General features: G+C 57.9%; 11 protein-coding genes and 1 pseudogene across 12 annotated transcripts; 8 read left to right on the top strand and 4 right to left on the bottom strand.

Moving 5' to 3' along the window:
* The first annotated feature begins 3,064 nt into the window (after window positions 1–3,064).
* Window positions 3,065–11,794, top strand: MAMSTR (MEF2 activating motif and SAP domain containing transcriptional regulator). Of its 2 annotated transcripts, XM_067532736.1 has the most exons (13): window positions 3,065–3,119; window positions 4,447–4,500; window positions 4,802–4,860; window positions 5,228–5,303; window positions 5,542–5,691; window positions 5,920–6,077; window positions 6,333–6,446; window positions 6,789–7,036; window positions 7,184–7,310; window positions 7,665–8,048; window positions 8,491–8,619; window positions 8,867–8,921; window positions 9,210–11,794. In XM_067532736.1, exons 1-13 carry the CDS (start codon window positions 3,065–3,067, stop codon window positions 9,635–9,637), a joined length of 2,037 nt encoding a protein of 678 aa, XP_067388837.1. In that variant the 3' UTR covers window positions 9,638–11,794. The 2 variants fall into 2 exon arrangements, with proteins under 2 accessions (XP_067388837.1, XP_067388838.1); XM_067532737.1 differs by lacking the exon at window positions 7,665–8,048.
* Window positions 11,795–12,136: 342 nt separating this feature from the next.
* On the bottom strand, window positions 12,137–16,292 carry IZUMO1 (izumo sperm-oocyte fusion 1). Its single transcript, XM_067532738.1, has 9 exons — window positions 16,067–16,292; window positions 15,865–15,939; window positions 15,167–15,253; window positions 14,971–14,991; window positions 14,509–14,589; window positions 12,963–13,063; window positions 12,728–12,878; window positions 12,477–12,648; window positions 12,137–12,233 (listed from the first exon to the last, which is right to left on the bottom strand). Exons 1-9 carry the CDS (start codon window positions 16,290–16,292, stop codon window positions 12,161–12,163), a joined length of 987 nt encoding a protein of 328 aa, XP_067388839.1. The 3' UTR covers window positions 12,137–12,160.
* Window positions 16,293–39,144: 22,852 nt separating this feature from the next.
* NTN5 (netrin 5) lies at window positions 39,145–46,752 on the top strand. Its single transcript, XM_067532721.1, has 6 exons — window positions 39,145–40,081; window positions 40,411–40,599; window positions 40,710–40,859; window positions 42,377–42,460; window positions 43,681–43,761; window positions 46,061–46,752. Exons 1-6 carry the CDS (start codon window positions 39,145–39,147, stop codon window positions 46,387–46,389), a joined length of 1,770 nt encoding a protein of 589 aa, XP_067388822.1. The 3' UTR covers window positions 46,390–46,752.
* Window positions 46,753–50,895: 4,143 nt separating this feature from the next.
* On the top strand, window positions 50,896–53,391 carry LOC137143096 (sulfotransferase 2B1-like; annotated as a pseudogene).
* A 3,621-nt stretch (window positions 53,392–57,012) lies between these two features.
* DBP (D-box binding PAR bZIP transcription factor) lies at window positions 57,013–67,457 on the top strand. Its single transcript, XM_067532730.1, has 4 exons — window positions 57,013–57,528; window positions 62,714–63,040; window positions 64,559–64,779; window positions 65,002–67,457. The coding sequence occupies exons 1-4, from the start codon at window positions 57,384–57,386 to the stop codon at window positions 65,215–65,217; spliced, it is 909 nt and encodes a 302-aa protein (XP_067388831.1). The 5' UTR covers window positions 57,013–57,383; the 3' UTR covers window positions 65,218–67,457.
* Window positions 67,458–67,766: 309 nt separating this feature from the next.
* Window positions 67,767–78,593, bottom strand: SPHK2 (sphingosine kinase 2). Its single transcript, XM_067532707.1, has 5 exons — window positions 76,793–78,593; window positions 71,408–71,557; window positions 71,220–71,314; window positions 70,795–70,910; window positions 67,767–70,496 (listed from the first exon to the last, which is right to left on the bottom strand). The coding sequence occupies exons 1-5, from the start codon at window positions 77,214–77,216 to the stop codon at window positions 69,521–69,523; spliced, it is 1,761 nt and encodes a 586-aa protein (XP_067388808.1). The 5' UTR covers window positions 77,217–78,593; the 3' UTR covers window positions 67,767–69,520.
* A 1,765-nt stretch (window positions 78,594–80,358) lies between these two features.
* RPL18 (ribosomal protein L18) lies at window positions 80,359–83,964 on the top strand. The gene is made up of 7 exons (XM_067532708.1): window positions 80,359–80,478; window positions 81,220–81,306; window positions 81,596–81,703; window positions 82,017–82,115; window positions 82,345–82,468; window positions 83,176–83,245; window positions 83,839–83,964. Exons 1-7 carry the CDS (start codon window positions 80,476–80,478, stop codon window positions 83,912–83,914), a joined length of 567 nt encoding a protein of 188 aa, XP_067388809.1. The 5' UTR covers window positions 80,359–80,475; the 3' UTR covers window positions 83,915–83,964.
* A 10,985-nt stretch (window positions 83,965–94,949) lies between these two features.
* Window positions 94,950–98,384, top strand: LOC137143099 (sulfotransferase 2B1-like). Its single transcript, XM_067532711.1, has 6 exons — window positions 94,950–95,085; window positions 95,330–95,538; window positions 95,860–95,986; window positions 96,078–96,172; window positions 96,915–97,095; window positions 97,359–98,384. The coding sequence occupies exons 1-6, from the start codon at window positions 94,950–94,952 to the stop codon at window positions 97,526–97,528; spliced, it is 918 nt and encodes a 305-aa protein (XP_067388812.1). The 3' UTR covers window positions 97,529–98,384.
* A 1,612-nt stretch (window positions 98,385–99,996) lies between these two features.
* On the bottom strand, window positions 99,997–101,573 carry ZNF579 (zinc finger protein 579). Its single transcript, XM_067532732.1, has one exon. The coding sequence runs from the start codon at window positions 101,571–101,573 to the stop codon at window positions 100,104–100,106; it is 1,470 nt and encodes a 489-aa protein (XP_067388833.1). The 3' UTR covers window positions 99,997–100,103.
* A 7,086-nt stretch (window positions 101,574–108,659) lies between these two features.
* Window positions 108,660–110,781, bottom strand: FIZ1 (FLT3 interacting zinc finger 1). The gene is made up of 2 exons (XM_067532718.1): window positions 110,755–110,781; window positions 108,660–110,256 (listed from the first exon to the last, which is right to left on the bottom strand). The coding sequence occupies exon 2, from the start codon at window positions 110,231–110,233 to the stop codon at window positions 108,824–108,826; it is 1,410 nt and encodes a 469-aa protein (XP_067388819.1). The 5' UTR covers window positions 110,234–110,256; window positions 110,755–110,781; the 3' UTR covers window positions 108,660–108,823.
* A 5,363-nt stretch (window positions 110,782–116,144) lies between these two features.
* On the top strand, window positions 116,145–119,966 carry LOC137143135 (zinc finger protein 524-like). The gene is made up of 2 exons (XM_067532755.1): window positions 116,145–116,264; window positions 118,521–119,966. The coding sequence occupies exon 2, from the start codon at window positions 118,539–118,541 to the stop codon at window positions 119,550–119,552; it is 1,014 nt and encodes a 337-aa protein (XP_067388856.1). The 5' UTR covers window positions 116,145–116,264; window positions 118,521–118,538; the 3' UTR covers window positions 119,553–119,966.
* A 4,609-nt stretch (window positions 119,967–124,575) lies between these two features.
* Window positions 124,576–129,917, top strand: ZNF865 (zinc finger protein 865). The gene is made up of 2 exons (XM_067532742.1): window positions 124,576–124,627; window positions 125,472–129,917. The coding sequence occupies exon 2, from the start codon at window positions 125,493–125,495 to the stop codon at window positions 128,232–128,234; it is 2,742 nt and encodes a 913-aa protein (XP_067388843.1). The 5' UTR covers window positions 124,576–124,627; window positions 125,472–125,492; the 3' UTR covers window positions 128,235–129,917.
* The last annotated feature ends 4,623 nt before the right edge of the window (window positions 129,918–134,540 follow it).

Here is a 134,540-nt window from a genome sequence, read left to right as displayed (position 1 = left end):
AACTGTGTATTCCACTGTGTGTAGCAATAAACCACTTTTCTGCACCCGTGCCCGTCTCTGCCAGCAGGGGGTGATGGGGGGGGGGGGGGCTGCTTCAGTGCCAGCCTCTCTCAGCGGAGGGCGCTGTGGGGAGCAGGTGCCAGCCCTGGCCTCCCAGCAGGGGCATCTGAGTGCAGGTGAGACCAGAACCATGCTGCCCCTCCTGGTGTGTTTTCGTTGGGGGTGGGGAGAGTCAGGATTCCTGGGTTCTCTCTCCTGCTGGGAGAGGGGGACTTGAAGTCCAGTGCCTAGAGCAGGGGAGGGGCTGGGAGCCAGGACTCCCGGGTTCTAGCCCCAGTTCTGGGAGGGGAGTAGGGTAGAGCAGGAGTGCTGGGACCAGGACCCCCAGGTTCAGTCCCTGGCTGGAGAAGGAGAGTGGGGCCTAGTGGTGGGTGCTGGGCGGGTTTGGAGCCGTGGCCCGCCTGGGGCTATATTTATCGGTGGCGTCAGGCCCAGGCGTGATTTAATCCTGGAAACTTTAGCTGGGGAAAGACGTATGAGCTCATCTGGCCAGGCTGCAGCAGCCCCGGCACCCAGCCCTCTGTCCCCTGCTGCGGTTCCTGTCCCCCGGCCCAACCACCCTCCGGGCGCCCACTCCCCACCCCCAGAGAGGGGGATCACAAAGGGGAGGGAACCCAGGAGTCCTGGCTCCCAGCCCCCCCCCCCCCATGCTCTAACCACTAGACACCACTCCCCTCCCAGAGCTGGGGATGGAACCCAGGAGTCCTGGCAGCCCCTCCCCACCACACTATCCAGTAGGGACCATGCCCATCTCACCCACAGACGGTTTTCCCAGGCAGATGCTTTTGGTTTAGCCATTTGTCTTCTCAGTGTCAGCGCAGGGGTGGGGCGGGGGGGGAGGGGGTGCAGGGCCAGAGGTGGGGCCAGGGCACAGCGTGAGAGGGACAGACAGTGGGGCAGTGGGGGCAGGGTTGGAGATGGGGGGGTGGGGCGGCCGTGACTGGGGGCACGGCGGGCATGAGGCCGGCTTTAAATACCCACAGCTGAAACCAATCCGCAGCGTCAGTGAAATCCAGCTCGGGCCGGACGGCCAGAGACAGGTGCCACCTGTCGTGGGATTCGCCAGTGCCCCACAGCAGCCGCCGGCAAAGGGCAAAGGGCACCGGCGCGCAGGGCCCTGGGTCCCACAGCCACCCTCCGCAGGGCCCCACAGCGCAGGCCCTGCCTCTCCATGTGCTTGTCTGTGCAGCGCCCGGCGCGGCGGGGCCCCAACCTCGGTGACTTTGCGCGACGGGGCCCAGATTCGGGTGAGGCGTTCAGGTGCTGATGTCAGACACCCAGAGCCGGGAATAGGACCCAGGAGTCCTGACTCTCAGCCCCTCCCCCCCCCGGTTCCCTAGCTAGTGAATGGGGAACAGACCCAGGTACCTGACTGTCACACACACACACACACCCCCAGTGGCCAAAGCCAGGACTCCTGGGTTCTCTCCCTGGCTGGGGAGGGGGGGACAGGACGGACTAGTGGTTACAGCAGGGGTGGGCTGGGAGCCAGGACTCCTGGGTTCTCTCCTTGGCTGGGGAGGGGGGACAGGACGGACTAGTGGTTACAGCAGGGGTGGGCTGGGAGCCAGGGGGTTCTCCCCAGCCCCGCGAGGGGGTGGGGTCTAGGGAGGGGGAGGGTCCCTGCTGAGCCAGCAGCGCGCCGCGTTCCTGCCCGCGAGTGGCGGTGTCGGGTGACCGGCAGGTGGGGGCTTTTCACACGTGGGGGGAAGGTCGCAGCTGCCGCCGGCCCCCCCCCCTTTGCTCGGGGCAGCTGTGACGTCACCAGGCCCAAGGGGGCTCTTCCCCCCCCCCCCCAGCCTGCAGAACTCGGCCGGAGCCTCCAGCCCGCCCCCCTCCCTGCCCCAGCGCACGGCGCCAGGGGGCGGACACTCCCCCCCCCCCACCCCCACGCAGCCAGGCCGGGACCCCGCGGGGAGACAGCGACGGGACCAGCCTGGGACGGGCCGGACAGCGACCCCCGCCCGCCGCCGGCCCAGGGAGAGTCTCCGCTCGGCGCTGGTGCGTGGAACCCCGATCGATCCCCCACCCCCGCCCGACCCCTAGATCCCCCCCCGAGACCCCACATTGCCCCCTGGACCCGACCCCTAGATCCCCTAGATCCCCCCCCAACCTGATCGGTAGGTCCCCCAGTTCCCCACAACCCTGCCCCTAGAAATGCATTCCCCACAGACCTGTCCCCTAAATCCCCCCAACCTGACCCCCTCCCTAACTCTGACCCCCCAGTCGATCCCCATTCCCTTAAAGCTACCCCCCGTCCTGCCCCGCCGCCCCCCAAACCTGCCCCACAAGCTACCCACCGAGACATCCCTGCCCCCGATCCTTCCCCCTGAAATCTGAGCCCAAACCTGCCCCTATGCACCCCCCAAAACGTGCCCCAGCAGCTCCCCCCAAAACTGCCGTCTGATCCCCGGCTCCCTTCCCCCGAATCTGCCCTCCTGAAACGCCCCCTTTAAACTCCGCCATCCTGCCCCCCCAAGCCCTCTAAATCGGAGCCTGGGTCCCCCCCTCCTTCTCCTTGCCCTCCCCACACATCCTCCTAGATTTGCCCCACCCCAGCAAGGAACTGTGGGGGGGGGAAGTGTCTAGAATTAAAATGACCCCCATATGCAAGGAAAATCTCTGTCCCTGGGTTCTATCCCCGGCTCGGGAGGGGGAGTGGTGTCTAATGGTTAGAGCAGGGGGGGGGGGCTGGGCGCCAGGACGCCTGGGTTCTATCCCTGGCTCTGAGAGGCGAGTGGCGTCTCGTGGTTGGAGCAGGGAGCTGGGGGGCTAGTGGTCAGAGGGTGGGGAGTTGGGAAGCACTGCCTGGCAGTTTCTGAGGGTTCCTGACCTCCAGTTACCCCTCCCTCAGGAGAAGGGCTGTTCAAACACAGGCTTCCTCTGTGAACCCCACATTCTCCTTCTGTCCCTCCTCCCTGCTGGATTGTCTTGGGGTCACCCCCAGCTCTGGGTAGCAGGCAAGGTGCCCCCCCAGTCACGCTCGACATCCCCAGCCCTGACGATGACCCTTCTGGCCTCTGAGCGCTCCATGCTGATCCGAAGCAAGTTCCGATCCGGTGAGTGGGGCTGGGAAATGGGGTCCCCAGCGCAGGGGCATGGGGGGCATGGACGGTAAATCGGGGGGCTGGGAGCCAGGATGTCTGGGTTCTATCCCAGGCTCTGGGAGGGGAGTGGGGTCTAGTGGTTAGAGTAGGGGGGGCTGGGAGAGAGGGACCCAGGCGTCCGAGAGAGCAGATCCCCTGTCCTCCACGCCTGGGTCCCCAAGACCTCATTCTGGCCTACCTGAGGTCCCGTCTCTGCCCGGATGCCTGGGTCCCAGAGCTGAAGTGATTCCCCAGCTGGGGGGATGTCTGTCACCCCGAGTTGGACATCACCAAAATAACCCTGCCCCCACCCCGTAGGGGCAAAGCCATGGTCCTGGTTTAGCCATAAAGAGCTGGGGAGGGACAGGGCAGACAGGCCTAGTGGTCCCATCGTCCTGCCAGCCGGGCCCCCGCCCAGCTGGGATCTCAAGCTCTGTGCTGCAGCCTCTATCCCAGCCCTCCCCCCCCCGCCAGCCCCGCTCCATCAGCCTGGGAGGGGACCCAGAGTCTGGTCAGCCAGGAGATATTAGCCAGCCCTGCGGGGGTTACGGATTTGGGATCCCCTCCGCCCTGGGAAATGAGCTTCTCCTTCACTTCCTGTCCCAAATCTTCTCTGCTTGGCTGTTGAACAGATGGTGCAGCCCCCCCCTCCCCCCGGATCAGAGCTTGAGTCTGCAGCACGTCACCCCCCAGGAGCCCCCCCTCCCCGTGAAGCACGGTGCCCCGCCGAGCCCCTGGGGGTATTCCATGGGTGGGGGGAGGGTGGTTCTGTGGGGAGTGTGTGTGTGTGGGGGGGTCTCATGTTACCAGCTCCCGAAATAGCTCTCGCTCCCCTCACCCCAGCTGCCACCCGCCAGACACCTGCTGGGTGGGGGGGGGGGGGACAGGCACAGAAGGGAATGCCACGCCCTCCCCCCCCCCCCGCCTCTGCCTGCTCCGCTCCCCCTCCTGTGCCCCTCCCTCTCCTCTGCCTACTCCCCTTCCATGCCCTCCCCCTCTGCCGCTCCCCCTCTCCACCCTGTCTTCGGCTCCCCCCACCCCTCCCCTCCCCTTGCTCCCTCACCCCCCCCGCACCCCAATCCCATGCCCCTCCCCGGGGCCCCTCATTCCCCCCCAACCCCCACATCATCCATCCTGGGTTGGGACTGAGAGTCAGGAGCGGCAGAGCTGGGGGCTGGCTGGCTGGGGGGCGGGGGGCCAGGATTGCAGGAGGGGATACCCTAGGGGGCGGGGCTAGTGGCTGTACCCTCCCCCACGTGGGGGGTCCCGGCCCCCCCTGACTGTGTCTCCTCCCCCCCAGTGCTGCAGCTGAGGATGCAGCATCGCAGATCGCAGGAGCAGCATCTCCTGACACGTGAGTGGGGCCAACTGGGAGGGGCCAAAATGGGGGTGGGACCAAAGGCTAAGGGCTGGGAGGGGGAGGGGCCAAGGGGGGCTGTTAAGGAATGGGTCCACTGGGGAGAGGCTTCCTGGGGGAGGGGCTAGGATAGCAGGGGGGCAGTCCTGGGGCCACAGTGGAGGAGCAGGAATCAGTGGGTAAAAAATACAGCATGTCTGTAATTGAGAACCGCCCCCCCATCCCAGCCGCCTTGGCTTCTGGGGACCCCTCTCCTGCAGACAGTGAAGGGCTCTAACCTTCCTGTCTCTCCCCACAGCTCTGACCAAGCCCCCCACGACCTACCTGGATGTGAAGAGGACCCCAGAGCAGAGCCGGGTGAGCAAATGGAAGCAGGGGCAGGGCAGGGTGGCTATGTTGCTGCTGCACGGCAGCCTGGGTAATGGAATATGCAAATGAAGCTACCCCACCCACTGGAGGGGCTCAGAGTGCTGGAGATGCATTCAAGTGGACAGGGGTCAAACTCCCCCTTGGGCAGAGGGGGAAACTGAGTCACAGAAAGGGGAAGGGACTTGCAGGAGAGAGGACCCAGGAGTCCTGACTTCCAGCCCCTCTGCTCTAACCACTAAGCCACACTCCCCCTCTGCTAATCAGTGCTCCTGGCCAACTCTCCCCCTAGAAGTCCCGGCTGCCTTCCCTTTTGCTGCTCCTGCTAATCTGACACCCCCTGCCCACACACACACAGGCCGACGAGACCCTGAAGCTGAAGGTCCAGACAAGAACCCACAAAGCAGGAGTTGCCAAGGACCAGTTCACAGACGGTAGGTGCCGTCCGGATGCCTGGGTCCCCAGCTGCCAGGATGCCTTGGTTCCTGACCTCTCGCCCCAGCCCACTACCCCCACCAGGTCGCCTGGGTCCCCAATCTTTTGGTCCAGCCCATCCATGGCTCACTTCCCCGGATACCTGGGTCCCTGGTTCCTTCTCCTGGGTCCCATGACTGGCACAAATCAGTGCCTGGTATTTGGGCTCCCCCCACTCACCCAGTGCCCTCTCAGCAGAGTCGGGGGGGGACCCCTCAGAGCGGAAAGCGAAGAAGACGCGTCTGGCCGAGGAGCTGAAAGAGAAACTCCTGCAACGGCCGGGGCCACTGGAACTCGTGACGAAAAACATCCTGCCCCTGGACACCGGCCTCAAAGATGCTGTGAAGGGTATGGGAGGCACAGGACTCCTGGGTTCTCTCCCCGGCTCTGGGCGGGGAGTGAGGTCTAGTGAATAGAGTGGGGGGGGGGGGGGGGCTGGGAGCCAGGACGCGGGGACTCTCCCCTCTAGGGGGACCCGGCTCCGATCCGGCCCCAGGGCAGGGGACTGGCTGGCTCAGGCGGGCGGATGGGATTTTCATGGTCTCTCTCATTCCCCCCCACCCCCTCCCCTCTCAGCTGATCCAGCCCCAGCTGCCCCTGAGACCTTCCCCTTCGAGGAGGATCTCAGCAGCTCTTCATCATCCTCATCCTCGTCTTCCCCACGCTTCGCCCACTCCCCAGGGGGGACCCTCGGCAACCCATCCCCCGCCTCATCCTCAGGGGCTGCTTTCCAGGTGAGACGCATGGAGCCGAGCCCAGGGGGGGGCTGCAGGTGGGGCGTGGGGGTCACCTGTACAGTTGGGGAGGATTTAACAGGTGGCCTGGGTCTCTGCTGCCATCTGGTGTCTGGCTTTTGCCACTGCAGGTACTGCACGGATTCCAGCATGGTCTAATGGGGGCGGGGGAGGGAGTGAACTGGGAGCCCGGACTCCTGGGTTCTCTCCCCAGCTCTGTGACTCCCTGGCCTTTCTGGGCCCCTCTCCTTGCAGCCAGAGCCGCCGTCGATCCTGGGGTCCCAGCCCCCCGCGGCACCTGCCCCAGACCCCATTTCCCAACCTCCTGGGGGCGGCCCCCCGGCTAAGGCCCCGGCCTCGCTGCCCAAGGTAGGTGCCAGGCTGGGACAGGGCCAGGGGATGGGGGTGAGGATGACTCTTGGGCCAAAAGGGGAAGGGGCTCAGGAGGGCGAATCCAGGAGAATTGGGCAGGTCCCCGGCAGGATTAGGCAGGCAACCAGGGTCCGAGCAGGGGGGATTTTATGGGGGCTCGAGTTGGGCGGTGGGGCGGTGCAGTGGTGTTGGGGTATCCCATCCAGGGAGTGGGATGGAATTGGGGGTCCCAGCGGGGGCGGTGGGGAGGGGGGATGGAGGTGGGGGGTCCCAGCAGGGGTCGGGGAGGAGAGTCCCCACTTGGGGGGGGTCACAGCCAGGTTCTCCCTCCTTCCCCAGGCTCCCCCGCGCCCCAAGAAGGCGAAGGACCCCAAGCCCAAGGTAAGGAAGCTGAAGTACCATCAGTACGTTCCCCCCACGGCCCGGCCTCCCCGGGCCCCGGCCCCGTTGGACGCCGCCTACGCCCGCCTGCTCCAGCAACAGCAACTGTTCCTCCAGCTCCAGATCCTGCAGCAGCAGCAGCCGCCGGCCCCCCCGGGACCTCCCCCAGCGCTGTGTCTGCCGGCCCTGCACCCCCTGAGCGCCAGGTACCCCAACCCCCCCCCCCACGGCGTGTGCCAGCCCTGTACCCCCTGAGCACCAAGGTGCAGCCCCCCCCCACTGTCAGGTTTCCCCTCAATCTCTCCCCCGCCGAGTCTGCCCCCTCTAACTCCCCTTTCTGTCCCCCCCCCCAGTATCTCCCCAGATCCGGTGATCAGCTTCACGGCCCCCCCACTCCCCTTGACGGCTCCTCCCACGCCCCCCGCCCCTCCTGTGCCCCCCAAGCCTGAGCTGCTGCCGGCCAATCTGGACGACCTGACAGTGAGTATGTGTGTGTGTGTGTGGGGGGGGGGATCTTGGGGGGATCCTGATCCTTCTCCCACCTCCCCCACCAGCCCTTGGGGGCCCTGACTGGGGGGACTGCGCTGCCCCAGTGCTCCCCCATTCTCTGCAAAGTGGGGCTCATATGGAAGGGGTAAAAATAGCCTGGGGGGATGATTTGGGGGCCCAGTTCAGGGCCCTGCCCCTGAATTTCAGCCAGGTGGGGAGCATCTCCCAACAGGGGGTTCACGCACACCTCCCAGCTTGGGGGGGATGGGATGAGTGTGTGTTCTGGGTCCTGCCCCGGCCGGACTGAAGCCCCCCTCTGCTAATTCCCCCCCCCCCACCCCCCAGGTGTCGGAGCTCCGCCAGCAGCTGCGCCAGCGCGGCCTGCCAGTCTCGGGTACCAAGCCGGCCCTGCTGGAGCGGCTGAAGCCCTTCCAGGTCCGGGTGGCCCCGGGGCCACCCCCTCCGCTCTCCGGCGTGCCCCCCCCGGCGCTACCCCCCGCCGAGCGGGCGCTGCAGGAGAAGCAGCGGCTCATCGACAGCCTGACCTGGGAGCTGCGGCGGGAGCAGCGGGAGGCTGACGACCTGCGGGAGGAGCTACAGCTGCGCAAGCGCCGGCGGGGCCGCCTGGAGGGGGAGCCCCCACCCCCCTCACCCCCACCTGGCCACGGCCCCCAGCTCCCCGCCGGGGAGACAGCCGAGGGCACCGCGCCCGCGAGAGAGGGGCTCCTGGTGAGAGCTGGGGGCGTGGCCTGTGTGCCAAGGGGGCGTGGCCTGTGTGTTGGGGGGCGGAGCATGATCAGTGGGTGGGACATGTGTGCTGCGGGTTGGGGGGGTGGGACAGTGCCAAGCTGGGAAGGGGCAGGGGTGCTGTGCCAAATGAGAGGCAGGGCAAATGCAAAATGCGAAGGGCATTGTCAGGGCGGGGCATGCGTCAAATGGGAGGGGCATGGCAGTGGGCGTGGTCATACGTAATATGAGTGGGCGGAGCATGGAGAGGGAGGGGCGGAGCCAAGGCAAGCGAGGAGGAGGCGGGTGCAGGCTGAGGGGGTGGAGCATTTGAAAGGAGGCGGGACCATGGCAAGGAGGGCGGGCCAGAGATCTGTGGGGGGGGGGAGCAGGGGATGAGCTGGGTGGACCCCAGATTTACCCTCATGTCCCTCCCCTTCCTCAGGTTTTCTGCCCCCCCTCGTGTGAGCCAATTGGGGAGGACCTAGAGTTGCCCCTGCAGATCACGGCCAGCCCAGCCCCGGCCCCCCGCTCCCTGGAGGAGGAGTTGCAGGAGGCCATCCAGAAAGCCCAGGTACTGAGGGGGGGGGGTCCCCCTGTAGCCAGCACCTGCACCCAGCCCCAGAGGTGCAGTGTCCCAGTGCCAAGCAAGGAGTCCCAGCCCCCATGCCCCACCCTAGAGGGGATCGCATCCCAGCACCACATGAGCAGACCCTGTATACCCAGCCCCTGCACCCCACCCCAGAGACAGTCGCATCCCAGCACCAGAAGAGGGGTCCTTGTCTCTGCCCTTCACTTCCTTTCTCCCTCCCCATCCACAGCTGGTCCCGAGTCAGTCGATCGAGGAAATCCTGGAGGAGCCGCTGGCATGCCCAGGTGAGAGCCAGATCCCCCTCGCCCTTGGCACTCACCCCACTGCCCCCATGTGGTGTAGGGAGTGCCGTGGGGCAGGGGGCTCGCCCAGAGGCACCATGCCACAGGAAGTAGGGAGGGGGCGGGGGCTCAGTTGGGGGGCACCGTACAGCGGGGAGGGGGACAGGACTCGGGGGGGGGGTGCCGTGTCACAGGGAGAGGGATGGGGGGGGGCTCGGCCAGGGGCACCATACTGTAGGGGGGCACCATTCAGCATCCCACATCCCTCTAACCCCACCACCCCCTCTCCAGGTGACCTGCTCCCAGCGGATGCCCCTTTGCTGCCCCCCGCAGAGCCGTGCCGTCCCCCCTCACCCCTCGGCCAGCAGGGGGCACCCTGCAAGAAGCCCCGTTGCAGCAGCCAGGTGGCCCCACTGCCAGCGGCCATCTTGGATTTCCCCGGCCACTACGACTTCCTCACCCCTCCTTCCTCCTCCTCCTCGTCCCCCTCAGACTGTCTGCGCGGGGTCTTCTCCCCAGAGTCCCCAGAGGGGTCCCCGTCGCCCGGTCCCCGGCCCACCTTCGACCCCGTCGATTGGCTGGAAGCCTTGACGGCTGGCCCGGCCTCGGGGCTGGGGCCTGGCACCCCCGGCGGGGGCAGCATCTTCTCCACTGACTTCTTTGACTCACCTGACCTGAGCGTCAACCACATGATCGACCTGATGGTGGAGCAGTGGTAGGGGGTGCGGGGCTCCCCCACTCCGGCCCAGCCTAGCCATGGGGAGCCCCCCACCGCCACCCCAGAGATGCCAACCAGTCACGTCAACACAGGCACCATCTTGGATGGGTGGAACCATTGCTTGGGGTGACGGCAAGCCCGGGCACCATCTTGAATGGGTGACCTCAACTCCGGGCGCCATCTTGAATGGATGGAACCATTGCTCAGGGTGATGTCAACTCCAGGCGCCATCTTGAATGGGTGACCTCCACTCCGGGCACCATCTTGAATGGATGGAACCATTGCTCAGGGTGATGTCAACTCCAGGCGCCATCTTCAATGGGTGACTTCAACTCCGGGAGCCATCTTGAATAGATGGAACCATTGCTCGGGGTGATGTCAACTCCGGGCGCCATATTGGATGGGTGACCTCAACTCTGGGTGCCATCTTGGGTGGATTTTTTGGGGTGATGTCCACTTTGGACATCAACTTGGATGAGCGAAACCATAGTTTGCAGTGACATCAATTCTAGGCGCCATTTTGGATAGATGAAACCAACTCTGGGCGCCATCTTGTATGGGGAAAACTAACTCTGAGTGCCATCTTGAGTGGATTGTTTGGAATGATGTCAACTCCGGATGCCATCTTCGATCAGTGAAACCATTGCTTAGGATCGACCTCAGTTCTGGATGCCACCATTTATTGGTGGAGCCAACTCGATGCCATATTGGATGGATGAAACCATTGCTTGGGGTGATGCCAACTCCAGATGCTATCTTGGATGGGTGAAACCATTGCTGTTTGGGTTGTCAGCCCCAAGGGGATCTTGGGAGGATCAAAGTGTTGGTGTTCAGGGTGATGCGGTAGGTGGCTTCCATCTTAGATAAATCATACCATAGATGTTCAGGGTCACATGAACAGCAGCTGCCATCTTGAATGGGTTAAACCATTGTTTGGTGGGGGGATGCCAAGCTTCCACCACCATCTTAAATGGATCAGACCCCTGACGTGTGTCATGTCAGCTCCAAGTACCATCTTGGATGGGTCCAGTCATTGGTGCTTGGGATGATGCGAAGTCCAAATGGCGTCTTTATTTGGGACGCCGCATTTATTTGTATTCAAGTGTTTCATAGGCAGGGGAGGCAACTCCTCCTCCGGGATGTCATTGTGTTTTGGCCAAACCACCTCTGACTCCCAGGCCATATTGACCAGAGGGAAGGACATGGAAGCCATCTTAGTTGGCTTGTACCATCTTTGGACCCAGTTGGGTTGGGATGGGGGAGGCCAGCCCTAGATGCCATCTTGGACAGATCACACCATTTTAAAAAAACATTGAATGTTTTACTGGCAGGGGGGAGGGGACATGGGGACTGCAGACGCCATCTTGGTTGGATTGTACCATCTCTGAGCCTAGTGTTTTATTGGGGGCTGCCTCATGCCCTCAGCCCACAGTTAACCCTTTCAGCCCCTTATCCTCCACCTGCCTCCCTCCATTATATCTTGTTGCAAGCAGAGCCCCCACATTCCAAACCCACTCCATGTGCACCCCATCCTCTCCCCCACCTGAGAAGCCCTCTCCCCCCAAGCGTGAATCAAGATTTCACCCCCCTGGCCCTTTTCACTCCCATGCCCCCCTCCAGGAGTGCTTCAGCCCCCCTTCCTCACATCCAGACTGCCCTTCAGCTCCTGCCCCCCCCCCACTTTACAACCAGCCCCTCCACCCCTGCTGATCACTGTGCTCTGTCTGATAAATAAGGGGGGTCATCTCCCTAAGGGGGCTGAGTTAGTGGGGGGGGAGCTGATAGTGGCCAAAGGCTACTGAGAAATTTGAACTGACTGGGAAACTGGCTCATCAAAAACAATTAGGGCACTGCTGTGGGAAAGTTCACAGCCCTTGGAACAGGCCCCCTCGGGCCACTGCTGTGGGGAAGATCACAGCATCAGCGCTCAACCCCTGTCTGCTCCCCAGAGTGGGAGAGTTCCCCCCAGGTACATCACTCTGCCCCCACACTGGAGGTCCCCCCAAGGGGCAGTGCGGGCTCTGGCTTGATGCCTTTTCCCCTTGCATCCCATGAACCCTGATCTGCAGTGGGGGGGGGTAAGTAGAAACCCCCACTTATATCTACCCCCCCAGTTCATCAGGGACGCCCCTCCCCCAAGTGCTGCCAAGCTGCTCCCCCACACAATAAAGCCACTTCCCAGCGCACTGGCTGCCTCTGCAGTGTTTAACTTTTGTGGGGCGTTGGGGGGGGGGGGGGTCAGCTACGGGGCGGGGGGTCCACAGGGAGGGGAACTGAGGTATGGCGAATTAGGAATAGAACCCAGGCGTCCTGGCTCCCAGCCCCCCCCCCCAACCACTAGACCCCACTCCCCTCCCCGAGCCCGGCACAGAACCCAGGCGTCCGAGACGACAGTGCATTGGCAATAAAACTCTGTTTAACACTAGTGGGGGGGGGGGGGGCCAGCACCCGGCCCCACCCCGTCGCCTCTGGAGGCTGGAGGAACGGGGGGAGGGGCTGGGGGGACTCCCGAGGCGGGGGGGGGTCACGTCTTCAGCAGTCTCTCCTGGCCTCCACCGTCGGCCGGCGCCTCCCGCTGGCGGCGATAGAACCAGGCGCTGCAAGGGAGGGGGAGCGGGGCTGAGCGGGTGGGGGGAGGGAGGCTGGGGGGAAGTGGGGTGGGGTGGGGGAGGGGCTGGGGGAGTTGTTGCAGGGGGCGGACAGGGGCGCGTGAACCAGAGCCAGCACCTGCCCCCAGCACCTGCTCCCACCCCAGCAAGGGCCTCGCTGCCCCGCCCGCTGCAGCCCCCCCCCAGGGGATGGGGACATGGGGGGGGGGGGAACCCCGGCGTCCAACTCACCAGCCCCCGATGAGCAGCACGACGAGGCCGGCGCTGCTCCCGATGATGACCCAGACGGTCCAGTCTCCCGGCTGCCCCGCGGGGGTGGGGCCCTGCGATGGTGGGGGCAGCGTGAGGGGCCCCAGCAGGAGCGGAGCTGGCGATGGGGTGCTGTTCCCCGGCAGGGGGGTCACTGCAAGGGCAAGGGACGGGCGTTAGGGGAAGGGGGACGGGGGCTGGGAGCCCGGACGCCTGGGTTCTTTCCACCTGACCTGTCACCTGGAAGCCCAGCTTGGAGCAGACCCAGCCCTGGGGGTTCAGCATCTCACAGCGATAGCGCCCCGAGTCGTTGGCGCTCACCGCCTTCTTCACCAGGAAGGCGTCGGGGCCCGTCACCATGAGCTGCTCCGAGCCCCCCAGCGTCTGGGGCGGAGAGACAAAGGGGTCAAGGGGGGCGCCAGAGCGGGGGGCCCAGGGGCTGCGGGTCGGGGGCGAGGGGCACCGTACCCGGTAGAAGCTGTAGCTCTTGGCACCGTAGCTGGCGCGGTGCCAGGTCAAGGCGCAGTCCAGGATCAGGTCGTCATCCTGCTGGACCTGCAGCCGCCGCTCTGCCAGAGACCCAGAGATCAGAGCCCAGCCCCCCCTTCCCTCCCCCCGCTGGGCTGTCCACCCCTGTACTGCCCCCCAGGTCAGAGCAATGGGTCCATCCACCCTGGTACCCTCCCCCCAGATCAGAGCCATGGGCCCAACCACCCTGGTACCCTCCCCCCAGATCAGAGCAATGGGCCCAACCACCCTGGTACCCTCCCCCCCAGATCAGAGCCATGGGCCCATCCACCCTGGTACCCTCCCCACAGATCAGAGCCATGGGCCCATGCACCCTGGTCCCTCCCCCCATCAGAGTAATGGGCCCAACCACCCTGGTCCCTCCCCCCCCGATCAGAGCAATGGGCCCAACCACCCTGGTACCCTCCCCCCAGATCAGAGCCATGGGCCCAACCACCCTGGTCCCTCCCCCGTCCCGATCAGAGTAATGGGCCCAACCACCCTGGTACCCTCCCCCCAGATCAGAGCCATGGGCCCATCCACCCTGGTCCCTCCCCCCCCCCCCCGATCAGAGTAATGGGCCCAACCACCCTGGTACCCTCTCCCCCCCCCTCCCCCGATCAGAGCCATGGGCCCAACCACCCTGGTCCCTCACCCCCCAACCACCCTGATCAGAACCATGGGCCCATCCACCCTGGTCCCTCCTCCCCCCGATCAGAGTAATGGGCCCAACCACCCTGGTCCCGCCCCCCCCCCCTCCGATCAGAACCATGGGCCCATCCATCCTGGTACCCCGCTCACCCCTCCTCCATCCACCCCAGCTTCTGACAGTGTCCAAAGTTAGCTACAAAGACCCCTCTCATTACCCACAATGCACTGGCCATGGTGGGCTGTGGCAATGGTTCCCAACCTGGGGGGGTACCAAAGATTCCGGGGGGTCCGTGAGGGTTCAGTAACAGTGTGGCCATTTAGCCCCCCCAGCCCCGCACTGGCCGGGCACCTGGCTGCAGGAAGCAGCCTCAGCCAGCCCGCCAGGGCCCCCTCTATGACCCTCACTCCACGAGGGACGGGAAGAAGCGGGGCCACCTGGGGCGGGCGGTGGCGGCTGCGCTGGGGACGGCTTCGCTTCTTACTCAGGTGAGAGTCCTTGATGGTTCTTATTAGGTAACGTGCTGCTGGTGTTATCAGTCTGTGTGTTTGTGGGGCTCTGTGTGTGTATGGCCGGTGAGGGGTGTGTGTGCGTGTTTTAGCTAGTGTTAACCAGTGGGGCTTTCACGCCAAAAGCTTGGGCACCACTGGGCTGTGGGGTGGATATTCCTGACCCTGCAGGAGCAGCCGGACCCTGGAGCTTGGAGGTGAAACTCCCTCATGGGCTGGAGGCCTGTAGACCCCCCCCAACTGTTCCCCCACCTGGCCCCTCCCTCCACATCTGCAGCCCCCCGTCGTCTGACTCCTCCATCCCTCCATCTGTCCGTCCAGCCCTCCCCTCCCCTCCCCCCCGGCTCACCCCCACAGCGAAGGTCCCGGTTGCAGGAGTACAGTTGGGAGCCGCAGGCCCGACAGTCGATGAACTGGTGAACCATCCGCCCTGGGGAGAGGCGGGGGTCAGAGCCTGGGGGGGGGGTGGGGAATCAGCGCCCCAGTAGCAGGGTGGGGGGAAGGCTCCCCAGAGGGGAAGACTGGGGCAGGGGATCCCCGAGGGTCAGACCCTGACTTACTGGGGGGTTGGACCCAGCCTTTGGAGCATGGAGCTGGTTCAGGGGCCAGACACCCGCATCCACTGTGGGTATCCGGGGAGGAGGAAGGCCCTGACCGGGTGGGATCCACATCAGGTTGGGGTGCAGTGAAAGACAGGTCCCCCAGCACGGAGATACCTCACACCCCCCTAGGGGATCTGAGATGGGGTCCCTGGAAGCACGCCCCAGGAGCTGCCCCCTCCCCTCCACATCCCCACCCGGCACCCACTCACCACACTTGTTCGGGCAATACACTGCAAAACAAGAAGGAAGGAAGGAGGGTCAGAAATGGGGCTCACCCACCTCCCAGCCCTCTGGGGAACAGGGGGCTGCGGGTCAGAAGCGAGGGGCACCGGCAAAGCTGGGGGGAGCCCAGGGCTGGGCCAGCAGGGGGGCTGCGGGTTGGGAGTGAGAAGCTCCTGCACTCACCCTCTTTCTGGAACTGGGCCATGAGTTTTCCAAAGGTCTCCCTCAGCTCCTGGAGGCTCCACATCACCTCGTTGAAGAGCTGCCCATCTGCAGAGCAGCCCGGGGTGCTGTGAACACCACAGAGGACAGTGCCCGCCGCCCCTCACAGCTGGGTAGCCCTGTGGGCGGGGCATCCCACCTAGCCACGCCCACAGCCCTAAGCCACCTCAGCCCCACCCCTCAGCCCCGCAGCTCAGCGCCCCCCGTCATTAGGTTCAAGAGGCAACACAGGCATTTAACCCCAAACTGGAGGCACATCCCCCATACCAAAGCTGAGCCCCTCCCCCCCATCTAGCCACCCCACATTGAGAGCAAACAACCCCCCCCCCCACACCCGGAAAGAATCCCCTAGAATCGACCCATGTCGTCGAAGCTGGTCAGGGTTCGAAGGGTTTTGGAGCCATCCAGCCCTCGAAGGCTTAATCCAGCTGCAAAGCAGCCAGCAGAGGGCGCTGCTTCAGGGGCAATTAGAAGGGGGGGCTGGGGCCGGCAGGGGGCTGTGGGTCAGGAGTGAGGGGCACCGGCAGAGCTGGGGGGGGCAGGGCTGGGGCCGGCTGGGGGTCGGGAGTGAGGGGCACTGGCAGAGCTGGGGGGGGGGGCAGGGCTGGGGCTGGCAGGGGACTGTGGGTCAGGAGTCGGGGGCACCCTGGGGCTGGTACCTTTGAAGTCGTTCTCCATGATTCGGGTCACGGCCCGTCTGAAGTGGGCGGCAGCTTCGCCCATCGTCTTCTCATCTGGGGGTGGGGGGGCAGTGTTAGCGGGCGGGGGGGGGGGGGCGGCCCAGCAAAGGGGATAAGACCCAACTCTCTGGGATTGCTGTGTCCCCCCCGACATCCCCAATCCCCCTTCCCCCCCACGCACCGATGACCCCCATGTAGCTGTGGGGCCCGATGGGCAGCTCCGCCAGCCCCTGGAGGCTGCGATCCAGCAAAGCTGACAGCCGCTCCCGCAGGTCCCGGTCCCCCTGCAGCTGCCGGCCCAGGTAGGGACCCTTCAGCTCCTGTAGCAGCCGCACAGAGCCGGGGTCGCAGCGCAGGCAGCCCCGGACCCCCAGCGCCCCCAGCACCAGCCACACCACCCAGGCCATGGCCTGCCACAGGGGGGCGACCTTGCGTCGCCCTGCCACGCCCGGCTCGCAGCCAATCGCCTTGCGCGCCCAGCCCCGACATCACAATGGTCTGGCCAGTCGTATGCCCAGAGCGACCCTCCCCCCGACCTGGGCATGGGTCCCCATAGAACCAGCCTCTGTGCCCCACCCCAGAGGGGCTGCATCTCTGCCCTGGGCCAGGGATCCCCATAGAACCAGTCTCTGTGCCCCACCCCAGAGGTGCTGCATCTCTGCCCTGGGTCAGGGGTCCCCACATAACCACCTTCTGTGCCCCACCCCAGAGGTGCTGCATCTCTGCCCTGGGCCAGGGATCCCCATAGAACCAGTCTCTGTACCCCACCCCAGAGGTGCTGCATCTCTGCCCTGGGCCAGGGATCCCCATAGAACCAGTCTCTGTGCCCCACCTGCTGCATCTCTGCCCTGGGCCAGGAGTCCCCATAGAACCAGCCCCCACATCCTGCCCCACAGGGCCCGTGGTCTCTGTGCTGGGTGTGTGAAATCAGAGAAATTTAGAGCAACAGGCATCTCTGATTTGGGGTTAATCTCATCTGCCTTCGCCTCCCCGCGCCTGTCTGATTCCCAAATAGCTGCTGTGTCCCCCCACCCCCCAGCCCTGTCGGCCCTCCCAGGCCCCAACCCCTCGGCAGTGCCGGGGCCCTGTTGGTCTTTCATAGCAGCTTGTGTGTCAGGGCTGGGCCCACCTGCCCTGGCGGGGGTCAGAATAACTCTGGACACGGTCTGCTTCATATTAATTAACCTTTGATCCTAATGGGCAACCCGGGGGGAGGGCAGAGGGGCTCATAAAACCAGCATCGAGATTGATGGCTGCTTTCATCAAGAGAGAGACAGCAAGAGCCAGCTGGGAACTGGGGTGGGGGGCTGCGGGTTGGGAGTGAGGGGCACCGGCAGAGGTGGGGGAGGCACCCAGGGCTGGTCTAGCTGGGAGCTGTGGGTCGGGATTGAGGGGCACCGGCAGAGTTGTGGGGGGCAGTCGAGCTCCCCATTGTGCCAGGCGTTGCACAGCCCCACAGCGAGAGACAGCCCTCGCTCTACGGGGCTCCCAGTCAAACTAGACCCCGGGAGATTCATTCTCCCCACTTTACAGAAGTGGGGCAGCTGGGAATAAAACCAGATCCCTCAACCCCTAGTGCCCCCCTGAGCCAGCCACTGCCCTGCTCCGGGGCCAGGTGGGACCCCCCCAGAGGGGAAGATCTGAACCCAGCCATGACCCAAGGGTTGGTCCAGATCCTCTCTGCTGATTTCTTCCTTCACTCCCTCTCCCCGCCCCCCCATTTTTCCAGCCCACACACCCGGACCCCTCCCCAGCCCCTCTGGAGCTCCGTGGTCTCGGCAGCTGGGTTGGGCTGGGGGGGCTCAATGAGGAAAGCCAGATGACCCCCTCCTTCGGCCCACCCCATCCCCCGCCTCCTCCCAGGATTGGGGGGGGGGCCCACATGGGGCTTCAAGAAGAGCCCCCAGCTCAGAGTTCCTCTCCCCTTCTCGGAGAATCAGGGGGGTGTCTGGATCGTCTTTCAGGGGGAACCGGCTCCCCTGCGGCACGGTGAGTCTGAGCAACTCCGGGGTCTGTCCCGGCTGTATCGGTTTGTCGAGCTCCCCCCTGTGCACCCCAAACCTGAGTGGGCTCTAAGAGGTGCCTGTCTGGGTCCCTAGCAAGACGTGTGTGTGAGTCTGAGTCCCTGACTGAGTGTGTGGGGACTGGGGAGAGAACCCAGGAGTCCTGGCTCCCAACCCCCCCCAGCTCTAACCACTAGACCCTACTTCCCTTTCAGTTGCAGCCCCACATTTAACACACACCCTGGCTCCATGAGCTTGCCCCATTGGTTCCCTGAGTGGGGAACATGGAGGGCAGCTATAGGCTGGTGCACCTTATTTCTTATCCTGCCCCCCAACTCTGTGTTTCCTCCAAGGCTGTGGGGTAATGAGGGGTTTTGGGGGGGGTCTCTGGGAGGATGCCTCATTATGCCCATACCCCAATTCTCTGTGTTGGCGTGGGGTATTGGTGACAGTACCCCTTTTCCCTAGTGCCCCACTTCTCTACTCCCTCTAGAAGCGTGTCTAGGGGCGGCTGTGTGGGGGTGCTGTGATCACCCCAGGAGTGAATGGTTTTAATGGCCTTTCTGGTTTTGGGGTGCAGGGTGGCGGGGCATCCAAGAGTTGGGGCTCCATGTGCCACGTAATCCCCGAATTCCACACCTCCCAGTGTGTCTCCCCCAATACTGACTAGGACTCCTGGGTCCCATAATTGGGGTGGGGGATGGGAGCATCAGATCCAGAAACCCAAACACGTGGTTCAGGGCTGGCTGCTTGGGGCGATGGGCTCTGGGTGGGTACGGAGTGAAGGACGAAGGAGAAATGGAGGTGGGTTTGCCTCGGAAATGTGTGCTGTGAATGAGAGAGAGAATGAATGAGTAAACGAGGAAAGACGTGAAACTAGTGAAAATACGGGGGGGGGGGGGGGGAAGAAAGAAAGAATAATGGTAAAAAGAGAGTGAAAAACAGGAAAGAGAGAATAAAGAAAGTAATTAGACAAAAGTGAATGAAGAATGAACAAGTGAAAAGACTGTATGAAACTAGGAAGGCAGGATTGAGAGAGATTGAAATGAAAAATAGCTGAGTGAATGAATGAAAAAGCGAAAATGAATGAAAAATGAGAATGAATTTTAAAATAAGAATGGAAAAAGGAAAATGAAGACATTAACTAGGGAATGGAGGGAGAAAAAGAAAGTATTTGAAGAGCAACGAATGAGAGAGAGAAGGAACAATAGGAATGAATAAAAAAGAAAAGGGAGTAATGAAAAAGAGAGAATCAAAAGTAGAAAAGAAAGAATGAAAGGAAAAGTGAATGAATGAAAGAAAAAAGAATTAATGAAAACCTGAAAAGAAGTATAGAGAGTGAATTAAAAAGAAAACTGAGAAAACTAACTAGAGAATAGAGAATGAATGAAAAAGAGAAAATGAAAAACGGACAAGAGTGAATGAAAAAGAAAATGAATGAAAAAGAGAGAAATAATTGAAAACAGAAATGAAATAATGAAAGAGTGAATGAATGAATGAAAGAAAAAAGAACTAATAAAAATAGCAAAGATAAAGAATGAAAAACTAGAGAATGAATGTAAAAGAATGAAAAATAGAAAAGAATGAATGAAAAATGGATGAACAAAAAGGAGAGAAATATTGAAAATAGAAAGGACAGAATGAAAGCAAAAGAGAGTGAATAAAACTGAATTGAAAAGAAATATAGAACGAATGAATGAAAAAGAAAAATGTGAAGCCATTAGCTGGAGAATAATGAAAATCAGAAAAGAATGAAGGAAAAAGAGACAGAAAGAACAAATGACCAAAGGAAGATGGAATAAAAATTGAAAAAAAAAGATGCAAGGGAGTAAATGAAAGAGTGAACGAGAGATGAGCGTGAACGAAAGAATGAAACAGGAAAGAAAGAAAGAAAGAAAGAAAGAAAGAAAGAAGGTATGAAAACAGAAAAGTGGGGGAGGGGAAAAGAGAGAATGAAAAATAGAAAATCATGAATGAGAAAGAAAAATAAGTGGGAAATGGATAAGAAAGAAAGAAAGAAAGAAAGAAAGAAAGAAAGAAAGCAAGCACCACGTGCTGGTGGGCACAGTACAACCCCACCCTGTGGTGTCTCTGTCAGCTGCCGGGGGTGGGGGGCAGCAACACTTAGTTCATATTTTAGCACTTGAGACTTGCACACTTTGTTGCTTGTTGGCTGGGCTCGTTTCACCCTCCCCCCCCAGCTCCATGAACCCTCCAGCCCCCTTGCGTGCCACCCTCATGTCCCCTGCATTTGACGAACTTCTCTGCACCCCCCACAAGCTCCCCCTGTGCCACAGGCTCTGTGGCCCCCCCATTCTCTCCCCATGACAGGGGCTTTGCCCCCATTCCCTCCCAGGCCAGCGTCCCCCATTCTCTGCCCTATCCCAGGGGCTCAGTGTGTATCAGTAGTTTGATATTAGCTGTAGCCGGCTGAGGATGTTAGTTCCTGTATTGGGGTGTTAACTGCAACTTACTCAAGGTGATCAGATCAATACTGGGGTATTGGCTGTAGTGGGCTCAGGGTGATAGGATCAATACTGGGGTATTGGCTGTAGCAGGCACAGGGTGATCGGATCAATACTGGGGTATTGGCTGTGGTGGGCTCAGGGTGATCGGATCAATACTGGGGTATTGGCTGTGGTGGGATCAGGGTGATCGGATCAATACTGGGGTATTGGCTGTAGCGGGCTCTGGGTGATCGGATCAATACTGGGGTATTGGCTGTAGCGGGCTCTGGGTGATCGGATCAATACTGGGGTATTGGCTGTAGCAGGCACAGGGTGATCGGATCAATACTGGGGTATTGGCTGTAGCAGGCACAGGGTGATCGGATCAATACTGGGGTATTGGCTGTGGTGGGATCAGGGTGATCGGATCAATACTGGGGTATTGGCTGTAGCGGGCTCTGGGTGATCGGATCAATACTGGGGTATTGGCTGTGGTGGGATCAGGGTGATCGGATCAATACTGGGGTATTGGCTGTAGCGGGCTCTGGGTGATCGGATCAATACTGGGGTATTGGCTGTAGCAGGCACAGGGTGATCGGATCAATACTGGGGTATTGGCTGTAGCAGGCACAGGGTGATCGGATCAATACTGGGGTATTGGCTGTGGTGGGATCAGGGTGATCGGATCAATACTGGGGTATTGGCTGTAGCAGGCACAGGGTGATCGGATCAATACTGGGGTATTGGCTGTAGCGGGCTCTGGGTGATCGGATCAATACTGGGGTATTGGCCGTAACAGGCTCAGAGCCCCTCTTTGTCCCAAGATGGTCGGTATTTCCATGGTAACAGAGCATGGGCCAGGGCACATCTCGGCGTCACGGCACCGCCACGCATGGGCATCATCCTGCCTGGCATCGAGCCCTGTGGCCGCTCAGCGCATCGCTGGGCGCCCCGGCGGCGGGGAGACAAGTGCCGGGCACCCCGCTGGAGCGGTTTCTAGAGGCCTCAACCCTGCCAAGGAGGGCAGGATGGGGCATCTCACGCGTGGGACCCCCACTGGTCTCATTGGCCCCCTGGGTGGGGCCGGGCTCTGATCTCTCTGGGAAGAGGCCATTTCTCTGGCTGGCGGCTGGGGGGATTGTGGGTTCGGGTGGGTAGGACCCAGAGATGTGGGGCTAGCGGGCAGGGTGGGAAGGGAGAAGATATTCACGGCTGAAGGAAATAAAAGGACTAGACGGGGTGATGCAGTGGGAACTTTGGTAGCCGCGCTCCGAGCAGCAGGGACGGGAGCTGGGGTGAAGATGAGAAAGCAGTGACGTTGTCTAATGCTGTAGGGAAGGATTAAAAGGTATGTGATCCTTTGCTCTAACCACTAGTCCCTGCTCCCCTCCTAGAGCTGGCAATAGAACCCAGGTTCTCTCCTGGGCTCTGGGAGGGGGGTGGGGTCTAGTGGTTAGAGCTGGGGAGGGCTGGGAGCCGGGACTCTTTAGAAAACAACACCCAATTTCACAGCTCAATCGGCCGTTTCGCCTTCTCCCGTCGGAGGTTGAACAAATCGGAGCCGCGCGGAGGTAATAAAACTCTGATTTCAGCAGGGCCGTCGGCTCGTGTGGGGGCCGGGACCCCGGGGCTTGTAAACTTGGCAAAGGAGAAGGGGGGGGCGGGCGGTCTTGTAAACCCAGCAGGATCTAATTGAAAGCAAAGTAACCCGGGTGAGCTGAGGGCTACGAAATCTGGGGCCTGAGGGAACAGGCCACGGCGCTCGCCACGCCCGCGGGCGGATGGTGGTGGCCAGCGTGGGGAGCGAATGCCATGGAGAGGTTAGACGCAGGCGAGGATGGGTTTGGGGAGCCCGGGAGAAGGAGTGGCGCTGAGATTTTGGGGGGCTGGATCGAAGTAGAAATAGAGGCAGGAGGTGGGCCCGTCGGGACACGGCTAGGGGACAAGGTTGATGTCCGCGATGAGCAGCGGAGTCGATCAGAGGTGGGGACGCAGAGCGGGACCGATGACCAGTCCGCACTTGGTACGCTGTGGCTAGATAAACGGGCTTAGGATTGTTGGTACCGAAGGGAAGAAAGAATGAATCGGACCGGCTAATGATAAGCGCAAAGACTCGCCATGAACTGTGAGTAAACGGGAATAATCTACAGCGGGGAACCTTAATACATAATAATACGTCGCAGCCTAGAATTGTTCATAATACTGATGAATAATAACCTGATGTTGTTAACAATATAATAAAGCAGAACAGTCTGCAACATTCATATAGGTAATTAATAATGTTAATAAACTCTGTGAATGCTAATAATTGTGATATCCCATCAGTCGAGTATTAATAACAAATAATAAACCCCTGAGAAATGTATATGGATAATAATAAAGACCTATAATTTGTAATAATGATAGCATAATAAAACCTAGGGGAGAAAGTTAATATTAATCATATTAAATAACCTAGAATTGTTCATAATAGTGATGGTTCTTATTAGACTAATAATACTAACTAATAAACACCACACAACTTATAATATGAATAATAAATAGCCTCCAATTGTTAATAAGAATTATTAGCATTATTATTAGACTAGAATTCATGGCAGTAATTAATTGTCTTGAATTGTTAGTAGGAATTACTAGTGTTAGACAAGCATTTGTAACAAGTAATTAATTAATTAATAGCCTAGAATTGTTAATAAGAATCAGTATAGTTAGACTAGGCTTCATAATTATTAATTAATCAAGAGCCTAGAATTGTTAATAAGAATTATAATTGGACTAATTAATTAATTAATTAGAAATAATTAATCATTAGCATAGTTGATCATCAGAATGATGATTAATCTAGAATGATTGCTATTTATATTAAATATCACAGTAATGTTAATATTAATAAATAAGCTAGAATTGTTAACAATATTAATTATTAATACACTAGAATGATGAAGTATTAATTGTTCATTAATATATTATTATTATATTATTCTACTATTCTAATATGATTAATAAGTAATTATTATTATTACTAATCTAGAATGATGATTAATATAATATACTTGGTAATAACAAATAATATCCCATGATGGTTGATAAATAATGTTAATAAGTAATAGACAGATTGTTAATAATAACAGGAGTAAGATATAATATATTTATTCATATGTGTTAACAGCATAGAACTATTATTAATAATTAATAATAGCTTAGTATTCTTGATTATTATCAATTATCACTTTAGATATTTAATAATAATTATAGAAGAAGAAATGTCTGTGATGGTTGTCAATAATGTTGAATAAATAATAATATAAGATTGGAACAGTACCAATAAATAATAGCCCATTTGTCTAGGGAAAAAATTGATTTATTGTACTTCAAGATTTTAATTGATAAATGATATTTCAGAATGTTTGATCATCTTAATAAAAATAGTAGCCTATGCTAATTGGTAGTGGAAATAATAATGAATTACAATAAATATTTATCTTGTGGTGTTTAGTAATAACATCAATATATAATTTAAGATGGTTAGAAAAAATATTATGCTTGATAAATAATTAGCTTATGTTTCTTAGCAATAATACTCATAAATAATATCTAGATGGCTAGAAACTATATTAACAAATAGTGGTTTATGGTTGTTAGAATAAATAGCCTTTGATGGCAGGTAAAATATTAATACATAAGAACCGATCATAAGTAAGAAATTATAGCTTAAATTTGTTAATGATAAATTAATAAGTAACTCATAATAATAATTAATAATTAGTAACAGGCAATTGTAGGTCATAGAATATTAATCTATAAGTATTTAAGATGGCTAGTAATATTAATAAATTATATCTTATACTTGTTAATAATAAATTAATAGTTTATAATAATAATTAAGTAGTAATAATAAATAACCACTGATAATTCATAAAATATTACTCCATAATAATGGAATATTATTAATCATATTAATTAATTCTAGTTTAACATTGTTAATAATTAGTTAATAATAATAAATGGACCAATTGTTCATAAAATATTAATCTATAATAATTTGATTGTTAGTAAGAACATTACTAAACTGTATCTTAGCTTTGTTAATAATAAATAGTCAATAATTAATAAATAGGCTCTGATAGATCATAAAATATGAATGTACAATAACGTAAAACACATTAATATTTAGTTAATAGTCAATGATTAGTTAACACATATTTATACATTGATGATGATATGAATGAATAACAGTTTAATATTGCTCATGCTAATACTCAAAAAATAGCTTATTTTGTTTAGTCAAAGACTAAAATTGCTTATGATTGTTAACTGTAATAATTATAAATCATGGCTTATAGTGGCTAGTAATAATTTCATTGTTTCATAGGCCCAGATCCTCACAGCTGTTTAGGTGCCTAACTCCCTTGGCCCCCTCAATGCCAGTGCAGCAACAGCCAATTTACCCAGTTCTATGGGAGTTAAGCAACTGAATCCATTTGAATATCTGGGCTATAGAGTCAAAGGCCAGACGGGACCGTTAGATCCTCTGTTCTGCCCTGTTTAGCAGAAAATTGCCCCCCAAAACCCTTGTACTGCGCCCAAAAATTGGAGATAGAACAAAGCACCGCAATCCTTGGGAGGCAGAAACATTGGACCACAGGCACAGAGCAAGAGAGACAGAGGGGACGCCGAGCCAAAAGAACAGGTAGACATTGCTTGCAGGAACAGTGCTGGCTAATAGCTGCTCATGGTTAGTGATGGTAATAAATAATCGCCTCACACAGAGAGAAATATGAAAGGATTGTTGATGATAATTCTAGCAATCCATCCTTGGTGATGAGGATAGTGATATAATTTACTATTTACTTTAATATATCATGTCATTATATTATGATTAAATTATTATCAGTAATCCAGGCAATACATACTGACATGATTCCTCGCTATCATTGTTTTCTATTCTTCTTATCTGGCATCTCCATTACTGGAGGTTTGTGGCCATGGGAGGATTGGTTTTGTACCATCCTCTGCTCATCTCTTTGGGGATGAATCGTCCTTTTGACCTATCCAGGACACCACATCGTTAATCCAAGGTCTTTTTCTGCCTCGTGTTCTTCTGCCTTCGATTTCTGGTGTCTGTAAATGTGCGTTACCCACCGAACCTCTTAAAATGTCCCCAGCAAATCAAATCTTTCTTTTCCTAAGATCCCTGGCTTGCTTTCCTGAGTCTCAATCATCTCCAATACATCTTCGCTGGTTACTCTGGCCTAGGGTGACCAGATAGTAAGTGTGGAAAATCAGGACTGGAGGGGGGGGGGGGGAAATAGACGTCTATGCAAGACAAAGCCCCGAATATCGGGACTGTCCCTGTAAAATCAGGACATCTGCTCACCCTACTCCAGCCGCCCATGATATTTTCAGAATTCATCTATAGCACTATAAGTCAAATGATTGTAATTGCTTTGGTATCGATTATTTGAATGTCCCTATTTCACGGCCATAAGTTCAATTAGACCAATTTCAAAGACAGTTTATTTATATTAAATGTTTTATATGACCAATCATTATTTTATAGAATTTATTATTTCATTTCAACTGATAATACAGGCAATACATAATTACTTATGATTCCTTGTTACTATTATTGTTTTATATTACCAATAACAGCTTTATATAATTTAGTATTTAAACTAGTGTTTAATTATTTCTATTATTAAACTGTTATTGGTAATACAAATTAGACGTCATTGCTAATCATTTTATTTATGTTCTCAGTACTTACTAATATTATTCAATGCACTTTATTATTCATTTGTATTATTATTGAATTAAGTAGTAGGTGTGATGCTTAATTGCTTTTAAATATCCTAAAATCAAACTCTAATAAGTTCTTAAGCAACATTTTTCTTACTTTGCATTTGTGTCTGGGCAGCGCCCGGCGCGACGGCGCCCCAATCTCGGTGACTTTGTATCTGGGCAGCGCCTGGCCCAACGGAGCCCCGAATCCAATCTCAGTGATTCTTTATTCCATGTGATAGTCCAAAGCAGGATCTAATAAGCGTCAGAGCACAGTCACTAGCTAGTTACCACGAGAGTCTCAAGAGAATTCAGGGCAGCTTATAACAATGTTTATTTTTCCCTCAGCAGGGGTGAAATTATCACTGGCGAGCTGGGAAATGTGACCCCACTAGCTCGTGAATCAGGCAAAGATCATTCAGTGCTTTGAAGATTTAAGCATTAGAAGACCAGATTCCCCAGCCAGGGTCAATCAGCCGTAGCTCTATAGGGGTCAATGGGGCCAGCCCCCCATTTGGTGTCAATGGGCCATAGTTCCACTGAGCCCATGGGACCAGATCCCCAGCTGGTTTCAATGGGCTGTAGTTCCATTGAGCCCATGGGGCCAGACCCCCAGCTGGTGTCAATGGGCCGTCAATGGGTCAATGTGGCCCCTATGGATTTTCCGATTGAAAGCAACTCTTCCTTTAGAAATCACCATATGTTTTTACAAACGCTCAGCATTGACGCGAGGCATTTCCTTCGAACCGAATCAAAAACAATTTCAACTTTTGGGTGCAAGGAAAATGTCGCCCCCCCAAAAAATTGTTTTTCACTAAAAATGATTTCCCCCCTCGTTTATCAGAAGAACCAGACAAGCTGTTTTGCTCCCAGCTCTAGAGAAGATCACATTCAGAAAGTCCTCGGTCATAGGAATATCTGTCAGGATAGACGCAAGGTGGAGCCTTAACCAAGAGACGGTTAAGGGGTGACTTGATCCCAGTCTAGAAGTACCAGCAGGGGAAAACACATTTCCTAATGGGCTCATCGATCTAGCACAGAGGTTTTCAACCTTTTTTCATTTGTGGACCCCCTAAACATTTTGAAAGGAGCTGTGGACCCCTTTGGAAATCTTAGACGTAGTCTGCAGGCCCCCATGGGTCTATGGACCACAGGCTGAAAGGATCTAGCAGACAAAGGCTGGAAGTGGAAACTAGACAAATTCAGACTGGAAATAAGATGTACATTTTTAATAGGGAGGGACCAATGGGACAACTGACCATGGGTGGTGGCAGATTTTCCATCACTGACAATTTTTCAAACAAGATCTGATGTTTTTCTAAAAGCTCTGCTCTAGGAATTATTAGGGGGATTTTTTCAAGCCTGCGTTATCCCGCAGGTCAGAGCAGTTGATCATAATGGTCCCTTCTGCCCTTTGAAGCTATGGGTCTATGAAGTTGGAGGGGGGGAGGGTGGCGTTAGAGGGCTGTTTTTAAAATGATTTATGCTCCCCGTCGCTCTGTCCTCCAGGGGTGTCTTGGAACATCTGGCTCAGGGCGAGGGGGGAATATTTCTGTGTCGGAGTGTGAAATGGAAAGGCAGCGGGAGAGCTGATGTGAAATTTGCTCCTTCCCCGGGACTCATCCTTCTGTCCATGCATCAGACCATTAGCAGTTCCTTCTATGCCCTCTCAGGAACCGGGCCAGTTTTTTAGCTGACACAAGTCTTTTTTCCCATGGAAGTCAGTGGAACTATGTCAATTTACACGCAGCTGACGATTTGGCCCGGTCGTGGTAGCAGAGAGGAGAGAGAGATTTAACTCTGCCGTCTTTTGTGGTTCTTGGGAGTTAATTGTAACAACGGCAGGTACAGAACATTTCACACAGATGTGTGGTTGTTAAATGGATTTTGTCTCTGTCCAAGAGGCTGGTTGCTTTAAAAAAAAAAAAAAAAAAAAGGCAAACTTAAAAAAGGCATCTTCCCGGTCTGTGGATCGATGAACATGATTTAGGGGAGCGATTTTCACAAGTGGAAATGGAATGTCTAGCTGCTGGTTGCACCTGTGATAACCCCCTCCTTTTGCATCTGCTGTTCAGCGTGCTTTGATTTACACCAGCTGAAGAGCTGATTCTTTTTAAATGACGTTCACCATAATAACTTTAGCTGCAACAATAATTTTTTACTCTGTTCCACCGCAATCTAATTTCCAGGGCAGGTTAGGAAGGGGACTTTCCTTTTCGTGGGAAATTCTGATGTACGGATTGGGGGCAGGGGTCAGGGCAAGGGGAAAGAGTATGGGGGGGAGGGGTGAACCTGTTCAGAATCTGAACCAAAAGCCAAAATTTAAAAATTTTCCGCGAAACAAAAATTCTGAAAAATGTCAGTTCTAGCACCATCAGAATGATTTGTTTTGATAATATTAAAACTTTTGACTTGAATAAGGTTAAAACATTTCATATTGACTTGATTGTTTTGATTCATTTGGTTAGGACTTGCGTATCCTAAATATATGTTCTGTAGATTACAGTACGTCTTAAATATATACATTATCTATATATTAGATCTTAAATATATATATATATATATATATATATAATCTTAGAGCTTAAATATGTACATTCTGTATATTAGAGTTTAATAAATATAACATATCTTCAATATATATTATTTGTAGATTTTATGTAATATATATTATTAAATATATGCTATATTAACTATATAAAATATAATATAAAAATGAACAATACAATATAATATAAATATAATAATATAACATAAAAACCCAAACAAAATGCACCAAAATTATTAAGTCAAAACATTTTGACTTTATCAGAACACAATGAGAAAAGTTGAAACAATTCATTTCGGCTTCTCACTGTCTAGAATTTCATTTAAATTGGTCCGTTCCCACACAATAATTTTGATTTCCACAAAACTGCAATTTCCAATACAAAACTGTTCTGGTGGACAATATTTTTGATCCCTTCTACTGGCAAATTTGTGTTGTTTTGTTAATATCCTTTGAGATGCAAGTAAAGACTCACACGTGTGTTTCATTTCTTAAAGGATCCATTTTTTAATTAATTCTAATGCGTAAACAAATTAACAGATTTTTGTCGGTCCTCAGGAAATTGATCCTTTCGTCATAGAATAAGCACTGAAAGTTTGAGGAGAGGGACTTATATTTTTCCTACATAGCAAAGAGCTTGACTCTGCAATTTGAGGGCAAAATTGGAGCTGTGCTGAATGCTTGCATACTAGTGAAAAATATATTTAACTCTCCTACATCACACAATTCCAGTCATTGTAAGCGGAACTTGCCATGAAAACAGGTGCAAAAAAGGTCAGAACTAATGCGGTTGTTGAGTGGCGGTTGTTTTTGTAAAATCCAAGACGTCTGTTGCTAAAAAAATGGTGGCAAACTTCAAAAATTGTCTTGCAGTTTGTGAGGTGTGGGCTGCTATATTACCTCTGATGTTTTAGAAAGGGTCCAGTCATTTGCCCTGATTGACAACATCTGAGGATCTGATCTGATAAACTAGAAAAAATATATACATTTAACTTTTAATTCTGAAGTGTGACAGCAGGGCCCAAGAAAATTAAGACCAAAGCATCTTTGCTGAGTGTACTCTTGAGATTACCTGATTCTAAAAAGTGATCACAAACTAAGGGTGAAATATTTCAAAGCACCTGTTTGTTTTTTTAAAAGCACAGGTTTTGGGATTTAGTTGCTTTTGAAACCCCTTTACAAATTAAAAACCTTGCCTTTCCAATTTTGAGTCCCTGAATATTTTTGTAGTTATTCAGACTCTGATATTTTGGGATAGTTTTTAACAGAAGGCCGTTCCAATTTTCTTTCACTTGATTTCTAAATCCAAGGCAGTGTCATGTTATTTAAAAAATATCTCACTGCATATAGGAGATTCTTCTTAACAGCCTTCGCAGACAGCAGATGGTGAAACAGAAGGAAAATCTGGGGTGGTGATGGGGGGAGGTGAAAGGTTACAGGAGGAGTGGAAAATCGAATTTGGAAAGTTCCGATCATTAGGAAGAAATCAGGGGGAAAGAGAAGTTTGGGGGGGAGGGGTGTTGCTTTTTTTTTAGAAGGAGGAGGGCTTCAAGAGCGAAGAAGACAAGACGAATGAAAGATCAGGGGGAAAATTCTAAGTTAGTGAAAAATGTTTAAATAAACTTAGAGTCATTTTCAGGTTGTAAAAGAAACTTCGCTGGGGCCTGGTTCTCGGCTAATGGAAATCCAATGAAGTAATGTTGATTGACATGGTGATACCTTCCTCAGGCGTTTAAATTCTGGCTGGGTCAGAGCGGATTATTTAGATTCAAAAGCACATAAGTTACTTAGGAGCCTTCGGTCCCACTGAAAGTCAGTGAGATATAGAGAGAAATTTTCAAAGGTGTTTAGATGTTTAACTCCACTGAGGATCTGGGCCTTAGATGGCTTTTGAAAATTTGAATCCCAGCTTTGATTTAAACTCCCCCATGTGAGTTTTGATAGCATTGTTTCTGGTCTATATTGGTGTTTGAGAGAGAAATGTTGGACGCCCCTGTGCGTCTTTGATGCTGTCTGTTCGGCCCCTATATTTCTGGAGAGTGAAAGTAATCTAGTCAGGTTCACCTGGGCATCTTGTCAATTTGACCCCCTTTGCTCTTGTCAGTTTCCCTCTCTGGGTTTCTCTAGGCTAAGTTCCCCCCTTGCGTACAGCTGGAAAAGGTTTCTTCTTTCGGGGAAATAATGTCCCTTGGTTTATTAATTACTCTGATAGTTAATTGGCCCCAGATCCTGAAGGGGTTAACTCAGAGCTCAACACAGAAGTTCCTGGGAGTGGGTGGAAGTTTTGCCTGAGAGAGGACTGCAGGACCTGCTTTCCGTAGCACGCCTCTGCTGTGGACCCGATCCTGCTCTCATCAGACGTGCATGTGGAGGCTGGATTGCCCCATGTGTGTTCCCCGTGAGGTTCTCACGCCTTCATCTGAAGCAGCGACGCTCAGACTGCGGCTTACAAGCTGCAAGTGGCTTTTTAATGTATCTCCTGCGGCTCCTTGCAGCACACATTAAAACACTGTGTGATTTAATTATGAACTAATCTAAGTTATTAACCAGTCAGGCTGCTTTTGCTGTTATTAACCAATTACGTTATCAACCTGCACTAAGTTAGTAACCTATTTGCAATGAGAATTGTATATATATGATATGTCATTGTTTCATTGACTCTGATACTATTCATTTTATATATATATAAACGAAATATTTCCTCTGTCGTTCTGTTTAAATAGGAATAGTGCTAGAGTCAATGAAGCAAGGAATTGACATGACGCATAGACTCTAAGGTCAGAAGGGACCATTATGATCATCTAGTCTGACCTCCTGCACAACGCAGGCCCCAGAACCTCACCCACCCACTCCGCAATAGACCCCAACCTTGGACTGAGTTATTGAAGTCCTCAGATCATGGTTTAAAGAGTCCAAGGTACAGAGAATCCACCAGCAAGTGACCCAGGCCCCATGCTGCCGAGGAAGGCGAAAACCCCCCAGGGCCTCTGCCAATCTGCCCTGGGGGGAAATTCCTTCCCAACCCCAAATATGGCGCCTGTGTTGGTTGCTCATTTGGCTCCTGAACCCCGGAGGTCTGAGTGTCACTGGTTTGAAAAGCAGCACCTCTGGCCATTGTCAGAGACGGGACACTGGACCTCGGTTCTGATCCAGGCTCAGTTCTGACCCAGGCTGCCCGTTTCTAGGATTCCCCTTTCACTCACACTGGTGTAGAGTGACCCCGTTAACTCCACGGGAGCTACGGCCGATTCACACCAGCTGGGAATGTTGCCCAGAAGTCTCTTGCTGTTGATCTGTTGGGTCACAGGGTCAGGCCCCGCTTTTCCATATGCCTCTGGCTGTGATACTGATAATGCTCGGAGGAGTGCGTGGATTGGAGCTGTTAGCAGTGGAGATGGGACATTAAAGCCACCCACCTCGCCGCGGAGAAGTGACAGGGACTCCAAATTTCACTGTAGGTGTCTCTCTCTTTCTTCCCAGCCTTACCTCTCTCTCTGCACCTGGGGGGGGGGAAAAATCTGGTCATGAATTGTAGTAACATTGATCGGTGACTTAGTCTCGTTAGCAGAGAGTCTAGGAGCCCCAGCCGAGATCGGGGCGGCCTGAATCCACGGGCGCTGGGCACATGCATCCGACAGGGCCGCGAAGGACTTTCTCCCTGCACTTTGCCGGTGCTGGTTCTGAGCTACGCGGTGTCCAAGGGAGAATGGTTCAGCTTAGGAAGCTCAGGGATTGTCGGGTGTTTGGCTCATGTGGGTGGGTCCCCACTTTGTTTGAAAGAAAGAGCCCCCCAAAATGTGTGAGAGTGTTCGTTATATGGGGGTTTGCTTTTGCTTCTGTGTAGTATTTGGTGTGATGGGTTGTTGTGTGTAGGTTTGGAGGGGTGTTGTTTTTGCTTGGGTGTGGTTTTTTTGAGGGGGTGTTGGTTCAACTGTCCGGTTGTTTTTTGGGAGGGCTGTTTGTCCTGTGGAGGTTTGTGTGTGCGGTATGTGTGGCATGTCTTGTGTACACTTTTGGGTGTGCATGGATGTAGTTTTCTGCTGTCTGGTTTTTTTCTGGGGGGTGTCATTTATAGTTTTGTGGGGGGATGGGTGTGGTTGTTTTTGCTTGTTTGTAGTTTTGGGTGGGTGGGTATGTCTTGTTTTGCTGTGTGGTTATTTTGGGGTGTGGGCGGGTGGGTGTGGTGTCTGTAGTTTTGGGTGCGTGGGGGGGTTGCTCTGTGTGTGGTTTTTTGGGGTGTGTAGTTGGGTTTGGGATGTGCATGGTTGTTATTTGCAGCGTGATTATGTAGGGTGATGAGTTGTTGGTGTGTATGTAGTTTGTGGATTGGGTTGTTTTTGATACTGGGTGGGTTTGGTGAGTGTGTAGTTTTTGGTTTCTGTGAGTGTATGTCATTGTTTTTTTGCTGCGTGGTTGTTTGTGATAAAGGGATGTGCACATGTGTTGGGCAGGTTGGTTGGTGTGGTTGTTGTCACTGTTCATAGGCTTGGCGCCTGTATGCGATGTGGGTGTGAGTGCAAATTCGGGGGTGTACGTGTGTGATTGTGTACCCATCCCTGTATGCTGTGTGCAGTCAAATTTGCCAAGCAACTTTAGAGCCCTTTTGTGACTCTGGTTTTGCATCTATGTGTGTGTTTGTGCATCGATCTGCGTCATTCCGGAGTTGAGATGCCACAACCTCCTTGCACCTTCCTTTTCTTCCTCTCCTCTGGAGGGACAGTCTGGACTGGAAAGATTTATTGAGCAGCTCATTTAACAAGGGCAGCTTCCTTGCGTGGTTCGTTAGTGCGAACAACCCGCTGCTGGTCATTTACTGACTAGTCGGTGAACATGAGGGTGCAGATTGAAATGTGGGGGGATGGAGAAAATTCCACAGCCAAACAGATGAGCAAAACCCCCGGGTCTCGAGCCCTCAATACACATGTTCTCGGGCCCGTTCCGTCACGCTGCATTCAGAGATCAGGTCTTAAAGGACATAAAAATCCTCCAGCCATCTGTATAACCCAGATGATTCAATGTCACCCACTTACCCCCTGTGCGTCTCTCTTCCATATCCTTTTGGTACCCACATTGCAACATGGCGCGCAGAAGGACACCGGGATTATTGAACAGTGTTTAAAGATTTGTAATTAATAAAGACCAAGGCTAGGTTTTAATCGCGATTAATAATAGCTGTTATACACAAATGAGAATCATGTTTAAAGCTGAGTTATTAACAATGATCAGTGATCAATCTGAATAATAATTAATTACACAAATTATTATGAATCTGCATAGATTTTAAGCATTAGTAATTAATAAAATGCAAGGCTAGATTTTAATAAGTCACACATAATTACTAACATCATGAATATCTCTTTAATATTCACAATAAGGAGCAATGGTAGGTTTTAATATTACTTAATATTTGCTGTTGGTCATACATAAATTATTGTTAATATCCTGAATAGCTTTTAAATATTAATAATAAAGAGAAAAGATAGGTTTTAATAACAAATAATTGCTGTATTTTACACTAATTGCTAACATCATTAGTAGAGTTCAAATATTAGTAATTCATAAAGAATAGTATTAGGTTTTAATAACTATTTGCCATGGGTTACACACAATTCTTAATAATATGAATTGCTTTTAAATATTACTGATAAAATATAGTGGTTACTAATAGCAACACCAGGTTTTAATACTAATTAATAATTACTGTCAGCGATACACAAAGTTTTATTATCACTAACAGGTGTCGTAATTAATAATTTCCACTGAATATGCATTTGTTGTTAATGTCAATTTTATGTTAATATTAATTTCCATTAACTTTTGTCTTTGCTGTAATCCATAATGCATTAGATTAATAATTAGTGCGTACGTATTAACAATGGCGAATAGCACCAATGTATTGACCTATGGTAATTGTAATTGATTTGTTATTTGCTGTCAGTCCATTTATTAATGCATATTAATGCAGTTAATTGTAGACAATCAGTAATTGTCTTCAATTATTTGTTAATATTTGTTACTAATTAAATATTACTGATTATATATCACTCATTAATGGCAGCTCTTATTTTACCATATGCTATTCATCATTGTTAATATTTATTCATCATTTATCACATATATTGAGGACTAATATAATTGTAACATATAATAATGAAATATTATATAATGACTTCTCAGGAATTGTGATAGGCTATTTATTAATAATAATAGTGCTAATTAAATGTGAATAATTACTAACTGTTATTAATTATTGCAGAAGCCTTTGTTAGCAAGTATTAATTGCCATTAAATGTTAATTAGTGATGATAAATTATTGCTAATAACTATTGATTGCTAATAGTTGGTAGACATGGCCACGTATTGTCACTAATGATTTGTTAGCAATTTTCTATTGCTTATTAACTATTAGTAGTTATTAATTATTGCTAATTATTTCTTAGCAAGTATTGTCGCTAAACGTTCATTAGCAATTATAAACTATTGCCAGGAATTATTACTTATTTCTTAATTATTTGTTAGTTGCAATTATTTATTAGCAAGAATTAATTTCTCTAATTCAATATTTGGTAATTGTCTGCTGCTAATTAAGTGTTAGTAATTATTACTCATTGCTAATTATTGGCGATTATTAATTTTCTTGTTAGCAATTACTACCTGTCACCAAATACTAAATGGCAAATATCAATAACGATTAAGTATTAATTAATCGTTATTAATTGCTAATAATTGTTTATGGATGACCTACATTAGCAACCCTGATGCATAATTATTAATAAATGTGTGTTGGCAATGACTTTTACTAATGTTTTAGCCATTATTCAGTGTTGCTACTTAACAGCTAATTATTAGTTATTAATTATTAATTAGCAATTAACCACAGCCCTGCCACCAGTACTAATGAACAATTTTCCATTCCAAGCTGCTCGCTGCATTCAGAAAGCCCCAAACCAGGGCTCATGTGGGGCCCCAGATCTGCTCCCCCTTCCCCTCCCCCCCTCCCCCGCACTCCCAACTCAACCCCACCCCTCGAACTCCCCGGCCCCTGCAGTTTTCCAGTGGGTTTCTCTCCTCCCCCCCCCACTTCCTTTCCCTCTATTCTTTCGCGCTTTTCTTTATTTCCTTCCTTCCGTCTCCCTTGTGTTCTTCTTGTTTGATTGCTTTCATCATTTCCTTCATTCTTTCTTCTCTTCATCTATTCAGCCTTTCCTATATGTTTCCTTCACTTGTTTTCTTTCTTTCTCTGAACCTGCAAAAACAACTGCAGAGGTTCTGGCTTCGCTCCAGCCAAGGGTGAGCTGAGAGCTGTTAAACCCATCCCGCGCCCGCTGGGTGCCTCTCTTCTCCACCTGTCACAGCCCATCTGACACCTAGGCCCACTCTAGTGATGGTGTGGGCAGCGCGTAGTCTCGGGGTGGGGCCAAACAGAGAAATGATGGGTTAATGTTTGGGTTTAGGGGGGAGATTCGGGGATGTGGGGGTGCAGTTAGGGAGGAGGTTCAGAGGAGGCTGGGGTGAGTTTTGGAGGGTTGGGGTGATCAGAAAGGGTCCCATCCATCCTCTCATGCCCTCCCATGCTCCCGCACCATGTCCCATTGTTATTGTAGGTCCTACCCAATGATAGCATCCAATGCATGGCAGCTCAGCGGCTCCCAGACCTGGCCTGAGAGGCTGGTCATCCAAGGCTGGGGCTGCGGGCCCAGTAACCCAATCCAGAGGGGCTGGAGTCTGGCGCTCAGGGATGTGGCTGGGGCCCACGGAGAGTGACGACAGAGACCTCCCAGCCCCGCAGGCATGATAACAATTAGATCTGGCCTCAGCAATTAACAATTGGGGAACTCAGAGCTGGGCACAGCCCCACAGCTCCCAGCATGTCTGCCCCACCTGGGTGGTTTCTCACTAGCCCCCCGCTCCCTTCCCAACATGGGGAATAGAACCCAGGCGTCCTGTCTCCCAGCCCCCCCCGCTCTAACCACTAGTCCCTACTTCCCCCCCCAGTACTGGGGATAGAACCCAGGAGTCCAGTCTCCCAGCCCCCTCCCCCGCTCTAACCACTAGTCCCTACTCCCCCCCCCCCCGTACTGGGGATAGAACCCGGACCTGGGGGAAGGTGTGGCTGGGAGGTTTTTCCCACACTCGCCGGGGTGATAAATAGCCAGCGGCAGCAGGATGGGCCCCAACGTAAAATCCCAGCTGCCATGAATCAAACAGAAAAGTCTGCGGGACATGAAAGGGGCTCGAGAGGGACTGTGCTGGGGGGTGGGGAGGGACCTCTGCTGGGCTCGGCTCCTTGAGAGAGGGAGAGGATGGGACAGGAGGATGTGCAGGGCACTGCTACAGGGAAGCTCACAGCACTGGAGTGCCCAGTTGGGGCACTGCTGTGGGGAAGATCGCAGCGCTGCAGTCCCACCTACCACTGCTCAGAGAAGACGGATCTGGGCAGGGAGTGGCTCCTGGCAGCTTGTATTTTTTTCCTGCCCTGGGACGGGGAGGGGCTCGGATGGGGGCGAAGGTGTTTACATAACACGGAGCGCAGGAACGCAGTGAAAATCGAGAATGCGCTGCCCCCTAATCCCCGATTTAGCACCCCTGATCATCAATCAGTGTCCAAGAAACGCAGGGGGATGGAGACAGGTGTCTGGCCTGCCTAATGCAGAATAAGAGCGTTTCCTTCTCATCAGAATCGGGGCCTGTCTCAGAGTCGCTGAGATCGGGGCCCCACTCAGCGCATGGAAGGAACTTGCTTTACACCCATGCACAGAGAGAATCCAAGTGGGAAAGAGAACCCAGGCGTCCTGGCTCCCAGCCTGTCCCCCACCCCACTCTAACCACTGAATCCCCTGCCCACCCAGAGCTGAGAGTAGAACCTAGGAGTCCTGGCCGCCTTAGCGCGAGTTCAAGGCCCCCATTTCCCACCTCCTGAAGCAGCCGGTCCCCGGGAGATCACCTGGGGCTCTCCGGGTGGTGGCTGGGTGTCCTTTACCCCTCCGGTCTCAAACCAGCCGTGCACTCAACGGAGGCCTCATTAATGCCGAATTGACTCCAGCTGCCAGCGGGACCCTCTCTCAGATCCACCCATTCCCCACCGCCCGCCCAGGGAAGAGAGAAGGGACTTGGGTGGGTTTCGGGGGGGGAGAGGGATCAGGAGAGAAACAAGCCGATGAGCCCTTAATAACCGTGAGAGTCTGGATTTAAAGGGCCTCTTCTCGCACCAGTCACGCACCCGGATTAGCGCCAATCTGGGGCTGCTGGGGTGGGGGCTGTTAACCTTTTCCAGGCCGGCCGCAGTCAGGTCCGGGGCAGGCTGGAGCAAGACCCGGGTGTGTAGATCCTTTAACCTCGGGGAACCAGTGGCCTGTCCGTTCCACCCGGTCTCATAGGGAGACCGGCGTGAGATTCGAAGCGGCCTCCTGGGCCAGGGGCCAAAAGCGGGCACGCCCCGGAGCAGCAGCGGCTGGTTCAGGTGAGACGGTCCCAGAGTCACCGGTCACGGGAGGAAGGGCTGAGAAGGGCAGGCAGGATTAGCCCGGCCCAGATGGCTGGGGGGGAAGGGTGACGGATCCCAGATCAAAGGGGGGGTCTAAAGAGGTTGGGGTGCAGCTGGGCCCCACGTAGGATGGAGAGGGCCCCAAAGGGGACGGCAGCTGTCTCAAGACCCCTGCCTGCCCGACAGGCCGATGAGCTCCCAGCTGTGTGAGCTGGGCCCCAGAGGAAGAAGTTCTCCCCAAATCATGGCTGAGCTGAGCTAGGAGGGAAAATTCATTATTGGCCCCTCCCACTCCCCGCAGCTCTGGGAGGGGAGTGGGGTCTAGTGGTTAGAGCATGGGGGGTTGGGGACTGGGAACCAGGACTCCTGGGTTTTCTCCCTGACCTGAGTGGGGTCTAGTGGGTGGGGCTGGAGGACTTTGTGTCAAGTGGCCTGGGTTCCACATTGTATGGGTTGAAGACGAGTAAGAGGAGACTGTATGGCAGTATACATAACACACTGGGTACGTATGTTCCACAGCCCTTTCGTGTCTGGTTTATAGCTAGGATAACAGCCTACTACACCCAACTGGAGTGGCGAATGGAGGCCCGCCCTCTCCCCCCCGCTAGTCACTGAACGTAAGCTCTGGTTTTGGAGTCCCAGAAGCAGGGTTCTGCCTGGGGTGGGGAAGGTGGTAATAGGATCGGGTGTGTCCATTGGGCCCCTCACACTTCAGCAGAACAAGTGAAGCACAACAGCGAAGGAGATCCACCCTGCTGAATGGTTAACCTGTGGAACTCACCACCACAGGATATGGCTGGGGCAGAGTCCTGCCGAGTGATGGCTGTTTCTATGACCTGCCGCAGTTATCCTTAGAGAGGGGAAGGGATCGGAATCCACCTGCTTCCTAGCAAACGGCTGGGCCCTGGGCTGGTCATTGCAGGCCATCTGCTGCCCCTCACCCTCTCCTGTCTCTGTCTCTCCAGGTGATGCCAGCCCGGCGCTGAGCTCCTGGCCATGCCTGGCATCTGGCGGGGTCTGGGCGCACTGCTCCCGCTCCAGCTGGCCCTGCTGGGCCTGGCCTCTGACCCCTGCTACGATGCGGCCCGACGGCCCCGCTACTGCCTCCCGGAGCCGGCCGATCTGGCCGCCGGGCGCCCCGTCCAAGCCTCCGCCACCTGCGGCCACCCCCCGCAGCACCTGTGCTCCTTCAGCCGCCCAGGCGACGCCTCGTCCCGCCGGTGCCGCCTCTGCGACCAGGCCGACCCTGCCGCCGCCCACCCCGCCGCCTATGTGACCGACGCGGCCGGCGAGGCCACCTGCTGGCAGTCGGGGCCGGTGGCCAACGCCAGCCTGACGCTTGCCCTGGGGGGCCGCTTTGAACTGCTCTACGTGGCCCTCCGCTTCTGCTCCCCCCGCCCCCACTCCATGGCCCTCTACAAATCCACCGACCACGGCCACTCCTGGACGCCCTTCCAGTACTTCTCCACCCGCTGCCCCCGGGTCTATGGACTGCCCCCGGCCTCCACTATCGGCAAGGCCACGGAGCACGAAGCCATCTGCACCGCCGCCCAGACGGGCCCCACGCCACTCGTGGGAGGCTTGGTGGCTTTCATGCCCCTGGCCGGCCGCCCCTCGGCCCGGGCATTCGAGTACAGCCCTGTGCTCCAGGACTGGGTGACGGCCACCGACCTGCGGGTGGCCTTCGATCGCAGGCACCGGACGCTGGGGCTGCGGGGCCGGGAGGCCTCCTATGGGGTGTCGGAGCTGCAGGTCGGGGGCCGGTGCCGGTGCAATGGGCACGCAGCCCAGTGTGGGGCAGCCCAGCCCGGCGGCGCCCCCCAGTGCCAGTGCCGCCACAACACAGCCGGCCCCGAGTGCGAGACCTGCAAGGCCTTCTATTGCGACCGGCCCTGGCAGCGCGCCACACCCAGCGATGCCCATGAGTGCGTGGGTGAGTGACAGGGGGCACATGGCTGCTAAGGGGGAGGGGGCCTCTAATGGTGACGCCACCCGGGCAGCTCCAGGGTCCACCTGAGCCCAGAGACCCCTCAGTCTGGGATAGCGGGGGGGAGGGGCCTTTGTCTCGGGAGTGAGGGGTGCCAGCGGAGTTGGCAGGGGGAGAAGCCCAGGGTTGGGATGGCAGGGGGCTGCGGGTCGGGATTGAGGGGCACCGGCCCTTGAGTAAAGGATGGGCTGGGTTGGCTGGTGTTTGAGGGCACCCCCTGCTGGGCGTCACTGGACCGACGACTCCCCCACCTCTGCCCCGCTCTGTCTCCACAGCCTGCGAGTGCAACCAGCACTCACACCGTTGCCGCTTTAACATGGAGCTGTACAAGCTTTCGGGGCGCAAGAGCGGGGGCGTCTGCCTGAACTGCCGGCACCACACGGCCGGGCGACACTGCCACTACTGCCAGCCGGGTTTCAAACGTGACCTGAGCCGGCCCATCACCAGCCGCAAGGCCTGCAAGGGTGAGCAACGCAGGGACAGGGCACCGCTGAGGGGAAGCTTGCAGCACCTCCCCGCCCTTTGTGAGGCCTGCTGTTGGGATAGACGTTAACCCAGTGTGGTTCCTTCCCAGCCTGCCAGTGCCACCCCATCGGGGCAGTCGGCACCATGTGCAACCAGACCACGGGGCAGTGCCCGTGCAAGATGGGCGTCACCGGGCTCACCTGCAACCGCTGCGCCCAGGGCTTCCAGCAGAGCCGCACTGCCCACATCCCCTGCATCCGTAAGTCTGTCACGTACACACTGGCTGAGTATAATCCCCGGGCCTCACCTGAGCCCATGTAGGCTACTCAATACTGTAACCCGGCTGGGCCCATATATTCTGCTCAATACGGTAACCAGGCTGGGCCCATATATTCTGCTCACTACGGTAACCAGGCTGGGCCCATATATTCTGCTCAATACGGTAACCAGGCTGGGCCCATATATTCTGCTCAATACGGTAACCAGGAAGGGCCCTTTATATTGTTTGGTATAGGGTGACCAGGCGTCCCAATATCCAGGGCTTTGTCTTAGATAGGCAACTATACCATTCCTTTCCCAATCCCCCCCTTCCCCTCAAAGTGTCCTGATTTCTCACACTTGCTATCTGGTCACCTTCGTTTGGTACGGTATACAAACCAGGACCTGTATTCTGTTCACTACAGTAACCAGGCGGGGCCTGCATAGTCTGTTCAATAAGGTAATTAGACAGTGCCCATATGTTCTGTTCAATATGGTAAATAGGCAACGCCTGACCACCAGATAGAGCCTGTATATTGTGCGCTGGACAGTAACCAGTCTGGGCCCATATATTCTGTTCAATGTGGTAACTAAGTAGGACCCATATATTCCATTCAGTTTGGTAATTAGTTTGGGCCCATATATACTGCTCAATATGGTACCCAGGCTGGGCCTGTATATTCTGTTGAATGTCGTTTATTTTCTAGTCAAAACGGTAAATAGGTAGGATCCCTATATTCTGTTCAATAAGGTAACCACTTGTAACATAGAAGCCCCTGCCATTGGCTCAAGTATTAATCTACCAATCAGATCCTGCCCATGCCCAGCACTCCTGGAAGCCCCACCTCCTGGGAGTCAGGGGCAGAGAGAGAGAGATGCTAATTCAAAAAGTGATGTCATAGCTCTGGATCTGAGCTCAAGCTTAGGGCACTTCAGGAAGTCCTGCCTCTAGGGGAGGAGCTAGTTCAAGAAGTGACATCATAGCTCTCCAGAGCTGTGGTGTGCGCTCCAGGAAGACCCACCTCTAACTGGGCCTGGTGGGTGGGAATTGTTAATTCAGGAAGTGACATCATAGACCTGGAACTGTGCCTAGCATGCAGCACTTGGGGAAGTCCCGCCTTTGAGAGAGGTGGAGGATGCTAGTTCAGGAAGGGGAGTATGGCGCTCCAGGATATCCCGTCTCTGGTGGTGGAGGAGGAGAGAGAGAGAGAGCGAGATTGTCATTCAGGAAGTGATGTCATAATTCTAGAATGGAGTCATACATCAATCCCGAGGGGGTGGGGGTGGAGGGGGGACACTAATTCAGAAAGCGACATCATAGCTTATAGCTCCAACCTGTCCCGGCAAACAAGCAAGGATCACGCCTGGAACACGCTTAGTGGTGGCCTCTTGCTTGTTCCATGCATGGGCCTTGCTCCCTACACGCATGAGGCGGGGAGAGGGTGGCTCAGAGCAGGATCGCGCTTGTTGACTCCAGCCATTCACACATCCCTCCTTCCCTCCCTCCCTCTCTCCCAGGTGCTCAAGAGGTGATGACAACCACGGCTGCCTACCCCCTGGAGTGGGACACAGGTGCTTGGGGCAGGGTGCGGGGGATCAAAGGTTGGGCGTCGTCCCCCCACTCCTCTTTCCCAGCCTCAGGATGAAGCAGTCACCCCCACCGCAGTCCTGTCTGGTGGAAGGCGCTGTCCGTAGGGTTGATAACTGCCTACTACTGCTACCAGCTAGGGAAAGCCGCTCCTTTAGCGCTACTCACAGAGGGCCGTGGCTTTGGGAAAGGTGTGGGGGAGGGACAAATCTTGCTGGCATAAACCAGTGGAGAATGTGCTGCAATGCACTGTGGGTCACGGAGCTTGTGGGTTGATGGTATAAACCAGCCAAAAATGCCGACTCTGGTGGAATTTGGGGGTGGTGGGTGCTGAGGAAAGGGAGGCACCTAGCAGGTGGGGATAGAATTGGGGAGGCAGGAGAGGTCAGAAGAAGGGAATGGGGAAAGGAGGCGTGGAGGAGGACAATGGGAAGGGGATATATATGGCTGAACACTTCCCATGGGATTCCTATAAAGAAGGCCCTCCTGCAATGGAATTTCAAGGTTCCTGGGGCTGCAGGCAGGAACTGATGTCATAGCTATTGCCCCATGACATCTGGATCTCCAGGAAATGGAAAATGCTAATTCGTAGACCTCAAACTGTGACACAGTGTAGGAGAATCCAGGCAGTCCCACCTCCAAAGTGAGGGAAATGCTTATTTCAGGAAGTGACATCATAGCTCCAGAGCTTTGCCATAGGGTAAGACATTTCAGGGGATCCCTTCTAAAAGGTAGAGGGTGAACACGAATTCAGGAAGTGACATCATAGCCCCAGAATTATGTCTTGCTATCTAGCACTCTAGGAAGTCCTACCTCCAAGGAGGGAGACATGCTAGTTCAGGAAGTGACATCATAGTTCCAGAACTGTGTAGTATTATGGTATTTCAGGAAGTGCTGCCTCCGGGGGGGAGGAGGAAATATTATTTCAGAAAGTGACATCAAAGCTCTGGAACTGTGCTATAGGGTCCTGCCTCAAGGGGGGAGGGACAAATCTAAATTCAGGAAGTGATGTGATAGCTTAAGAGCTGTGCCATGGAGTTCCAGCACTGCAGGAAGTGACATCATAGCGCTAGAGCTGGAGGTCCACAGCCACTTCCAGGGCTAAAGCAGCAGTTGTAGGGGATCAAAGGCATGATTTGGGACGGATCCTGGATGTGAGAGGCAGGATGATGTGGGTGGCCGGGGACAGGCTCATCCCACTGTACCCATGTCCCCCCATCTGTGCTCTCCCCAGGCACTGAATGCCAGAGTCACTGCAACCACTCCCATGGCCGCGTCCACATGAACCTGCGGAAGTACTGCAAGAAGGATTATGGTAACACTCACCTGATATTATCTGTCTGTCTATCCCCCTACAACCCACCTATCTATCTGTCTGTCTGTCCCCTGGTGTAAAGTTTTATATTATTTGTAGAAAGAAAGAAAGAAAGAAAGAAAGAGGTGCATGGTGATAGATAGATAGATAGATAGATAGATAGATGATGGGTGTGTACAGAGATGGATGGATATTATTTATTCCCAGCAGTGCTCTGTTCGGTATCTGTCCATGCCCGGCCCATGGGGCTGATTCTGGTCCCTGGCCCATCCCACTGTGACAATGGGCTGGCAGGAAATTCTCCCACGCTGTGGGATTGACCCTGAGCTGGAGGCCGGGGGTTGAGGCACAAAGGGCATTAGGAGTCTACATGGTTTTTCTCCCAGGGATTAGGAGGGGATTATCCAGGCGGGGTGCCCACTGCCGCCCAGCTCCTGTGAGCAGCCAAAGGGTGACAGGAACGGATCGTATGTGAGGACAGTGAGCCCAGCCCAGCCTGCCCCACTGTCTGCTTCCACCCTCCATCTCTCTGTGTTCATTCCCCCTCCTCCACAACCCTCCCTCGCTGGCCCTCTCCATACCAAGCCCTGAGTGCCAGATCCTAAATGCCTTTGAGAGTCTGGGCAGCCACTTTCTCTTGGGTGGTTAGAACTGCCGAGCATGGCAGGGTATGATTGTTGTCCCCGGGTAAGAGATGGGGCCAATGGGGGTATTGTTATGGAGGGGTTATGGCATATATCACTGCGTATTAATCAGTATTGGTCAGTATCTGTGGACATCACTGGGTGTTATTGGGTAGCGGTAGATATCACGGGCTATCTCCGCATATCACTGGGTATTGCTGACATTCAATGGGTATTGCTGGGTATCACTGGATATTGCTGGGTATTGTTGGGATTCAATGTGTATTGCTGGGTATCACTGGATATCGCTGGGTATTGCTGAGATTCAATGGGTGTTCTTGGGTATCACTGGATATCGCTGGGTATTGTTGGGGTTCAATGGGTATCACTGGGTATTGCTGGGTATTGTTGGGTATCATCGAATGTTTCTGGGTACTGTTCGGGTTCAATGGGTATTGTTGGGTTTCAATGGCTATCTCTGCATATCACTGGGTATTGCTGAGATTCAATGGGTATTGTTGGGTATCACTGGATATCACTGGGTATTGTTGGGGTTCAATGGGTATCACTGGGTATTGTTGAGTATCACTGGGTATTGTTGGCTGTCAGTGGGGACTACTGGGTTTCAGTGGGTATTGCTGGCAGTGTTGTCTATTGGTGGGTATCACTAGATATTGGTAGGCACTCTTCAGTATCACTAGGCACTCTTCGGTATCGGTGAGCATTGCTGGGCACTGTTGGGTACTGGTGAACAATGGGCATTGCTAGACATTGTTGGGTAATGTTGGGTATTGGTGGGCACTTTTCAATAGTATTGGTTTCAGTGGGCACCATTAAGTATTGGTGGGTAAGTTTCACTGGGTACTGGGGTGCACTGTTGGCCATTGATGAGTAACGTTGGGTATTGGTGAGTATCATTGGGTATTGGTGGGCCCTGTTGGGCATTTTTTGGGATCATTGAGTTTTGATGGGCATCACTGAGTATTTGGTGGGCATCAGTGGGTATTGGTGAGCATTGGCATTATTTGGTCATGTTGGTGTTGATCAATATCATTGGATATGGGTGGTGGTGGTATCGTTGGGGACTGTGACATCAATGAGTTGGGTCTCATTGGATATTGGGTCTCATTGGATATTGGTGGGCACTCCACTCATTGGACTTTGGTGGATATTGGTATCATTGGGTATTAGCATCATTGGCTAATACTGGATATCACTGAATATCGTTGGGTATTGGTTGGGTATCATTGAGTATTGTAGGATATCGGTAGGTCTATTGTTAAATGTCACTGGTATTCTTGGGTACTGGTATCGTCTAATGCTGAGTATCACTGAGTATAGTTGGGTGTTGGTTTCATTGGCTAATGTTGATTATCATTTAATGTCAGTGGGGAATGGTGAGGATTGGTCATTGGCTAAATGCTGAGTATCATTGCGTGTTGTTGAGTATTGGTATCATTGGCGAATGAGCATTGTTGAATATCATTGGGTACTGGTATCATACGCTGATGTTGAGCATCATTGGGGATTGCTATCATTGGCTAACGATGAGCATCGATGAGCGTCATTGGGGGAAGGTGAGGATTGTTATCATTGGCTAATGCTGAACATCATTGGGTATCATTGGGGGCTGGGGCGTATTCTGCCCCTTCCTGACCTCTGACCTCCCCCTGCAGTGCTGCGTGCCCAGCTGCTGGCCATGGTGGAATCGGGCGAGTGGTGGCAATTCATGACCTCAGTGCTGGCGGTCTATCGGCAGCGCCGAGTGCCCATCCGGCGGGGCGAGCAACCACTCTGGGTGCCCCGGCAGGACCTGGCCTGCGGCTGCCTGCGCCTCCAGGTAGGCAAGGCCTACCTGGTGATCGGGAACGATGCCGAGTCGCCCGACCCGGCACGCCTGGTGCTGGACAGGAACAGCCTGGCGCTGCCCTGGCGCGACGTCTGGGCCCACAAGCTCCGTCGCTTCCAGCAGCAGAACCGGCGGGGCAAGTGCCGGACCACCTGAGAAGCAAGGATGCGGGATGGAAATGCCGGGGACCCCAAGACCGGGGGAGGGGACGAACCAGGCACCCCAAGCCCCAGAGGTGGAATCTGTACTGCCTGGCACTGCTTCCCCAGGGACCGAGATCCCCCCTCGATCCCCTGAAACTGGGCTCATATCCCCTGCCGGATCCCCTAGAATCCCCCATATTCAGACCCAACCCCCAAGCAGGGCCCAGTCCTACCTCCCCTCATCCAGCTCTGTAGGGGTCCCTCCCCACCCAGCTTCCCATTCCCTCCTCACCCCAAATTTTTGCAGTCAGGTTGGGGTGGGAGGGGAGTAAAGACCAAAGATGACCTTTGACCCCTGACCTATCGCCTGCTCTTTTCTTGCACTTGTAAAAAAAGATAAATGGAATAAAAGGAGAAATTATTTTACTCTCCGCAGAGTCTGTTTGTTGGGAGAAGAGCAGGATCCAGTGGTTAGAGTGGGTGGGGGGCAGAGAATGGGGCAGGGAGCCTCTCCCCTCTGGGGGCACCGGCTCCCATCCGGCCCCGGGAGGGGGGGACTGGCTGGCTCAGGGGGGTGGGGAATGGGGCACGGGACCTTTGATGTGCCATTTCCCAGCTGCCCCTGTCAACGCTGGGGAGGTGGGGGGGTGCATGGCGGGGGGGGAGGGGGTGGACACATCCTGCCTGAACCCAGCCTTGTTGCCAGTGACCGGAACCAATCGATCGGCGCAGGCGTGAAATCAGCATCTGCACCGGGGGGTCCTGTTACCATGGGCAGTGGGGGGGGGGGCTGCGCATGCACACACCCCACAGGTCCCCATCCCCCACTTCACACCTTCCTGCCCATTCACTCCCTCCCCCAGCCCTGCTCGGCCCCTGGCTCCATGGGGGTCCCTGCCCCCTGTCTAATTCCCCTAGGCTGCCTCCCCCCAGCCCTGTCTGACCCCCCCGGCTCCAAAGGGATCCCTGGGACCCGAAGCCCCCATCCTCCTAGATGGGCAATCACAGCCCAGGCCCGGTGTCCCACTGTGTCAGCTGCACCCACCCCACCTCTATACCCAGCCAGCCATCCCCCCCACACCCCTGGACCTGTCCATCCATCCCCCCACACCCCTCTGTCTATCCATCCATCCCCCCCACACCTCTATACCCATCCCTCCATCCCCCCACACCCCTCTGTCTATCCATCCATCCCCCCACACCTCGTACCTATCCATCCCTCCATCCCCCCACACCCCTGTACCTGCCCATCCACCCCCCCCCATGCTCTTCCATTTATGCATTGGGGTGACACACCAGGCTAGAGGGGCCCAGGGGCCAGATCTGGGGGGCAGGGAGGGGGCAGGATACCAGGGTAGATGGGCCCATGGGTCTGACCCGGGGCAGCCGGGGGTGGGGGGAAGGGGACCCCAGGCTGCAGCCCCTGCTGGAGATGGAAGGATGTCAGGTTCGTCACCCCTACCCCCAGCTACTCCCTCCCAACTCCTTAACAAGCTGGGAGGTGCTGGGGCTGGGGGGCTCAGGCAGGTGAGGAGGGGGCGGCAGGGCTCTGGTCCCAGAAGGGGGAGGCAGGATTTGGGGGGGCTGAGTTGGATGCCCTGGGGGTACTTTGGGATGCTATGGGGCTGGGAGCCAGAGGCGAGGGGTGCCCCTGGCTGGGGCTGGCACAGACCCTGTGTATGGGGCACAGCGACCCCTAGGGGGGCCTCACAGCCGCCCTCCCTCATCCCCTAAGCGGGACCTATCCCCAGGCTCAGCCTGTCCCCCTCCATTTCTGGAGCCACTTCGCCCCCTGGCGGTCCGTTCCCCGCACAGCGGCCGCACGCTCAGATGCTGGGATTGTTAGATTGCTCTGGGATGGGAATGGGGTCTAGTGGGGGAGGGCTGGGAGCCAGGACTCCTGGGTTCTCCCCCCTGCTCTGGGATGGGAATGGGGTCTAGTGGGGGGGGAGGCTGGGAGCCAGGACTCCTGGGTTCTCCCCCCACTCTGGGATGGGAATGGGGGTTTAGCGGGGGTTCTCCTGTCGGCGGGATTAATCCGACCTCCCCAAGAACCAGGCGCGAGGCTGACAGGAGAATTCCTCCGCCGGCGGAGTGCTGTCTACACAGGGATTTTGGTGTCTTAACCACACCGCTGAGGGTGGGACTTTTCGCACCCCGGAGCACCGTAGTGAAGATGACATAATTTTCTGGCCTAGCCCGGGTCAAACTCTGCTTGGAAGGAATTAATTTTTTTATCAGTAAGGTGGATTTCAGCACACACCGCCGAGCCGAGGGAAGGATACTGCCCCCAATAATAATCGACACTTCCAGCAGGGCAAAGTGTGAAAAAGGCTGCGTGAAAAGCTAACAGGGTTTGATTTATGCCTAGTTACTTGGGATAGTTTGACACATGCTGTTGACAAGTCGTGTTTTAACTTTTTGCATCTCAACGTTTGCTGTCATTTCATAATTATCATCTGACCCCCCCACACCCCATTGCCTGACCCCCCCCTTACAATTTTGCACAGCTCTGAACATTTAAATAGATAAAAATGTCTTAAAATCCATATTTTTTGCACATTTTTGAATATTTAAATGGGTAAAAATAGAGAAAAATGCACAAACCCCATAATTCTGTGCATTTCTGGACATTTAAATGGATTAAAAATAGAGATAAATGCTGAAAATCCATAATTTCGAGCAATTTTGACCATTTAAATCGATAACAATATTTTTTAAAATGATTAAAACCCATAATGTTGCACATCTCTGCATATTTTCATCAACGAAATAGAAAAGCAGCCTAAAAATAAACACACAAGAATGGCCATACTGGGTCAGACCATTGGTCTGTTTAACCCAGTAACCTGCCTTCCCACAGTGGCCAACGCCAGGTGCTTCAGAGGACATGAACAGAACAGGCCAGTCCCTGCTCATGTCGGCTAATAGCCATTGATGGACCTATCCTCCATGAACTTAGCTAGTTCTTTTTTGAACCCCGTTATAGTCTTGGCCTTCACAACATTCTCTGGCAAGGAGTTCCCCAGGTTGACTGTGTGGTGTGTGAAGAAATACTTCCTTTTAAACCTGCTGCCTATTCATTTCGTTGGGTGACTCCTAGTTCTTGTGTTATGAGCAGGAGTAAATAACGCTTTATTTATTTTCTCCGCACCCGTCATGATTTTATAGACCTCTATAGTCCCTTTCGTCTGCATTGTGTGCAGAACTGCTCTGGGCAGGCCAGGGGCATGAACAACCGCCCAGGGAGCTTGCCCAGGCTGGGAACAGCTGCGAAGTACCAGTGGCCCGGCTTTCTTCCCCGTACTATGAGCTCAGGTAAGCACCACTGAACTGGAGTGGGATCCCCTCTCCAGACATCACTGTCCTGCCCTGGGGTCGACTCCCCAGCTCTGGGGCTGCCCTATGGAGTGGGGGAGGGAATCCCTTCCCTCACCGTGAGCAATGACCTGGATTTCCCAGTGTTATGCCAGGCAGAGTTAATCACAGCTGTCTGCAGGTTCAGGATACCAGGTGAGGAATAAAAAGACACCCACACCAATTAGGTACGCTCATCTTGAATCACGGCTTACGCTCCACACAGCAGAGGGAGACCCTAGCGCTCTGCGAAACAGCTGCAGGAGAAGGCCACGCAACCCCAGTAGATCCAAGGCTGAGTCTCATTGCGCAGTTTGCATTACCAGTTTTAATATGTAGCATAACATTTTCGCTCTAGGGACCAGCAAGCACCCCAAATGTACAGCACCTGGCCCTGCTTCCTCACTTTTTTCCTCTTTTGGCACCGAAACAAGCTACAAAGCGGGGTGCGAACCGGCCCGGCAACTTGATTCCTGTGCCAGCAATGCTAATTCAGCCGGTTCAGACTAGTCCCGCTGCATCCATTACAAAAATCTTCCGAGTCCTGCCACTACACCCAGCACGCCCGGCTTGGCTCACACAAGGACCCATTGTACCCACGGCTGGCCCCGGGGGAGTCCCACGTCAGCTGTGGGGGAGGCGGCGCCATGGGGCGGGGACAACACAGACACCCAGGAAAGACATCACCAGACGGTAAGGCGTGAGGCGCAGGCCCTGGGGAGGAAGCTCCCTGCAATCTCTCATCTCTGCCGGTGCCCCTCATTCCTGACCCACAGCACCTTACTAGTCTAGCCTGGCTCCCCTCAATCTCTGCCGCTGCCCCTCACTCCCGACCTGCAGCCCCTGCTACCCAGTCCTGGGTTTCTCACCTGCTCCATCCGTGCCCTTCCCTCTCCCCGCCAACTTCAAGTCTCCAACACAGGCCAATGCTCCCCCTCCTGCCTGCTCTGCCCCAGTGGATCCCTAGGGGTGAACCCTGCCCTGGAGGGAGGGTTAGGAATTGCGGGGGGGGGCAGGGAACAAGGGGCAGGGGTGCGGAGGTGGACCTGGAGACACAGCGGGGGGGAGTATTGGGGATGGGGGACCCAATACTACAGGGCCGCTGCAGCCCAGTGCTGAGGGTCCCCCCTGTACTTCCCCCCAGCCCCCTCCCCCCGGCTCCATGGCTGTCCCCGGCCCGCGCTCGGTGCTGTATGAGGGCATCATGCTGCCGGACCTGGTGCAGCGTGGAGAGTGTGAGGTATGCCCAGCTCGGCTTCCAGGTGCGAGACCGCGACGTCTTCAGTGTCACCTACCCCAAATCGGGTGAGCGCCCCCCGTGTCCCCCGCTGTACCCCCCACCCCTCCCCCAAATCAGGTGAGAGCCCCCCGTACGCCCTGCTGTACCCCTACCCCTCTCCAAATTGGGTTAAACCCCCATATCCCCACATCTCTCCCAAATCAGGTGAGAGCCCCCCCATACTGTCCCATCCAGCTTCCTACCCGCTCTCCCCGGGACCCTTGGGGTACCTCCTTCATATCCCATATTTCCGAACACCCCTGAAGCCTGTGAACCCCTCAACCGCTCTGAACTCCAGGATCCCCCCCACTTTCTTCCCCTGACTCATCCCCCCGATCCCTGTGAACCCTCTTCGCCCCACAGTTTCCCCCCGTGCTCCCCTTCCCCCACAACCTGGCTCAAGTTACTCACCCCCCCGGGACCCTCCTTCCATTCCCCTGTGCCCCCATCCCCTAGCCCCCCTTCCTGCCTCTCTTCCAGTGTCTCCTCAGCTTCCATCATTCTCCCCCTCCCCCCAGGCACCACCTGGATGCAGGAGCTACTGACCCTCATCCACAGCGCTGGGGACCCCCAGCTGGTGCGGTCGGTGCCCTCCTGGGAGCGGGTGCCCTGGCTGGAGCAGACCACAGCAGCCGGGTACCTGGAGAACCGGCCCTGCCCGCGGCTCATCTCATCCCACCTGCCCTGCGGCCTCTTCCCCACCTCCATCCATGGCTCCAATGCCAAGGTGAGGGGCTGCAGGTCAGAAGTGGGGGGCACTGACCGTGCTGGGGGTGGGGGGAGAGGTGGAAGCCCAAGGCTGGGCTAGCGGGGGGCTGCGGGTCAGGAGTGAGGGGCACCGTCCCAGTCCCTGTCCCCTGTCCCAGGTGATCTATACCGTGAGGAACCCCAAGGACGTCTGCGTCTCCCTCTATTATTACTCTAAAATGGCCTCTTTCCTGGAGTTCCACGAGGACTTTGGGGAATTTGTGGAGCTCTTCAGTGCAGGCAAAGGTACCGGGCAGCGCGGTGCAGTGGTTAGAGCAAGGGGTGGGGGCTGGGAGCCAGGGCTCTGTCCTGGGTTCTAGCCCCAGCTTGTGGGGAGGGGAGGTGGGTTGAGTGGTTGGGGAGGGGAGGCTTGAAGCCAGGACTCCTGGGTTCTATCCCTGGCTGTAGGAGGAGAGTGGGGCCTGATGATTAGAGCAGCTGGGAACCAGGATGTCTGGGTTCTGTCCCTGGCCCTGGGAAGGGGATTGAGTGGTTAGAGCAGGGGTGGGGTGGGGCCGGGAGCCAGGACTCCGGGCTGGGGAGCTGTGTGTGTCCAGGTTATTACCCCAAAGGGTTTTCAAGCCCAGCCTCACGGGTCTCTCTGTTTCATGCACGCGTTGGCATTTTACCTCGCTCCCTAACCCTGCTTGCTTCCAGTGCTGTTCGGCTCCTGGTTCCAGCACCTCAAGAGCTGGCTGGGCCTTCGGGACCGGCTCAATTTCCTCCTCCAGACCTATGAGGAAATGCATCAGGTGAGAGAACAGCACCAGAAAGAGATACGTCCCCGCCCATCAGGCCCACGGGCCCATCTACCCCGGTATCCTGCCTGCCTCTCTCCTAGGACCTGCGGGGCAGCGTGGAGCGGATCTGCCGGTTCCTGGGCAAGGAGTTGGATGCGCGGGCGCTGGATGCGGTGGTGCAGAACGCCTCCTTCCAGGCCATGAAGGAGAACAAGATGTGCAATTACAGCCTGGTGCCGGAAAACATAATGGACCAACGGCTCAGCCCCTTCCTGAGAAAAGGTGGGACAGGGGATGCCCCAGCCAGCTAGCAGGGGGCGCTGGCTGTGCGGGGAGCTCCCGGCTACCCCAGCCCCACCTCTGCCGGCAGGGGGCGCTGTGGAGGAGTCACTGACCCCTCTATTCTCTGCTTCCCACAGGGGTCCCTGGCGACTGGAAGGGGCATTTCACGGCAGAGCAGAGCCAGGCGTTTGACCAGCTCTACCGGGAGCAAATGTGGGACGTGGGCGTCCGATTCCCCTGGGACGAGGCCTGAGGAATCCCCGCCTCACCACGACTCTGCAGATCCAGGGATAGAACCCAGGCATCCTGGCTGCCAGCCCTCACCCCTGTTCTAACCACTAGACCCCACTTCCCTCCCAGAACTGGGGATAGAACCCAGGAGTCCTGGCTCACAGCCCCCCCTAATTCTAACCACTAGACCCCAGAGCAGGGGAGAGAACCCAGGTTTCTGGCCTCTGTCACTCTCCTTCCATTTGGGCTCATCAGTGTCTGTGCCTCAGTTTCCCTCTCTGTGGAATAGCACGGGACCCCCTCCCCCTCCTCCCCGGGATTAACCCTGTAACGCCTGTAGAGTCGCTGCGTGTCAATAATAAATAATCCCAGCATCCGAGTGTGCAGCCGCCGTGCGGGGAACTGACCGCCAGGGGGCGAAGTGGCTCCAGAAATGGAGGCGGGGGGGAGGGGGGGCAGGCTGAGCCTGGTGATAGGCCCCACTTAAGGGCTGGGGGGCGGGGGCGGCTGTGAGGCCCCTAGGGGTCGCTGTGACCCATACACAGGGTCTGTGCCAGCCCCAACTGGGGGCACCTCTCCCCCGGCCTTCAGCCCCATGGCACCCCCAGGGCATCCAACTCAGCCCCCTTCCTCCCCCCCCGAATCCTGTCTCCCCCTTCTAGGATCAGAGCCCTGCCGCCCCCTCCTCGCCTGCCTGACCTCCTTCCAGGGTCCCCCTCCTTCCGCCCCCGGTTGCCCTGAATCAGACCCATGGGCCCATCTACCCCGGTATCCTGCCCCCTCCCTGCCTCCCATATCAGACCCACAGGCCCATCTACCCCGGTATCCTGCCGGGACCCTTTCGGGGTTATTCCAGGGGTACAGGGTGACTCGCCAGCGCCTGACCACAGAGCCAGGGAGTCTTGTCCGTGCCCGCCCGGGGGACCCTCTGAAAGTGCCCCACGCTGAGCTCCGCCAGCCCCACTCCCTAGTCCCGGCCTGTCCCAAGAGGGAGCGCCGTGGTCTGCCCACCCCAGCCCTAGGATCCCTGAGTGGCTGGGGCAGAGTAAAGCTAACCTGGGGCTAAATCTACGGAGATCGTTACCCCCCACCCCCGCCCCCCGAGGTCTGCTCTGGCCCCCGGGCGCAGGCCCCTCCAGCCTGTCTCTATACCCCGCTGCGTGCCCAGCCCCTCAACGTCTGGACTCCCACATCGCATGTGGATCGGCTGCCTAGGTGAGAGCTGTGCCCCCTGTTAACTGGCTTCCCCTCGGTCCAGCCCTCCGCTGAGCCCCCTCCCCATCTTTGGCCTTGTCCACAGCAACACCAAAGGGAAGGTTATAGGGCCAAGCCTAGGATCGAGACTTAAACAGAAGGAAGTTTGAGCCGAGATAAAAGACGAATATAAAGCAGGGTCCGGAGCCCGTGCTTTATTCCCATTAATCAACTGGCCGGAGCCCATAGTTATTACCAGTTAATAAACAGGCTGGAGGCAATCGTTATTTTGTTAATAAACGCAGTCCAGAGCCTGAATTAATTCCCAGTTAATAACCCAGTCTGGAGCGGGTCCCTCTGCCCAGTTTCCTTCGGGTAACTCTCCCGCGCTCAGCCAGTCGGGGTGGGTGGCTGGGATCCCCTTGTGATGAGACGTTTACACTAGCCGAGTGTCTCCTCCGTAACGGATGCTATCTTGGGCCCTGTTTCCCCCGTTTACATGCTTCCCCCTGGTCCCATGGGGGCATTTCATTAATCCCCTTTGCCCAAATGCCCCCCCCCCCCATTCTCGGGGGTCTTTGTGCTTTGTGGAGGTGCCATGTTCTGCCTTGTCTAGGACGTCAGCACGTGGCTGGCCCAGGCCTCGGATGTCCTCGCTCCTGGGTGAGTTAGCGCCCAGAGCCGCCCACCCCAGGGTCCCATGTCCACCCCCAGCAGCTTTGGCCCCACTGTTTGGCGGGCGGCAGAATGTATCGAATATCCCCTGGCCGCATGTCCTGCCGTGACCAGAAACCTGCCAGTTCTGGGCTCGTTGCAGAGACCCCGTGGCTCCTTCGACGATCCCACGGGCCAGCAGCCTGGCCGGGCCAGTCCTAGGCAGAGACTTGGAACTGGGGACCCCCATGTGTTCCCAGATTGGGACACATGGGTCAGAATCTCTCCCTCCACCCATCCCTCCCTTCATCCACCCAATCCCTCCCAACCCCCACCCCCACCTAGCCACACACATACCCATGGCTAGATCTACCTCTCAGCTATGGGGCAGGGCCACCAGCCAGGGGAGTGCCTGAGACAGAATCCTCCCCCCCCCTCCACTAGCCTCTCCCACTCTAGCCTCTCCCCTCCCAGAACTGGAGATAGAACCCAGGAGTCCTGGCCTCCCCTGCTCTAACCGCTAGGCCCCACTCCCCTCCCAGAACTGGGGATAGAACCCAGGAGTCCTGGCTCCCAGCGCCCATCCCCACCGGCCACCTTGGGATGGGAGGGGGGAAAACTCAGGGACAGCAGGGAAAGACAGATCAGGGGAGGACTGGGAGAGGAATGGGATGGGGGGCACAGAGGGAGGAGGGGAAGGGGGCAGGGATAGAGAGATGGTGGGGAAGGGAGAGGAAGATGGGGGGGAGGAGGCGAGATAGAGGGAGGGACGGAGGAGCTGGCTGGGGCTTTGCAGGACCACTGCCACTGCCCTTCCTCCCCCTCCTCCTCCTGGTGTGCGGGGGGGGGGAGCAGTGCCACCAGCGGGACAGGTAGGGGGCAGCACCCCCCCCATCCCTGCTGCAGGGGGGCTAATCGCCAGGTGCAGTGACTTCTGCTGCTCTGCCCAGCAATGACCGTCAGTCCCCCGTGCAGGGGGGCAGCAGAGCAGCGGCTGCAGAAAGCTGGGCCTGGATCAAACACTGCACAGGGCAGCGCCGCTTCCCCCACCCACAGCTCGTAGCGGCAGAGCTCCTGGAGGGGAGCGGGGGCTAGTGGTTAGAGCAGGGGGGCTGCTGGGAGCCAGGTCTGGGTTCCATCCCCAGCTCTGGGAGGGGAGTGGGGGCTAGTGGTTAGAGCAGGGGGGCTGCTGGGAGCCAGGTCTCCTGGGTTCCATCCCCAGCTCTGGGAGGGGAGTGGGGGCTAGTGGTTAGAGCAGGGGGTGACTGGGAGCCAGGACTCCTGGGTTCCATCCCCGGCTCTGGGTGGGGAGTGGGGTCTAGTGGTTAGAGCAGGGGGGTGACTGGGAGCCAGGACTCCTGGGTTCCATCCCCGGCTCTGGGAGGGGAGTGGGGGCTAGTGGTTAGAGCAGGGGGTGACTGGGAGCCAGGACTTCTGGGATCAGGCAGCCCTGGTGTCCTGTGGCCGGGGAGGGGGCGGGCATTTTCCAGCCCATGCAATGGCGGGGGGGGGGGTAGCCTGTGAACGCAGCCCTCTGTCCGCCCCATCCCGCCCCACGGCGCGTCCCCTTTAACAGCTCAGCGCTGCCTGCCTCCTTCCCCCCCCCCCCAGCCCACACGTGCCGCCCCATGTGCTATCAGCCCCCCCCAGGAGTCTCACCCTGCCGCCTCTCCTATTGGCTAAATGTGGGTCAGGCCCCGCCCACCCCGTGGCTTCCTATTGGCCAAATCTAGGTCAGCGCTTCCCCCCCCCCATCACCTCCCCCCATGGCCGGGACACATGACCAGCCTCCCAGAGCCCAGGCGCACGAGCCTCGGCGTTTGCAAACATTCCCAGCCCGCTGATTGGCTCGGGAGGAGGAGGAGGGGGGGTTGTTCTGGTGAGGGCCCCGCCCACTTGTGCAAGCCCCCTCCCCCCCTTTTTTTTTTTTTTTTGCAAAGCCGGGGGGGGGCGGGGGGAGCCGAGATTAAAAAAAATATAGTCACCCTCAGCTGGAAAGTGATCGGGGGAGAGGAGCAGCAATTCTGGAGTAGCGGCTGCCGAGCTGAGAGCTTCTGGGGGGGGCCTCTGATTTGGGGGGGGAACTTCCTAGCAACGCTGCACCCCCCAGACATTTTGGGGGTGCAAAAAAAGGGGGCCAGGGACCGGGGGAGGAAGAACCGTCTCCTTCCCTGAGGCCCCCCCCCCCCGTGTCTCTGACACTTGCTGGCATGAGAACTTTTTTATTTGCTGCAGAATCGGAGCGAGAGACGGACCTGCCGGAGCAGAGCCGGCGGTCTGGGGCGAGGGGGGGGGTCTCAGGATCCCGGGATCAGCCGGTCTCGGCGCCAGATCCCCGCTAGACCAGATCGCTTCGGCCCCGAGGGACCAGCCCGTCGCTAGGGCAGAGGGATCTTTGCTGGGAATCTTCTGAGACGGGGGAGATCCCCCCCCCCCACCGCGCTCGTCGGCCGGGTCTCCACCCAGCGGATCCTCAGATCCCCCGGGGGCACAGCGGGGACCCCCCGTCGGACCCGACCGACCATGGCCAGGCAAGCGGCCCAGCTGAGCACAGCGGAGCGACTCTCCTCCCCGCCCCTGGGGGTGCCCGGCGCCGGCATGGTGAGCCTGAAGAGCCTCCTGCAGGGGCCCATCAAGAGCCCGGAGCGCAGGCCCAAGGACCTGACCTGTAAGTTCCCTGCCGGCTGTATGTCTGTCCGGTACTGTGCAGGTCTACGAACCCCACTGTCCTGCCAGCCAGCCAGCCAGCCCCGTGTGAAACCCACCGTCCATCCATCCATCCCCACGGGAATCCCACCAACCATCCATCCCCATGTGAACCCCGCCATCTGTCCATCCATCTGCATAGAAACCCACCCATCCACCCATCTGTCCTTATAGGAACTCCGCCATCTGTCCATCCCTCCTCATGTCCATCCATCCGTCCATCCCCGTGTGAACCCCGCCATCCATCCCTCCATCCCTCCTCATGTCCATCCATCCATCCCCGTGTGAACCCCGCCATCCATCCCTCCTCATGTCCATCCATCCCCGGGTGAACCCCGCCATCCATCCATCCCTCCTCATGTCCCCCTCGATTTAATCTACCCCTCTGTCGTCTCTCCCCACAGCCCCTCTCTGTCTGTCCCTCCTGGTCTCTGTCCCTGCAGATTCCCCTGCGTGCTCTTATTGCTATGGAAATAATAACAAGGAAGGGACATGGAAAGGGCCTTCGCTCCCCCCTGCATCCCACCCAGCACCTGGCGTCCCCTGTCTGCTTTCAGCTGCTGGCCGTGGGGCCGGCTGTCTGTCCAGCGATCGCCCAGGCGGGCGATGCCCTCATGCCAGGCTATGCCCTCTCTCTCTCCCCCCACTCGCTGTCATCTGAGGCGGGACTTGCACCCTGGCCTGGAAAGAGGGGCAGACGGGACAAAGGGGAAAGAGGGGCAATTGTACCAGGGCTAAAGTTCAACCCCCCTCCCCCCGCACGTCCCTAGAGCTCCGTGTAAATGCAGTGAAATGGGAGGGGGAACGTGATGTGCCAGGGCCCCAAATTCCTCTGAGCCGGCCTGGACGTGGGCACCCCTCTGGGCAGCAGCCCTGGCTGCCCCTCGGGCCAGGTTGGTCACTTGCTGTAATCTCCCTGGGCTGCCACAAGCACAAAATTGTGTGTCAGAGAGACAGAGGTGGAGCTTGTGTGTGTGAATGTGTGAGAGAGAGAGAGAAACCGAGGCAGAGCATATTTGTGTACAAGACAGAAGCAGTAAGAGTGTGTCTGTGTTAATGTGTGTTTGGAACAGACAAATGGAGAGTGTGTATGTTTGTGCAAGAGAGACAAAGGCAGAGAGCATGGGTGCATTAGTGTGTATTTGTGTGTGTGTGTTTGTATGTGAGACAGACAGACAGACAGAAGCCGAGTGTGTGTGTGTGTATCAATGTGTTTTTGTGAGAGAAACAGGCAGAAGGTGTGTGTGTAAGAGAGAGACAGAGTGTGTGTGTACTTGTGTGTTTTTGTGTGTGAAAGAGACAGACAGGAGCGGAGAGCATGTGGTGTGTGTGTTCGTGAGACAGGCACAGTGTGTGTATTTGTGCGAGCGACCCAGGGGCAGAGCACATGTGTGTGTGTTTGTGTGTGCGTTTGTGCGTTTGTGCATTTGCAGGAACGTCCCTGTTCTTCCACCAACCCCTTCTGCTCCCAATGGGAAGTTTAGGAAAGTCCCAAGGCGCTGGGGGGCAGGGGAAGTGCTGGCAGGACAGGATCTCTCCAGGTTCGCTTCCTAATTGCATCACACACACACACACACACACACACGGCTCTCTAAATCCCCGCATCCAGCACACAGCCGGGACACGGGATGTGACAGGAGGCAGAGAAACGTGCGCTGAGGGTTTTTTTTTTTTCTTCGGTTTTTTTTTTTTTGCCTAAGGAAATGTTGGTGAAAAGCTGGTGCAGCCCGGGCTCCTGAGCCGTGTGGACTCAGGCCAGGGGGTGGGTTGAGTTTTGGCAGCAGGGCGAGTCCCGGATCAGGCTGGGATACGGCCTCTGGGGTCAAGCCGGGGCAGCCCCCGGCGGGGAACCTCTGACGCCAGGAGGGCGGGAGACGCTCTGGGTCAGTCGCCCAGCTCGGATCTCGCTAGCGAGGGCTTAGCCCCCGCCCGTCCTACCGTGAATTCAACCCCCCCTTGGCAGATGCTGGCTGAAGAAGGCCCCAGGTTGCTGCAGGTCAGGAGTGAGGGGCACCGGCAGAGCTGGGGGGCGGGCGGGAGCCAGCTGGGGGAGTAGCAGTGAGGGGCACCAGCAGATCTGTTGAAGGGGGAGGAGCGTCCAGGGCTGGGCAGGGGGCTGCAGGCTGGGAGTGGGGGGCACCACCAGGCCTGTGCAGGGGAAGCTGCCCCTCCCCCCAGGGGATGAGAAGCCCCTCCCCCCACGTGTGCCAGGGGTGTGGGGGCCCCTGGGGCGGTGAGTCAGCCGCACTCTCGGGGCGCTGCCCCGCTGGGCATGGGAGAAACTCAGCGCAGGGCGTGACCCGGGGCCTTCACCTGGCTCCCTCCGCACGTGGGCTGGGGAGTCAGGCCCCAGGAATGGGGCGTAGCCCGGGCATCCCACCTGCCCAAGCCCCGTGCCAGCCAGCGGGCAGGGGGGGCAGCCTGGCGTCTGGGCTGGGCTGGGCGCCCTGGGCTCACAGCCCCACCCGGCCTATACCCCACATCAGCGCTGTCACCACGGGTTTCCCAGCATCCTTTGCTCCAGGCCCCCCTTCTCAGGGTGCCCCAGAATCCTTTGCGCCATTCCCCCTCTTTTCAGGGACATCCCAGAATCCTTTGCACCATGCCCCACTTTTCTTGGGGGCATCCCAGAATCCTTAGCACCAGTTTCCCGCTTCTCCCAGAATGCTTTGCTCCCTAAGCTTTCCAGATTCCTGCTGCCCCCTCTTCCCCCACCTCAGCCTCAGAGACCTCCCAGAATCCTTTGCAACTGTCCTTCCCCCCCCTCCCCCCACAAAGAAATCCCAGAATCCTTTTCAGTGCCCCCCAGCCCTGCACCTGGGGAACATCCAGAATCCTTTGCAGTAACTCCCCAGACACCCCGCCAGGGGTATCCCAGAATCCTTTGTGCCATAACAAATGGTCCCCAAAAGAAATCCCAGAAACCACTGCAACAGGCTCGCCACCCCCACTCCCCAGAGGCATCCCAGGATCCTTTGTGCCCCAGTTCCCTTTCTGCCTTGACACCAGGGCTGGGGGGTGCTTCTGAAGCTGGAGGTTAAAGCCAGATGTACTGAATCCCAGGTGGTTTTGGGGGACAGGGGAGTCAGAGATCACATGGTGACAGACAGGGGGACTTGGGGAGCAGTCAGGTGACCATGAGAAATCAGGACTCCTGGGTTCAATCCCCGGCTCTGGAAGGGGAGTGGGCACTAATGGTTAGAGTGGGGGGAGGAGCCAGGATTCCTGGGTGCTATCCCTGGCTCTGGGAGGGAAGTGGGGGCTAGTGGTTAGAGCAGGGGAGGACAGGGAAGCCAGGACTCCTGGGTTTTATACCCAGCTCTGGAAGGGAAGTGGAGGCTAGTGGTTAGAGTGGGGGGGAAGGGGGAGCCAGGACTCCTGGGTTCTATACCCAGCTCTGGAAGGGAAGTGGGGGCTAGTGGTTAGAGGGGGAGGAAGGGGGAACCAGGACTCCTGGGTCCTGTCCCTACCTCGCCCCAGTGACTTTGCAGGCGCGCTGGTGCAGCGCTGGGTGTGGGAGGCGGAACGGCAGCCGCAGCACAAAAACAAAACAACAAAAGAGAAGGGTGTGGGGTGTGCCCCCCCCCGCCGCCGTCGGCCCAAGGCTGATCCCCTGGCCAGGCACGAACCTGCAGCCGGCTGGGCTCAGCCCTGCATGGAGGGCGAGAGGCTGAGCCACACATGCTGCAACGCGCAGAGCGCAGCCGAGCGGGGTCGCTTGAGGTGAGCCAGGCCTCACGTGTGCAGGGAGCGAGCGGGCGGCACGTGCGCCGGGCCAGCCTGGCTGTGGCTGCGGCTGAGGCTTGGGAGCAGCTGGGGCCCAGGGACGGGGCAGTGTCTGAGCGTTGCCGTGCAGTCCCCTCTCCCCCCCCCCTTTGTCTGTCCAGCCGTCCCCACACCTTTCTGTCTGTCAGTCCATCCCCACACACACCCCTCTCTCTGTCCTTCAGTCCCCACACTCCTGTCTGTCCATCCATCCACACCCCCCTCTGTCTGACCCACACATGCCCTGTCTGTCTCTGTCCCCCCCAATCTACCCCCACACCCCCTCCCCGTCTATCTCTCAGTCTCACTCGTCTCCCTCTGCACCCTTATCGCCCTCTCGAGTCCAATACACCCCCGTGCCCAGCTAGGCCGTGTTCTGGGAGGCTCCGGGGCCGGGGGGGGAGCCCCCAGGCTCCTTTCAGTTTCACTTCCTGGGTCTCTGGCACAAGCCACCTGGTGCACCTTCCGGATCAGGCCCTTGGCAGGTCTTGGCAGGTGACAGCCCGGTGCCGCTTGGTCCCCGCGCTGGCGCACGCCCTCCTCCGCGCACACGTGTGCATGCAGGCGCTGCGGAACACACCCAGCCTCGGGCACACGCCCAGACATGCGTGTGGATGTGCAACGACTCGGGCACGCCACCCCCTCTACCCGCTTGTGCGTGCAAGGGCAGGTGCCTGTGCACACCTGTGGGCACACGCCTCCGCACACTCGTGCACACGATCACTCAGGCACGCACCCGTGCTGGGCCCCCGTGCTCACGGGCCCTGCGTTTTTATGTCCGTCCCCAGCTCTCTACGCTCCCTGGTGCTCCCGCACGCTCGCTTGTGCACCTCACCACACCTGGCTGCTTGTTACCACATTCCTGGGTGTGGCGCCGCACCGGTCCTGCCCTACACACCCCCCACACACCCACACACGTGCGCGCACACTTGTGCTCTGCCCCGTGCGTGCAGCCACCGAGCTGTGCATGATCGCACTTCCATCACCCCACGTGAGCACATGCTGGCTGCCACTGGGAGCCGAGACACACAGTCGCTTGGGAACGCGCCCGCGAAATCCCACAGCGCCCACGGCTCCACACACACACACACACCCACCCACACCCACACACACAAGCTGATTTGAGCCCCCTGTGTGCTCCTTTAGCAGGGCCCTGGGAAGACACACATGGCACAGGGGTCATCTCCTCCAGCAGGGACTCACACTCTGCCCCCCCTCCCCCGCTGTAACCACTAGACCCTACTCCCCTTCCCAGAGCTGGGGATGGAACCCAAGTGTCTTGACTCTCAGCCCCCCACCCCTCTAACCACTAGACCCCACTTCCCTCCCGGAGCTGGGGATGGAACCCAGGTGTCCTGACACCTCTCTCCCCCCCCCTCTAGGTATTGTCAAGGAGAAGGAGCGCAAGATGGAAGAGGAGTTGGGGGGCGGGCGGCCGGGGCAGTGTGCCTACCTGGGCTCCCTGTTGTGGGAGCGCAGCCTGCCCTACAACGAGATCGAGTACGTGGACCTGGACGAGTTCCTGCTGGAGAACGGGCTCCCGCCCAGCCCGGCCCAGCCGCCCTTCTCCCCCGCCAGCCAGGCCACCACCTCCCCGTCCAGCGGCATCGCCGTGGACCTCAGTCGCCCGGCCTCCTGCGCCTCCTCCGTGTGCTCCTCGCCCGCCGACGGCCTGGGCAGCGACGGCGACCAGCGCTGCGCCACGGCAGGTAGCCGCCACGCGGTGCCCGGGGGCACGGGGGGGGGGCAGGGGGGAGGGCATGGGGGGAGCAGGGTTGAGGAGTATGGGGGTAAGCGGGGTTGTGGGGCACGGTGTCTGGGGCACAGGGAGAGTGGGGTAGGGGGCACGGTGTCTGGGGCACAGGAGGGGAGCAAGGTTGGGGGGCACGGTGTCTGGGGCACAGGGGGGTGGGGCCAGGGAGAGGAGGAGGGGCAGTGCCCCCGGGTCCCGGGTCGGGGTGCAGGGGTCTCTGCTGAGTCACTGCGTGTCTGGCCCGGCCCCCCAGCGCTGAGCCCAGGGCCCGCCCCACTCCCAGCCCCACACAGCCTCCCAGGGAGCCTCCACGCGCAGCACCAGGGAATCCCCCCCTCCCGTCAGGGAATCCCCCCTCCCCATTGGAATCTGCATTCCGCCCCCCCCCCCCCGCGGGGTTTTCCTCTATGGCCCCTCCCCAAATCCGGATCTCTCCCCCTCCCCCCCCCGCAGGAGGAGGCCGCGGGGATCCCCCACCCCCTCACACTCCCGGCCACGTGCGCCCGGCCCGGCCCCTCGCACTCGGGGGGGAGGGGCGGAGTGCGGACCGTGACGCGGGGGGAGGAGGGGGGGCTTCGTGCGGGGACACGAGACCGCGGATTAGACACGGGATTCCCCCGCCCCGCCCCTCCCTCGTGGCCCGGCCCCCCCCCCCCCACCTCCCCTCTCTGCCCTGCAGACTCCGCCCCCCCCCACCGCCTGCTCGCTGCACTTCGCTCCCTCCCGCTGCCATGCAGACCAGGGCCCCTCCCTGCACCCCCACCCCCTTTCTGCCCCTCCCCCCACATCCTGCCCTGCACCCCTTCCTTGCATCTCCCTCCTCCCCCATCCCTCCTCTGCCCCCCTCTCCCCAGCCTGCAGCCCCCCCCCCCATATTCACCCTGCACACTCCCCCCCCCCCCCCCCCCGCCCAGATACATGGAGTGGGGCTGGGAGCCAGGACTCCTGGGTTCTCTTTCCTGCTGCCTGACTTCAGCCAAGGTCCTTCCCCTCAATGTGCCTCAGTTCCCCCCCCCCCCGCCCGCCCACCCCCAGGGGCACTCCATCCTGGCAGGTGTTTACGGGGCACAAAGGAATGCCAGGATCTCTGCCCAGTGCCTGGCTGATCCCTGGTGTAAACCCAGCTCTGATCCCTCCTGGCTCCCGGAGAGCGGCCGTGCCCCGTCCCCGCCCCCCAGCAGACCAGGCCACTGGCTCAGGCCTGATCCTGGCAGAGCACCTGCTAAGCCAGGGCTTGGATGAGGGACCTGCCCAGGACATACCAAGTGCTGGAAGGAGGGGGTGGGGGGGCACAGCACAGGGCGCCCTCCCCGGGCAGTCAGTGCTGGCCCCATTGCCCCACGGGGGTGCTGCGCTGCGCTGGGGGGCAGTGGGGTGGGGGAGGTTTTGGCAGGCATAGCAGCTGGATGGCTCAGTGCTGCCCTCTGCTGGCGTGAAGTGCTCTGACCTTTCCCTGCCCCCCCCTTTCCGCCAGGCCCGGTGACCCCCGTCTCCCGGAACACCCCCAGCCCGGTGGACCCCGAGGCGGTGGAGGTGCTGATGAACTTTGACCCCGACCCCGCAGACCTGGCGCTGTCCAGCGTCCCGGGCCACGAGACCTTTGACCCCCGGAAGCACCGGTTCTCCGACGAGGAACTCAAGCCCCAGCCCATCATGAAAAAGGCCCGGAAAATCCAGGTGCCGGACGAGCAAAAGGTGAGTCTCGGCCCCCCCCCCGGGGGGCATTGTGGGGGCAGGGGACCTCTCCCCCCAGGGGAAGCCAGCTCCTGTCCAGCCCCAGGGTGGGGGTCTGGCTGGCTCATGGGGGCAGGAAATGGGGCATGGGGGTCTTTCCCCTCTGGGGGGCACCAGCTCCTCTCAAGTCTCTTCCTCATTTATTTTCTTTCCCACGGACTCGCCCCCCTCTCCCCTCCCCAGGACGAGAAGTACTGGAACCGGCGCTACAAGAACAACGAGGCGGCCAAGCGCTCGCGGGACGCCCGGCGCCTGAAGGAGAACCAGATCACGGTGCGGGCCGCCTTCCTGGAGAAGGAGAACGCGGTCCTGCGGCAGGAGGTGGCCAGCATCCGCCAGGAGCTCTCCCGCTACCGCACCATCCTCTCCAAGTACGAGTCTCAGCACGGCGCCTTGTAGGACGCCCTCCACTTGCACCGCCACACGCCCCGGACCCCACCCCCCCGCGCATGGTGTGTGTGTGGGGGGGGCTGCTTCCCCGCAGAAAGGGGGCGCCCTTTTTCCCCCCCCTTTCTCCTGATCCTGGGCACGGCTCCAGGCCCACGCCGGCGACGGAGAGCTCTACCCCCGCGGGGTGCCCAAGCGAGCAGTTTCCTCCCCCCCGCCCCACACAAACACACACCCAGCGGGGCCGGGGGAGGCTCCAGCGGATGGAGGTGACTTTCCAGAACCGAAGCAAGGAGAGACGTTGGTCCTGAACCGGATCCTGCTCCCCCCTCTGTTCTTCCCCTTCCCGGGTGGAAGTGGGGAGCCCCCGTCTGACTCTTTCCTAGGAACGGGGGGCAGAGGGGTGTTTTACCTGGAACTGCTCTGAACTGGTTACACACCCCCGGACCCTGCAGCGGGACTCAGGAGGGGTTTGGTCCTGTGTGCGGACACACACGCGCCCCCCTCCCCGGAACGTCAGTGCTGGAAGAGGTGGGTGGGAGGCGTGGAGCGAATTGGTGGGTAAGGTGGACGGGTGGCGGGGTTATCTGAGGGTGTGGGGGGCGGCTGGGAGCCAGGACTCCTCGGTTCCATCCCCGGCTCTGGGAGTGGAGTGGGGTCTAGTAGGTAGAGCAGGGGGTTCTGGCCTCGCAGAGTGAGTTCCTAGAACCCAGGAGTCCTGGCTCCCACCCCCCACCGTAACCACTGAACTGTGCCAGCTCTTGCGCCACCTGGTGGCAACGACGTGTAAAAGGCGCCCGTGGCTTCTATCGGTCTCAGTGGCCGCCTGGAACTGAGTGTGGGGACCGGGCTGGGACAGTCCTGGGGGTGTCCTGGGGCTGGGATGTCCCTCGCCCCAGTGCCCCCCACCCCGCCCCTCACTTTTTCTTGCTTCAGCTGCTTCTCAACTGTCAGAATGCAGAGCAAACAAGGCCAGTAACTTTGCTAGGGGTTGAAATCCCAGATCCTGGGTTCTCGCCCCAGCTTTGGAAGGGGAGTGGGGTCTAGTGGTTACAGTGGGGGGACGGACTCTGGCCTCCTGGAGCAAGGCTAGAACCCAGGAGTCCTGGCTCCCAGCCTCCCTTCCCCCTCTCCCCCAGTTTGGGACGAGAACCCAGGAGTCCTGGCACCCAGCCCCTATCCTTTGCACTCTGACCACTTTTGCGGCGCCAGGAAGGCCTGGAGCGTGAGGTTATTGCCGGCAGTGGGGGCACGCCGCGTGTCCCCGCCGGAACACTACACGGGTTTGCACAGGGGCTCAGACCAGAGGGTGGGGGGAGGGGAGAGAGTTCTTCTTAATTATTATTATTATTCTAATGATTATATATATATTTTGTTAAGAGAGGATGGGTGCTTGTCTCCCGCCCCCTCCCGTGCTGGCATTGGGCCTCCACCCCAGTTCCCTTCTGCTCCCTCTAGCCGGCTCCCATTTGCCTCTCTTGTGGGGCGTTTTTACAAAGCTGGAGACCGAGGTGCCACCCCACAGATGCACAGGCCGGGGCAGCCGACCCCCCAGCGCCCCACAGATCCTCGGAGGCGGCCTGCTTTTCACGGGGAGCGGGCGAAGCGGCGCGCCGGAGCCGTGCCAGGCTGGCAGGACGCCCCACGGACCCTGTATCATTTTGGGGTGAAGACAGCGACACGGTTACTCCAGCTGCTGCCGCTGGAGACCTCCACTTTTGGAGTCGGGCTAGACGGACAGACAGATGCAGCTATTGGAAAGCAGCGTGTGGATATATTTTTTTCGAGGGGGGACAGATAGACACACGTGGCTATTGCAGCTCAGCACAAGAGACAATTTGTTTTGTTGGGGGGGGGGAGAAATAGACAAAACTATTCCAGCGCAGCGCGGGAGCTGTATCTGAGGGCCGCGGGGTGGGACAGACGGCCGGCCGTGGGGTGGGACAGACGGCCGATTGCAGCGATGCCAGGCTGGCGCGAGATCGGATGACGCTGTTTTATATTTTTATGGAAGGGAAGGAAACTTATTTCATACAGAAAGAAAAAAATCTATATGGGGAGGTCCTAGAGCAGGGGCTCCATCGTCATTGCCTGAGGGAGGATGGGGAGGTTTGGTTCTTGAGAATTTTTGTTTTCCTCTTTCCAAATGCTCAGTGACAAAAGCAGAAGGGCGGCCGGCCGCGGCCGCCAGCTGCTTCCAACGGTGCCAGGAAATAAAAGAGCCGGGAAAGCAATGAACAGAGACCCGGAGTGGGAGCATTTGTGAAGGGGGGGGGGTTATGTGTGTCCCTGCTGGGGGGGGGGGGTGAGCCTTGCTGTGTGTGTGTGTGTGTGTGACAGTGTTTCCAGGGGGGGTCAATCCGTGCATGAGTTTAACCCCCCCCCCCCCACCCCTGGGACATGTGCGGACGGGTCGCATGCAGGTTTTATGACCGCAGGTCCTGATTGCTTAGTGCAGTTCTGGGTTCGGCTGGTGCTGAGATTAGGGGCAGGTCGGAGCCCCCCGAGCCAGCCAGTTCCCAGCGCTGGGGCTGGATCAGGGCCCGCCCGCCATAAAAGAGAAAGGCGCCTTGCCCCATTCCCTGGGGGGCCGGATGGGAGCCAGCGCCCCATAGAGGGGAGAGGCCCCCTGCCCCCATCCCCAAGCAGATAATGAGTCCCTAGTGTCACCTGACACCTGTGGGGTGCTGCCCCCTCGTGGTGAAACCAAGCAATACGCCTTCATTTCACCTCCAGCTATGCACCTCACGAGGGTCTCCCCCCTTTAACCAATCAGCTCCCCCCCAGCTCTGCTGGTGCCCCTCACTCCTGACCCACAGCCCCCTGCTGGCCCACGAGGCTGAATGAAGGGCGCAGCATGGAGGCCTCATGCTCTTGCTTTATTGCATAGGTCTAAATCACTTTGCAACACAGACAGGACAGGGGAACCGAGAGGGTGGCCATAGCATACACAGGGTTAATACAGAGGGCCTGATGCACCCCCCCACACACACACCCGCCCCCTTAGCAAGGAACTTTGGGGGAAAAGCTGCCTCCCAGTGCATTATGGGGGAGCCCAGGGCTGCTCCCCCCCAGTGCCTCAAATGGGTTCATGGAGCTGGTGGGGGCAGGAAGGGGGAAGGTCAGATACCAGGGTAGTTGGGCCCATGGGCTGATCTGGGGCAGGAGGGATGGGGGGCAGGATACCAGGGTAGATGGGTCCATGGGGCTGATCAGTTTCAGCTCATTCTAGTTTCCTGCTCACAACAAAGTTGGGGAGGGGGGACCGATCAGTAGCAGCAACCGATAGGACAGACGGACAGATGACAGACAGACATTGGGAACCACACCCCGCAGCGCACGAGGCCCGGCCATCACCACTTCACGAAACACAGCGGTTTTAGTGCAAAGAAATCTCCTGGCTTCGCCCTGTGCCGGGGCCCTGCCCCATCTCGCCAGGCAGGGCTCTGGTGCACGTGGCACCTGCCCACCGCTAGACCCCTCCCAGAGACAAAGAAAGAACCCAGGAGTCCTGACTCCCACCCCCACTCCCCTCCCCACCGTTTAACCCCAGCCTCTGGGGCTAGTGGTTAGACCAGGGGGGACAGAGCCGGGACTCTGGGCTCTATCCTCAGCGCTGAGGGGAGGGGCACCAGTGGTTAAAACGGGGGCTTTAGGGAAAAACCCAGCCCCAGAGCACAGTGGGGAATTTCCACAGCCCCTCCCCGCTCTAGAGCTGTGAATGATGCTCAGCGACTGGTCTGCAACACAAGGGGAGGGGCTTGCCTGCAGCTCCGCCGTCTGCCCCTAGGGGGAGACATGCAGGCCAGCAGCTGCTGCAATGCTCCAAGCGCAGTCTGCTCTCCAGCCCCTAGGGGGAGACAGCACCGCCTGGCTTACGCACATGCAATACAGCTGCCCAGGGGAGATGCAGGGCATGCCAGCACCCCTCACTCCCCTCTAGTGTCTGGAGGCCAGAAGCACCGGCCCCCACAGCTCACCCCCCAGCTCAGGGGGCAGCAGGAATGCACAGCCAGCCCCAGTTCCAGCCACCCAGCTCCTAGCACCCCCTGGCTGGCGGGAGGGGGTTACATTCATTCAGTGGGAGGTGCCAGGAGCAATATAATAAATAGGGAGCTTTAGGGAGGGGCAGCTCAGCCAGGTGTCTGCCCCCCCCCCACTCGCAGGAGGGAGGGCAGCAAGCTCCCTGCAGGCTGACGAAAGCATCGTCCCCTTCCCCCCATGGAGGGAGGAGACGCGGAGGCACCTGCCCTAGCTGGGACTGGTATTCCCTTGGTGCCCCCCTCTCCGCAGGAGGGGGTGCGGCGAAGGGACATCAGCTGGTGGCGATTTTGAGCCGGTTGACGCCCGTGATGAGGTTGGCGAGGCCCCGGTGGACTTGGCCCTGGATGGGCCCGTATTCCACCCGCTCGCCGTCCACAGTCAGGATGCCCTTGCGGGTGAGGGGCTCCAGGCGGAAGGCCCGGACGGGCACATGGGTGAGGTGCGGGCACTCCAGCTCGAAGTGGCTGCCCTTTTCCATGGCCAGGAAGAGGCGGATGAGGGCGGCCCGGGAGATGCCAGCCTTGACAAAGCAGAGGTGGACCAGCCCGTCGTCGAAGCGGGCGAAGGGGGCCGCAAACAGGTCAGCCCCCAGGTGGCTCTGGTAGATGGCCAGCACCAGGACAAAGTCGTCCTCCACCGTCACCCAGGAGGCGGGCACCGGCTGCCCCAGTGGCACCAGCAGCTCGTCCGGGGGGCCGCCCACCCAGCCCTCATTTGCCCCGCCATCCGGGCTCAGCCCGGCCACGGGCTCGAAGGAGAAGCTGGGGGGGGGCAGGACGGAGGCGGAGGAGGGGCTGGGGGAGCCGGGCGAGGGGCAGGACGCGGGGGCCGGCTCAGCCCCATGGAAGGCGTGGCGCTCTTCACACAGCCCCATGTCGGACAGGGCGCGGTGCAGGGGCAGGCGCTGCAGGGGCAGGCGGCCGTTGGGGGCCACGGTGATGCTGCGGGAGATGGGGCGGTGGGCGACGGCCTCGGCGGCGGGGAGGTAGGAGAGGCGCCCCCGGTAGGTGTGCAGGGAGGCCAGGCGCACCAGGGTGCCCAGCGTGAAGCGGGCGGCGCCCATGTGCCGGTACTTCTCGCTCTCGATGTCCACGTCGGAGACGAAGCCCCAGGCCACGCTGAGGCAGGAGAAGCAGCGGGTGCCCGAGGCCGTGGTGACGGCCACCAGGTCCAGCGGGGACACGGCCGCGTGGCAGAGCAGCATGGTACAGTTCAGCAGCAGCTCCAGGCCCAGCACCTGCTCCAGCCTGCCGGGGGGAGGAGCAGGGTGAGCTGCCTGGGCGCGGCCTGCCGGGAAAGCAGTCCCCCGTCCCCGGCTGGGGGGAGCCACTCGCCCGTAGCCCCCGTGGGGAGATGGGAGGTGCGATATGGGTGGGGGGGGCGACCCTTCCCTACCGCCCCATCCACTCCCCGTGCACTTGACTCCTGTCCGGCCCACACCCACTTCTTAACCTCCCGCCAGCCCTCACTCGACTCCCAGAGCTGGGGATAGAATCCAGGCGTCCTGACTCCCAGCCCCACCCCCCCGGCTAGTGTTGCCCTTACCCAGCGTTACAGTTGATGGCTCCGGCCAAGGCGTTCCCAGAGCCGCATGGTAAAATCCCAACCGGGATCTTGATCGCCTCCTCCCAGTCCGGGCGCTCCATCAGTCCGTTGAGAACCTACCCAGCAGAGAGGTGAACCGCTGTAGGCGTCTAGTGGTTAGAGCAGGGGCAGGGGGATGTGGGGAGTGGGAGCCGGGACTCCTGCATTCTCTCCCCAGCTGTGGATAGGGAGTGGGGTCTAGTGGTTAGAGCAGGGGGGACTGGGAGCCAGGACTCCTGGGTTCTCTTCCCAGCTCCAGAAATGAAGTGAGGTTGGGGGGCGGGGGAGACTGGGATCCAGGACTCGTGGGTGGTCTGGAGGGAAGTGGAGTCAGATCTACAGCCGGGGAGGGGGCCAGGGATGTTGAGGTGGGGGGGGGGCGTTACCTCATACAGGAGCCCGTCCCCTGAGACTGCGACAAGCCCATCCCATTCGGCCAGGCGGATGCCCTTCACCAGCTCCCGGGCGTGGTTTGGCCTCTCTGGGAGTAGAAGGAGCGAGATGGGGCATCAGAGATGCAGCTTCCCCCCCAGGCCCATCACCCCACCCCCACACCAGCGAAACCTCCCCTCACCTGTCTGGATCAGATTGAAGCTGACGTCCGCCTCCGCGATCATGGGCAGCACGTAGGTCTGGCACCACTGGAGGGCAAGGCCTCGGCCCCCGAAGGGATTCAAGAGCAGCAGAAGCCGGCGCGGGCGTGGGAGGAGACTGGGGGCGATGTCTGAAAGGAGAGAGCAGGGCGAGCAAGTCAGGGGAACCCTGCCTGACGCTGAGACACAGACACCTGGGGTGGGGTGCAGGGGCTGTTTACACGGGGATTATAATGGCATGCGAAACTGCTCAGCCACCAGGTGCCCGGGCATCTAACGCACCTGACCGGAGCCAACCTCAGCCGTACCTGGCCCTCAGCCCCTGGCAGCACATTAAAGGCGCCAACGGAAGATACATCTGGTAATCTCTTGGCGAGGGAAGCCCTATACCCAGTCCAGATCTGATACAGGAGCAACCCCGCCACTTCCTGCATGCAAGGTGCCCACGGCTGGCTGCCAAGAACCAACCAGAGTCAGAGGAGAAGAGAAACAAGCACCAAAGCACCAAGGCAATGAAAAAAGGAGCCCAGACGCTGCGGGCTCCGATCATCCAGCCTCTCTTCAAAGACCTGAGCATCGCGGCTCCGCCAGCCCATTGTTCGCAAAATTCCCAATTGCTACAAAACTCTCCAAGGACAGCGACAATCTGCAGGGCTGCTCCTTCGTTTCTGCGCCGAGCAAATCCGGAAATGCTTTGACTTCCCTGAAGCCCGTCGCCAGGCTGAGAAGGGAAGGATGCTGGCGATTTTTGGGGTCTACTTTTATCTCATGGAGAAACGGGGCTTATGGCAGAGCACGTGTCCACCAAAGAACTCAAGGAGCAGGGGGGAAAGGCGGCAAGTTTTCTAAGATCTCTCCGAGCATTGGCTGGAAATGGCAATTTGAGGGCATGCACAACATAAAAACACCAGAGCCGGGCTGGGCACTGGGTGAATGGATAAAAACCTAGCACAACAACTACAATTAAAGCCGGGCTTAACCCTGCACACAGCTGTTCAAACAGCAAAGCCAGCTGCGCTGATGAGACAGCAAACCCAAGGGCAGCTGGTCAAACCTGAAAAACCAGAAATCAGCTTAGATGCTGTTGGGAGCAGCACGAGGGCTATAAATCAGTGCCATCAAGCCTTGGTAACAAGGAGAAAGATCTCCAAGGGGCCAAAGTCCAAACACCAAATCCTGACAGACTAAGTACACAAGATGGGGAAAATTCATCTCCCAAGAAGCAAGCACACCCAGCCGAAGGTGCATGGTGCACTAAATGCACAAAACATGGACCTTCTGCAGCACCTTGACGCACCAACGCAGTCAGGGAACGGGCTGGTATTACAGACAATCCAGATGAGCCGTTGTTCCTGGGATCGACCCCGTGGGAGGCCACAGAGTGGTGGTTTTCAAGCCGGGGGTCCCCAGACTACGTCGAAGGTTTACAAAGAGGTCCGCACCGTCATTCAAAATATTTTAGGGGGGATCTGCAGATGAAAAGATTGAAAACCACTGCCGTTGGGACTGCCGGGAGGGTGAAACTGAATATTCGCGGCAAGACTTTAGAACCAGCCCAGGAGCGGACGTCTCAGTCCTCACCAAGGAGATTTACAATCACCTTCAACCCCAACCAGAGCCAAAGTCACCTCACACTGCCGTGACTAGCCCTGGAAGGCTGCCTCACCACAGAAACAACCTAGAGATGACAACTTTGCATTCAGAGCGCGCAGGATCAAAGACCAACAGCCTCGTCGGCCACCGCGCGGCAGCCAGGATGCAAGAACAGCGGAAGAACTCCATGGAGGATTTGATCTTGGGCGTTAGGAAGGAGTGATGGAGTACCCCAGGAACAGGGCTCTGGAACTACAGCCAGTCAGGACTCTAGTGCTTCGGAGTCTGTCCCCTCCCGGGTCTCCACACACTGGTGCAGCCGCCAGCTGACTCTGGTCTTGAAGCATTCAGTCCCCCTGCTCTGCCCGAGCTCCCCCTATGAGACCCCCTGGCCGGGACTCTGGGGAGCCCTACACGCCCCAAAGGGGTCATGCCCCCCACCTTGCAGTCAGAAGCGATTCACGGCCAGGGTGGAAGCCAGAAGGCTTTATTAGTTCTCAGGATCACAGCGGAGAAAGACTTTGTTAGCAGATTACTTAGAAGTTACAGCAGCGACCATCTGGGGAGACCCATTCTCGGGCCCTACTCCTGCACCAACCCCCCACAGGGGACAGCCCTCTTCCACCCATCCACCCCCAGACCCATCCCCCTTACCCTTCCCCAGTCCTTTGTCTCCTTTCCGGGCAAGGTGGCCACTCTTCCTGGTTTCCACCTGCTACAACCTGTTGCAGCTGGCTGACTCAGGAGGACAAAGGGGTCTGGTCAGCCGACGTGTGGCTGGGAAAGGTCCTTCTGCCCTCCAGTGGTCTCTGCAATGATCACACACCCGGGTCCCATCACCGACATACATGAGTAACACATGGGGGAAACTGAGGCACACACAGCACTCAGAGAAAACCCCCCAAAATACCTCCACTTCGGCACAAGGAGATCCAGTAGCAATCAAATGAAGAGACAATGCAGAGCCGTGCAGCGTACGACCTGCTCCCAGGCAGCTGCAGATCTACGCAGATTCAGAGGACATCGTTACCTGGTCAGCATGGCCTATTTTGCCAGGTCGCAGCGTCATCAGGAAACCGAAGGACACTTTTGCTCACTTTACGGTTCCAGAGCAGCCAGGGACGGAGAACAGGCCGCAATCCTCTGCCGCAGGATTTCAGTCACTCCAGACAAAACCTGATTTTGAGTCTCTCGCTAGCACCCACGTCATCCAAAAGTGGGTGGAGAGGCTGAGGAAATCAGCCAGCCGAGGAAATCCCACAGCAAGAAGACACATCCGTTGCTCTTCTGAGTTACAGATCGACACCGATAGCGGTTACTGGATGTAGCCCAGCACAGTTCCTGATGGGACAACTACTCAGAGCTCCTGATCCAGCTTTGGAAAAGAATCCATGAAGAAATAGCCAAATCGGATGCAAAGGCTCACAAAACCCGTGGATGCTTTTACACCAGACGCCACTGACTTAGGTCTAGAACCGGGCGACCACATTCATGGCCAAGTGGAGAGAGAGAAAGGATGGGGAATCCAGCTGTCCTGCAGAAAAAGAATCCAGCGCCCAGATCACACGCGGCCGAGATCGACAGCAGGGAGCTCAGAAGAAAGACGTCTCCTGTTTGTTCCTCAGGGAGAACAATCCACAGAGCAAAACCTCCAGGTGGCAGAAGCAGAACAAGGCACCGACGGACAGAAGGATCCCAGGCCGACCACAGCCAGGCGGTGCAGCGAACCGTCAGCCGGGTGGCCGAGCTGCGACGCGATCGGGTTGCGTGATCAGAAAGCCAGGACAATTCAGAGACACCTGGAATGCTCCGTCCTGAGCTTCAGAGCCAGCGAGACAGTGTAAATATTGTCAGTGGCGGGAAGGCGGGACGCAAAGGGGGAGCAAACCCCAGCCAGAGCTATCTTAAACAACCTCACGGCAGACACGGCGGGGGCTGTCTTGGGGCAGGAAGCACAGTACTCAGGCTGTGTCTGATACTAGGAGGTCAGGCGTCTGTGTCAGCCCTGCAGCCTGCCAGGTACAAGGTGCACATGACACGGACCCCCTCGCCCAGCGCTGAGATGCGGCAGCTCTGGGGTAGTGCGCGGGAGGCTGATTATACGGGAACTCATCGCCCAGCGCTGAGATGCGGCAGCTCTGGGGTGGGGCACAGTAAAAGCACCCTCTACAGAGCCACCCACCCCACTCCCAACAGCACAGCGCCCCTAGCACCACACGGGGGTGGCGGGGCCAGCACGGACTGCCAGAGGAGAGCGCCCTGCGGTGTTGTGTGCTGCTGGGACGCCACTGCCCTCACCAGGGGCCTGGCAGAGTGAGGGAAGTAGATAAGAGAACCCAGTGGATGTGCCCGGAGGAAAGATTAACCCAGCAACCCCCACCGCAGAAGGAACGCTGAGGCATGCAGACGTTCATCCTTTTCCTAGCTCCTTCCCAGCGGGGGCTGGGACACCAGCTCTGGGAAGGGAGGGGAGCCTAGTGGCTGGAGCAAGAGAGGGTGGGCCTGCGAACGCTCCGTGCTCCAAGTCGAAAGTTCCCTGTTATCGTATCAGGCGGAGACAGCTGCACTTTGGACCCAGGGCTGATAGCGGGGCAGGTTCTGCAGGGTCCCCGAAGCCACCCCCGGCCCAGAGAAGGAGCGATAATGCCCCGCCATGCACCCAGTGCCCAGCCTGGCCCCCCAACCAGCCCCAACCGTGCACCCAGCGCTCCTCTGCAGTGCCCACCCACATCCCTCCCCGCACCCCAAGCCAGTCAGCAACCCCTGGAGCCAACTCCCACCCCAGCGAGCCCCATTCCATGCCATCAGCCCCCCACAGCCCAGATCTCAGCCCTGCCTTCAGGCCCCCCACATCCTTCAGCAAGCAAAGAAAGTGGGAAGTCACTGCCCAAGGCAGCCCCTAGCCCCGCCCAGGAGGGATCCTACCCCCCAGGGTTCGGGAGGCTCCTGGTGGGGGCGGGAGGGGGAAGAGGTTAGACCAAAGGGAAAGGGAGGGACAGACAGGGGGTCCGGAGGACAAGAAATCCAATAGCCCCAGCTTCGAGACAATCCACAGCCCAGTTCTAGATCCCCACCCAGTTCAAAGACGGGACCACTCAGGCTTTGGGTCGCCAGCCCCACCAATGGGCGCACGCACTCCAGATATCTTGTCTCCCAGCTTCCCCGTACTTTAATCGCTGCACCCATTACCCAGGGCTGGGGAGAGAACCCAGGCGTCCTGGCTCTCAGGCCCCATTCTCTCCACTCCCCTTCCAAAGCTGGGGATAGAACCCAGGAGTTCTGGTCCCCATCATCTGTCTTTAAAAGCCAGCAAGGGCTGTTCTGAACAGCAGGCGAAGGACCAAGTCTCTGAAGCTGGAAAGGGGGAGCGGAGAAGGGGTCCCCTCTTTGCTGGGGTCTGCTTTTGGGGCTCGGTTCCTGAATCTCGCTGCAACCTCCAGACACACATTCAGGGATGGGGCAGTAAAACCTCCCTGGGGGGGGCTGACGCCCCACCTCTAGGCCCCGGATAGACTCCTCTCTGGCTCTCTGCAACAGCATCTGCTTTGTTGCTGTTCTGGCTGGTCGAACTGGAGACCCAAAAAGAACTCAGCCTTGAGTTCCAGGAGCAGGAGCCAGGATGCCTGGGTTCTAACCCTAGCCCTGGGAGGGGAGTGGGGTCTAGTGGTTAGAGCAGGGAGGAAGCTGGGAGCCAGGACTCCTGGGTTCTCTCCCCAGCTCTGGGAGGGAAGAAAGGCCTGGAAGGCAGGCAGATGGCACAGCAATGGTCTTACCTGTTTCACTGGAGACTGGGATGCCCAGCACCAGGCACTTGATAGCAGCGGCCCATTTCTCTGCCACCGCTCGGTTCTTCTCATAGTCCTGGGCCCCGTCCACCTGGAAGGTACGTGCCGCCCTCTGCCGCCCACGCCCCGATCCCACCGCCACCTTCCTCTTCTTCAGCGGGTAGGCATAGACCGAGAAGTACGCCGACTGGTCGGCCGGCGCCCGGCTGCGCAGGGTGTGACAGCCCACCACCTCGGCCAGGGGCACCACCGTCCGCTGGTCTGTCTCCGGCTTGGGCACCAGCCGCTGGATGTGCAGCTCCGTCCGGGTCAGGCTGAGGGCATAGCGGGCGCCCTTGGAGGGGTAAGCGCCAAACTCCCCGTGCAGCAGCGTCTCCGCACCCTCGCAGTATGGCCCGAGGACGAGGCTCATTTTTCCGGCGGCACCACGGCCCACCTGGCTTTCTGCCCGGCAGGCTCAAGCCACACCTCGGGCAACTCCTTCCTGCCCCATCAACTCTCCCTTAATACCCCACCCTGCCCGGCTCAGACCCAGATCTAACCACTGTTAGGACATCACCCGCTCCTTGGGAGGAAGATATCGGCAGCGGGCCAGAGAAGGAACTAACCCCCCCGAAGAGAAATTTCCAGACCCAAAGCCAATTCTGCTCTGCTGCCTCTCCCTCACCTGAACTCCCGAGGGATCGTCAGGCCCTGCAAAGCCCCATTCCTGAGGGGCCTGCCCACCGTCCCTCTCTGGGGCAGGATCTGGGAATCCAAAGCAGCCGAGGAATGAGAACCGACCTGCACGAAGGGCTCATGGGTGGGGGGGGGGGGGAAATAGGGCCGCAGGGATCCAGAAACCAGCAATTAGCCTGCTTAGCCTTTCCCCTAGCCAGGGGCCCAGTGGGGAGGGGGGAGCTTAATTGGGTCCAGCCCTCTCCCCCCTCCCCAATCTCTGTGTTGTGGAGGGAGGAGGGTGCAGGGGGCCGGCTAGGCTGGAGGGAGCCAGGAGCAGCGGGGCTGGGGGGGGATTTTTAAAGACCCTGAGGAAGTTTCTTTTTTCCCCCACCCCCGGGAATTAGGCCTGGGAAAAAGGGGGGGGACGGGGGGAGGGAAGCAATCCAGGCTCCGCTCAGACCCACCAGCTAGGGATGCCGGCAGGGAGCAGCCTGGCACCACGCTATGGGGCAGGGGGTTGGGAAATGGGGTCCCTCCAAAGCTGCCACCTGCCACCATCCCCTGCCCCCGGCAGCAGGTGCCTCCCCTCGCCCCCCCTCCTGCCTCCCCCTTCCTCCTGCCCCTGAACCCTGCCTCCCTCCTCTCTCCAGGAAGTGCTTCCCACGGCCTCCTCAATGCCTCACCCGGCCCCATATATGGAGGGCGGGGCTGGCCCCAGCCAATCACAGAGCCACCTCTCCCCGTCCCACCAATCGGGGCCACCAACCGCCCCTCCTCCCGCCGCGCCCTGTGGCCATCTTTGCTGTGGGCGGGGAGGACGGGCTCCACCCTCTTCCCTGCGAGTCAATGGGGCGCGGCGGCCATTTTGGATGCGGGCAAGCGAGAGAGCGTCACTCCCGGTATGAACCGACGGGGAGGGGGGCCATCTTTGTTATGGGAACTAGCCCCGCCTTTTTTTCCCCCTGCCCACCCATTGAAATCAAACGGGCGTGGTGGCCATATTGGATGTGGGCAAAGGAAATTGCTTCGTTCTCCATCCCAGCCGATGCATATGGCGGCCATATTTATTAGGGGAAATGCAGGGACTCCCATTGTGCTAGGTGCTGTACATTCTTTATCAGGTTATTATGGCAGCATCTAGAAGCATGTGTGTATTTGGGGAGGGCGGAAGCCTATGGCAAGCCTATGGCAGGCGCAGAATTTGCCCCCACCATGCCTGGCCCCGTTGGCCTGACTGGAGCTGCCCCCCAAATATAGACATCAAACTATGCCGATGGCTAGGAGCTGCAATCACAGCCCATGACCCGGTTGTGCAAGGCGCTGCACGTTATTATTTCTAACAGGTGCAACACTGGCAGAGTCAGCAACGCAGCTGGGAACTTTGGTCCTTTGCAAGACAGAGCCTGGACAATAACGAATTGTCAGCTACAGTGGAAATCCACGTTCCTGAGAGATGTGTTTATCCACTCTTCTGTACGGCTCAGAAACACGGCCGACTTACCCCAGACATGCCAAAAGACTAGCCAGCTTTCATAACAGCTGCTTGCGTAAAACTCTATGGGTAAGATGGCAAGACAGGGTGACATGTGGAAGTGTTAAATCGTGCTGGTCTGTCATTCGAGGGGATATTGATCAGTAAGAAAAGACAGGTGGATTGGATGTGTCAAGCGAATGCCGGATTATAGGATCTCAAAGAGTGTGCCGTTCTCTGAAGTTCATGGCGGGTCTAGAAAGAGAAGCAGACTGCAGCGCAGATTTCGGGATGCTTGCAAGGATGACTTAGTATCCTTTGGAATCTCTGTGGATGATCGGGAAAGGCATGCAGAATGCCACCGTGGTTGGGCGGAGTCAGCCTGTAGATGTCGCGAGGCGGATTGGATCAGGCTTTGTGATGACCGGTGTCAGATGAGGAAGGATTCTGCTGCTCGGATTCCGAAGCATTGCTACTGCCGGGGTGTGCCCTACCTGTGGACAGGACGGTCACTGGCGCATCAGACTCAGCAGCCACCAAAGAACTCATCGGCGCACCCACCATTCTCTGTAAAGAGTGACGGTGCCACTGAAGACTGTACCGCCAAAGAGCTCACAATCTAAGTACCCACAATGGTTTAAATGTATAAGTAACAACAAATTAATAATAATTCTATTCTTATTGATTGTAATTATTTCCACTGTGCTAATACTTAAAGGCTTCAATCAGACTCTATTTATTATTTTTAAAAATGACACAGGCACTATTATTCTAGTCTATCCCTCACATATTGCTATGTAGATATATGTCCCACCTGTATGGTAAACCAATTCCTCCCCTCTTCCCGCCCCCCAAGGTTAAACTGTACAAGCAACTATGTATTAATAGCAACTAGAGAGAATTGAAAATTAACTGACAGGAAAGTTTCCACTGGAAAATGCTGATCTGGTAACATCAAAACACAGGGACTTGTCAATTTCTTCCAAACTTTCAACATCAAAATGTCTCCTTTCAGTGTGATCCTTTAGACTGCCTCGCATCCTTTGGCCGTTGATGGTCTTCTTGATAAGGCAATACAAGGAATACAAATGTTTCCAGGCAGCCATAAGGTGGAAAACAAACAATCCAGAATGAATTATTTCGCACAAACGGGTGGGATTTCCACTTGCAGGAGGACACGAAATTGCAAAACGTCAGAAGAATTTCCCGTGGATGAGACACACTAACTCTGGTCTCATTTTCTTCAAGCTAGTCTATTGGGGTCACCAAATTCTGATGGGCTCTGTTCTTTCTGCCCCAGCTCTGTGATAACTCATCCCGCCTGGCCTCTATTGCCATAGCCTCTTATCAGCTGTCTTCTCGCAGTCCTCCAGCACCATCGAGCTCGCCGGCCGGAGAGTCGCACGCCTGCCCGGCACCAGCGGGACTCCGCTTGCCGCCGCGCTGCCATAGAGCAGAGCGACCTGTCCCGTCACCCCTTTCGCGTCGCCCCGCCCCCCTCCTTCCTTCCTTCGCTGGCCGGGCCGCCGCCGGAGCCGCCATGGTGGGTGAGCCGGGGGGGGGCCGGGGGAATCCGCTGCCATCCGCAGCGCGGGGGGAGCCGAGCCCGGATTCGGGGCTCTGGGGGGCCGGGCCGGGGGCCGGGTACGGGCGGGGGGGCAGCGCCTCGCCGGCGGAAGCCTCCCCGGGCCCACGCGGGGAGGGGCAGGAGGAGCCGGGAATACCCGGTGGGGGGCTCCCTGTGAGAGGGGGAGGGGTCCTGGGGGGGGATATGGGGGGGTAATGTGTATGTGTATCGCCCAGCCGGCTGGGGGTCACGCAGCGGGGGGGAGGATACAGGGAGCAGCCAGCGAAGCGAAGTCGTGGGTGACACGCAGTGGGGGGGGGGTGCTAGGGACGTTTGGGGGGGCACCCAGTGTGGCATGTACTGTGGGGCATATGGTGTGCGGAGGGCACAGGTGGGTGGGTGGTTTGGGGGGAGTCTGTGGGAAGTGGGGGGTGGAGTGAGGAAGGGAGGGGCTGGGGGGTGGGTAGGGGGCATGAGGGCCTGGGGGGGGGTCAGGCCATGGCGGGGGCTGCTGTGTGCACCCTGGGGTGGGGGGCATCTAACCTGCCTGGGGGGCGGTGGCCAGGCCCTCTGTCAGTGGTGACAGGGTGACTTATGGGGTGTTGGGGTGCGGGAGAGTTGGGGGTGCCCTGCGCACCCATTGTCTCATCAGACCTATAGCTGGGGGGGGGAGGCGCCGGGGGGCCGACCCTGATGGCCTGTGTCCCCCCCCCCCAGGGTGTCGATATCCGCCACAACAAGGACCGCAAGGTTCGCCGCACCGAGCCCAAGAGCCAGGACATCTACCTGCGCCTGCTGGTCAAGGTAATGCCCCCCCCAACCGTCCGGGTCTGCGGGGGGCTGGCAGCTAGGATGCCTGGGTTCTTTCTACAGCTCGGGACCTGGGGTCTAGTGGGGGGCAGGGACTGGGAGCCGGGATGCCTGGGTTCCGTGCCTGGCTCTGCCACTGACTGGTGTGTGTGTGACCTGTGCAAGCACAGCCAGGAGTGCCCGTCTCTGCCTCAGTTTCCCCTTGGTGCCGGTGGGATGCGGGGTTGGGCCGGGCGGGGGCCGAGTGGCTTCCCCTGACAGCTGTGTCCCCCCCCCCCCCCAGCTCTATCGCTTCCTGGCGCGCCGCACCAACTCCCGCTTCAACAAGGTGGTCCTGAAACGCCTCTTCATGAGCCGCACCAACCGCCCACCGCTCGCCCTCTCCCGCATGGTAAGTGGGGCCGGGTGTGGGACCACCAGGGAGGCCCCGGACTCTGCCCGTCCCCCCTCGGCCCCGACCCACAGCCCCTCCCCCCATGCTGGTCCATTTGACTTGACGTCCGGACTCCTGGGTTCTCTTCCTGCCTGTACCCTGGAGATTGTCCTGGGGGGGGGGGCTGTGCTGTTGCTGGGGCCCACTGGGAGAGCCCTCGAGGCCCTGTGGTGGGGAGGGGAGGGGATGGGGGGTGCGGTGCTGGGCCGGGGCCCGTGCTCCCTAGACCAGCCCTGAGGTGGGGGTTGTGCTGACCCTCTGCCCCCTCCAGATCCGCAAGATGAAGCTCCCGGGGCGGGATAACAAGACAGCCGTGGTGGTGGGAACCATCACTGACGACATCCGCATCCAGGACATCCCCAAGCTGAAGGTGAAGCGGGGTGCTGCAGGGTCCCCAACCCTGATGGGCTGGGAGCCAGGACTCCTGGGTTCTCTCCCTGGCTCTGGGAGGGGAGCGGGGACTAGTGCTGAGAGTGGGGGGCTGGGAGCCAGGACTCCTGGGTTCTCTCCCTGGCTCTGGGAGGGGAGCGGGGACTAGTGGTGAGAGTGGGGACTGGGAGCCAGCACTGGGGCTGTCACTGACCTATCTCTCCTGGCAGGTCTGTGCCCTGCGGGTGACCAAAGGAGCCCGCAGTCGTATCCTGAAGTCAGGAGGTCAGATCATGACCTTTGACCAGCTGGCCATGGCCGCCCCCAAGGGCCAGGGCACCGTGCTGCTCTCCGGTGAGTCCTCCCGCACTCTCTGCCCGGGACGGGCACCGGCCTTGCCATGAACAACAGGCAGCTGGGGCCAGCTGAGCTGCAGGGCAAGGGCTCAGCAGGGGGGTGCTGTCCCTGGGCGGTCGGGGTAGGCCTGCATGCCCCAGGGCAGTGCTACGGGGAGCAGGGCCAGGGGACGCTCTCTGCCCTGCCCTAGAGGGGCCACGTCCCAGTGCTGGGTGAGGGGCCCCTGGATAACCCACGCCTTGTCCCAGTGCCGGGCGAGGGGCTCCTGGATACCCAGCCCACGCGCCCTGTCCCAGAGGGTCTCCAGATAACCAGCCGCCCTGCCCCAGAAGGGGCTCTGTCTCAGCGCCGGGCGAGGGATCCCCAGCCCCAGAGGTGGCCGCCCCAGGCGAGGGGCCCTGCCTGCCCAGCCTGGCAGTTGCCTCGGGCAGTGCTGTGTGTTTGGAAATGCCGCTGGTGGGTTCTGGTGCAGAAGAACGGGACTGTCACCGCAGTGCCCTCACGGCCTGGCATGGAGGCCCTGGTGCTCTGGGCTCGGCACAGGGGCCGTTGCTACCCCTGTGGGCTAGTGGCCAGAGAAGCCCTCCCTGGCCGTCTCTGAGCCAGAGGCCGCTTCCCTTCGGGTCCTGCTTGGGGGGCGGGAGGTGGGAGCCCTGCCCCCCAGCGAAGTATCACTGTCTGGCTGTAACACTGTCTCCCTGCAGGGCCCAGGAAGGGACGCGAGGTGTACCGGCATTTCGGCAAGGCCCCCGGCACCCCACACAGTCACACCAAGTGAGTGCCCGCTCCTGCACCCCCCTCCCCCCCCCCCGATCCTCCCGACATGGCACCATGCCTGCTCCTCCACCCCTCGGGGTGCGGCCACCATCGTCCGCCCCACAGAGCCGCATCCTGTGCCCGGCCTTGGGGCGCGTGGGGCTGGGCACAAACCCTGGGCGGGGAGAAGTTGGGATCCCCAGAGTGGATCATGTCCCTGTGTCTCGTGGTGGCCAGGACTCCTGGGTTCTCTCCCTGGCCTGGTGGGGAGTGGGGGTTAGTGGTTAGAGTGGGGGAGGCTGGGAGCTGGGACTCCTGGAGACACTAGAGCCCTGTGACCTAGCCCAGCCCCACTAAAGCGATGGGTCGGGTCTGGGCCGGCTGTGTTCCCTGCTCCTGCGGGCACCTCGCTGTGCGGTTTGCACCCTGGGCCTGCCACCCCGCCACACAGCAGGCCATGCTGGCCACAGAGCTGCACTGGGGGCACCTGGCATGGAGAGCGGGTGGGGGTCAGGCTGTGAACTGGGCCCAAGGGGATGGGGGGATCCCTGGCACCCGGGCGGGGGGAGCAGTGGCGGTGGGCATCCCACTAACCCCCCTCCTCCTCGCAGGCTGTACGTGCGCTCCAAAGGGCGGAAGTTCGAGCGGGCCCGAGGTCGCCGCGCCAGCCGGGGCTACAAGAACTAACGGTGCCAGCTTGCATGTGCCAGTGTCCAATAAATGGGTCAGAACCGGTAGCTGGCATTGGCTCTGTTCACTCGCGGGGCGCTGCCCTTCCCCTGTGCAAACCCGCATCGCGCCCCAGCCCCCCATGGGGTCTCTATTCCCAGACGCCAGCTGAGAGGGGGACGGGGGGAGGTGTGGGGCACCTGCCCTAAGGCTCCCTGCCAGGGGGCATAGTACTGTTGGCTCATGCTGGGTTTCACTGGTGCAGTGGGGTGGGCAGAGGGGGGGTGTTATCTAGGTGGCGCAGTCCCCCCCCCCATCTGTTCTGCCCCACGGCTCTTCTGGCTGGGGTCTCCCTGAGCAAAAATCACAGGCCTCCCCCGGCCACTCTAACCATTAGCCCCACTCCCCTCCCAGGCCTGGGGAGAGAGCCAAGGACCACTCGCCCCACTCTAAAAGGAACAGTCCCCATCTCACAGGATGGGGCCCCATGTCTTTCTCTGATGACCCTCCCCTGGCCCCATGGGCTGTGGGGCAGGGGTATGTGTGCCCACGGGGAGGGGGTGGGCTTGTGCTGGGCTGGAACATCCTCTTTTCCAGCTGTCTGTGTCCCAGGCATGTTGTTGTAGGGTGCCCTGCTCACTGATCTCTCCACACAGCTGGGACGGGAAGCAAGGGTTTATTTTGGGTTACAAATGATCCAAGAGTGGACCCACATCCTGGCCCTATAGCCCCTCAGGTTGGCAAAGGAGGGAAATCACGCCCCCGCCCTGCACTGGTGCCCCTGGCCCCCCATGGCTAGAGCCCAGGGAGAACAGCTGAGCCAGGCAGAACCCAGCAGTCCTGGCTCCCTGCAGGAAGGGAGGCAGCCCGGGCCCTGCCGCCCCCTCCCCAGCCCGCAGGACAGCACTGCCGCGGAAGGCCAGGAAGCCGCTGGGGGCAGCCAGGGCGCAGCCCTGCAAGGCATAATGCCGGCGGCCCCAGCCCTCGAAGAAGAGCTGGGCGCAGTCCGGCACTACCAGCGGGACGCCCCTGACCTGCATCGCCCGCCGCAGCTCGAACTGCTCCAGGTAGTGTGGGCTGCACTGTACTGGTAGCTGAGGGAAGAGGGGCATGGGGGAGCCAGCCCAGGCCTCTGCCTGGGTGGAGCGCGGAGCCAGCCCCTCCAGGCCACACCCCCTCTCCAAGTGGGGTCGGAGTCAGTCCCTCCAATCTATTTCACACATAGATATGGGGCAGGGGCGCCTCTCCCCTCTGGGGGGCACCGGCTTGCAGCCAGCCCCAGGACAGGGACTGGGGCATGGGGCCTCTGATCTAGGCGACTCACCTGGGCCAGCCGGGTCTCCATGAGCTCCATCCAGCTGAGCCAGTAGCGGGAGGCTGTGGCCTTGGAGACATGGAAGCAGAAGGCCAGATCCTGCAGAAGCAGCCGCAGCCTCACCAGCACCAGGAAGAGCTGGGCCTCGGGGGACCCGGCTCGGCCCCCAGCTGTGGCTCCATCTCCATCAGGAAGGCAGCCGGGCGCTGCTGAAGCTGGTGTAGAACCGCAGCCACCGCCGTTGCCCCAGATGCTGTCCAGGCAGAATCGGCCTGGCCTGGCCCCCCTGCTCCTTCAGCTTCTGGCTGACTGTACAGCACCGTGCTGCTCTGGTCCAGCTCCTCCTGCCGCGCCCAAGTCCGGGGCTCCAGCTGGTCTCACGTGCACTGCAGGTTCCGGTTCTCTGCCTCCAGCGCTGCGATCAACTGGCCCAGCTCTGATGCCAGCATCCAGCACTCGCGCGTGGACCTCTCCTGCAGCACAGAGCCAGAGATGCGGCTGACTCTGAGGTGGGGCAGGGAGCTTGGTATACAGGGACCCCTCACCCCACGCTGGGATGTGGCCCCTGTAGGGTGGTGCATGGGGATAGGTGATACGGAGACCCCTTGCCTGCCACTGTGTTGTGGCCCCTCTGGGATGGGGTGTGGGAGCTGGTTATAGGGGACCCTCTCTTTCCCTGTGCTGAGATGCGGCTGACTCTGGGGTGTGGTGTGGGACGAGCAACCTGCGGATGAGCTCCCCACCTTGAAGCACAGTGCCCCCTAGTGCCTGGCCCCCTCACCTACAGCTCTGGCTGGTGGCCTGGGCCTCCTGTGAGCAGTGCAGCAGTTGGCTCTGCCGATGCACCATCTCCTGTGGCTCGCACACCAGGTGCCCCAGCGCGGCTGGTTCCTGTGGCATGCTGCAGGCCCCGTGGTCGTGTAGCACGGCTGGCTGGGTCCTGCCGTGGTGGTGGGTGTAGCAGGGGGACTCCCCAGCCATCTCTATCAGCTTGCCCGCCAGAACCAGGTCCCCAATACTGGATGGGGCTTCTGCTGTTGGGACAGGACATGGAACACTGGGGCTAGAACCCAGGAGTCCTGGCTCCCAGCCCCGCTCTAACCACTAGACCCCTCTTCCCGCCCAGATCTGGGGATAGAACCCAGGAGTCCTGCCCCTTTGCGGGATGGTACCTTTGCCCTCAGGTGTCTCTCCTGGTAGCTGGCAGCCGGGGTGGATTCTCCTGTGGGGCTCCAACAGGTTCCTCCGGGCGCCTCTCCGAGCCCTGCCGGGTGCCTCATCCTGCACTTCCTGCTCCGGCCCATAGTGGGCGCTGGAGATGTGGTTGGGGTCATGATGCTCCTTGAGCAGGGAGGGAGAAATGCGGAGGGTGGGGGAGCAACTGAGGGAGCTGCCATCCCTCCGCCAGCCCTGAATTTACCCACAACCCCCCCTCCCCTCCAATGCCATCCCAGCTAGGCCACAATCACAAATGATAACAACCTACTACTGTCGCCAGCTGACAGAGCCAGTTCTTCAGGGGCTCTGGCTGGACGGCGTGGCCCCTTAGGGGCGCTCACCCAGGGACTGAGGCACCCAGCTTTTATTCCCTGTCCTGGGACAGGCCCTGGGCCTCAGTTTCCCTCTCTAGGATAACCTCATGCCCAGGGGGTGTAGGTGGGGTACAGACACTGAGATGCTCAGGGGGAGGTGGGGGGAGCAGGACAGGTGGGTAACAGCCCAGTCCTGCCCCCTACCCCTCCCATTTCCTTCTCCCCACACCCCGGAACCGGGGGGGGGGGGCCTGCAGGTCGGGAGTGAGGTTGACAGCCTGCTGGGGGCGGGGCTGCAGCATCCTCCTCCCTCCGGGCTCCCTCAGCCTCGTTCTCGATCGAAGATGGCGGCTGAGCTGAGCCTGCCCAGCAGGGGGAGGGAGGAGGCTTTGCCAGGGACAAAGATGGCGGCGGGAAAGAGTGACGCTAGGGGGCGGAGCCGAGCTTCCGCCAGGAACCAGAACAAGGAGGGGGAGAAATGGGCACAAAGGGAGGGCAGGGCTCAGTATGGGGGAGGGGGCCCCAATGGGAGTGGAAGGAGCCAGCCGGGGGGGCTCGGAGCTCTCCAGTCACAGAGCCCGCTGGGTTTGGAACCCAGGAGTCCTGGCTCTCAGCCACTCCCCCCTGCTCTAACCACTAGACCCCACTCCCCTGCTTGAGTGGAGGAGAGAACCCAGGAGTCCTGGTTCTCCCCCTCTCTCCACCCCCTCACCACTAGACCCCACTCCCCTCCCAGAGCCAGGGAAAGAACCCAGGAGTCCTGGTTCCCAACCCCAACTCTGTCCCAACAGGGTGGCAGGAATGCTGCCCTGGGTGATTCACCGCACTCCGCCCACCCTCAGGAGCTGAGGCCCATGTGGGGCAGAGCCCGGGCTTCAGAAGGAGGGCGAGGGAATCGGGAGCAGCTCCCCAGGACTCTGACACACACAGGACAGTGGACTGGGCCTTTGTCATTAGCATCTGTGCTGTGAGTTATCCTGGCGGGGGGCTGGGAGCCTGGACTCCTGGGTGCTGTCCCTGGCTCTGGGTGGAGAGTGGGCTGTAGTGGTTAGAGCAGGGCAGTCTGGGAGCTAGGATGCCTGGATTCTATTCCCAGCCCTGGCAGGGGAGTGGGATCTAATGGTTAGAGCAGGGTGGGTGGGGAGCCAGTGTGCCTGGGTTCAGTCCCTGGCTCTGGGAGGAGAGTGGGGTCTAGTGGTTAGTGCAGGGGGGCTGGGGATTATCTGAACGCTGCTGTGTCTGTCTGGGCAGTTTCTAGCACACGGGTTCTTAAACGGGGAGTCAGGACCCCTCAGGGGGTCGCAAGGTTATTATGGGGGGGGTCATGAGCTGTCAGCCCCTGCACACGCCATGGCTGTGGCTGTCAGCCCCGTGCATGGCTGACAGCTAGAGCCCTTCAGAGCTGGGTTGCTGGCTGGGTGCTCTGAAGGCAGCGCAGAACTAAGGGTAGCCTGGCATGGGAGCGAGGTCGTCACAGCCTGAAATATTTTCCAAGGGGGTCCCAGGAAAATAACGTTTGAGAACCCCCGTGTAGCACGATGTTGCCTCGATCTAGGTGAGTGTGTCTGACCCATTTCGACCCGGTTTTGTCACCTTGAGCTTTTCGTGCCTTTGTGGCCAGAATTTGGCACCGAGTCTCACGGCCTTTGAACCAGGGCCCCAGGAAACTCCTGTAGGGTTTAAACGGAAGCCGACTTTCTCCGGTAGATTCCCATGACTCCAGATGCTCGGGGCTTTATGGAAAACACCCCAAATTGTGCCAATTAGCAATGCCACATATCTCTCACTCGCAGGTGTATTGGTGTCAGTTTCTCTTCCAAATGTGAATCTAGGTGTCCGGCTGTGTGATGTCGCTCACCCACTTATTATTCTAATAACTGGGATGCAGGGCGCTCAGCACGCTCATTACTGAGACGTGTTTTCGTCCCAGATTTCCTGGCTCCATGCCACATGGTCGTGTGACGGGCCTGGGAGAGTGGGAATTATTAACAACACCAGAGATCAGCAGCGGTGCTTGTTTAGGTCTTGATGAGGGGGCGAGATTGACCCTGGGTGAGATGAGATCAGAACCCGACCCTGACCCCATTGCAGAAAAGGAGTCACTCTGGATTGACCCTGAGGAGCTGAGATCAGTGGTGACTCCAGATTGATCCCCAGCGAGGTGAGATCAGAACCTGGCCCTGCCCCCATTAAAATCAGGAGTGACTCTGGATTGACCCTGGGGGAGCTGAGATCAAGGCTCATTCCAGTTTGATCCCGGAGAGCTAAGATCAGGGGTGACTCTGGCTTGATCCTGGGGGAGCTGAAATCAAGGCAGAGTCTGGATTGACCCTGGGGAGCTGAGATCAGGGGTGACTCTGGATTGACCCTGGGGGGAGCTGAGATCAGGGGTGACTCTGGATTGACACCAGGGAGCTGAGATCAGGGGTGACTCCAGATTGGTCATGGAGAGCTGAGACCAGAGGTGATTCTGAGTCGAACCTGAGAGCTGAGATCAAATCCCGGCCCTGCCCCCCTTGCAATCAGGGGTGACTCTGGATCCAGGCCAGGTCGTTCTGTCCCATGGGGCAGGCAGGGATGCTCTCCCTGCTGTGGGGTGCTCTGGCCCTGCCTCCTGCCACTGTTGTGTGGGAAGCTCCCAGCCCCAGGGCTCAGAGCGCCGGCTCGACTGCTCCGACCCAGGGGATCCCTCCATCGCTCTGCAACCGCTGAGCCAGACAGGTGCTGCCTCAGGTAAGACAGCGGGGGCGGCCGCACCCCTCTGCACACAGCGCTGCAGGGGATGGCGGGTGGGTGGCCCAGGTCCAGGGGGTGTCCCCAGTGGCTCCCCGCTGGCTCCGTTTGGCACAGCTCTGATTCCTAGCTCTTCCTTCACCGACGCCAGGGCCAGCCCCAGCGTCAGCCCATGGGTGTGGGGCAGGGACGGCCAGAGCCGGGGCTGGAGGGATGCAGAGAGGGGTCGGGGCGGGCTGGGGGAGGGAGGGAGGGAAGAAATGTATAAGGGGAGATGGTGAGAGGGAGGCAGGGTGTGCGGGGATGGAGGGACGGATGCACAGAAAGGAAGGATGGGCGGCGAGGGGAGGGATGGAGGGATGGGTGTGGGGGGAAGGATAAAGGAGTGGGGGGATAGAGGGGTTCCCGTGGGGCTGGGCAGAGGAGTGAGGGGATGGAGGGATGAGTGGAGGGGGTGGGGGGGCAGATAGAGGCTTGGGGGGGAAAGAGGGGTTCCTGTGGGGCTGGGCAGATGAGGGGTGGGTGGAGAGGTTGCGAGGAAGGACAGGTTCCCATGGGGTTGGGCAGCCCCAGTAAGTGGCAGGTGATGGCCAGGGCACAGGGCTGACTGCAACGAGCCGGCCCGGGCTACAGCTGAGGACGCTCGGCTCCTGGTTCTGCCTGTGGCCGGCTGGGTGACTTGGAGTAAGTCCCTGATCTCGCAGGGCCTCAGTTTCCCCATCTTTACAATAAGCTCCCGCTCCCGCCTGTGGCCGTTCAGTCTGCGAACTCCTCAGGGCGGGAGGGTCCCTGCGTGTGGGCAGCGCCCGGCCTGATGGGACCCCGTTCTCGGCCCCTGGGCAGCTATGGGGTCCCACCCTCCGGTAGGGTAGCAACAAGAGCATCTAGGATGCAAAATAATAATAGGAACAATTGCAGGAGAACAAACGAACCCAGGTGCTGTGATTTCCCCTGGCGTTACCCCGTCTCTCAGATACAGATCACTGGGGAAACCACATTTGCAACCCCGCCGGGAGTGAGAACAACAGGAAATACACCCGGTTTGTTTAGTTGGATAGGTGCAGTGGCATTCGGATTGCATAAGAGAGCTTTTCACAAGTTGGCAGCAGAAAGCTCTGCCCGGCCTCTCCAATGCTATAACAACACTGATAATAAATCAGAACACATATCTCTGTTCATATTGCATCATTAGCTTGAGATGGTTTGCAAGTTAAAATACACACATGCACACACCATGTTGTGAGGGAGGACCTTCATGGTTGCCATGAATCATGGAGCTGGTTAAAGCTGGTGGGAGTGCCATCTTTCTGTCTGGTTAGATGGAAGGAGCAATTAAGCCAATGGTATGTAGTCGTAGTGGGAAATAACAGAAGCCACCGTCCAAGGCATGGAGCCAAAAGGCAAAACCTGAGCAAATACAACAAAAAGCTAACCCAGGGAGATGGAGAGGGGGTTTCCCAGTATGCTGAGGCTAGGATAGAGGATTTGGTTTCTATTCCTGGCTCAGCACCTAGCCAGCTCCAAGTCATGTTAATTGCTGTGGGCCTGATCTTTAAAATGAGGATAATGTTCCTCCCTTTGTCTGTTTACACATGTCATGGGGGCGGCTTAGCCAGAGAAGCAGCGGCCCTGCAAGAAAGCAGCGAGACAGAGCTGCTTGGGACACAGGACTGTCTGAAAGCGGGCCTGGATTTCTGAGCCAGGAACCTGCCTATTGTTGTTTGATCCTGGTGCATTCAGGGAATTAGGAATTTGCCTCAATTCTCAGTCCATAAAGAGAATCACCCCAAATATCTAGAGCCCTGCGTGGATACAAAATTGGTATCTGCATCTGATCTGCGGATATTGGCAGATTTGCCGGGCTCTGCAACTATCACACAGGACTCCTACCAGCCATTTCTCCTCCAAGGAATCAGACATGGACAAACCACAACAGCCGAATCGTGCAGCCGTATTAAGCATCACTCGTTAGCTTTGGACGCTGGCGGAGGAGGCGCTACCGTCATTCATCCCATTGTCACTCCTTGGCTGGATTCCAGCCGTGCCATAGACTTGGCATGAAACAGCAGCTGGGCAAGACTTTCCAAACGAAATCGTTTGCTGAGGAAGAATCCAGCTGTGGAGCGACCGAGACCTTCCACGGACTTACGGCGATTTTGACACGTTGTTTTAGTTGCGGAAAAACAACTGGGAAAAAGTCAAAGGGTTTTGATGTTGGGGGCGGGGGGTCTCACACTACTTTGCTTTTAGGAATTTCCATCGGTTTGATTTTATGTTTTTAAATGCAAAAGAGTATTTAAAACCCCCACGCTTGGCATTGACCTGAAGCGAAAATTCCACCCCCGACTTTTTGATATGCCAAAAATGCTAAATAAGGATTTCGGGCCTGCCAGAGACCCCCGCCCCCCCCCCCCCAAAAAAAAATCCATGTTTTGCCCCATTTGTAGGTTCATCGATTCTAAAGCCAGACGGGACCAGGGTGATCTTCTTAGCTGCCCTCCTGTACAACGCCGGTGGGAGAACGGCCCCACGATGATCCCTAGAGCAGATTTTTGAGGAAAAGAGCCAATCTTGATTTAAAAATTGCCAGTGATGTCCTTGGGAAATGCTGCCAATGGTTAATGACTCTCACCGTTCAAAATGTACGCTTCATTTCCGGTCTGAATTGGTCTGGCTTCAACTTCCCGCGGTTGGGTGGCGTTTGACCTGTCTCTGCTAGACTAAAAAGCCCGTTAGTCCGTACCTGGTCCCCATGCAAGTTCTTACAGCCGGAGATCAAGTCCCCCCCTTAACCTGTTTGCTCAGCTAAATGGATTCAACTCCCTGATCTCTCACTCTCAGGCAGGTTTTCTGATCCTTTCATCAGCCTCACGGCTCTTCTCTGGCCCCTCTCTGACGGATCAACATCCTTCCTTCGCTGCGGGCACCAGAGTCCAGCAGCGGTCGCACCAAATCCAGAGGTCATTTGACCTCTTTGCTCCTACTTGAGATTCCCTGTTGATGCATCCCAGGATCGCAGTAGCCCTTCTGGCGCCAGCCTTGCACCAGGAGCTCATGTTCAGCCAATTATCCACCACAGCCCCTCCATTTTTTGCAGAGTTCCCCCCAGCCTGGCAGCACGGCCGGCATCCTTTGGTCCCAGGTGGGTACATTGACATTGAGCCGTATTAAAAGACACACCGTTTGCTTGGACCCAGCTTCTCCAGCTTGTGCTGGATCGGTGCCCTTCCTCCACGCGAAACCTCCAGCGCATCCAAGGCTCGGCACTAAAGACGCTGCTTGCATCGGCAGGACAGGGTTGGCTTCCCTCGGTGGGTGATCTCCGCAAACCGACCTTCCAGCCGCCTTGCCTCCTGCTCCATGGGCCGGGTGAATTTCACCATCAACTCAGAACAACCGGCATGTTCCACACCAACCCTACCAAAACAAGCCATTCCACCCTGGGGTGAGGCGGAAGGAACATACAGCCCGTGACAGCTATTCCCTCACCTTGCTGACGGCGTGACTGGAAGGCGCTCTGGGCACCACAGGGTGAGGTGTGGGATGAGGATCTAGAGTATCGCCTGCAAACCGAAAGTGCATCGACGCATTGCCAGGGGCCATGAGTGGGAGCCCAACCCCCTGCGCCAACGCAGGACATAATACACCTAGATCATCCCTGACGGGGGTTCGTCCAACCTAGTCCGACAGGGATCCCACGGCCGCCCTCGGGAGCTGAATTCTCCCTGTTAGAATCTCTCCATCACTGGAAACTCAGCCAATTCCTTCGGTGGCCGTGGAGAATGATCGATCGCCGGCCCTCTTAGACCCACCTCGTACACCTCTGAAGGCCGTTATCGGTTCCCCCGGCCGGCTTGACTCTAGACTGATCAGGCCCAGTTCTTTTGAGTTTTCCTCGTCAGCCAGGTTCGATTCCTCTCCTCTGGATTCTCTCCAAATCTGCCCCAAGTCTCTCTTGAAGTGTGGTGCCCCAAAACAGAGCCCCACCCCCAGCCAAACAAGCCCCTCCCGTGGTTCACACCCGACCTTCCTCTCCGCTGGGCCCAGCCTGATTTCCCTTTTTTCATCCAACATCACCCCGTTCAATTTGTCACCCCTTAGACAGGGCCCCCACCCCTGATCCTGCTCTGCGGGACCCCGCCTAGCCAGTTATTCCTCCCGCGTCTCTGATTTTTCCTTCCGAAGCGCCGTCCTCTGGGCTTGTCCGCAGCAAACGCCGTCTTGCTGATTTCAGCCCCGTTCTCCAATTTGTCGGCACGCTCCCGCCGTCTCATCCCGGCCTCCGAAGCGCCGGTGACCTCTCTCCGCGTGGCACAGGTAGGGCTGGGAAGGGTTCGGTTTGTCGTCGGTCAGCAGCGATTTTGCGCGCCGACCACAGACCGTTTCCGTAAGACTTGAAATTCACCGATCGGCAAAGTCCCTTCTCACCTGGGCAGGTGGCAAGTTGTGTTTTAAGGCCGCAGTTCCCGAAGTGTGGGGCGTGACCCCCACGAGGCGTTGCTGCAGCAGCAGACGGGGTCAGGGCCATCCGAGCGTGCAGAGGACGCTGTTTGACAGAACGGCCTCCCCCACACGGCGTGAGCCCACACGCCCCATCTGCACGAGCTCGTGTCACACGCCGGATGCTGTTTTGCTCCGCCAAACGGCGCCCTGCATGACCTCGCACGCGCCATACGTGCGTGAGCTCAGGCAGTCCAGGGGGACACCGTTTTGGAAAGCAAAACAGCAGCCGCTTTGCGGCATGACCTTGCACGCCCAGTGCGTGTGAACTCACACTGCAGGGAGGACACCGGTTCTTTTCAACGGCAATTTCCATGCTGTCTGGGGTCGTGGGAAACAGCACATCTGAAAATGGGGCCATGCCGGGGAAATGTCTGGGAACCGCTCTTCTAAGGGTGGGAAAACTTGAACTTTTTGAATCTCGGCGTCTGCCCTCATTAGATCTTTAGTGGCTGATCTGGCCCCCCCACCCGCCCTAGTTTTGCACAACTGTGGAAATTTAAAGCCGGGCGAATCTCAGGAAATGCTTAAAAAGAAACGTCGATATTGTGATAAAAAAATCAGCCAGCACAGGCGCCTCCAGGTGGGCTGGCGGCCAGGGCGGGGATTGAACCTGGATCCTGACATGTGAGATTCTACCCAGCTCACGGAGCCGAGGGTGGAGCTAGGCGGCCTGGCCCCCCACTATGGGGGGAGAGGGGGACACATGACACACGCTGTGGGCATGGCTCACACACACACAGCAGGGCCCAGCCCCCCAGCAGGGGGCGACACACACACACACACAGAGCAGGGCCCAGCTCCCCAGCAGGGGGCGACACACTCACACACACACACACACTCACACAGCAGGGCCCAGCCCCCAGCAGGGGGCGACACACACACACACACACACACAGAGCAGGGGCTATGGGGTAGGTACCTCCAAGAATTTCTAATGGTCCCCATGTCTCCCCCCGCTCCCAGCTCCAGGATGTTCAAGAAGTATTTCCTGTACAAGGGGATCAGCTTTCCCGCGATGCTCTACTCCGAGCAGGGGCTCCAGGAGGTGGAGAACAAGTTCCAAGTCCGGGATGACGACATCTTTAACGTCACCTACCAGAAATCAGGTACGGGGGTGCCCGGTGCCAAGGCTAGACCTCTGGGAGCGGAGTCTAGTGGTTAGAGTGGGGGGAGGGGGCTGGGAGCCAGGACTCCTGGGTTCTATTTAGTTACCTCCTCTGCCTCCCAGAGGCCTTTGCAGACTGAGGGGTGGAGCCTGGGGATTCTGAGGACCAAACAGCAGTGGGGGGGGGGGGGGCGGTTCCCCGTTGTCCATAGCAACAATCACTATAGCAAGGGCTGTCACCGTAGGGACTGTCTGGATGCTGGAGATCCTGAGCCTCATCCGCAGCAATGGGGACCCCAGCTGGTGCCGCACGGTCCCTAACTGGGACCGGGGGCCCTGGTACGAGACCAACCTGGGCCTCCCGACCGCACGGGGCAACAAGCCGCCCCGGATCATCAGCTCCCATCTGCCCGTGCAGCTCTTCGCCAAGTCCTTCTTCCAGTCCAAGGCCAAGGTATGGCGCTGGGAGCGGCTCCGGGTCCCCCAGGGGTGAGAGCCGGGGGAGGGCAGCGTCCATGCCGGGGGATGGAGGGGGAGGGAGGGCAGGGCCTCAGATCTCAGGTAAAATAAAACAAAGTTTCTAGCCCCGAAAGGTGACGCTGCCAGAGTCTGCTGAGAGCCTGAGCCCATTGCTTCCCCCTGCCTCTCTCCCAGCATGAATTGCAGGGGCACAGCTCCCCCCAGCCCTCCAAACATGCACCCCCAGGGCCCAGTCCCCTCCTCCCCCTCCCCCGGGTCTCGGCCCCGCAGGAGGGCTCACGCCGCGTCTCCCCAGGTGCTGTACACGGTGCGGAACCCCAAGGACGTGCTCGTCTCCCTCTACCACTTCGCCCAGATCTTCCGCCCCTACAAGGAGCCGGTGCAGCTGGACCACTTCCTAGAGGAGTTCCTCAAGGGGGACGGTGAGTGCTCGGCGCGGGGGGGCGGGAAGGGGAAGGCGCCCTCCTCCCCCCCCAGGGGCTGCCCCCCTGACTCCCTGCTTTGTTCTTGCAGTGCCCTTCGGATCCTGGTTCGACCACGTCAAAGGCTGGCTGGGCCTGCGGGGCCGCGAGAACTTCTTCTGGATCAGCTACGAGGAGCTGCAGCAGGTGGGGGGGGGAGCCCAGCAGTGGGGGGGGGGCTGACGTAGCCTAGGGGGAGGGGGTCCCAGCCAAGGGAGGGTCAATAGGAGTGGGGGGACTGGCTGAGCCCGGGCTGGAAGGGGAGGGGACTTGGGGTGGGAGGCCTGGGATGTCTGGTGAGGGGAGGGGCAAGGGATTCCAGCAGGTGAGGAGGGGCTGGGAGGGGGGCTGGGATGGAGGGGGAGGGGATCCCAGCAGTGGGGAGAGGCAGGGGTAAGGCTGGAGTAGCCCTAAGTGGAGGGGATCCTGGCAGGGGTTTGGGGAGGGGCAGAGGGTTGGGGGCTGGCCCAGGCTGGGGGAGAAGGGGCTCTCTATTCCTAGCTGTTACCCCATCACTTCCTGCAGTTACCCCACCCTGCCAGCTGGGAGTGTGGGGGCCCGGCCATCAGCCCTGCCACCCCTGTGACTGTGGACATGGGGGGCCTGTGAGTTGGCTCCTGTTAGAAAAATCTCCAGCCTCCGGCATCCCAGCCAGCACTCTGGGCCTCCATCCCAACGTCTGTCTCCCACGGGGCCAGGCTGAGGCAGGGTGGAGAGGTTCCCCCGCCCAGCTCCCTTCGGCCTGGGAGATCCTTTGAGTTAGCTCCGCCCCGTTCCTCTGTTCTCCAGCGCGGCTCGTGGCCTCCCCGCCTCTGCCTCAGTTTCCCCATGCCCCAAGAGCCCCTGGGGGAGGCCTTTCCCGCTGATCGCTTCCTCTCCTCCCGCCCAGGACCTGCGGGGCAGCGTGGAGCGGATCTGCCGGTTCCTGGGCAAGGAGTTGGACGCGCGGGCGCTGGACGCGGTGGTGGAGAACGCCTCCTTCCAGGCCATGAAGCAGAACAAGATGTGCAATTTCAGCTTGTCCCCCAGCTTCATCCTGGACCAGCGGAAGAGTTCATTCCTGAGGAAAGGTGATGATGAGGTGGGGGGGTTGGAGCCAGGGAGCGGCTGGGAGAAGGCGCCCCAGGAGCTGGGTCCTGGATGAGAAGCGACATAGATCCTGGAGGGAGTCACCATAAACCTGGCCCCTGGCCCAGCTCAGAATGACGGGGCTGCTGCGGGTCGGGAATGGGGGGGCACCGGCAGAGCCTGGGGCTGGGCCGGTGGGGGGCGGATGATAGGGGGCTGCACCCCTGCATTCCCGTCATGCCCTCTGCCGTGGTCTCCTTTGCAGGGATCTGCGGGGACTGGAAGAACCATCTCACCACCGCCCAGAGCGAAGCGTTCGACCGGGTTTATCGGGAGCAGATGCAGGGGCTGGATCTGAGCTTCCCCTGGGACGAGCCGAGACCCCAGCCCTCCCCACCCCCCACGGACTGCTTGGACCAGCTGGACAGGAACTGAGACAGAAGGGAACACAGAGCACTAGTTAGAGCAGGGGGCTGGGAGCCAGGACTCCTGGGTTCTCTCCCAGCTCTGGCAGGGGAGGGGGGTTTAATGATTAAAGGAGGGATCCCAAGGGAGTGCGATGGGGGGGTCCTTGGTCTGGGGGTGCAGCTTGGAGTGCTGAGGGCCAGGGGTCCCTGTGGGGGAGGAGGGCCCTCAGCTGCGGCAATCTCCAGTAGCTCCTGCACTGGGGGTGGATCTCAGGCCATGGGGCTGGAGCTGGGACCCTCGGGGAACCCCATACACAACCCCGATGGGATCTTCAGAGGGGCCAGATACTGACCCAGGGACTTTTATTACCCCAGGGTGTAGCCAGGGTCACTGCAGTGGGGGGAAGTGAAGGCCCTGCCCCCGCTGCAGCCAGGGATGACTCCAGATTCATCCCAGGGGGGCTGAGATCCAAACCTGGCCCTCACCCCCATTGCAATCCGTGGGACGGATCCTTTTCCCAATCCACGGGGCACTGCAACGGCCCCTGACGTCCATCTGTGCCCTTCCCAGGGCAGGGGCCGCGCTGGCGTCTGTGTGGGGCTGGGAGAACTGCCGGCTCCGGGGCACCCTACCCTGCAGGCACCGGGGGGCTCGGCCCTGCTCTGTTCCCCCCCCCCCCTTTGGAGGGAAGGTTCTGCCTATAGGGTCCTTTAATGGCACCCCTGCCAGCAGGATCCCTGCCCCATTCAGCCCCCACAGGTGCAGAAGAAGGGGTGGGGGGGTAGTTCAGTGAGGAGGGGGGCTGTGTCGAGCCTCCCCCCCCAGAATCCAGCCTCCTCTTAACCTGAGAGCTGTAGCAAACACGGAACAATAAAACCCATTTCTCAGGAGGCATCTGATGTGACCCCTCTGGGGGTGGGGCGTGGGACCTGGTTATCTGGGGACCCCTCGCCCAGCGCTGCGATGCGGCCCCTCTGGGGTGGGGTGTAGGGGCCTGGGTATCTGGGGACCCCTCGCCTGGTTGCACTCAGCACAGCTCCCTCCCCCCCCCCGAGCGACCGGCTCAGGCTCTCAGCAGACCCAGGCAGGAGCCGTCTCCCTCCCTGCCCATTTTCTTTGCAGCGTGAGGCCTAGAAACTCCCTTTTTGTTGTGACCAGAAGCTGGCCCCGTGCCCAGCGCGCCACCCCCCCCTTTCCCCTCCCCGGGCCGGGTCCCTCTCGCCAAGCGCCAGAAGCAACAGAGCCCCAGCCCAGGTCGTGGCCCCATCACGTTTATTGTCTCCGGGGGGAGGTCGCTGGACAGAACCAAAAGGGAAGAAACTTCTGTGCCAACCGCAGGTCCTAGCCCGTCTCAGTCCGTGCCGGTGGGGGAGTGACCGCCTCCCCCTGTCACCCCTCAGGGCCGCAAGGCGCCACGTCTGCCTCCCCCGCCATGCCACCCTGATCCTGAACCCAGGCGATCTGCATCTGCACCCAGGGTGCACCCCCGAGGGTCGCTGCAGGAAGCCAGCTGCATGCCGGATGGGGTGTCCCGGCCCCCTGATACCACTGGGGGCAGGGCTGGGGTGCACAGCACCCCCCATTCTCCAGCTCAGTTGGGCCAATGACCTGTCCCTCCCTCCCCCCCCAGTTAGATGCTAAGTAGGCTGGGGGGGGGGGGGCCCAGCAGGGGAGCCCCATATGACAGACACTGGGGTGCCCTGGGGTACCCCCTAGTGGCCAGCTGGGGCTGGTGCTTTGGTCACTTGCCGTTGTGAGTGGTTCAGGGCGCTGCTGGGGGGGGCCTGGAGTTGCTGCCCTCAGGTATCACAGCGGGGTCAGGCACTGATGCAAAAACAGGTGGGGCTCTTGGACCCCCACGCTTCTACATCCTGACCCCACCATCCCAGAAAATGATGTGATCTAGGGCATCTCCCCCCACCCCAGAAAATGGCATAATCCATCTAGGGGCGCTTCCCCCATCCCAGAAATGGTGTGATCCAGCCCCTTTCCCTCCCCCCCTTCCCAGGATATGGCATGATCCATCTGGGATGCCACCCCATCCCAGAATATGGTGGGACCCCCCTCAATCCGACCCATGGGCCCATCTACCCCGCTATCCAACCCTAGAGAGGCCCCGTGCCCCATTCCCAGTCCCCCCAAACCAGCCAGTCCCCCCCCCCCGTGGCTGGCGCCCCCTAGAGGGGAGAGGCCCATGTCCTGTTCCCCGCTTTGTCCAGGAGCTGGCCCACAGGTCCCCATTCCCTGCAGCTGGGGATTCACCCTCCTCTCAGCTGATATTAACCCCCCCCACCCCAGAACTCAGTGTCTGAAACCCCCCCCTCCAACCCAGCTTTGACAGAGGTGAAGTGGGGTGACCCCCGCAGAACCCCTCCTCCTCACCACCCCCACTGACGAGGCCTGTTATCTTTTAGCTGTCCCCTGCTCCCCCAATATATCTCCATGCACCCCCCCCCCCCCAAACTCCCAGGTGTAGCTTTCAAGTAGTGGCTCAGATGTGTGGGGGGAAGGCTTGGACCCCTTCCCTGCAGCTCTGACCCAGGGGATCCCCCTCTGCCCCCCCCCAATCCAGCTCAGAATTCCCTTGTGCCCGCCGGGCATGTCACGAGCCCTGCCCCGAACCGCCAGGCGCGCCCCATTCCTCCTCCTCCTCCTCCTCCTCCTCCTCCTCGGGGGTGCAGAAGGCCGAGTGGTCCTGGCTGTCGAAGCAGGAGTTGCTGAGGAAGGCCTCGGGCCGGGCGCCGGCCAGGAGGCCGGGCTGGTGCCCGCGCTGGTGCCGCAGGAGGCTGTAGGCGCGGGAGAAGAACTTGTGGCAGACGCCACACTGGTGAGGCTTGTCGCCCTCGTGGACCTGCCGGTGGCGCGCCAGGTCGGCCAGCCGCTTGAACTCCTTCTGGCAGAGCACGCACTGGAAGGGCCGGGCGCCCGTGTGGGTGACGTGGTGCTGCTTCAGGTGGGAGAGGCGCCGGAAGCGCTTGCCGCACTGGCCACACTGGTACGGCAGCTCGCCCGTGTGGATCAGGAAGTGGGTGGCCAGGTCGTATTTGCTCTTGAAGGTTTTCCCGCAGACGCTGCAGGCGTAGCCCTTGCGGGACACCGGCGCGGCCCCGGCCCCCGGCTGCTCCGCCCCGCCGGAGGAGGCCGGAAGGGCGTCTCCCTCATGCGCCCGCTGGTGGAGGGCCAGCTCGGCCGGCGTGTGGAAGCGCTGGCGGCAGAGCGGGCAGCCGAAGGGCAGCCCCCCGGCCCCGTGGCTCCGGCTGTGCTGTTTGAGGTAGGAGGAGAGGCGGAAAGTCATGCCGCAATCGGGGCAGGTGAACGGCTTCTCGCCCGTGTGCACCAGGTGGTGGCGCGAGAGAGACCACGGCCGGGCGAAGAACTTGTGGCACACGCTGCATTGGTGCCGCTTGGTGCCGTCCGGCCCGGCCCGGCCGCGGGCCTTGAAACATTTGTGGGCCTTCAGCTCGCCCTTGGTCTCGAAGGCCTCCTGGCAGGCCAGACACAGCAACGTCCAGTCTTCCTGCAGCAGCACCTGCTTCTCGTCCGCCCGCCCCTCGCCCGGCTGCCCGGCCTGCTGGCGTAGCCGCTCGTCCGGCTCCGGCGGGCGCCGGGGGCAGGCGGCGCGGCGCTGGCGGGCGTGGGTGCGCTGGTGGCGGGCCAGGTGGGCGGGGCGGCGGAAGGTTTTGCGGCAGACCGGGCACTGGAACGGCTTCTGCCCGTTGTGGGTCAGGCCGTGGCGGGCCAGGTAGTAGGGGAATTTGAACTGCTTCCCGCACACCTGGCAGGGGTGACCCCGCTTGGCGACCGAGCGGCAGCGGTGGGAGCCCGGCGCCGCCTCAGCCGAGCAGGATTCGCCGCCCGCCGGGCTCTGGGCGGGCAGGCCGCGGGGCCGGCACCGGTGCTGCCGGAGGCCGTGGGCCTGGGCGAAGCGGCGCCGACACAGGCTGCACTGGTGGGGCTGCTGGTGCCGGGGCCTGCCGGGAAGCTCTGGGGGCGGCTCCGCTTGGAGAGAGTCGGGGGGCAGCCCCAGTGCAGGGGGGGTGGAGGGTGGGGACTCAGCCAGCTCAGTCTCCATTGGGGGGGGGAGCCCTGGGTGGGAAGGAAAAGAGGGCGGGGGTCAGGGAGGGAGCAGGGAATGATAGGAATAGCCCCCCAACTTAGCATTGCTGGGGCAGCACCCCCTACTGACCCCTTGCACAACAGTGCCCCCTAGCGCCCCATGGGGCCAGCCCTGACTGCCCTGGGAGAGCCCCCCACCCCCGCTCCCTGCAGCTCAGCGCCCCCTAGCGCCGCCCTGAATCGGGCAATGGGGGGCAGGGCAGACTGACCCCCCCACACCCTGCCCCATGGCAGTAGGGGGGAAGATCGCCGCCCCTAGCTCGCTCCCCATCCAGCCCTCGAAGGGTTAACCCGCCCCCCAGTACTGCAAGCTCTCTGCAAACCCCTCCACAGGAGGCTGTCCCCCCATGGGGGGGGCTGCACGTCCGGCCCCCGCCCCCCCGCAATGCATCACAGCCCTCCTGGTCTCCCCCCCCCCGCCCCATGCAACATCCCCAGGCCAGGGCCACGCCTCGCTCGGCATCGCCCCATTTTACCTCTCCTGCCAGCTGCAGCCTCTGTGCGGAGGGGGGCTGGGACCTGAGCGGAGGGGTGGGGGGCAGGGGGCGGGGGTGAGTGTGTGTCTGTGTTGCAGGCTATTTTGTCCCCCTCAGAAACACACACTGCTGCTGCTCGCACACGCTGGTGCAAAAGCACAGAGAGCAGCCCTGGCGCAGGACACCTGGGTTCTCTCCCTGGATCTGGGAGGGGGGTGGGGGCTAGTGGTTAGAGCAGGGGGGCTGGGAGCCAGGGGAGAGGGTTCTGGTAACTTCCCATGGCCGTAAGAGAACTATTAACAGAGGAGCTTTATGACGTTGTGTTGACAAAGGGCCCTTGATCTTGGCAAGTCTCTGCCCGGCTTGACGGGGTCCCAATCACAACTGGATTCTCTCTGCACCACTCTCAGCCCTCGTTACTCGCTGAGGGAGTTTAAAGCCAACTAAAAAATCTGTCCCATTGAATTAAGCCCACGCAACATTTCAATTACTAGCACTTTTCTGGTATTATTATTTATAATGAATCCACCCACTCCTGACATCTGTTGCTTCAGTGATTAATTCTCCTCACCCCTAATATTCTGCACCTTATTTCTAGTCTGAATTTATCTCACTTCACCATCTGGACACTGGACGTTGCTGTCTTTTTCTGCTCAGTGAAATCCATCTATGACCAAAACTCTCTTCCCCCTTGGAGACTGTGACCAAATCACCTCCTGGAGAAACTAAATGAAGCTGGATGTAATTCAGGGTAGTCTTATGGCCTGTGTTATACCTGGGCTTGGAAGGATTAGGTTCTTATCCGTAAATGTCTCTAAATCTCAATTTCCCTCCACATGCACAAACCAGTGACAAAAGATTTTCATCCATAAAAACTGAAATGTATAGCCAGGCAAAGGAAAAAATACAAGGCTTGAGAACTAAGCAGAGTTTGATTCAAAGCTATTTTCCTTTGTAGATTTTGACAGGCGCTGTTGCCTGTTTGCTTTTTAATGGCTATAAAGCTTTAACAGGATGATTCTCACCGTTGGCTGTCGTTAAATAATTATGGTCTGACACCTCCCCCATAAGTTCCTGCAGCTGTGAACGTTTAAAAAAAAATCAAAAATCAAATAAAAACGGCTTAAAATAGACCAAATATACTTTCCACCAAAATTTTTAAAAAATCAAATTCTGCCCAGCCTAGTTCTACCGGCAGGCAGACTAGTCCCCCTCAGTCCTCAGTATCTATGAATCTAAATAAACTGAGCTTCGTAAGTCACTCTTTCTAAGGCAGCTTTTCCAGACCTTCAATCCTTGTAACTCTTTCCTGAACCCTGTCCAAACTAGACAGCATCTGCAGCGTTACTGAAGACGTGCTGGTCCCAAGGGATTAGAGAAAGAGGGTGGGTGAGATCAAATCTTGTATCGGACCAACTTCTGTTAGTGAGAGAGAGAAACTTTCGAGTCTTCTTTTGAGATTTGTCAGTTAGCCAGTTTTTAACCCATTTGACAGAGGCGGTGTTGATTTCGGACAGCGCTCCCTGGTTTATAATCGGCAAGGTGGATGGTATTAAGCCGCACAGCAGCCTAAGTATATTACGTCAACACAACTACTTTATCAACCAAATCTGTATTATTTTGTAATACCTGGGCCTATAGATTCACCCCAAAAATTCTGTGACTGTTTGTAAGACGCCACGATAACCTTGAATAAGGAATGTTGATGGGAAAAGGTAGAAAAGGGAGAGGGAAAGCCTGAATTCGTCCAAAAAACAAAAACCAGAAGCGTGGGACCAGAAATCAGTGACCCAATTTGGTGTGTTTGGAAGTAGGCCTAACTGGTGGACAAAATAATGAGGTGGATTAGCTATGCCAACAGGAGAAGGTAGCGCCTTCACTGAAGCCCTACATTGGTGCCGCTGCTGCATTTTAAGTGTAGACACGCCCTGAGTTTATTTGGCAAGACCTGTTTTCCCTAAAACCACGTTGGCTGTTTTCCTTAAAACCACGTTAATTAGGGGAGGTAGTGTGGCCTAGTGCATGAGACACTGGACTGGCACTCAGCAGACTTCAGTTCTGCCACTGGCCGGCTGGGTGACCTTGGCCAAGTCACAGGCCCCTTGCTATGCCATAAAGGCCTTCCCATGATTTTGCCCAGGATCAATATCAAGCTAACCAGCTTACAAGTACCCAGTTCATTCCATTGACTCTTGGCATAACATTCGCTCTTTCCCACTCCTCTGGGACTTCCTCAGGGTCCCAAGGTTTGTTAGAAATCACTGTTAACGGTTCAAAGAGCACCTCGGCCAAGTCTTCGCACACTCTTGGATGTAAGATGTCTAGGCCTGCTGACTGAAAATGGTTTGACTTTAGTCATTGTCATTGAACATCCTAGTTGCTGAGGCCACAGCAAACATTTCCCTAGCACTGTCACATGTGAATTCATCAGCCAGCTTCTTTCCAAACGCAGAACAGAAACAGGTATAGACAGATGAAGGCAGATAAGGGATTAATAGAGTTTAAAGCAAGAAGGGACCATCGGATCATCTAGTCTGACCTCCTGTATAGCACAAGGCATTAAATATCATCCAGCTAGCTTCTGAGACCAGTAACTCATGTGTGGCTAAAGTACCACTTCCCAAAAAGACGCTAGAGGCTCCCAGCCCCCAGCTCTCTTGGTTCTTGCAATGATTTCCTCCCTGGCCTGAAAACTGAAAACAACTCCTCTTTAGCCTCTCAAGTCTAATCCTTCTCATAGAGTGTCTCTGAGGTTCTCTGGTTTTAGATCAAGAGCCCTGCCCCAGCCCTCCTTCTGAAACCGCTTCCTTTCTCCCAGTCCTAGACCCTGGCATATATTATTGTGAGATCGGGAAAGTTGAGATCTTTGGGCAAGCCTCGTCTAGCTCACTGCAAAACATTCCCAAGAGACACTAAGCCAGACGGCAGCGCGTGGCACACTGGGCATCGACTCCTGGCACGTACATGCAGCACCGACGCCGGCAGCTGAGCGTGCATGCGGTGTGCAACCATTGGCTGTACACCGCCATAACGGGCGTCGGCTGAAGCCTGTGGTATAGATGTGGCCACGGACACAGACAAGGCCGAGAGGCGGAAAGCAAGACAGCCAAGTAGGGCCCTGTAAGCATGGTGCTTGACATGGAAAAACCTAGAGTGAGTTCTGGGGTCTGTTGGCATGGGGCAGCACACCGAGAAACCGCTTCTTCTGGTCATGGTTCCCCTGCGTTTGGAGAAGCAGGACTTTGTAAATAAACAAGATCGCTGTGAACTCCATCGATTTCTGCTTCCACCTGGAAAATGCGCCCTGAACTTCAGCTAGCTGCTTAGGTCCAAAAGGAGCAAGGAAATAAAATGTCCTATAATCATGTCATGGAACAGGGGTTGGCTGAGCCCTGGGTCTCTTTAAAGGCTAGGGACACCCCTGTTCCCTGGGTATTTTTTCTCCCGGAAGATAACCGTAATCAAATCACCGCTCGATCTTCTTTTCGGTAAGTTAATCAGTGAGAGGGCTGGTGGATCCACAGTGAGATCATTATCAAGGGGAAAAAAAAATCAAAATCAAATGTCGTCTCTTACCATTGTCATATCATTTTAGGCGCTACTGTTCGAGCTGAAGTTGGGTTTGTTCGGAAAAAACCCCCTCTGATCAGGGGACAGGAGAGCCAATATTAGGAGCAGAGATTGAAAGAGCTCGCCGTGTTTAGCCTAAACTGCCGGCCAAGAAGGGAGCCGATGGCTCTCCCTAAAACACCGACACTGGGCAGGGAGAAGAGCAAGGGAGCTAAAGGATAACATGGGCCAAAGAGCAAATGGGGTGCGTGTAAATTTCAAGGGCAGTTTTTAACCAGGAAAGGAGTGAAGCTCCGGAGCAGCCTTCCCATGGGAGAAGTGGAGGGCAAACGGCCTCGCTGGTTCGAAGATGGGTTTCAATCAGTTTCTGAAGGGGGTGATCTGACAAGGGTCGAGCTGACTGGACTTGCTTACCCAAAGAACAAGGAGCAGATTCTCCAGGGAGTCCTGCCCAGTCCGGGCCCTGTACCTGTTCCACACGTGGCGTTCGGAAGAAATAAAAGCCAGGACATGGTCAGGAGGGGGAAAGAGTTTTTTATTTCCTTGTTTTTCAATGTCGAGCTTCTCAGTGGGGGAGTTTAGGGGGTATTTTACAAAGGGAGAGAGACAAAGAAAAGCTAAACTATTTTTAAAAAATTAATCTTTAAAACGGGGATCTGGGTCTTGGGAACTAGAATTGGTGCCACGGCAGGATATCATGTGCAGGGATTCCCCCTTCAGTCGAGGGTGGGGAAGCCCAGTCAGTCCAAAATCTGAGATTCACTCTCTTCCCCCACTCTGGCGTCTGGCTCTGCTCCCCTCCCCTCAAAACCAGCCCCATGTCTGAGCAAAGCAAATCTGCACTCCTGGGAGACCCCACAACAACAAGCTGATGTGTGCGGCCGAGCATTGATGAGACCCTACAATAACAAGTCCTAGCAACTGCAGCCTAGTGTCCAAGAGTGACCTCACAACTGCAAACCAATGTGGGTAGCCACGTGTTTATGAGAGACCCTACCATAACAAGCTGATGTGTGCAGCCCAGCATTGATGAGACCCTACAACAACAAGCCCTAGCGGCTACGGCCTACTGTCCAGGAATGACCCAACAGTTTCAAACCAATGTGTGCAGCCAAATGTTTATGAGAGACCCTACAATAAATCAGCAAATGCAACATGGGAGTTTCCCTGTGGTACTGAACTGGCGATGCCTGCAAAAGACCCTACAATAACAAGTGTGATCCCCAGCATTTAAGAGAGATCCTACAACAACAAAGGGGTGTGTGCAGCCCCAGCACTCCTGAGAGAACCTATAGTAACAAGGGAGACCTTGGGCATTTGTTTGAGACCCTACAATAACTGAAGGGTTTGGAGCACGCAACCGAGAGACCCCCCTACAATAACACACCAGCGTGCAATGGGAAAGAAGTGTCTTTTCAAGGATGTAGCCAGGTCGGAGGGCACAAAGATGGCAGGGGGAGAGGCACCTGAGTGACACCCTCAGATCCCGCAGTCGATTCTGTTTCCAACTCAATTACTACTGCACCCGTGCTCAAGACTTAGAAGAGACAGGCAGGGCTGGAGCCGAGCTCACAGACTTGCTGGTTCTCCAGTCGCCAGTGCGGACCAGGACATGCGTGCGGGTGAGGGGATCTTAGTCATCGCTCAGGATTTGGTGTCAGCGGTGGGATCCAAGCCGATGCAGCCGCACAGGATGGACAGCAGCGTGGCAGCTGCAGCTGCATCTGCCTGGGTCAGTGTCATGTGGCGGTGCAGGGAAGAGTCTGTAGGTTCCTTCTGGTCCATTTGGGTCCGAGTCTGTATGTAAAATGCCCCCCCCCCCCCCCCCGGCTCTGGGGCAGCCTTTAGCCATGGCCTTAAAATTCCCCTTGTGGCTCCAATATTCTGCTCTCCCCTAGATGATTGATAGAGTCATAAACTGGTATAAATCGGCCACAGCTCCATTGAGTCAATGGGGCCAGACCCCCAACTGGTGTTAGTCGGCCATAGCTCCAAGGGTCAGACCCCCAGCTGGTGTCAATCGGCCTTAGCTACACTAGGGTCAATGGAGCCAGATCCCCATTGAATTGATGAGAGATGGCCCCTATGGGGGCGGGGAGGGTGGGTCACAGGAGAAAGATGGGAGAACACGGGGCAAAACTACTGAGCAGAGTAAACCAGGAAGGGAGAATGGCCCTGGATGTATGGAGACCCCTAGTGGGGACGCCAGGCGGTGCAGGCTGGGGCAGCCCCAGGGTCAGTCTGGGCCCAGAGACCCCTAGTGGGGACACCAGGCGGTGCAGGTCAGGGCAGCCCCAGGGTCAGTGAAGTATCATTGTAAGTGCCTGCTGGGTTCTCTCTCCCCTGGAGTAGAGGGCAGGGCTGAAACAAACCTCTGATAACTAGCCTAGGGTGCACAGCAACCTGAGCACTTTTAAAAGACCCTACAATAAAAGACTGTCATGCCCAGCCCCAACACCCTCTAATAGCAATTCTCTGTGCAGTCCCACGCTTATGAGGGACCGTACAATAACGAGCCAGTGTATGTAGTGAGAGGCTACAATAACAAACCAGTGTGTGTAGACCAGCACTCAGGAGAGACCCTACAATAACACATCAAGGTGTGCAGCCAAGTGCTCATGAGTGACCCTACAATCACAAACGTGCATGTGCAGAGACCCTAGAATAACAAACCATCGCGTGCAACCCAGCACTCATCAGTAACCCTGCAATAACAAACTGGCTTGCGCAGTCCAGCGCTCATGATTACCCTACGTCAGTAGACTGGCATTTGTCATTAGACCCTACAAAAACAAACCGGCATGGGCAATGAGACCCTACAACAACAAACTGTCTTGTGCAGCTCAGCACTCATGACTGACCCTACAATTACACACCGGCACGCGCAGAGAGACCCTACAGTAACAAACCGATCTGTGCAGCCCAGCGCTCATAAGTGACCCTACAATAACAAACCGATCTGTGCAGCCCAGTGCTCATGAGTGACCCTACAGCCCAGTGCTCATGAGTGACCCTACCACAACAAACTGATCTGTGCAGCCCAGCACCACGGAAGCACCCGAGCCGAACAAGCCGGCCCGTGACTAAGCCGACAGGGAGAGCTGGAGGTGGGAGGCCGGGAGGCGCAGGCCAGCCGGGGCTGCCAGCGGCACCCATCCAGCTAGTCGATGCCGCGGTGCAGTTTGAGGTGGCGGGAGAGGTTGCTGAAGGTAATGAACCCCTTGTGGCAGACACTGCACTGGAAGGGGCGCTCGCCGCTGTGGAGCAGCCGGTGCCGCTTCAGGTAGCACTCGTGGCGGAAGAACTTGCCGCACTCGGCGCACTGGTAGGGCTTCTCGCCCGTGTGCACCAGCACGTGCCGGTCCAGGTCCCGGGGGCTGCGGAAGAACTTCTCGCACTCCGTGCACTTGTACAACTTCTTGCCGGGCCGGGGGGGGAAAGCCCGCAGCTCCAGCCGCGGCAGCAGGTGGCGCTCCAGCTCTCCGCTGGCTGGCGGCACCGGCCCTGCCGTGGGCGCCGGCTGGGGGACGCCCCCCGGGGACAGCAGCAAAGCGTGGCTCAGCTGGTGGGCCTCCAGGGGCGGCAGGGCCGCAAAGCTGATGCCACAGATGCCGCAGGCGAAGGAGGCCTCGCCCGTGTGTGCTGCCAGGTGAGCGGCCAGGGCGCCGGCATTGGCAAAGAAGGTGCCGCACTCGCACTGGTACAAGCTGTCCAGGGGGCGGGTGTCCTGGGGCTTGCAGGCCGGGCAGCCGCCCTGCTGCCCCGGAACCCCTTTGCCCGTGCAGCCCTGGCAGGGCAGAAGCAGCAGCCGGTCCTTGGCGTGGGTGAGTTTGTGGCGCTCCAGAAGGGAGGGGGCGTTAAAGTCCCGCTCGCAGTCGGGGCATTTGAAGGGTTTAATGTCGGTGTGGGCCAACCAGTGCTTCCTCAGCTCGGGGGCCAGCCGGAAGCGGCGCCCGCAGGCCCCGCAGCCGTAGGGAGCCGACCGGCCCTGGCCGCACAGGCGCTCCAGGCAGCGGGCGGCGCCGGGGGGCTCGGGGGCGCCCCCTCCGGGGGGCGGGCGGTGCTGGCGCTTGAGGTGGCGGCCCAAGCTGCTGCGGGAGGAGAAGCGGAGCTCGCAGACGTGGCAGCAGTAGGGCTTCTCGCCCGTGTGCACCACCTGGTGGTGGAGCAGGCCGGTGGAGTCGCGGAAGCCCTTGGGGCAGACGGTGCAGCGGTAGGGGCGCTCGCCGGTGTGGCTGCGGATGTGGTTGACCAGGTTGAAGGAGTGCTTGAAGCTCTTGCTGCAGTGGGGGCACTGGAAGGGCTTGAGCTCCGTGTGCCGGGCGAAGTGGCGCCGCAGGTCCGAGCGGTAGCGGAAGCTCTTGTCGCACTCGGAGCAGTGGAAGGGCACCCGGGCGCCCGCCCCGTTGTCCGTCAGCGGGGCCGGCGCCGGCCCGTCGGGGCCGTCCTCGGGGTCCGAGCACGGCGCCACGCGCTCAACGGTGCCAGGCGCCCGGCCCGGGGGCGGCCCGGCTTCCTCTGGCCAGCCAGCGCCCAGCCCCTCGGGCACATCGGGGCCGTAGCGCTCCATCGCCACCAGTCCCACGGACGCCTCTGGGAATGGCAAACAGGAGCCAGGTCAGTGATAACCTCCCTCTAGGGGAGGCAGGCCCTGATCCGGCCTCAGAGCAGGGAACAGGCTGGCTCAGGGGGCTGGTAACCGCCGGCCTCCTTCAGCTCCTGATCCCCTTCGCCCGGCTGTCAGAAGCAGATTAATCCCAAAGCCAGGGCTCGGCCTCTCTATTTAGAGCCGCTCCAGGTGACAGGACACAGGAACCCCGACACCAGCCAAGGAAACTTCCCCGACTGGCTGGGCGGGGGGGGTAGGACTCCTGGGTTCTAGTCCCGACTCCGGGAGGTGGGGGTGTGAGGTCTAGTGGTTAGAGCAGGGGAGTCCAGAGCCAGGGAGAGAACCCAGGAGTCCTGGCTCCAAGCCGGGGGGGGGGTTCCCCTCCCCTCCCCCACTCTTGGCCCTTTGTGCTCCCCCCAACCCCGGGTGGGGGCTCGCCCCTCCTCCCCCCCACTGCGGGTCCCCTCCCCCCCAGTACTTACAGCTCCCTCTGGGCGCCGACATTTTGGCAGCTGGGGCTCGTCACTTCCGCCCCGGGCGGGGTGTGTGTGTGGGGGGGGTCGCGGTTGCCGGCCCCACGGGCGGGGGGGGGGAGGGGGCGTAGCCTGTGCCCTGTGTCGTCCCCTCCCCCAGTTCCCTGATTGGACACGGATGGACCCAATAAGACTCTCAACTCCCCCCCCACCCCTCCCCCATCAGTCCCCCTTCCTACCTAGGCCCAGCCCCCCACCTTGCCTGTGGGCAAAGAGGCGGGTACGATAGGCGCCATCTTGACTGTGGGCAGGAAGGGGGATACAGTCAGAGCGGCGCCATCTTGACTGTGGGCAGGGTGGGTGGAGTCAGAGCGGCGCCATCTTGACTGTGGGCAGGGAGGGTGTAGGCAGAGCGGCGCCATCTTGACTGTGGGCAGGGAGGAGTAGTCAGAGCGGCGCCATCTTGACTGTGGGCAAAAGGGCAGCTATAGGTGGGGCAAACATAGAGAAGTCCTACTGACTGTGGGCAAAGACGGGACCAGCCCCCTGCCCCACTGAGTCACCCCGTGCCCCATTCCCGGCCCCCTCCCCCGGCCTCCGAAAAAGACAGGCACAGATGTTGTGTTCCCAGCTCACTGATCGTGCCAGGGGCTGGGGCTCTCAGGGCGGAGCGGGAACCAGTCTGCGCCCCGACGTTCTCCTCTGTGCCCACTGGGGACCCCTAGGGTGACCTCCTTTTCTAATGGCAAACATGGGACAGGGCCCAGAGCCCCGCCCCCTCTGTGGCCCCGCCCCCTGCTCCTCCTCTTCCCCCAAGGCCCCGCCCCCTGACCAGGCCAAAGCTGGAGCCAGGCCATGGTACGCGCTGCCTGGGGAGCCTGGGGTGCTGAGGGGAGCCCTGGACCCTCCACGTGCCCTGGGCGGGGGCCCAAGAGCAGCCCCCGGCCCATGTCCCCGCCCCCCAGGGGCCATGGCAGGAGCAGGAGTCATGGCCCCAGGGGGAGTGGGGGCTAAGACCCACTTCAGCGTCCCTCCACCGGGAAGAGGCTGGAGCAGCACCGCAGGGGGATCCAGGACAAATTCTGTCCTGGAGTCATTCAACCCAGGACCGGGACTTGAACTCTGCATTTTAGGATTGTGCTGCTCAGTTAGGGATGGGTGGTCATCCTAGAGCTACCCTGCCTCCCACCTCCCGCAGTTCAGCCCCCGTCTGCCCATGCCTCCCCCCGTCCCCTAGCATGATACGTGGAGCATCACCTCCCCTTCCTCTCCCCAGACTGCAGCAGCGGCTCCGCCTCCCAACCCCGACATCCCCGTGGCCCCTGCACTGGGACCGGATCCATGGGGGTGCAGGGAAAAGGGTGTCCCCATGCATGGTGATGGGTCAGAGGGGGGTAGCTACTGGAGATGGACTGGGTGGGGGGCTCCAGCCAGGCTCAAAGCTCACCTCCGCTGTAGAGGTCACTGACTGTCCAGCCGGGGGTCAGGGTTACCCACTAGGGGTCAGAGGTCATCTCTGCGAGTCACCGATTCCCTTCTTCTAGAGGCTCAGAGGTCACTCCAAGGGTCAGAGGTCACACATTCACTTTCTCTGGGGTCAGAGGTCATGATGGAGGTCGGAGGTCACCTTCACCAAGATCATAGAATCGTTGGACTGGAAGGAACCTCGCATGGTCTAATCCAGTCCCCTGTACTCACGGCAGGACCAAGCACAATCTAGACCAGCCCTGACAGGCATCCGTCCAACCTGCTCTTAAAAGTCTACAACAACCACAACCTCCCTAGGCAACTTATTCCAGGGCTTCACCACCCTGACAGTCAGGAAGGTTTTTCTGGCGTCTAATCTAAACCACTCCTGCTGCAATTTAAGCCCCTTGTCTCTGGTGCTATCCCCAGAGGTTAAGGAGAACAATTTTTCTCCCTCCTCCTTGTAACAACCTTTTCCACCAATTTCCTTCTCCTACAGGCCACAGGTAATTCCAGGAGTCAAAGGTCACTTCCCCCACAGGTCACAGATTCCCTTTCCCTAGGGATCACATCCACCAGGGGTCACAGATTCCCTTCCCCAGGGGTCCGAGGTCACCTCCCTTGGGGGGCTCGCGGAGTCCGTCTTTCAGGTCTCCCAGGGGGTCATCACCAAAGATCTATAGGGCAGGCAGGGGCCCCAGCTCGGGCCCCTGGGCATGGTGCAGCTGGTGGCTCTGCGGGTAGCGCAGCTGGGCATAGGCCTTATGGCAGAGCAAGCAGCGGAAGGCCTGGCCCCAGCTGTGCACCTGTTGGTGGTGCAGCAGGTCGCTGGACTCGTGGTAGGCCTTCCCGCAGTCCATGCACTGGTAGCACTGCTCCCCGGTGTGCACAAGCGGCAGCCGAAGGGCTGCTGCCCGGCATGGATCAGGTGGTGGCGCCGCAGGCCTGAGACCTGGGAGAAGGGCTCGGCCCAGAGGCTGCTCTCCGGCGCCGCCCGGCGCTCGGCTTTTGTGGCAGCGCCAGGCAGTGGTGCCCTGCAGGAGAAGGAAGAGGGGTGGCCCTGGCACCAGCCCTCCACTGCAGCCTGCCCTCCCCGAGGTGACTCTGCCGGTGCACCCAGACGTTGTGCAGGTGCTTGGAGCTCCAGACCGGACGCTGGTAGGGCCTCTCGCCCGTGTGCACCCGCTCGTGCTTCAGCAGGTCGCCGACGTCGTGGAAGGCCTTGGGGCAGGTGGCACAGGGGAAGGGGCGCTCCCCGGCATGGATGAGGTAATGGCGCTCGAGATGCATGGCCTGCCGGAAGCGCCGCAGGCAGACGCAGCAGACGAAGGGCCTGGTACCTGTGGGGATCAGGGCAGGCTGACGCAGGCTGGAGGAGTTGTTGAAGCGTTTCTTGCGCTGGCCACACTCGTAAAGACACTAGGCCCAGCCTGAGGTGTTCAGGGCCTTAGTTTTTATTGCTCGTGGTAAGGGAGGAATTGTGAGGTTGGGTGAGGAACTGGCTAAGGGGAGACGGCAGCCGGCTGTGCTGAAAGGTGAATTAACGGACGGGAGGCTGCCTAGGCGTGCTGTATTTCTCCTCTACCTCAGTCCGGCATTTCATCCAGGTAACGGTTTTTCCTATGACTAATGGCCCCTCTTGACCGACCAGTCTCCTTAACGAAATTATATTCTGTAATTAACTCATCTGCACCTCAGCGGCTCTGTATCTTTGGAGGATACCTTGTGATCCTGTCTTCGGAGGGGTACCACCTCAAGTATTAATCTGTTCTCGACTCAACAAACCCCGACCCCCTTTCGTTAGGAGAGTGTGGAACTTTGCGACAGACAAGGGCTGGGTTCTTGATTAAACAAAATCCAGGTGCCTAACACCTTTATTTAGAAACCTGTAGGTCTTTCTCCTGTTGGTTTTGTTTGGATTTCCTCTGTTCGCTCATGTAATTCCCAAAAATGCTTTGAAAACACTGAATTTAAGGGCATAGAAAGGGAAGCAAACAAGCAATCCCACTAGCAAGTGCGCTTCAAGACTAAGAAGTCGTTCCAGACACAGAACTGTCATCTCGCGTTCGCCCAGCTTTCTTCTGAGACTGCAGAACAGATCCAAGCTCTCGGAGAAGCTGTCAAGAATTGAAACCACCGCCTCTTGCTTGCATTGGGGAGGAAAATTGCTTCTGTAGCTAGTATATGCAGGACTTTTGGTTTGGGGGCACATTTTATAAGTGTAGTAATTAAAGCCTTTCTGTCCTTATCAAACGAGCGTCGGGCCAGTTCCTGAACGCACTAATATCAGATCCCAGCTGGTCAGATAACAGGAGTGAGAGAAGAAATGGGAGGAAATTCAATAGTACAAAGTGCAAAGTCATGCACTGAGGGTCTAATACTAACAATTTCTGCTACAAGCCGCATGTCAGTTGGAAGTGACAGAGGAGGACATAAGAACGGCCATGCTGGGTCAGACCATCCAGCCAAGTATCTGGTCTCGGACAGTGGCCTGTGCCAGGTGCTTCAGAGGGAATGAACAGAACAGGGCAATTATTGAGACCTCCAACCCCTGCTGTCCAGTCCTAGCTTCCGGCAGTCAGAGGCTTAGGACCACCCAGAGCACGGGGTTGTGTCGCTGACCATCTTGGCTAATAGCCATTGATGGACCTATCCTCCAGGAACTTTTCTGAACCCAGTTATACTTTTGGCCTGCACAACATCCCCTGGCAGTGAGTTCCACAGGTTGACTATGTGTTGGGTGAAGAAGTACTTCCTTTTGTTTGTTTTAAACCTGCTGTTTATACATTTCATCAGGCGATCCCTAGTTCTTGTGTTACATGAAGGGGTCGATAACACTTCCTTAGTCGCTTTCTCCACCCCATTCATGATTGTACAGACCTCTATCTTATCCCCCCTAGTTGCCTCTTTTCCAAGCGGAACAGTCCCGGTCTTTTTAAACTCTCCTGTGGCAGCTGTTCCATCCCCCTAATCATTTTTAATCCCCTAATCTCACTGCCCCTCTCTGTACCTCTTCCAATTCTACTGTCTTTCTGGAGAGAGGGCTGCGGCAGGGAAAAGCACAGATGTGGCCCTAGGAGGTAGCAGGCAAGGCATTTCCCGTCGAGCGAGAGAAGTGTTAACGCCTTTGCGCAAGACCCAGGTGAGACCTCGCTTGGAATCCCACGTACAACGCTGCTCCCCGGTGCCAGACGGGAGCAGGGGACGGGAAGCGCTTACGGGGATGCGCAGGGGACAGAGGGCTGATCTTACGGGAGGGGACTGGAAGAGCTGGGTTAGTTTAGCCTCACAAGACAAAGGCGCCAAGGGGATGTGATGGGTCTCTATGAATGCACGGAGGGTGAAGCGCTGCTGACGCTGAAGCACAATGCTGGCACAGGGCCAGACGGGCGGAAACTGGCCATGCTAACTGTGCGGGGTGGGCCTTGGCGACTGAAAGCTTTCATACAAAAGACAAGCATTTGGGTTGGAAAGTCAGGCCCCTGGACATTGAGACAGGCCGGAACGAAGAGAGTTTGAACTGGTTCTGCGCCTGGGGTTGCCTTTAGTGGTGGCAGGGCCTGGCTGATGACTCAGAAAGCCCCTTTCTGACCCATGTCCATAAGGTGATTGTGTCCGGGCAGCGCCTGATGCGACGGGACCCCGATCTCGGTGACGCTGTGTCTGTCCAGCACCTGGCGCAACGGGGCCCCGATCTCGGTGACGCTGTGTCTGTCCAGCGCCTGGCGCGACGGGGCCCCGATCTCGGTGACGCTGTGTCTGTCCAGCACCCGGCAGAATGAGGCCCCGATCTCAGCGACTCTGCCAGGGGACCCTTCGTGTCACCGGTTCGGCCGGGCACTGGGACCCAGCAGACTCCGGAGCCGGTGCTGGGTTCCTCCTCTCGGCCGGGGGCTCTGCTGGGTCCCGGTGCCCCGGCCCCGGGTCCTTTTGTTGGGAGCAGGCCTGGCAGGGAGCTGCGATCCTAGAGGTTTCCTCCCGGACACACATCACAGCCCCACCAGCCGAGCCTGCCCATCGCAATCAGCTGCTGGAATGACAATGAGAAGCAGGTACCTCGCCCTCCCGCCGGGTCTGCCTGCGCCCTGGGTCCCAGCCCGGCTCCGGGCATGGCGAGCCGCCGGCGCACCGGGCTGGAGGGCACCGGGCACCCAGACCTTGCTGGCTGGGTCCCTGCCCCGGGATGGGAATGGCATGGGGGGGCTCTGGGGCACGCTGGGGAGGGGGGGTCTGGGCTGTGCCCGGGGACGTGGGGGGAGGAGAGACACCAGGACGCACAGACAGATGGACACAGGGATGCACGGACAGGCAGAGACAGGGACGCACGGACAGACAGACACAGGGACGCACGGACAGAGAGACCCACAAACAGACACAGACGCACAGACAGACAGAAACAGGGGATGCACAGAAAGACAGACAGAGGAACGCTCAGATAGACAGACACAGGGATGCACAGACAGACAGACGGAACCAGGACGCAGAGACAGACAGACACAGAGATGCACACAGACAGACACAGGGACGCACAGCCACACCCATGCCCATTCCATTTCTGTCCCTTCCCCGTTTCTCAGGTGGGCAGGGCCCTGGCTCTGATGCCTGCCCCCCTGCCACTCTCCCCCACACACCCCGCTGCCTGATACAGCTGGTTCAGAAGTTGCCACATCCAGCCCTGCAGCCAGGGAACCAGCCTCTCTCCTGGCAGCCAGGGCTGGGCAGCGTGTCAGGAGGCGCAAGGTGCTGCACGTTCCCGATGATCTTCCTAGGAGTAGGCAGCGGGCGCTGGCTGATGGGGAAGCATTGTGGCTAATGACAGAGGGTGGGGCAGGGCCCAGAGGGAGCTGTCCATTGCAGACCAGGGAAGGGGGAGAACTGGGGCAGGGCAGGTGTGGGGAGCATCTTTATAGAGTGGGGAGAGGAGGACAATTGGTGGAGAGCTGTGGGGTGAAGTGGGGATGGGAAGGAGAAGAAGGAAGGTGAATTGGGGGACAGGAACAGAAGGCTGCTGGGAGCGGGACTCAGGACTCTTGGGTTCTCTCCCCGGCTCTGGGAGGGGAGTGGAGTCTAGTGGTTGATAAAGGTAATAATGCCACTGTAATATACTTAGACATCTGTAAGGTATTGACTTGGTACCACATGACATTTTGATTAAGAAACTAGAAAGACACAAAATCTACATGGCCCACTTTAAATGAATTAAAAACTGGCTAACTGATAGGGCTCAAAATGTAACTTTTAGCAGGGAATCATCACAGGTGTTCCTAGTGGGGTCCCACAGGGACCGATTCTTGGCTGTACGCTAGTTAATGTTTTAATCAATGACCTGGCAGAACACATAAAATCACCACTGATCACGTTTGCAGGTGACGCAAAGATTGAGGGCGTGTGAAATAACGCAGAGGCCAGGTCACGGATTCAGGGCGATCCAGATGACTTGGAAAACTGGACGCAAGCAAACAATATGTGTTTTAATATGACTAAATGTCAATGTATCCATCTAGGAACAAAGAATGTCGGCCATATGTAAAGGCTGGGGGATCTTTCCCGGGGAAGCAGAGACTCTGAAAAAGATTTGGGGGTCCTGGTGGCTAATCAGCTGAACATGAGTTCCCAGTGCCATGCTGTGGTCAAAAGAGAATGCGATCCTGGGATGTGTAAAGAGGGGAATCTCGAGTAGGAGCAGAGAGATTATTTTACCTCTGCATTAGGCACTGGTGCAACCGCTGCTGGAATCTTGTGTCCAGTTCTGGGGCCCACAAATCAAGAAGGATGTGGATAAATCGGAGAGGGCCAGGAGAATGATTGAAGGATGAGAAAACCTGCCTTGTAGAGACTCCAGGAGCTTCACAAAGAGAAGGTTAAGGGGTGACTTGATCCCAATCTCTAAGTACCTCCCTGGGGAATAAATATTTAACAATAGGCTCTTCAGTCTAGCAGAAAAAGGTCTAACCCGATCCAAAGGCTGGAAGTTGAAGCTAGACGAATTCAGACCAGAAATAGGGCCTTCGTTTTTAACGGTGAGCGTAATTCACCACTGGGAGAATTTCCCCCGGGCGGTGGTGGATTCTCCGTCGCTGACAATTTTTAAATCCTAAAAGCTGTGCTCTAGGAATGATGGCCGGGGCAGTCCCCTGGCCCGTGTTATCCAGGGCTCGCACTGCGTGACCACAATGGCCCCTTCTAGCTTAGAACCTATGAATCTACGGGGCAGAAATAGACGACAGGGCCTGATCCCGCCCTGGCTCCAGGGTGGATGGGACCCTCTGGGGCCTCTCCAGTTTTCACCCTGTCCCCTTGCCCTGCAGCGATGGCCGGGTAGGCGAATGGAGTGCCAACGCGGCCGCCGGATGGAGCCAGCCCAGCGGAGGGAGTGGGACGGCGAGCAGGGGGGAAGCCCACCCTCGAAGATGGCAGAGGGCGGCGAGAGCCACTTGGGCAGCCCCGCCTGGCAGGACCTGGAGGTGACGGGGATCTGGCCAGCCGGCCCCCGCTACACCCAGCCCACGGCCACATGGGGCGAGGCCCAGGGGGCCGCGGCCCGGGGCAGGCAGCTGGAGGGCCCGGGTGTGTCGTGTGCCCAGCCGGAGCCCCCCAAGCCGTGCCCGAGGGCGATGTGGGGGCCCAAGCTGCACTCGGCCCTGGCAGGGTGGCCGCGGGGCGGGGACTCCCCCCGAGCCCCACCGCCGAAGCCGCGGGGCCCCTACCGCAGCCGGCTGGCAGGCCCCAGCTGGCTCCTCCCTCCGGAGGCGGCGGGAGCGGGCGTCCCTTCGTCACCCCCCGAGGGCCAACCGGAGGACCACCTGCTGCTGATTGACGCCCAGGGCGTGCCCTACACGGTGTCCCGGCGGGACTTGGAGGCGGGGCCGGCCCCGGACCCGGCCCCCCGGCGGGCGCACTGCTGCCCCGTGTGCCGGCGGACGTTTCTGTACCTCTCGGACCTGGAGCGGCACCGCATCAGCCACTCGGAGCACAAGCCCCACCTGTGCCGGGCCTGCGGCAAGGCCTTCAAGCGGGCGTCCCACCTCCAGCGGCACCGGCACATCCACACCGGCGAGCGCCCCTTCCGCTGCGCCATCTGCCAGAAGGGCTTCCGGGAGTCCGGGGAGCTCCAGCGCCACCAGCGGGTGCACACGGGCGAGAAGCCCTACCAGTGCCCGCTCTGCCGCCTGCGCTTCACCGAGCGCAACACCCTCCGGCGCCACGCCAAGCGCAAGCACGCCTGCGAGATCTGCTACCAGGGCGCCGGGGCGGGCGCCTGGGCTGACGGGGGCGAGGTCCGGTCTGGGCGGGCGGGGCAGGAGAGCCAGGAGGCGGGGCTGGGGGCGGGGACCCCCTGACTGCGCCGGGTCCCGGGGTGATGGAGTGAGGCACTAGGGTCCCTGGGGGACGGGGTCGGTGGGGATGGGGGCAGGGACCCCTGGAGCGTGCCAGGTCCCTGAGGGATGGAGTGAGGCTGGGGGGTCAGGGATGCTGCCCTTATGGACTGTCCTCCGTGATGCCGTGACCCGAGGGGCTTCCGTGGGGAGGGAAGGAGCCACCTCCCTCAGAGATGGGGAGCGAAGGGGATGGCTGTGTCTGGGGTCGGGGGAACCGCCTGACTGGATCTCAACCCCCACGCAGCACCCCCCCCCCCAGGGATGATGGAGAGGGGAAGAAGAAAACGACTGTGTCTGGGGGGGGCGCACACTGTCATACTAAGGGGCTGTCTCAGGCGCTCCCCCACCGGACTCAATAAAGATGTTGGCTCCGCATGGCCGTCTGCGTGCTCCTTTGGCGGGCAGGGGGGAGCAGGGGGTGTCCACTTGGGAGGGTGGACAGAATACCGGGGCAGATGGTCACATGGGTTTGATCCGGGGGGCAGGATGGGGGTAATAAACGAAGGCAGGGGAATGATGGTTCGTTTGGGGGGGGGGATATATGGTGGGGCACATTGGGGGGAGGGGCACTGTGTGGTGATGCGGGTGACTCTTCCAGTTGCAGCCCCACCTCCAGAAATGCACCGAGGGATCAAGCTCTGCGGAATGTGAAGCCAACCCTGAAACCGGAAACCAACCCCCCGTTAGCTCCACTGTGCAATCGGGGGACACTGGCAGCCCCCAGGAATGTCTGGGAGAGACCCACATTCCAGGGCGGGGTTGAGATCTCAACCAACTCATGGCACATGGTAGATCCCATAGCAAGGACCCACCTCTAGGGCTAGGCTGAGACACTCCCCCCAACTCATTACACATGGTACATCCCAGGGAGAGAGCAAGAACCAAGGAAATTCCCAGACAAAAAACTTTGTGAAGTTGGATTTATAGGTATAAACAATTCAAATAATTAAATAATTAAAAAAGATTATTCCCAGATTTAAAAAAATACTTTGTTAAAATAGAATTAAGATTCTAACAAAAGAAAATTCCTTTTAAAACAATGTTTACATTAAATAAAGTATTAATAGTTTAAAAGTACATTACAATAAGATTAAACTAAAAAATTAAATTAAGATTTAAATTTTTAATATTTTAAAACTAAATTAAACTAGAATTAAAACAATAACATGAAATATGATTGAAAATTTAACATTTTAATAACTTAAAGTAAATTAAAGTAGAATAAAATAAAACCATTAATGTTAGAATAAAATCCTTTAGAATTTTAATAAATTTTAAAGTAAAGGACACAAATTAAAAATTAAAATAAGATTTACAGTTTTAATAATTTTAAAAGTAAATGAAAATGAAAATAAAATAAGATTTAAAATTAATAATTGTAAGTATAAAATAAAAATGAAAAAAGATTTAACATTGACAATTTTAACGTATCAAAAGCAAATTAAAATAATATGATTTCAAATATTAATAATTTTTAAAGTGAATTAAATAAAATTTAAAATAAAATTTAAACAATATTTTTAATTAAAAAATTTAGATTTCCCCACCCCCCTTTTTTCAAGACAGGCTATTAGAAGCTGTTAGATCAGAAGCCAGAAATATATGAACTATTAAACAGAAAAGAAAAGAGAACGAAAGATCTAAGACCCAAACGACAACCCTCATGCTGACCCTTTCGGTTTCCATGTCTTACAGTGGACTCTCTTCAGAGCAGTCTGGCCTAGTGGGTAGAGCAGACACAACAGACCTGAGTTCTTTTGTCCCTCAATTTCTTCCTCTGCAAAATTCTCTCTTTTGTTAAGTGTTTTGCAATCTACGGGTGCTATACAATAATAATAATTATTATTATTTCCAGGCTGTTGCCACTTTAGATTGTTCTGTTGACTCTCCAAAATGTTCAGATAAATTCTTTCCATGTAAAAATTACAACTTTTGCAAATGAAAATTTGTTGATAAAAAAAAAAAATCTGTTCAGGGTGGGGTGATTTATTTATTTATTTGTTCTCCTCACCAGTTCAGCTCTGACACTGTGGTCCTGTGGAAGTTTGTCCAAAACTTTAAAGATCATTTTCTAAAATATATATATATATATATATGTATTCCAAAATTACTATTTTTGGGAAATGCGGGTTTTTAAAAAATCTGTTCAGGGTTGTTATATTTTCTTCCTAGTTTGAATTTCGTCAGTTTAATCTCTCTGTGGCATTTGTTCAACATTTATAACAAAATCGTTTGCTCTTAGAAAAGCCCCATTTTCAAAAATTACAATGTTTTGCAACTTCAATATTTAAAAATCAAATCAACTCAAGGTTTTTTGTTCGCTGGTTTTTGGTTTTTCTCATTGCCACATTGGATTGGTCAGTTCTGTTGCATGGTGACCCTTTTTTCACCAAAAATTTGTCCACAATTTTTAAATAGATAATTTTCTATTTAAAAATCTAATTTGCAAAATTTACAATTTCTGCAATCACAAGATTTTTGATTAAAAAAATCTATTCAAGATTTTTATTGGGAGGGAGGTTTTCTCTTTTCTTTTTTTTTCTCATTTTGAATTTCTCACTTTGCGCAGATGACACAACTCCTTGAATGGCATTTAAATTTGTCTAAAATTTAAAAAACCAATAATTTTCTATTTAAAGCTCTCCTTTTCAAAAAATACAAATTTGTTCAATTTTTTAAAAGAAAATCAATGGAAAATTCTGATGGGGCAGGGGAGGAAATAGGTCGTTTGAAAACTAAAGCAACAAAACCATCTTCTACATGTTTATCAATGCCCAGTTACGCAGTTTTGTGAGATCTGTTTGTAGCTCTTCTCAGTCTGTTCTGGATTCAACTATTTTGAGTAATTTTGTATCATCTGCAAATATTGCAACCTCATTGTTCACTCCTTTCTCCAGATTGTTGATGAATATATTGAATAGCACTGGTCCCAGCACAGATCCTTGGGGAACCCCACTATTTACTCTCTCCAGTCTGAAAACTGACCATGTGTTCCTACCCCGTGTTTCCTGTCTTTTAAGCAGTTACTGATCCATGAGAGGACCTTCCCTCTTATCCCATGACAGCTTACTTTACTGAAGGACCTTGTCAAAGGCTTTCTGAAAGTCCAAATACACTATATCCACTGGATCATCCTTGTCCACATGCTTATTGACCCTCTCAAAGAATTCTAGTAGATTAGTGAGGCATGATTTCCCTTTACAAAAGCTGTGTTGATTCCTCCCCAACAAATCATGTATCTATGCATCTGATCATTCTGTTCTTTACTATAGTTTCAACCAATTTGCGAGATACTGAAGTTAGACTCACCGACCTGTAATTGCCTGTCACATTAGCTACCCTCCTGTCATCTGGTACAGAGGCTAATTTAAGTGACAGGTTATGTCCCTCAATTAGTGGCTCTGCAATTTCCTATTTGAGTTCCTTCAGAACTCTTGGGTGAATACCATCTGGGCCTGGTGACATATTACTGTTTAAGTTATCAATTTGTTCCAAAAACATCTCCAACGATACATCAATCTGGGACAGTTCCTCAGATTTGTCACCTAAAAAAATAGATAGTCTTAGAAGATTTATTTTTTTTATGGGCCAATGACAGGAAATTTCAATTTCACCACACACATACACGAAAAGTATTTCCATTGATAATAATCGAAATTTACAGCCAGGCAAAATAGGAAAAATGCTGCTTGAAAACAGTTTGACTTAAGGCTATTTGCTCTGTATATGATTGACATGTGAGGTTGACAATTTGTGTTTTACCAATTATAAAGCTTTAACTTTTTGCATTTCAGCGGCAACAGTCACTAACTAATTGTCTGGCCCTGCCTTTGTCAGACCTTCCCCGGTAATTTCCCACAACCGTCAATAATGAAATAAATATAATTTGGGGGGTGGGGCATGCTTAAAAATGAATATCAGTATTACCTGTCAAAAATATAAAGAAAATAAAAGTCGCATTCTGCCAAACCTGCACTTACGTTGGACCTGGGCTGGGTTTTCATTTGGCGTATATAAAAGGATTTTTAAATGCATATTGATGGGTGCTTTTTTAATTACTTAAAAATGTAGGAACTCTCTCTCTGTCTATATAAAGTCTTTATTTCCAAAACACACACACATAAAATCAAATGGTCCATTAAAAACGCTGATAAAATGTGATTTTAAAAATTCAATGTTTCCCCGCAGTCAACAAAAAATGGCAAACAAGCAAACCCGTTTTTCTGGAAAATTTTGAGGTTAAAAAAAGGATATTTTCCTTTGCAAAAAATCGGGGCCCCACAGGCACATACAGGCTGGACCGGTGGCCCCACTTAGCCCCATATCCCCAGCCCCCCCCAATCTCCCAGAGACCCTGCTATGGGGGAAATGGTGCATGCAAAGCCCCGGCCATGGGGAGGGACCCACAGAACCCCTGGCTGGCGGAGGGGAGATTGGGGGAGCCTGGTGTGTGTGGGGGAGGGGAATGGGTTCTCTCCCGGCTCGGGCAGGGGGGTGCAGTGGTTAGAGGGGGGGTTGGGAGCCAGGACTTCTGGGTTCTCTCCCGGCTGGGGCAGGGGGTGCAGTGGTTAGAGGGGGTTGGGCGCCAGGACGCCTGGGTTCTCTCCCGGCTGGGGGAGGGGAGCGGGGTCTAGTGGTTAGAGGGGGTTGGGCGCCAGGACGCCTGGGTTCTCTCCCGGCTGGGGGAGGGGAGCGGGGTCTAGTGGTTAGAGGGGAGTTGGGCGCCAGGACGCCTGGGTTCTCTCCCCGGCCCGGCCCCGCTAGGACCCGGCGGCGGCGGAAGTGGGGCGGCCCCGATCAGGTGGGGCCGGGGGGGCCGGTTCCGTCTCCGGTGGGGGCGGCGCTTCCGGCCGGGCCTGTCCGTGCTGGGATCCAGCAGCGGACCCCCCCGCCCCCGGCCCGCAGCCCCCCCGCCCCCGGCTTCCAGCCCCCCCCCCGGCCCAGACCCGCCCCCCGGGCACCCCCAGCCGCCCCCCAGCCCGGAGCCGGGTGGCCACGAGCGGACGGTGCTGGGGTCCCGGGGCCCCCCCACAGAGGTGAGTGACCCCCCCATAAGCCCCCCGGTGCGTGCCCTGTACACCCCCACAGCCCCTCCCCCACAGAGGTGAGTGACCCCCCCCATAAGCCCCCCTGTATGTGCCCTATATCTCTCCCACAGCCCCTCCCCCACAGATATGAGTGACCCCCCCATAAGCCCCCCTGTGTGTGCCCTATACCCCCCCCCCCAGCCCCACTTCCAGGGAGGTGAGTGGCCCCCTACAGATACTCTTGTATATTCCCTATACCTGCCCCCTGCACCCCAGTACAGCCCCATACACCCCCCCCCCCCACACATCTTCCTACACCCCACACACCCTGCAAGGTTTGTTTCCCTGCCCCCACTTCAGCCCCTCCACACACCCCCTTGCGAGAAAGGTAAGTGACCCCCCCCCCCCAGCCATGGAATTACAGCCCCCCAATACACTCCCCCCCACCCCTCTCTCGGCCCACGTCCACCCCCGCCCGCTGTCTCCATCCCAAACAGACCCCTCCCGCCATACGCCCCCTTCCTGCCCTGGATCTATAGCCCCCCCCAGAGCGTCCCCCCCCCGCTGGTAAAACAACAGCGATAAAGCACTTCACCGCGGCTGGCGAGGGGTCCCCAGATAGCCACGTCCCAGCTCTGGGGAGGGGTCCCCGTATCCCCAGCCCCCCACCGCAGAGGGGCCACGTCCCAGCTCTGGAGGAGGGGTCCCCGTATCCCCTGCCCCAGGGATCGGCATGAATTGATCTGTCTCGTTCGGCGTCTCCCCCTCCGATCTCCCCAGCCCGTCCCAGGCGGCCCGTGGGGTGGGAGGTGCGACCCGGCTCTAACCCCGACTGCCCCGTCCCCCCCCCCAGGCGGCGGCCCCCCGGGAGGAGATGGAAGCGAATGCGAGCGACGAGGGGGTGCACTTCCAGAGCTACCCCTTCGACTTCCTGGAGTTCCTCAACCACCAGCGCTTCGAGCCCATGGAGGCCTACAACCAGGAGCACGCCAAGGCCGTCGCCTCGCTGCCCTGCCCCCAGCCCCCCTACGAGTACCCCCCTCCGCCCGCCGGCGCCCCCCACTTCGACCGCCCCGCCCCCGCCAAGCCCAAGGACTTCAAAGCCGAGGGCCCCGCCCCGTCGTCCTCCTCCTCCGCCGGCCCCGCCCCGCCGAAGAAAGCCGAGCCCGGCACCACCGCCCCCCCGCAGCAGTACAGCGCCACGGCCGTGCCGTCCGCCCCACCGCTCTTCGACGGGGCGGGGGCCTTCGGCGCCCCCCAGTGGGGCATCGTGGACCTCTCGGGGCACCAGCACCTGTTCGGGAGCCTCAAGCGAGGGGTGGGGGCGGCCCCGGCCCCGGCGGACGGCTCGGCCGGCAAAGACGACAAGAACTACTTCCGGCGGCTGAAGTACTTCATCGACCGGCGCTTCCCCTGCGGCGTGTGCCAGAAGTCCTTCAAGCAGTCGTCCCATCTGGTGCAGCACATGCTGGTGCACACCGGCGAGCGCCCCTACGAGTGCTCGACCTGCGGCCGCACCTACAACCACATCTCCAGCCTCATCCGCCACCGGCGCTGCCACAAGGAGCCGCCGGCGCCCGAGGCTGGGCCGGCCGCCCCTCCGCCGGCCCCCGAGGCCAGCGCCGAACCGGCAGGGGAAGGCGGCCCCGGCGTCGGGGCGGCCCAGCCCGACGGCCCCTTCACCTGCTCTCTGTGCTGGAAGGTGTTCAAGAAGCCGAGCCACCTGCACCAGCACCAGATCATCCACACCGGCGAGCGGCCCTTCAGCTGCTCCGTCTGCGAGAAGAGCTTCAACCGGCGGGAGAGCCTCAAACGCCACGTCAAGACCCACTCGGCCCTGCTGCGGGTGCCCTGCGGCGTCTGCGGCAAGGAGTTCCGGGACGCCGCCTACCTGCTCAAGCACCAGGCTGCCCACGCCGGCCCGCGCCCCGACTACAAGTGCGACGTGTGTGGCAAAGCCTACGCCGCGCCCCAGAGCCTGCTGCGCCACCGCCAGCTCCACGAGGGGGCCGGCGTGCCCCCCAAGGACGCCCCGGCCGCCAACTCAGCCCCGGCAGGCTACCAGGGGCCTTTCCTGCTCCCCCAGGAGGCCCCCCACGCCGAGGGAGAGGCCAAGGCGTCCCCGGCAGCTTTCGGCAACGCGGCGCTGCTGGGGCCCCACCCGCTGCTGCTGGGGGCGGGCAAGAGCTTCTGCTGTGGCATCTGCGGGCGCGGCTTCGGCCGGCGGGAGACGCTGAAGCGGCACGAGCGGATCCACACGGGCGAGAAGCCGCACCAGTGCTCGGTCTGCGGCAAGCGCTTCCGGGAGTCCTTCCACCTCACCAAACACCACGTGGTGCACACCCGCGAGCGCCCCTACAAGTGTGACCTGTGCGGCAAGGTCTTCGGCTACCCGCAGAGCCTGACCCGCCACAAGCAGATCCACCGGCTGCAGCTGCCCTGCGCCCTGGGGCCCCCCGGCGCCCTGCCCCCCGAGGGGCTCAGCTACGGCTGCTCCGACTGCGGCGAGCGCTTCCCCGACCTCTTCCACGTCATGAACCACAAGGAGGCCCACATGAGCGACAAGCCCTACGCCTGCGACGCCTGCGGCAAGGGCTTCGGCTTCATCGAGAACCTCATGTGGCACAAACTGGTGCACCAGACGGCGCCCGAGCGGCTGCTGCCGGAGGGGGCCTGCGCCGAGGCCGCCCCGCCCCCGGGTCCCGCCGGCTGCCTGGAGAACGGGCTCCCCGGGGAGGCGCCGGCGAGCGGGGGGGGCAGCGGCCCCGCCGCCGGGCTGGCCTCCCTCGTGGCGTCGTCCGAGGAGCACCCCATGATCCCCAGCGGCGAGCGCTTCACCTGCAGCATCTGCGGCCAGAGCTTCAAGCACTTCCTGGGCCTGGTGACCCACAAGTACGTGCACCTGGTGCGGCGCACGCTGGCCTGCAACGTCTGCGGCCGCAGCTTCGCCGGCGCCTACGACCTGCTGCTGCACCGCCGCACCCACCTGCAGAAGCGCCACTTCGGCTGCTCCGTCTGCGGCAAGCGCTTCTGGGAGGCGGCCCTGCTGATGCGCCACCAGCGCTGCCACACCGAGGAGCGGCCCTACCGCTGCGCCGTCTGCGGGCGCGGCTTCCTGCGCTCCTGGTACCTGCGCCAGCACAAGGTGGTGCACACGGGCGAGCGGGCCTACAAGTGCGCCCTCTGCAACAAGCGCTTCGCCCAGTCCTCCAGCCTGGCCGAGCACCAGCGCCTCCACGTGGTGGCCCGGCCCCAGCGCTGCCAGACCTGCGGCAAGACCTTCCGCTACCGCTCCAACCTCCTGGAGCACCAGCGCGTGCACCTGGGCGAGAAGGTCTACCGCTGCGACCTGTGCGGCAAGAGCTTCTTCTACCTGTCCTCCATCCTGCGGCACCAGCGGGCCCACGACGCCCGCCGTGACCTGCGCTGCTCCGCCTGCCTCAAGCTCTTCAAGGACCCCAAGTATTTCAGCAAGCACCTGCAGACCCACCAGGGCGGGCGCCCCTTCAAGTGCAGCACCTGCGGCGAGGCCTTCGGCAACACCTACGGCCTGAAGAAACACCGGCAGCTGCACAAGCTGGAGCGCCTGGCCGCCCTGGGCCACAAGGCCCCCTGAGGGGCGGGGGGGGGGCCGGTGGGGAGCCCCTGAGTGCCACCTTTCACCCAGTATGGGAGGGAGGTTGTGGGGGAGACCCCCTTTGGCGGCCCCCACCTAGGACTGAGCGGCCTGCGTCTAACCCCGCTGGAGGACGTTCGGCTCCCCCGCCGGGCACCCAACCGCTCTCCTGGACCCGGCCCCGGCCCAGCTGCTCCCCCCGGTGGATGGACACGGGGGGGGAGGCTGGTGGGTCTCGGCAGCTGACCCCGCCCAGGGGACTCTGCCCAGTGGCGCAGGCTGGGTCTGGGCGGACTGGGGTGGGCACGGCGCTCACCGAAGGACCCTCAAGCCGGCGTCTGGACAGTGGCGCCCAGGCAGGGCTGGATGTGGATGTGTGTGAAGGCTGGGGGCGCCCCGAGCTCCTCCCTCCCCACATGGAGCTGGGGTCAGCGGGGACTTGAAATCCTGCTTGAGGTGGGTCTGGGCCTGCTCCCCCCAGCTATGTCTGAAGGAGGCGCTTTCTGTAGGGGCCTGCCGGGGCCCCCCTCGCTCACCCGTCTGCGCTGCATCAGGACCTCCGGCCATGCCCCGGCCACCCACGCAGCGCTGCCCGGGGCTGGGAGCTCCCCGCACTCATCCCATCGAGCATGGCGGATGGTCCTTCCCTCAGTGCCGCCCGACGGGAGCGGCGAGATCCGCTGGCAAAGCCCCCGGGCGGCTCTGCAGTGCCCAGCATGGAGCTTGTAATGGGGGGCAAGGGGGTGGCTGTGTTACGTCCCCTCCGGGGGGTGGGGAGCCCTGGTCAGCGAGCTCTCCAAGGGGCAGACGGGGCTGGATCTGGGGATTAACCCAGCTGGTCGCTAGTGCATGGGGAGCAGGGACTGGGTGGGGGGCGGGTCTGTTTTAACCTGAACAGGGAGCAGCCCCATGGATCAGTGGGGGTCGGTTGCGGGCAGGAAGTTCAGAGCCAAGGCCAGAGACACCTGGAGCTGCAGGAAATGCCCCCAGCTTGGGCTAGCTAGCTTAGCTGTCCCTCCTTCTCCAGGTGCACCCCTCCTTCCCCCTCAGACACCTCCTTCTTCCAGCCCTCCCTGCACCCCACACACCCCTCCCTCCTTCCCATCCCTGCCCCCCCATCCCCACATACACTCCTCTATCTGTCCCGCCCCATATACACCCATCAGCCGTCTGTCTATCAGTGATTTTCAGTGGGTGGTCCGCAGACCCCCGGCGGGGCTGCAGACTGGCGATGATTTCCAAAGGGGGCCGCACCGCCATTCGAAAACGTTCGGGGTCCACAAATGAAAAAAGGTTGAAAATCACTGGTATATCTCGTCCCTCTAAGCCTCCCCGCTCTGTCCATTACACACTCCTCTGTCTGTCTGACGCCTGGGTTCTCTCCCCGGCTCTGGGAGGGGAGTGGGGTCTAGTGCTTAGAGCAAGTGGAGGCTGGGAGCCAGGACTCCTGGGTTCTATACCCAGCTCTGGGAGAGGAGTGGGTCTATCGGTTAGAGCAAGGGGGGGCTGGGAGGCAGGCCTGGCCCAGGACATGGTGCCTTCCCCCTCTGCCTCAAAACTGGGGAGACCCAGCCTCCCTCCCCCGTGCGTCCCGTTGTGCATCCCCAGGCTCCATGGGCACCCCCGGCTCCTTGGCGGCTCCTTCCATCTCGCTGGCGCCTCTCCAGGTGGAGGCAGCAAGTATCAAGCAAGGCAAACACCCTCCCCCCCCCCCCGGCCACGGCTCACCTCCCACCCCGGCAGCTAGCCACCGGAAAGAGCAGGTGTTGCTGGGCCCGTGGGCAGGGACAGGACTCCAGACACACCTGGGGGCAGCTCCTAGTGGAGATTGGCCCTGCCCGGCCCCGCTGACTCCCCGGTTTTGTTTTTTAATCGCACAGCTATATAAATAACTATAAATATATAGATATATAATTTTTCTAACCCTTGAGCGGCCGAGCCAGGGTTGAGCAGCTCTGTTCACACCTGGCGCTCCCCGCCCCCAGTGGGACGACTACTACTAAAAAATATGTCTCTGTTTCTCTCCCCCGTTGGCCCAAATTTGCTCTCCCCCCGTGTTGGCGGAGACCCCAGGGCTGCTGGCTCAGGGCAGGCTGGGTCCCGGTCGGGAAAGGGTGGGGTGGGGACTGGTGTGGGGGGTGTGGGGGGGGCGTGCGTGTCTGTCAAACTCAACCCCCTTCCCTGCTGTTGACGTGTAACTTCCCTGGTGTTGTACAGATTAAACTGATATTAAAACCGTGGATGCGTATTTATTAGGTGTATTATGGTAGCACTCGGCACCCCAATCTAGGCCCAGGATCCCCCTGTGCTAGGTGCTGTACATTGTCTGTTAGGTGTATTACGGTAGCTGTATGTGCCCCAGTCATGCCCCGGGACCTCATTGTGCTAGGTGCTGTACATTACCTATTAGGTGTATTATGGTAGCTGTAGGTGCCCCAGTCGTGCGCCAGGACCCCATTGTGCTAGGTGTTGTACGTTGTCTGTTGGGGTATTATGGTAGCACTAAGTGTCCCAGTCGTGCACCAGGACCTCATTGTGCTAGGTGCTGTACATTATCTATTAGGTGTATTACAGTAGCTGTAGGTGCGCCAGGACCTCATTGTGCTAGGTGCTGTACATTGTCTATTGAGGTATTATGGTAGCAGTAGGTGCCCCAGTCATGCCTCAGGACCCCCTGGCGCGAGGCGCTGTGCAAACCCAGAGCAAAGTGAAGGTCCCTGCCTTGCAGAGCCAACAATCTCAGTGTAAGATGAGACTTCAGTGCTGCCCCCCACAGCGCCCCCTGGTGGCTAAGGAGGCAATTCACCCCCACCCAGAGTCTTTAAATCAACCTTCCCCCTCTGGTGGGGTCTCTCTCATTCTGGTTCATCTGTGCCCCAGTTAGATTCAGGGCCGTGTGTTCCCACTCTGGCCTTCCCTGCCTGTAGACTCACCCCCCAAGTTCAGGGGTGCACTGCCCTTCTTGGGGGGGGCGTGTTCCCATGCAGGACCTCCCCAGGTTCAGGGGCGCACAGCCCTCCTCCTTGGGGGACTGTGTCCTGGCTCAGTTCTTCCTCCAGGATCTCCCTTGGGGACTGGTGATCCGCCCGGTCACCTGGCTGATCCCCGCCCCCTCCCCAGGTGGGTCTGAGACCCCCAGGTCCCTGCCTGGGCTGGCTGGGAACTGAGGACCCATCTCCCTGCCCAGTCAACAAGGCTTTGTCCCTCTGCCAGACTCTGACTGCATCGGCTTCCTGGCACCCGGTGTCGAGGTTTGGTTGCCCCTGGACTGGGGTAACTGACCCGAAACCCCAAAGGCCCGTTGCAGGCGGCACGCTCCGTCCGCGGAACCGCTGCCAAGGTTTATTTGCAGGCCTCCCGGCCCAGGAGAGGGATGAGGTGGTCGCGTTGTGCCTGCTCCTAGATTCTAAGGCCAGACGGGACCATGACCTGTTCCTAAGAGGCCGGGGATGAGTTGTTCTCTGAGCAGGTGGGACAAGCAGCAATGGGCTCAGTCGGCAGCCAGGGGGATTGAGGGGGGATATTAGGGGAAACTTCCCAGCGTGTGGGGAGCTGGGCTCTGGAGCGGACTCCCCGGGGGGTCCCCATCATTGGAGGTTTTTCAGAACAGGTTGGACAATCCCATCCGGGGCTGGGCTAGGTTTATTTGGCCCTGCCTCAGCGCGGAGGGGGTGGGATGTGATGCCGTCACGGGGCCCCTTCCAGCCCCACATTGCCTGGCTCTAGCCAAGCGGGGGGCGGGGGCTGTGTTTGGAGATCCGTCAGCTGGGGAGCCCCAGTCCTAGTGTAGAAGGAGCAACGTCCCTGCGTGCAATCCCGGCTCTTCCGGAGCAGGGAGCTTGAGGTGAGAGGCCCAGTTGTGTTAGCCCGGAGGTGTAGGAGACTCACAACACCTTGGCCCACTTGCTTGGTGCATTAGCCCGCCCAGCGATGGACACAGCTGGATTGGCCTTCTGGCCAGCAAACTACTGCTCCACAGGCAGCCATAGCCCGCCCCCAACCCCAGAGATCTGGCCAAATTCTTTCCCTTGTGCCCGCGCCGACGCCCACCTGCCACTCCCCAGTCGAGCAGAAACAGCCACGGTGCCTGATCCGTCAATGGGGTTTAATAGAAGCCTGCAGGGCAGGAAATGAGTTTACATGGCTTAGGGGCTGGGCCGGGATGGATGTGTGGGGCGGGAACTATCCAATGCGGCTGCTACAAGCAGAGAAAGATCAAGCCCACAACCGGTGAATTCGGCCCCCATCCACCGGTGACTCCCCCAGTAGCACCCTTCTTCCATGGCCGAGGGGAAGCCCCGTCGGTTCCAGACACAGCCCAGGCACTGTGAGGGGAAGGGCAGGTGCAATCGTGACTGTCAGGCTTTGCAGGGGAGGGACTTAATGGTGGCGTGAACAGCTGGTGCTGCAGGCGACAGGCGATTCTGAGTTCTGCTAAGCCTGGCATCTTCCCAAGGGAGCTGAAGATGGTACTTTCAGAAACCTCCAGGATTTCCCCTCGGAGCTCCCTGCAGCCAGCCTATATCTGATGGTCGAGCTAGCGCCGGCCTTTTAGAAAGACGCCCCATCTTGCTATAACGCCCGTACATGATGGAGAAGCCACCCTCTCCTTTGATGAGCTGCTCCAATGCTGAATTCCCTCTCCCCGTTAAAAACATGCCCCTTGTTTCTAAGCCTGAATTTCTCTGGCTTCAGCCCCCCAGCAGTTCACGCTCATTGCGCCTTCTTTGTCTGCTGAGTCAGAGTCCTCTGCTAGCAGAGATCTTGCCCCTATGTACGTTCGCCCGTGGTCACGCTAAGGAGGAGTGGAAAGCTGTGAAAAAAAAAAAAAAACAGCACCCCTTAGTGAACGAAGGGGGCAATTAGGTAGACCCCTGGGAAAACTCCAGCTCTAGCATTTAAATAAGGACTTAGGCCCAGACTGGCCGAGGTATTCAGGCTGCTGTCTCCCATCAGCCTCCCTTGCCATGTGATCCTTTGGACCATTTTTTAGAGTGGGCCAAAACATTGCGCATCAGTGAAAGGTTTGCTGATCTTTTTTCCCACATTTTTTGAGTGGAAAAAAACCCACCACAGGGCAAACGTTTCACCCCCAAAAGGTGGAAAATGTTCACTGAAATGAAGGAAAATGGGTAAGAACTTTTCACCAAAACGGCCAATGTTTTCCACTCATTTCTCACTTTTTTGTTTTCCTCCCCCCACCTTTTCCTTGGGGTGGTTTTTCATAGATTCCAGTGCCAGAAGGGACCTCTGTGATCATCTTGTCTGACCTGCCCTCTCACAACGGCCAGAGAACTGCCCCGAAATAATTCCACCAGCAGATCTTTTAGGACAACAACCAATCTTGGTTTAAAAATTGTCGGTGCTGGAGAATCCACCGCGACCCCAAAGGTTAATTACGCTCACCATTAAAAATGTACATTTTATTTCCAGTCCAAATCTGTCCAGCTTCAACTTCCAGCCCTTAGATGGTGTTGAAGCTTTCTCTGTTCGTTTGAAGAGCCCATTATTAAATATTTGTTCCCCATGTAGGTACTTATAGCCAGGAATCGTCACCCCTTCACCGTCTCTTTGTTAAGCTAAACAGATCGAGTTCCCGGAGTCCGTCACTCTAAGGCAGGTTTTCTAATCCTTTAATCATTCTCGTGGCGCTTCTCTGACCCCTCTGCAATTTAGCCATATCCTTCTTGAATTGTGGGCCCCAAAACTGGGCCGTCACACTGGAAGCTCACAGTCACACTGGAACGTCACACTGGAAGCTCATGTTCAGCTGATTATCCACCACGCCGCCCAAATCTTTTTTCAGAGTCCCCGCTTCCCAGGGTAGAGTCCCCCATCCTCTAAGTACAGCCGCCGTGTTTCGTTCCTAGGTGGCAACCCTTAGCCATATTAAAATACATTTTTTTTTGCCTGCACCCAGTTTACCAAGCAATGCAGCTGGCTCTGTGTCAGTGAGGCATCCGCTTCGTCATTTCCTGCTCTTGCAATTTTTGGGTCAGCTGCAACCTTGAGCTGTGATGATTTCATGTTTTCTTCCAGGTCATTGCTAAAAATGTGTGCTATATCAAGGGCAGCAGGAGAGTACAGGAAGGGAGGTATATCAGCCCCAGGATGATCAGGGCTTTATTCCCTGTAGCCTAATTGGAGTCATGAGGGGGCAATTAGGAGCCAGCTGAGGCCAATTAGGGATCAGCCACGTGCTCCATAAAAGGGCTCCGCCCCAAACACACTGCACAAGTTGGAGGGAGCAGAGGTGCAGCGCAGCGCAGCGCAGCGCAGCGCAGCAGTGGATTGTGGGAGAGCGGA

This window comes from Emydura macquarii, unplaced genomic scaffold (assembly GCF_026122565.2).
Source record: "Emydura macquarii macquarii isolate MOO-44397 ecotype Brisbane River unplaced genomic scaffold, CSIRO-AGI_Emac_v2 contig_3296, whole genome shotgun sequence".
In the NCBI taxonomy this organism is placed as follows: domain Eukaryota; kingdom Metazoa; phylum Chordata; order Testudines; family Chelidae; genus Emydura; species Emydura macquarii.
Note: the sequence above shows the minus strand (reverse complement) of the source record. Positions and strands in the feature narration are given on the sequence as shown.

Bases quoted from the DNA above. Each gene is read 5' to 3' on its own strand.
- MAMSTR (XM_067532736.1), top strand. From the start codon at position 3,065: ATGACCCTTCTGGCCTCTGAGCGCTCCATGCTGATCCGAAGCAAGTTC. The intron at 3,120-4,446 runs GTGAGTGGGGCT...CCTCCCCCCCAG, and splicing joins CCGAAGCAAGTTCCGATCCG to TGCTGCAGCTGAGGATGCAG. The intron at 8,049-8,490 runs GTGAGAGCTGGG...CCCCTTCCTCAG, and splicing joins CCGCGAGAGAGGGGCTCCTG to GTTTTCTGCCCCCCCTCGTG.
- IZUMO1 (XM_067532738.1), bottom strand. From the start codon at position 16,292: ATGGCCTGGGTGGTGTGGCTGGTGCTGGGGGCGCTGGGGGTCCGGGGC. The intron at 13,064-14,508 runs GTGAGCCGGGGG...GGTCTCTGGCAG, and splicing joins CCGGGACCTTCGCTGTGGGG to AGCGGCGGCTGCAGGTCCAG. The intron at 12,649-12,727 runs GTCAGGTGGAAA...TTGCCCTTGCAG, and splicing joins GCTGGGCTTCCAGGTGACAG to TGACCCCCCTGCCGGGGAAC.
- NTN5 (XM_067532721.1), top strand. From the start codon at position 39,145: ATGCCTGGCATCTGGCGGGGTCTGGGCGCACTGCTCCCGCTCCAGCTG. The intron at 40,082-40,410 runs GTGAGTGACAGG...CTGTCTCCACAG, and splicing joins CGATGCCCATGAGTGCGTGG to CCTGCGAGTGCAACCAGCAC. The intron at 40,860-42,376 runs GTAAGTCTGTCA...CCTCTCTCCCAG, and splicing joins TGCCCACATCCCCTGCATCC to GTGCTCAAGAGGTGATGACA.
- DBP (XM_067532730.1), top strand. From the start codon at position 57,384: ATGGCCAGGCAAGCGGCCCAGCTGAGCACAGCGGAGCGACTCTCCTCC. The intron at 57,529-62,713 runs GTAAGTTCCCTG...CCCCCCCTCTAG, and splicing joins CAGGCCCAAGGACCTGACCT to GTATTGTCAAGGAGAAGGAG. The intron at 64,780-65,001 runs GTGAGTCTCGGC...TCCCCTCCCCAG, and splicing joins AGGTGCCGGACGAGCAAAAG to GACGAGAAGTACTGGAACCG.
- SPHK2 (XM_067532707.1), bottom strand. From the start codon at position 77,216: ATGAGCCTCGTCCTCGGGCCATACTGCGAGGGTGCGGAGACGCTGCTG. The intron at 71,315-71,407 runs GTGAGGGGAGGT...TTCTACTCCCAG, and splicing joins CTTCAATCTGATCCAGACAG to AGAGGCCAAACCACGCCCGG. The intron at 70,911-71,219 runs GTAACGCCCCCC...TCTGCTGGGTAG, and splicing joins GGGACGGGCTCCTGTATGAG to GTTCTCAACGGACTGATGGA.
- RPL18 (XM_067532708.1), top strand. The intron at 82,116-82,344 runs GTGAAGCGGGGT...CTCTCCTGGCAG, and splicing joins AGGACATCCCCAAGCTGAAG to GTCTGTGCCCTGCGGGTGAC. The intron at 82,469-83,175 runs GTGAGTCCTCCC...GTCTCCCTGCAG, and splicing joins GGGCACCGTGCTGCTCTCCG to GGCCCAGGAAGGGACGCGAG.
- LOC137143099 (XM_067532711.1), top strand. From the start codon at position 94,950: ATGTTCAAGAAGTATTTCCTGTACAAGGGGATCAGCTTTCCCGCGATG. The intron at 95,086-95,329 runs GTACGGGGGTGC...CTGTCACCGTAG, and splicing joins CGTCACCTACCAGAAATCAG to GGACTGTCTGGATGCTGGAG. The intron at 95,987-96,077 runs GTGAGTGCTCGG...TTGTTCTTGCAG, and splicing joins GGAGTTCCTCAAGGGGGACG to TGCCCTTCGGATCCTGGTTC.
- ZNF579 (XM_067532732.1), bottom strand. From the start codon at position 101,573: ATGGAGACTGAGCTGGCTGAGTCCCCACCCTCCACCCCCCCTGCACTG.
- FIZ1 (XM_067532718.1), bottom strand. From the start codon at position 110,233: ATGGAGCGCTACGGCCCCGATGTGCCCGAGGGGCTGGGCGCTGGCTGG.
- LOC137143135 (XM_067532755.1), top strand. From the start codon at position 118,539: ATGGAGTGCCAACGCGGCCGCCGGATGGAGCCAGCCCAGCGGAGGGAG.
- ZNF865 (XM_067532742.1), top strand. From the start codon at position 125,493: ATGGAAGCGAATGCGAGCGACGAGGGGGTGCACTTCCAGAGCTACCCC.